General features: G+C 45.1%; 1 protein-coding gene across 1 annotated transcript; it reads right to left on the bottom strand.

The window, feature by feature from the left end:
* Positions 1 to 727: 727 nt before the first annotated feature.
* On the bottom strand, positions 728 to 66697 carry LOC115476027 (Schwann cell myelin protein-like). The gene is made up of 9 exons (XM_030212137.1): positions 66635 to 66697; positions 40948 to 41086; positions 38517 to 38888; positions 33444 to 33737; positions 24225 to 24491; positions 21304 to 21579; positions 11507 to 11609; positions 4206 to 4377; positions 728 to 873 (listed from the first exon to the last, which is right to left on the bottom strand). Exons 2-9 carry the CDS (start codon positions 41033 to 41035, stop codon positions 799 to 801), a joined length of 1647 nt encoding a protein of 548 aa, XP_030067997.1. The 5' UTR covers positions 41036 to 41086; positions 66635 to 66697; the 3' UTR covers positions 728 to 798.
* Positions 66698 to 121896: the final 55199 nt, after the last annotated feature.

Here is a 121896-nt window from a genome sequence, read left to right as displayed (position 1 = left end):
GTTTTTCACACTCGCCAAGGCTCCCTTTTACGACAGCGGGTAAAAGGGACGTCTCTTTTTCCTGCATGAAATGGCCATGTGGCAAGTAAAGCACTTGTCACATGGTCATTTTGGGGGAGCCCTTACCACCAGCCATTGAGGTGGTGGTAAGGGCTCCCGCGCTAACCTGGTGGTAACCAGGAAGTGCATGGCACTGCCTGACTACCGCCAGGTACAATCTGGTGCTACAAAAATAAATAAACAGGAAGTACCACCGGGCTACTGCAGCAGCCCAGTGGTACTTCCCATCCTAGCGTGCCGTCATATCTGGCACTACAAAAATAATTGTAGCGCCAGATATGACAGCGCGCTAGGGGTGGGAAGTACCACAGGGTTTCTGCAGTAGCCCGGCGGTACTTCCTGTTTAGTGAGTGGTAAGCCCACATTGGGCTTACTGCCGCTTAGTAAAAGGGGCCTTAAATGAGGAACTGGATGACCACAGATGTAATGGGCAAAAGGCAGGAATTGCTCTGCCTGCTCTAGTTGACAGACTATCATCAAATATTTTCTATATCAACCTCCCTCCTTTACCCTGTGCGCCAGGTCTTGCCCCATCAGATGCTCAAAAACAGGCCTGAATGAACAGCACCACGTGTGGTGAACTGTAGACATAGCACCCAGACTCCAACCAGCCAAGAACTGCATAGTAGTTTTTCTAGGGTTTTGTCTTCATAATATTCTTCATCAGTGTTGTGATGGTACCAGATGGCTACCAAACCTTATTTATTTTTCAGTCAGTTGTGTTGCATTCTTGGTGTGTTATACATTGCTGTAAATCTGTTCAGATACAATTTGCAGCACCTCAATATTCTCATAATCCTCATCGGTGATGCTCTGAAAGGAGAAAAAGACAGGGCAGCAGTCTTATCACTATGGAACAATGAGGTTATTAACTGGTACCAATGTTTTCATGTACCTGTTTTCCACCTATTTTATAATGTCAAGTATGCACCTCCTTGAATTTACAAATACCACATGTGTATGTAGTTGCTGGTGTAAACATGAGCAAGTATATATCACATCTGTATGCATAAATTAAGGAATTTTATAATCTATGCACATAAGTGTTGACTCCACCTACATTCTGTCCAAACTTTGCACCTGTGCATGCCCACAGTGAAAATATACATCATAGTTTCACTCTAGTCAGTATTTTAAAAGAAGCCACGTAGGCACATAAATGACTACAATACCGGCACTGAAACTAGGTCGTTTCTTATAAAATTATCCCCTATTGGAGCAATTCTTTAAAGAAGGCGCAAACATTTAGACCAAAAAGATACATGGTCCCATAGAACAAAACCCAGAAGAATAATAACTGTTTCCAAATCACTTTTTTAAGGACTTTAATATAATAAAGGTGATGTGCCTACATTTAGATGTACTTATATACCAGCATATCTGTGCAAATGCCCGTTCTGCAAATATGCACATATCTTACATAGCATGTATTTGACAGGTGGGTACACTGAAGAGTGGATTCTGGGCAGGACTTACACCTACACATGCAACTTATAGAATGCTTTAAATCATGCGCTGATCTCCGGCATTTAAGCTGCTGACATTTGTTTTTAAAATTTTACCTAATGTTGGACTGACTTATTTGCAAACAAGTGTTGTTCATTACGCGCTATGATGAATACTTCATTCGCAAATGGAGATGTGGCCAACTATTCCATCACAGAATGACATTGGACTGATTTCTGCTTTGAACCATTTGTGAAAATTTTGGAATAAACTGCCTCATGGGATTAAGGGAAAGGGGATGAAACTTGATATACTGCCTTTCTGTGGTTATAATCAAAATGGTTTACATATTATATACAGGTACTTACTTTGTACCTGGGGCAATGGAGGGTTAAGTGATGTATTTAGAGTCACAAAGGCGCTGCAGTGGGAATTGAACCTGGTTCCCCAAATTCTGAGGCTACTCCTCCACTCTAACTAAGAACTGTTCAGCCTATCTGGGCTTTAGAAAAGTGCTCAAAACTGGCTTTTTATTTTTAATTTATGGAGTTGTTACAGAACTGGTTTTACTTTGTATTTATTGTTTGGTGTATTAGGTGATATTGAATTGATATTCATTTAATAATAGTTATGTTTTTATTGATTAACTGTTGTACATTGCTTTGATCTCTTTGTTGGGTATATCATGGTATATAAGAATTGGTATTAAATTAAATTCATTATTCCTAGGCCTGGCTTCTCATATGGAGGTCTACTGGGACCAGGGCTGGGGTTGCTGCAGAGGCCGAATGTACAGCTCCTACGACAAGGGCATCTCAGTCTTTGCTCCTATTTGGTAGCACCTACTGGCCAGATACAGTGTGTACAAGCATATTCAAGTTCTGGTCTGTGGCTCCCAGTCAATGACTATGAGAGCAATGGGTGGGCTATGTGGGGTTTGGGGGGAGGACCCCAGGTAGATACAATTGAGGCCCATAACACTGTAGCCCAACAGAGGTTGGTTCTAGATGAGGTAGAAGCCCAAAGGAGCAGAGGAACTGTCAGGTTCCAAAAAGCCTAAATGAAGAGGTTGGAAAATTAAGTCAAAGGTTGGGAGACTATAGAGCAGTGTGAAAGGCAAGAGGCCCCCTCCCCCCTCCAACCTCACTGAGACCTGCCAGTCTGATACCTCATGACACTAATCTTACTCTAGGGACACAGGATGAGGAATAAGAAAGGGGCTTCCAGGATCATTACACCCACATTTCTTTAAGTTTTGGCAAAGGAACTTTGCAAAAACATACTCCTTGGGATTGTTAATCGCTACAGGAGGGCAGTAAGCCTCCTCTGTCTGTAGAATCTCCCTGAGAACTGTAAAAGGTCATAGAAATGGCCTTACGTACATCTAACAAAGAACACAATCTTTCATAGGTTGCTCTTTTAACATGCCTTACTATTGAAACAACTGCTTGTTGGACAGCATCTCTACTAGTTTTGCTGTGTGCTACTTCCTATTTACATGATGATGGCCCCACATGAACTGATGAGATCTGGTTCCTTCCTCTTTAGCAAGAGCTGTTTTTGATACAAAGATTAGTTCTCTTTGTGCTCAGCTTTCCTCATTGTTTTGCCCATTTTTCATTGTCACTGCTCCAAAGTAATCTCTGCTTTCCCCTCTCTCATTTGCCCTTTATCATTCCTTCGTAAGAACGTAAGTGTTGCCATACTGGGACAGACCAAAGGTCCATCAAGCCCAGTATCCTGTTTCCAACAGTGGTCACTCCAGGTCACAAGTACCTGGCAAGATCCCTGAGCAGTAAAACAGACTTTATGCTGCTTATCCCAGAAAAAAACAGTGGATTCCCAAGTCCATCTTAATAATGGCTTATGGACTTTTCTTTTAGGAAATTATCCAAACCTTTTTAAATCCCTGCTAAGCTAATTGTTTTTACCACATTCTCTAGCAATGAATTCCAGAGTTTAACTACACGTTGAGTGAAGATATATTTTCTCCAGTTTCTTCTAAATTTACTACTTAGTAGCTTCATTTGATTCCACCTAGTCCTAGTATTTTCGGAAAGAATAAACAAGCAATTCCTATCTACCCATTCCACACCACTCATTATTTTATAGACCTCTGTCATATCTCCCCTCTTTCGTCTTTTCTCCAAGCTGAACAGCCCTAGCCGCTTTAGCCTTTTCCTCATGGGGAAGTCATCCCATCCCCTTTATCATTTTTGTCACCCTTCTCTGTACCTTTTCTAATTCCATATATCTTTTTTGAGATGCAGTGACCAGAATTGTACACAGTATTCGATGTGCAGTCACACATGGAGCACTAGCGTTCAATTCCAACTGCAGCTCCTTGTGACCTTGGGGAAGTCACTTAACCCTCCATTGTCCCAGGTACAACCCTCTAAGGACAGAGAAAGTACCTGCATGTAATGTGTACAGCACTATGAATGTCTAGTAGTGCTAAAGAAATGATTATTAGTGGTAATTATAATATTGTAATTTTTGCTTTCCATGCCTTTCTTAATAATTCCGAACATTCTATATGCTTTCTTAGACGCCGCTGCACACTGAGCAGATGGTTTCAGTGTATCATCCATAATGACACCTAGATCCTTTTCCTGGGCATAGTTCCTTCCATTTTAATATAATTTATGTTCTATAACATGCAATTCTCACACAGAGTAAACCTCAGCTCCTTCACCCACCTCTATCTGCTTATTCCTGTAGGTGTTGTAGGTGTTGACCTGCTTCTTCTTCTCGGGTTTGCAATAATTGACATGTTGTAAATTCATGTGTTCAGCCTTTGTTGTCCTCTGTTTCTCTCTTGCTGGGTTCTCTTGCTCAGAATTGTTATAAATCTGAAGCTCTGGCCTCTTCCTGCAGAAATATTGATTTTCCAAAATTCATTAAGCTTTGAAATGCCACTCTGCCATGGTAGGCTTCTGTCTTGTGTATGTACACTGTGCATCATTTCCTCTGTATATCTTATGCCTATGTGCACAAGCTCCATTCTAGGACAAGATCAGTCTCTTCAGACCTACCTTGGTGAAATGGTAACTGTAAAGCTGTGTTTAAATTGGACAATGTATACATAAGAAGAGAAGCAGAAAAAACCAAGCTTAGGGGTATATAGCAGGTGAAGTATTAAAAGCAAGTAGAAATCTAGTTGGTATTTGGCTTAATATTCAGCTGCTGAGTTGATTGGTTTCTTTTGAATGCCAAGCTGTGGTGGTCAAAACACATTCAGATATTCAAAGCAACAGATGGCAGATAAAGCCTAACATGGTCCATCTAGTCCGTCCAGCAAGGTGACAAAAGTCATGTTCAGAACCAATATCCAAATAATGAATGGTCCTGAATATGTGGCGAGTGCCAAAATTTATCCAGATAGTGGCAATATTATATGGATAACTTTGGATAGCCTTGATATAAGACTGAATAATGCCACTATCTGGATAAATTCCAATACTGCCCTGGCTACAACAATGCTCTGTCTCAACATTACCTACAGAGTGCTAAAGCGGTGTGTAAGCATACTCAATGGTACTATTTGCACAGTGCTGAAGTGGTGTTTAAGCCTAGTCAGTGGCACTTTGGACTGTTAGTATACTCAGTAGCACTAAAATGATTTATTGGGATTTATTAACTGCCTTAATGAAGAGATTCACCCAAGCATGCATAGTACTGAAGGGGTCTATAAGCATACTCAGTGGAACTATCTGCTTAGTACTGGCCTGTTAGTATACTCAGTAGCACTACATGCATAGTACTGAAGTGGTCTGTTAGTATACTCAATGGCGCTATCTGCATAGTACTGAAATGGTCTGTTAGTAAACTCAGTGGCACTATCTGCATAGTACTGAATAGGTCTGTTAGTATACTCAGAGGCATATTTTCAAAGCACTTAGCCTTCCAAAGTTCCATAGAAACCTATGGAACTTTGGAAGGCTAAGTGCTTTGAAAATATGCCTCTCAGTCACGCTACCTACATAGTACTGAAGTGGTCGGTTAGTATACTCAGTGGTGCTATCTGCATAGTACTGAAATGGTCTGTTAGTATACTCAGTGGCACTATCTGCATAGTACTGAATAGGTCTGTTAGTATACTCAGTAACACTACCTACATAGTACTGAAGTGGTCTGTTAGTATACTCAGTGGTGCTATCTGCATAGTACTGAAATGGTCTGTTAGTATACTCAGTGGCACTATCTGCATAGTACTGAATAGGTCTGTTAGTATACTCAGTCGCGCTACCTACATAGTACTGAAGTGGTCTGTTAGTATACTCAGTGGTGCTATCTGCTTAGTACTGAATTGGTGTGTTAGTATACTCAGTGGGGCTACCTACATAGTACTGAAATGGTCTGTTAGTATACTCAGTGGCACTATCTGCATAGTACTGAATTGGTCTGTTAGTATACTCAGTTGTGGTACCTACATAGTACTGAAGTGGTCTGTAAGTATACTCAGTGCCGCTATCTAAATAGTGTTGAAGTGCTCAGTATACTCAGTGGCACTATTTGCATAGTACTAAAGTGGTCTGTTAATATACTCAGTGACACTACCTACATAGTACTGAAGTGATCTGTAAGTATCCTCAGTAGTACTATCTGCATATTGCTGAAGTGGTCTGTTAGTATAGTCAGTGGCACTACCTATATGGTACTGAAGTGGTCTGTAAGTATGTAGGAGCAAAGCAAGCACTATGAAGCACTATATGTGTTCCTATATAAGAAATATATATGGGATTATAATATATGGCATTATCCAGCATTAAAATCCTGACTTCAAAAATTCAGACTTAAGCTTATTCCATCATTCAGTGCAAAGGCTATTATTTGTTGAGTCTGTGACCTTGCATATAGACCAAGACTGCTGACAAGGGTCCTGATATACTAGAATAACAAGGTTGTTATCAGTTTCAATGACTCTTGGAATTACCCTTGCAGCTGGAGAGACACTGTGTCTGGCAAATTGAACCTTGTTTATGAAACCCCAGCTTCTTGTCAAGGTGTCTCCTTGAATGTGGTGCCAATGAGACAATACGTTGTCTGTTGAAGCCACAATATTTGGGGTAAACAAAGTTATGTCTGTGTCACCCTAAAGCCAGAATGTACATCATCAGCACAGCTGCAGCCTAAGATTTCTGGATAAAAAAGCGACTTTTGTCTGAGGTATAGGGCTGCTGTGTTGACATCCCATCCAAGGGGCAGACCTGTGTTGGACCTGACTGACCATCTGAGGAACACACTGCCATCTAGAGGTCTGCATCAGGTTGTATGTTTGTCATGCACCTTTGTATACATGCTGTGGGTTCAGAGTGACTCTTTTACTTAGGAGTCTAGTTAGGGATTTATGTGTGTTTACTCTAAGCTGTTTCTATATTAAGACTTCATGTGCCTTTATCCTTGCCTTCCTTGCACATTATCTTTGCTGCTCTTGTAAATACATACTTTATTTTTACAATACTTTGGATTTGAGAGAGATGGGGAAAAGAGGTTGGACAGCCTGCAGATTGGAGCGGAGTGGAAAGAAAAATGTTGAGCATGGATTGCTTGCAGGGAGAGGAAAGTTACTAGACCATAGGGGGAAGGGAAGAAAGGTACTGGACCGGGGGAGGGGAGGGAAGGAAAGTGAAATGAAAGATGCTGGATCTCAGCTGCGGGGGGGGGGGGGGGGGGGGGGGGGGGGAGGGTGAAGAATGGAAGGTGAGAAATTGGAATGGGGTAAGAGAGAGAGAGAGAGAGAGAGACTTGTTGGCCTCGGGGGCAGAGAAGACGGAGGGAGAGATGATGGACAGTAGGATATAGGAATGGAGAGAGGAGTTACAAATAGGGGTTGGAGGAGAAAGAGAGAAATGCTGGGGAGCAGGAGGCTGGAATGGAAGCCAGTGGGAGAGATGTTTGGAGGGGAGGAATGGGGTGATGAGGGACAACAGTCTGTAAGTGAAGCAAGAGGGAGAGATGTTTGAATCAGGGAGGAGGGGAAGGGAAGGTGAGAAAAATGTTGAACTTGGTACAGAGAGATGCTGGACAACAGGAGGCAGAAAGGGAAGAGAAAGAGACATCTTGGAATTGGGAGGTGGAGGGGAGGAAATGACAGATGCTGGACAATGGGAGGAAGAAAGAAAGAGGGTGATATATTGGACTAAAGGGAGGAAAGAGAGAAGGAGAGATGCTGGATTATAGGGGAGGATGATAGGGAAGAAAAAAAAGAGATGCTGAACCATGGGGGGGGGGGGGGCAGGAAAGATGGGACAGGGAGATGCCAGGTTTCAAGGTTTTTAGGGGGGGAGGAGAGAGAGGGAGGAGATGCTAGGCTACTACAAGGGTAGAGCAAGGGATAGGATTGGAAGATACCAGGAATGGTGAAAACCATGTGGAAAAGATCATGGGATTTGTCAAGAAATGTGGTAATGGGGAATAGATGAAAGATAAATGGGGATAGGAGGCTGGGGAAGGGGTGAAACAGGAAAATGGAGAACTAGGGGGTGAGAGAAAGAGACAAAAAGTTGATAGGTGAAAAGTAGAAACAAGAATAGGGTAAAATTTGAGTGGTCAGAGGCAGAACAAAAAAAAAAAAAAAGAAAGGAACGAGCTAAAAAGGAAAGAGTGATTTGTCAGAGACAGATGTATTGAGGGAACAAGACAGGAGGAGAGAGGAGAAATGAAAAATGGATAGCAACCACTAGAAACACAATTAGCAGACGACAGACAGGAGACCAGACAAGAGAAACTGGGACCAATGTAATGGAAAAAGAAACTGTCTGGAAAACAAAGGTAGAAAAAAGTGTTTTATTTTGAATTTATTAACTGAAATATATAGGCTTTGGGAAATGTGCATCACCGATGTCTTTGTATTGTGTTCAGTACAAAAAATAATGGTTTTATGTTTTTATTTCTTCAGTGTTGCAATAGATTGACAACGCCTCCAACTGCTACAGAATGAGGTTATTCAGCTCCTTACCGGTGCCAAATGCTTCGACCACACAACACATTTGCTGCCTGTCCCATTTAAGATTTCATACAAGCTATTCCTTTTAGTCTATAGGATTCTCCAGTCAGGTCAACCTCCTTAACTTGCACATTGTTTGACCGCCTATTGCGCAACAATGGCGCTTTGTTTCTTGCAAGCTCATCTATTACAAATTCCTTCCCTGTGTTTTGCTTGTCTTTCCACTATTTGCTCCCGGATACTTACCCCACTGTCTACTAAGCCATGCTAGCGGCTGCTGGTGCGCTAATGCAGACACAGCCCATTCACTCGGCATTGCTGTGCGGTAGCCACTAGCACAGCTTAGTAAAGAGGGGGAGTTAGTGAGATGTACCCTACCCTTTGGAACTCACCTTCTTTAGCTCTACGGCTAGAAACGTCCCTGCCCATTTTCAAATCGCAGCTTAAAGCTCATCTGTTCACACTTGCTTTTGATTGTAGCTAGCCTTCGTTGACTGTGGGTGCAACTTGGACTACATGATGGTGTCCTCCTCCGTGTCTCTTGTCTTCTCTCTGTACCTATCTTCCTGGTCCCATACCCCCTAATTCTCTTTAGCTTTCTTATCTCTGCTTTTCTGTCTTTATCTTAGTCCTATTCAATTTCTGCTATGGTTTTTTGACATTGTAAACCACTTTGATGAATATCCCCTAGGTGATATATCATGTATTAATACATTTGCAAACTTGGACATGTTGAGTTTGACTTCTTAGGGTTCCCAGTTTAATTTTTGTCTTGATATTTCCATTTATAATTGGTGATCCCTTGTTCTGTATTTGGTGAGAGTCTGTCTGTGTTTTGCATGTGACTGATGTGTGTTATTCTGTTTGTATATAGTTTCTGTATTGAGATTTGTAGCATTCCCATTTGTTCTCTGTGGTAGGTGTATTGGTATTTTAGGGCCTACAGTAATTTATTTTTTTTATTTTTATTTTTTGTTACATTTGTACCCCGCGCTTTCCCACTCATGGCAGGGTCAATGCGGCTTACATATTATATACAAGTACTTATTTGTACCTGGGGCAATGGAGGGTTAAGTGACTGCTTCCTGTTTATAGTAGGGTTCTAGCTCTTTGAATCAAAGGATTAGTGCTAGTGTTGAATGACATGTTTGCTTCTTGTATGTTAAGTCAGGATTTATTTTTAGGTTTTCTTTTCACAAGATGCTTGGTAGTGAAGAGATTTGTATTGCTACTGCTCAGATAGCATGAAACTCTGGATTTAATTTTGGCATGGTGACATCCATGGAGAAATGTTCTAGTTCTGATCTGCAGAGCATGTTTACATTTAACTCATAAGGACTGCTATACTGTATCTGACCAAAGGTATGAAGGTCATCTATGCAATGTGTCTCACATGCAAACATTATCCATTAGGAGTGTCCCGACTGAAAAAGAATCAATAGGCATTGCCCTCAGCAGCATTTAGAAAACAAAACATGCAGATCTTTCCAAATTTATATCCCAGATGCACCACTAGAAAACCTCACTCATTAGCCTTCAATCGTTAACCGGTTATTTTCAGTGGTGTTAACTGGTTAAATACCACTGAAAATGACTGGATAGCCCTGACCAAGCATTTTAACCAGTCAATGGCCATTTCTGTCCGGTTAAATCTTTTTGAATATTGGTCAGATGGTTCTTTGACTTTGCCTGACAGTTTGGATCTATTGTTTTTGCTTTGACTGCCGCTGCTACCCTCTAAGAAGCTGCTGCCCTAAGTAGCTGGCCAGATTTAGCTAATAGTTGGGGTGAACCTGGCCCCACCCCCATTTTAGATGCCAGGGAAGGTGTGTGTGTGTGTGTGTGTGTGGGGGGGGGGGGGGGGGAATCCCTTGCCTCAGGCAGCAGATTGCCTTCAGCCACCCTGCCTAAACTTAAAGATCTGTCTACGCCTTCCTTAACTGGTGTGAAGTGGGACTGGAACCTGGGTATTCTAATAAATAACGACTGATTAGATTATGGAATATTCTACCTTGTGAGGTTTTGTGCACAGCACAGTGGGACATTTCTAAGAGAAAACTGGATAGGTTTTAGGAGTCAAGGAGTTATTATAGGATATATGGAACTATTTACAGAGCTGCACTAAGGGGTTTGCATCTATCTCCCGCATGGTAAAATATGATAATGTATCTAAACAAGAAATAATGATCTATTTGTTATTTCTGGGTTTGGCAACCTGGTGAAATACTAATGAGCTGCTCTACATACAAATACATGTAAATCAGCTCACTACTATGTGAAAGCAACCGTGAAGCTTGCACAAAAGTTTGCAAATTGCATTATTTCAAGAAAGCTAACTACACCATAAGAGGTGCAGTAAACTTTTCCTAGTAGCAATGGCATGCTCACATGCTATCCATACTCTTGGGTGCCATTTAAAGAGCTGTAAGATAAAAATAAAACAGTGCCCCACCCTCCATGTGCTAAAATTCCTGGTGGTATGGGGCAAGATGCAATATATGGTCAGCCAGCACTATTTTGGAAAATGCTTAAAGCAGAGCAGGAGAAACTAGATGGGATCGCTACTGCACTGACTAGAACTAATAAATTTTAAGGTGCAGCTTAAACCAGTGGTACAAGTTCATTTTTTTTTTAACCAGAGGGAAGGTGCAGATAAAGGATCGCCCCTGGTTCCACTAGGACTACCAGGAACTTTAACGTATGGGGGCACTTTTTTAAAACTTGTTTCCTCTTTAAAACATGATGACCCCAGGAGGGAAGGCTGCTGCGTTACCTTGCCATGTCTGGAAACACAAAGGTGCAAGCCACAGTAATGCTAGGAAAATTACTGTGGAATTCACCAAACTGTGGTATTTGGGTACAGTTAACTCTGTGGTACTTTTATCATAGAAGCACAGTAATGCATTTCAGGTGTAGAGATGATGAAAACAGAAGAAAATGAGATGATTTTATATCAAATTTCAGATAAAATATAAGGAGAAAGTCACTGGGAAAGAGAAGAAAGCTAAGGAGAGTGGGTTTATTTCTGAAGCAATGAGGAAGGACACTCACGTTTTCCTGTGCATCCTGTAGAAGACACATCCAAGTATGAGGAGGATCAGAAAGGCACCACCCAGAGCCCCAGAGATAATCCACATCTGGTTCCTGGTGTCTCCTGTAAGAGAAATACTTGCTTTATGGGAAAGCATTTTGCATCCTTTCCACAAAAGAAGGACAACATAAGAACATAAGAATATCCATACTTGGTCAGACCAATGGTTCATCTAGCCCAGTATCCTGCTTCCAACAGTGGCCAATCCAGGTCACGAGTACCTGGTAGAAATCCAAGTAGTAGCAGCATTCCATGCTACCAATTTCAGACCCAGGTCAATCCTAATAGTGAAATCCACTTCTGGTTTTGTTCCATTGTGTCTATGAACATATAGCTTTCTATAGAAGGTGGGAGCTGGCAATTTACAGACGGAATAGGACAAGATTAACATTCGATCCACCCATTAGGATTGATCTAAGTCAAAAGGAGCCCTCACCAAGGGAAGAAGCACATTAAAGGCTTGTATCATTTTTAAGGATGCTTAAATGTTTGATTTCTATAATAGCAGTGCCAGCTTCATTTGCTGGATCTTTGTCATTAAAATTTTCATCATTTAAGGGAATACTCTTTAAGCAAATGTTAGATGGCTCCCTTATCAAGTGGAGAGCATCTGGAACATTATGCCATTGAATATGAAATGGTAATCATAAGAACATAAGAGCAGCTATATGGGGTCAGACCAATGGTCCATCCAACCCAGTATTCTGCTTCCAACAGTTGCCAGAAAAAACATGTCTCATCCTGTCCTCACAATACAATATAAACAAACCCAATACCATAAACACCCCGGATTACACCCTCCCGGTTTCAGACAGCTTGAAAATTTTGGGAGTCACAATTGACCGTAATCTCACACTTGAAGATCATGTGAAAAAAATGTTCTACTCAATGTGGAAACTTAAAAGGATCAAACGTTTCTTCCCAAGGGAAGTATTCCGCAGTCTAGTACAATCAATGGTGCTAAGCCATCTAGACTACTGCAATGCCATCTATGCAAGATGTAAAGAACAAATCATTAAGAAGCTTCAGACCGCTCAAAATACAGCAGCCAGACTCATATTTGGGAAAGCGAAATACGAAAGCGCCAAACCCCTAAGAAAGAAACTACACTGGCTCCCACTAAAAGAATGATTTGCGTTCAAGGTTTGCACCCTGGTCCACAAAATCATTCACGGGGAAGCCCCGACCTATATGTCAGACCTTATAGACTTGCCTACCAGGAACGCAAAAAGATCAGCACGCACATTCCTCAATCTCCATTACCCTAACTGCAAAGGGCTAAAATATAAATCCACATATGTGACCAGTTTCTCATACATCTGCACGCAGCTATGGAACGCACTACCGAAGGCCATAAAAATAACGCAAGACATAACTATCTTCCGAAGGCTACTGAAAACAGATCTGTTCAAGAAGACATACCACAAACATCCATCTTAAATACCAAATAATAAGACTTTACACGACCTAGACATAACTGAAATCTTACCACTTGACTGATTAACCTCTTTGCCATTAATGAACAAGCACTACCACTTCAATCTTTATGTCGAATATGGTCTCTCCATAGTCAATGACCTAAAGTATGCTACAACCCAATTCATTACTCAGGAACCTTCATGAATTACCATAATGTATTCTTCCTTACCATGTATATGCACACGAAATATATCTATACCATGATCTGTTCCACGTATGTTATGTTCCATGTATGTTACCATGTATGTATGCAACTTAACGCATTACCATTTGTAATTTTACCCGGAAATGGCAACCGCCATTACGACAAATGTAAGCCACACTGAGCCTGCAAATTGGTGGGAAAATGTGGGATACAAATGCTACAAATAAATAAATAAAATAAATTGTTTTTTTTTTCTTTGTTGTACTTCACCTGTGATTTACTGGTCTCTTTCTGCAACCCACCTTGGACCTTGTTTGGGAGAAGGCAGGCAAGGAATGTTAATATTAGATTAAAAAGAGAAAGGGGATGGGATTTAATGTACTGTCTTTCTATGTTACAAAGCAGTTTACATATTATATACAGGTACTTTTTCTGTCCCCAGTAGGTTCACAATTTAGTCCTCCACATGCATGCCGGCCAGTAGGGGCAGTGCCTGAAAATTGTGATGTTAATCACAAGGGACAGGCTGTTTCTGTAGGACTCCCAGTCTTGCCTGTCCCTCATGATTGAAATTGCAATTTTCAGGCACTGCCCCTTCTGGCGGGAATGCGTGTGGAGAATACCTGTGCTGCTTAGTAGGAATGTTGCAGACAATCCCAAACTTGAACGGCCCTCGGTGTTTCTTTGTCTTTCTGTTACTGTATGTGCTTTGACCTTCTCTTCCACTGCAGACAGGCACAGCAACATTGGCCATGTTCAGAGGTTGTGGGCGAAGGCTCCCAGCACTAAAACTTCTAATAGTGAGTTTAGCCAAGGCCCGAGCAAGGATATTAGACATCCTAGGGAAACTTTCTGCCTTGCTCCCCTCTCACTCTCAAATTCTCTTTCATGCCCCTAGCCCCCTCCCCTGAGATTTTCATAATTAAGCTCAACAATATATTGTATTCTCTCTAATAATTGCCCAGGTAATTGTTTCCTGAAGTCTAGGGAGGCATCATTTTTCTCCTCTAGCCCTTCTTCCCATGATGACCATTTCTCTTTTCAACCCTACCACCCACGATAACCAACATTTCTGCCCTCCATCCTGTCTCCTCCAGTAACTGGCATTGCTCTCCTCCCCCTCCTCCCTCCCTCCTATGAAAACCATTTCTCTCTTCAACCCTGCCACCCGTGATAACCACTATTTGTGCCCTCCATCTTGCATCCTGTAGTAAGTGCCATTGCTCTCCTCCACTCTCCACCCACCCCCACCCCGCGACAATCATATCTCTCTTCTTACTTCATCTAGAGGTTATGGTGTTGGGCTACTGAGGGACCTTGAGCATCTGTGCATGTTCAAAGTTCTTGAGCACATGCAGATCCTCAAGGCTCTGCACCAGCCCAGCACCATAACCTTGAGATGAGGTAAGAAGAGAGATCCAGTTGTCTTGGTGGTGTGGGGGGGGGGGGGGGGGGGGAGGATGGAGGGTGGAGGAAGGCAAAGCCAAAGGAAGTGGGTGGGCAATTATTGGGGGAATCATGAATTTAGAACCTAATTTTCTGGGGGGTTTGTGTCCTGAAGCAGGGGGATGGGGCGATTTATTGGAGATGGGCGATTATTAGAGAGAATATGGTATTCAACTTTTATTGTATAATCTTAGATGGAGAGCCCAGTAGGGCCAGAGAAAGTACCTGCATATAATGTATATGTAAGCTGCTTTGGTTGTACCACAGAAAGGCAGTATATCACGCAGTAACACAGTAAATGACGGCAAATAAAGACCTGCACAGTCCATTTAGTCTGCCCAAGAAGTCAGCCAGAGCCTCACCCACCACCATGTGCAGGTTATAGTCATTCATGCTTAAACACTGGCTGGCAATTTGCCAACATGCCAATCACATATAGGCATTTAAATATGATGCAGTCTTGAGATGATATATGTTATAAATACTTCTCTTGATATTCAAAGCTATTTAACCAGCCACTGACCAGTTAAATAGCACATAGGTGCCTGACCACTAATATTCAGTGAGAAATAACCAGTTAGCACCTAGCGCATAATCAACTATATCACGCAACTTATCTGGTTAGGTGCTGATATTCTGCGCCTAACTGGATAAGTTTAGCAGCCAAATAGGAGCACATAAATAGCTGTCCTATCTTTAACTGCTGAAAAGTTAACTGGTTAGCGCTGAATATCAGAATAACCGGTTAACATTTTAGCATTTAAAAAACACCGGATTTTCAATACCGGTCGCCAGAAACAGCCCGGCACTGAATATCCAGGTTTAACACTGGCAGTGGACAGCAAAAGTGCTGCCCGCCACCAGCTGAATATCGAGCCCACTGTTAGCAATACTTTTGGTTAACTTGCTAATTTCAATATTAAAATGTCTTCGCCTCCTCCAAAAACTAGGATCTTACTGCACCTGAAACACCAACCAATTCCAATTTATATATTAATGAGTCGTGATCTACCAGGTTGAAAGGTACAGACATATCTAATTACATTAACACAGCTGGAACACTTTGATCCTGCAATAGTCTTAATTCAGTCAGTAAAGTTAATATGCATTTCCATACTGTAGAATTTGTGAAACCCTTTGCCAGAAATTGGATACTAGCTACGCCTGATAGAAAATAAATCAGGTTTTAAATTATCTTTTATAATAGGTGATAGAATTATTGAACCTATTTCCTTGGGGAAGCAACCAACTGAAAACATCAGGTTAACGAAAACTAATAGCCAATGTACTACACCCTCTAATTGAAGAAGCTTAAGCATATTTGTCAGACAAGGGTCAAGGAATGAATTGAATTCAAGATATGCACAACCGTGCACAAAATCATCCACGCAGATGCCCCACTCTATATGCTAAACCTAGTAGACCTGCCGCCCAGAAACGCCAAAAGATCGGCCCGCAAATTCTTAAACCTGAACCTTCCCAGCTGCAAAGGAGTGAAGTACAAACAAGCATATGCCACGACCTTTGCATACAAAAGTACACAGTGCTGGAATGCACTACCCAAAACCCTGAAAACCACGAACAATCTAACCAGCTTCCGCAAAGCTTTGAAAACGCATCTCTTTAACAAAGCTTACAAAAGTCTCCATCAATGATACAACTCTTCCCCCAATTCACCCAAACACACCTAAACACCTCTCATATAATCTACCCAAGCTTCCGCCCAACTACCACCTCTCTTACCTCTGCTTTTGATCAATTGTATTTAAATTAGGCACTGTCTTTATCATAACCTACTCTGTAAGCCACATTGAGCCTGCAAAAAGGTGGGATAATGTGGGGTACAAATGCAATAAATAAATAAACTAAGACAAATGTATGCCAATAACAATCGGTCAAAATCTGTCTCTATGGCCATATCTTCTACATACGGTTCCCAAGAAAGTAGTTTCAATTTTAATGAATAATTTCCAGTTTAAAGAAGTCTGCTAGTTGACATGCAGAAGGATCAATTGATATGTCACATGATGCTGTAGAAAATAAAGATTTTGTTATTGCAAACAGCTCATGTGTCTTGTTACCACCTTATCTGATTTTCTTAGAGTAATAGAGTTTCTTAGCTGAAATGATGTTATTTTTATAAGTTTAATAGAAGATCTCTAGTTTGATTTATCAGTCTCTAGGATGGAACACACCAAGAATGAAAGGACAGGAAAAACAACAACAACAACAACAACAACAACAACACTGTGTCCCACAACTGGAAAAAGACTGAAAGAAGATTCGGTGACTCCAGCTGGAGGAACCAAGGCCGATGCCGGACAGACTTCTATGGTCTGTGTCCTGCATATGGCAAAATACAGTTGAAGCTTCGGCAACTCCAGTGTTGTAGATCACTTTATTGACATGTGCTGTGAGTGAAGGTGCTGTGCAGCTCAGAGGGGAGGGAAGACATCTTAACTGACAAATTGAATACTGTTAGCAATACTTGGGGATGATATGTGATTATCACCAAGACTCCATCATGCTTGGCTGCCTATATGGTTAGCATGGTGGAGACCTAACAACCAGCGTTTAAGCATGGGTGACTTGGGCCTGCACAAAGTGGTGGGCACAACTCTGGCTACATTGCTGGGCAGACTGGATGGACCATGCGGATCTTTATCTGCCATCATTTACTGTGCTACTGTGTCCGCACAAGGAGTTGGCCATGAACAATTAGATGAACCACAAGACACACATCAAAGAATCAAAAACTGTATATTGACCAACACAGACCATGTCTCGGCCTCTGCCTGCACCCAGGAGTCAGATACAGTCATCTCAATCGTAGCATAATGAGCTATACCTATAAATTAGACTGCACAACAAAATGGTGTAGGGTTTCTTCATAAGGAATGACGTGAATCTTTTTGAAGGAGCGACTTTGAGTAGTTGTGGATTTAACAAGCTGAATACAGCCTTCAGATAAGTGTTTTGGAGCAAAGAGTTTTTCAAGTGCCAACTTATATGCTATTAATGTGGAAACTGAAGTCTACTGCTGTACTCATAATATAAGATATTGAATAGGATGGGGACCTTGTTATAGGGATACGTTTTTGCTGATGTTTCAGTTTGATGCACTGAATAAACTGTATAAGCACGCCGGATATTATTTTGAAGGTACATGGACATTTGTTTTTGGATCCTGTGACCGAAAATGGTGAAGCAATAATATTAGATGATTGATGTATCTTTTAATGCTCCATGCCTGAGGATTCCTATCACTTATTATTTATTGTGAGAGAAGTGTTAGGCAAAAAAAATATAAAAAGCAAATTTTAACAACTAATCTCCGTAGTCTTTTCCACTTAGTTTTAAAAGCTTTGTACCACAGCATTAACAGAATCTAACAGGCACTGCAGGATCTAGTTTAGTCTTCCTGCCCACCCCAGGACAACTCTTCATTTACAGCAGTTATTGTAATTAGGGTAGCAAGCAAGAAGTGCTCTTACAGAGTTTTAAATACATTTCATTACCATCTAAGAAGGAAACACTAAATAAATCATACAATATCCCAAACGAACCTTTTCCGGAGATGGGAAGGTGGTAGAACGAGAGGGCATGAAATGAGATTGAAGGGGGCAGACTCAAGAAAAATGTCAGGAAGTATTTTTTCACGGAGAGGGTGGTGGATGCTTGGAATGCCCTCCCGCGGGAGGTGGTGGAGATGAAAATGGTAACGGAATTCAAACATGAGTAGGATAAACATAAAGGAATCTTGTTCAGAAGGAAGGGATCCTCAGGAGCTTAGCCTAGAATGGGTGGCAGAGCCGGTGGTTGGGAGGCGGGGCTAGTGCTGGGCAGACTTATACGGTCTGTGCCCTGAAAAAATAGGTACAAATCAAGGTAAGGTATACACAAAAACTAGCATATATGAGTTTATCTTGTTGGGCAGACTGGATGGACCGTGCAGGTCTTTTTCTGTCGTCATCTACTATGTTACTATGTAAGTAGTTATACACAGTATTTAAAGTTAAGACCTAGTAGTAGTAGACCTACTATTGATCCTGAAAACAGTGTTTTCAGTAGGGCAATAGGGCAGGCAACTGTCTTCAGCTGCAGCTTTCCCTCTCACCACTAGATGGGAGTGTTTCCTAAGCTCTGTTACCCAACCAAAAATAACTCAACAAATTAATTGGCAGCCCAGTATTCAAAGGGACTCATTGGTATGGCAGCCACTGCTATACAGATAACTTCATTACGTGTGCATTTTTCATCAGTACTATTTATTTTAATTATTTAAAATATTTATTAACCGCTTTATCTACGGTTCTAGGTGGTGTATACAGCAGCATAGAAAATAATCTATCATGAAAACAAACCATCCTAACAAACATAAAATACACAAAATGCTGACACGTAGAACACAAAACCGGCCATTTGCGCAGAAATGAAAAACAAACCAAAGGCCATAATATGCCTAATTGCAATAAGCCAGATGGCATGGTATGGCATTTGCGTTCCAAGACGTATGAAGAGAGACTTGCTGACCTGAACATGTATACCCTGGAGGAAAGGAGGAACAGAGGTGATATGATACAGATGTTCAAATATTTGAAAGGTATTAATCCGCAGACAAATCTTTTCCGGAGATGGGTAGGCGGTAGAACGAGAGGACATGAAATGAGATTGAAGGGGGGGCAGACTCAGGAAAGATGTCAGGAAGTATTTTTTCAACGAGAGGGTGGTGGATGCTTGGAATGCCCTTCCGCTGGAGATGGTGGAGATGAAAACAGTAACGGAATTCAAACATGCATTGTATATACATAAAGGAATCCTGTGCAGAAGGAATGGATCCTCAGAAGCTTAGCCGAAAGTGGGTGCCGGAGCAGGTGGGGGGAAGAGGGGTTGGTGGTTGGGAGGCGAGGATAGTGGAGGGCAGACTTATACGGTCTGTGCCAGAGTCGGTGACGGGAGGCGGGACTGGTGGTTGGGAGGCGGGGAATCCTGCTGGGCAGACTTATACGGTCTGTGCCCTGAAAAAGACAGGTACAAATCAAGGTAAGGTATACACATATGAATTTATCTTGTTGGGCAGACTGGAGGAACTGCTGTCATCTATGTATATATGTATATATGCAAATGAATATGCTAATATGCTCCGCCCCATCCTTTGCCCCCCCCCCCCCAAATGAAACAGTCAAACTACACCTATGTTTTGAAGGGACATTTGTTGGTGAAGGGACTGTGGTAACTTGTTCCAGTGTTCATGACCCTGAACTGAAAAGATAGCCTTCCTGTTGTGCTGATGAATTATTTCTCGAAAAGATGGGATTACCAACAAATTTCGAAAGGATGAGCACAATGTTCTCGTGTTTGCATATGGGATTAACATAAGGGAAAGATAAGGTGGTTCACGAGAGTAATGGATTTTGAAGACCAAGAATAAGATTTTATAAATGAAATGGTGGGGAAGAGAGAGCCAGTGGGTTGCTTTCAATAGTGAGCTGACCTGGTCAAATTTCTTTTTACCATTGATAAGTTTAATGTCAGTGTTCTGAACTACTTGTAGATGCTAATGTCAGATGTTCTAAGGCCTATATAAAGTGAATTACAATAACCTACTTTAAACATGGCTGGGGCCTGTGAGGAAAAACCTCCAGCATTCTGCAGCATAGTGGTGGTAAATCTCCAGCTTTGGGATGGGCCAACCTTGGCATCTCTGGGCACGAGTTTTCATTAACCAGAGTCCATTTAGTCAGAGGCATTATCATCTCTTTTCTTTTACTGCTGGCCTCTCCCTATACATTCTAAAATTTCTCTGTAATGTAAAGTTTGTGAAATAATCATTGAACATATGTACATGTGATAGTTTTTTCTTACGAGATGTATTCCTAGTGCAGATAGTTAGTTGTAGAGGGGCAGGGTGCAATAATAGTTGTGGCAAGGGACTTGGGGCAGGGCATGGGGACGGGACAAGGGAGGAGCACGTAGCTGGGCAGGTATCAGATTTTTCTCCATCAAAATGTTGACAACCCTTGGTCTCTTTTGATTTCTTACAGTACAAAGAAGCATATATAGGCTTAGAAATATTGTCTTTATGGGAGATAGAATATACATTTTTCCAGATCTCTCTCTAGTTCATGTAAATATTTTGTTTCCTATCAAGGTAATAGATATATTTTCTACGAACCTTCACAATTAGTTTTTTCATGAGGGTAAAAGTATCTCTAGGCCATCCCTTATTACTTTGTTTCATTGTATTATTCCATCCTCCTATGGCTTTTCCTCCTTGGTTCTCTCCTTAAATGTTAACTACACTATGGGCTTCTTTTATAAAGCTCGCTAGTGATTCTCCCATGACAAATGAGAGGAAGCCCATAGGAATTGAATGGGCTTCCTCTCATTTGCTGTGCAGGAATTGCTAGTGCGACTTTGTAAAAGAAGCCCTATGCTATTTGTTTCTTCAACGATTGTGCCAGGTAAAATATTTTTTCTTACGTGTATTTCTGAATTTCTATTCAAAGTTCATTCTTGGATTGTATAACTATAATTGTAAATTAAAATAAAAAAGTGGGCAACCTACAGATACCATACATCTGTGTTGTTACTTGTACTACATGTGCAAGCTTTTGGGTGAAGGAGAGACACACTAGACAACATTGCATTGTCAGTATATCAGGAGTTAATTTGTGCTTCCAGTACCTTTGGTAACATTGGTTACATATTGCATGGTGATGCCTTGGCTGTTGGATGCAGAGCAAGAGATATTGAAAAGCTGCTCAGTTCTCCCAGTGAGAACACTTGTGATCATATTCCCATTGGCAGATGATGAAGCCTGGAGCCCTTCATTTCTGCCGACATTCAAGTTGGGAAAATGCCACTCAACCACTGGAGGTGGGTATCCATCAGCAGTGCAGTTGCACATCACAGCTCCTCCCCAGAAGTGGCACCTCGGTCCTGGCATGATGACAGGTTTATCTGAGGAACAATAATCACAGCACTATATTCCAATGTTGCGATGGGAGTAAAACAAAGACTGTCAAGATAATACAGAGTTAACTCTAGAGAAGGATGACATCTTTGACCAAGCATTCAACCATGAATAGGATTATATTTCTTCACTAAGAAACTTCTACTCAAGAGAAGATGCATAACCCCTTTTCAAATTAAATGAGAACCAAATATATCACAAAAAACAAATCTCAGTCCACTCAGACAAGTCAGTATGTAATATGATAATAATTTAACCCAGTTGACCTAGAGACAGCCATTTTGAAATCCTAAAGGTTTGTTCAGCCACAAGAAGGACTAAATTTCAACTTTATTTGGGTGAGTGAAGCCTGATTGGTGGTTGAAAGAAAGTATGTGTCCTTAGGGCCCTGGAGGGAAAGAATGCTTCCCCATTCCATCTCATGTAAGAAGAAAGTTTTCCACTTCACTTAAACATCCTCTGCAAACAAAGGTTGCAAAAGATATCAAAAAGGCCCTCCATATAAATGTCTAAGAAAACTACAGGATTAAGTACAGAAAGTAAAATAGTGCTGAATGGAGTTCTGATTTTGTGAGTGAACATCAGAGGACCGAAGAGGAAAGAGAATGAAACTGACTTGGTAGAAAGTCAGGCACAGAATCATGACTTATATTTTATAAAACATGCGTGTGTGTGCGTGTGCACTTTATGTGTAGCATTTACAACTGCTCTCCAACAGGCATACAGGTCTGCAGCTTCAATAGATGTGATTTGTGCAAGATTTGTGCTGTTGCTTTATAAAATAGACAACTTCTTCGTCTCCAAACCTAGGCAACCTATTATAAATTACCCTTCACCTCTGTCAGCTACTATCTATCTATCTATCTATCTATCTATCTATCTATCTATCTATCTATCTATCTATCTATCTATCTATCTATCTATCTATCTATCTATCTATCTATCTATCTATCTATCTATATAAAGCACAGCCTTGTGTTTGTCTGTGTCTGAACTCCTCCGGTCCCCGAAGAGCTATGGTCATCACACCCAGAATGCAGACTCTACCCGCCTTTGCCGAGGTTATTGTGTAGTTTGAAGTAATTTGTTTCACAGGGGCACTCGGGAGGGGGAGCAATACCTCCATCCATTAAATGAATAGGCTGCAGGCATAGGAGGCAACTTTTCAAAATGATTGGGGGTACTGAAATTTTTTTTTTACGGGTGGTGCATTCCCCCCTCCCCCTCATCCCTCTCCCCTCCCTCCCCGTGTCGGTAGCATAGCGAAGGCGGGACATGGGCAGGCATGGGCGTGGCTACCAGATGGCCGGCTTTTGTGGATAATGGAAAAAAAAAGCGGCTTAATCAGTATTTCGCCGGGTTTACTTGGTCCTTTTATTTTCACGACCAAGCTTCAAAAAGGTGCCCCAACTCACTAGATGACCACCGGAGGGAATGGGGGATGACCTCCCTGTACTCCCCAGGTGGTCACCAACCCCCTCCCACACTAAAAAAATAAAAATAAAAACCTTTTTTGCCAGCCTGTATGCTAGCCTCAAATGTCATACCCAGCTCCCTGACAGCAGTATGCAAGTCCCTGGAGCAGTTTTTAATGGGTGCAGTGCACTTCAGGCAGGCAGACCCAGGTCCATCCCCCCCCCCCCCACCTGTTATACTTGTGGTACTAAGTGTTGAGCCCTCCAAACACCCCCAAAACCCACTGTACCCACATGTAGGTGCCCCCCTTCACTCATAAGGGCTATGGTAATGGTGTAGAGTTGTGGGGAGTGGGTTTGGGGGGATTTGGGGGCTCAGCACCCAAGGTAAGGGAACTATGCACCTGGGAGCTATTTGTGTATTTTAAAAATTTTTTTAGAAGTGCTCCCTAGGGTGCCCGGTTGGTGTCCTGGCATGTCAGGGGGACCAGTGCACTACAAATGCTGGCTCCTCCCATGACCAAATGCCTTGAATTTCACCGGGTTTGAGATTGCCGGCATTTTTTTCCATTATCGCTGAAAAACAAAACCGGTGATCTCAAACCTGGCGAACTCTGGCATTTCGCCGGGCCAAACCGTATTATTGAAAGAAAAGATGGCTGGCCATCTTTTTCGATAATACGGTTCCGGCCAGCTATTGCGTCGCTGCCAAAATAGATCGCTGGCGAGGTTCGATTATGCCCCTCCATGTCACCCTTTTTCACACACCCCTCAGCAAAACATCCTAGTCACACTCAGCTATTCTCACACACACCCACTCACACTCGCCCATTCTCACACACCTCTCAGCAAAACAACCCCAATCACACACCCTAGAATAACACATCCCCACTCACACTCACCCCTCAGTACCACAGCCCCTGACACTCACCCGTTTTCACACACCCCAGAGTAGCACACCTCCACGCACACTCACCCCTCAGCATACTTATACATGTTATCACACACAAATAAACCTTGCTTTTCTCAATTACAAAGTACTAATCTATCACTAAGCAATGCCTGCAGGGACAGCTAATGTTACTATATTCTGTTATTCTGCCACCCATAGCCACACCTTGAAATGTCTCTCAGACTATCTTTTGAAGGTTGTCTGTCTCACTTGCCAAGCTGCATCATTCATTTATACCGAGTAGTCACACAGTGCTGCTACTCACACTGCACACGCACTACCAGAGGGGGAGAGTCTCTTGTTCCCAGATAATTTTGTGCACTGCAGTAATAAGGACTATTGTCCCTCCTCAGGTTCCTTATTGTTATATTTTTCTGTGTTTCACCAGTTATCAAAACCTTTTCTAGACCCTGGTACCAGCTGTAGGTTGTCACTTCAGGGTTAGCATGGGTAGAACATGTCATATTGATGGAGTCTCCTTCTCCAGGCTCTCCACTCCCCACAATAGAGATGATCGTGTCCTTTGGAGGATCTGTGAAAACAAATGTCAAGAAAAAGACAAAGTGTGATTAGCAAGGAAAGGTCATCCATAGTCTGCTGCTGTTAGGTTAACTGAAGATGTCACAGGGATGGAGCAAGGCCTCCTCAATCTTTAGAATGTTGTTTTCAGAGCCCATTCCTAGTCTGTATGTTGTGAAGTTATGTGATATGATGAAGGCTGGGCAGACATAGAAGGGGAGAGGGCAGACAACAGAGGAAAGAAGAGGCAGGGAGAGATGGAAGACAATGGATGGAAGGGAGAGAGGGGGCAGACAGTGGATAGAAGAAGGGGTAGAGAGAAAGAAAGGGCAGACAATGAATGGAAGGGAGAGGGCAGACAGTGGGTGGAAGGAGGAGAGGGCAGACACTTGATGGAAAGGACAGAGAGAGAGAGAGAGAGAGAGAGAGAGAGAGAGAGGCAGATGCAGGATGGAAGGGGCAGAGAGAGAGAGAGAGAGAGAGGGCAGACACTGGATGGAAGGGGCAACACTGGATGGAAGGGGCAGAGAGAGAAAGAAAGAAAGAAAGAAAGAAAGAAAGAAAGAAAGAAAGAAAGAAAGAAAGAAAGAAAGAAAGAAAGAAAGAAAGAAGGCAGACGCTGGATAGAAGGGAAAGTAAGGGTAAACAGTGGGTGGAAGGGGCAGAGAGAGAGAGAGAGAGGGCAGACACTGGATGGCAGAGAGGGCAGACACTGGATTGCAGGGAGAGGGCAGAGAGTGGATGGAAGGGGGGAGAGAGAGAGAGAGAGAGAGAGAGAGAGAGAGGATAGACGCTGGATGGAAGGGGCAGAGAGAGAGAGAGAGAGAGAGGGCAGACACTGGATGGAAGGGGCAACACTGGATGGAAGGGGCAGAGAAAGAAAGAAAGAAAGAAAGAAAGAAAGAAAGAAAGAAAGAAAGAAAGAAAGAAGGCAGACGCTGGATAGAAGGGAAAGTAAGGGTAAACAGTGGGTGGAAGGGGCAGAGAGAGAGAGAGAGAGGGCAGACACTGGATGGCAGAGAGGGCAGACACTGGATTGCAGGGAGAGGGCAGAGAGTGGATGGAAGGGGGGAGAGAGAGAGAGAGAGAGAGAGAGAGAGAGAGAGAGAGAGAGAGAGAGAGAGAGAACAGACGGATGAAAGGAAAGAGAGAGGGCAGATGCTGGATCGAAGGAAAGAGGGAGGGCAGACACTGGATAAAAGGGAGAGCATGAAGAGAAGATGAGGAAGGCAGAAACCAGAGACTACAAAGGTTGATAAAAGAATGTTTTTTGGGGTTTTTTTTGTTGTTTTGTTTTTTAAGGATAAAGTAGTATTGTAGCTGTGTTAATAAATGTTTATAAACAGAAAATGGAAATAAGGTAGTCTTTTTATTGGACTAATTTTAATACATTTTGACTAACATTCGGAGACCAAAACCCCCTTCCTCAGGTCAGGACAGGATACCGTAACAGCAGTATACTGTACTGACCTGAAGAAAAAGGTTTTGAACTCTGAAAGTTAAATGTATTAGTCCAATGAAATGGTTTTATCTTATTTTTTAAATTTGTTTTATTTCTATTTGTTAATTTGTAAAGTGATAACTGGTATTTGTTAGTGTTTTCAAATTTACATCTTCTATCTTTATATTTTACACAGTACTAGAGGAAATACATCATTAACACTGTTTCTGTTTTCGTGGTGTTGCATTGTATGCAGAGTCTGGCTTCTTGGGGGTTCAGTTTAATTTTTGTCTACATATTTCTCTGTTTACTAATTCTATACTGGATTAGGGTGTATCTGTGAAAAAGACAGGGTTTTCTGTTAGCATTGACTGTGCAGGATTGACAATCTGTACTATTCTGGCTGGTTTAGTTTTACAATAGGTGTATTTATGTTCTAGTGCTCACTGCAGTGTTTAAGATGTTGCCTTTTCCTAGGTACACCCTTGTTGTGTGATTCCTAGAAGCTACTGCTTATGGTACGGTAAAATTGCTCTGTAGGTTCTAAGAGGCAGATGCACTAAAGCTTAATGAGCCTTTAATGACCCTCCAACGAGGAAAATTTGATCCGTTGCAGCTAACGAAAACGGAATGGAGATGAGCAATTAGTGTGAAAACCCCATTGAAACGAGATGCACCAACCTTTTCCGATTGCCTGTACGCAGGAAAAAGGCAGGAAATGTAACGAGAGGACCGGACCTCTCGTTAGGACCGCTCTGCGCCAGGAAAAATCGTAGAGTGAATAAGCAAACAAACTGTGAGCCAATCCCAGCGCATTAGCACAGCTAAAAGCGCTGTGATTGGTCGAAAGCCCTTTGCATAACATATGTACCAAAAGTATGGGAGCAATTTTTTTTAAAAATAAAGCTTTATGAAAACGTGTAATAACCACGTCAATATAGTGCGTGCGTATTGCCGTGCTATATAGGTGTCATTATGGCTGCAAGAGGGAGAAAACCTAATTTCTCGGACCTCGATGTCCTGTGGCTAGCACAACTGTTTACAGTCAATGAAAAACGCCTTTTCCCTCGTGCAGGCAAAAGGAGGGACATCATGAGGATGGACCAGGGCTGGAGGACACTGCAGCGCTTATTTAATAAGCGCAGTTCGTTCCCAAGATCTGTAAGTGGGGTACAAATGCATAAAATAAATAATAAATAATAATAATAAATAATAATTGACTACACATGTATGTGAAACGTGCATCATTGCTTTTCCATTGTGTTTGTCTACATCTGACAGGTGGAGGAACTTAAAAAACGGGCGAGGGCACTACGGAAGGACCACCCAGGATGGCTCCGTGAGGTCAGGGCCAACCTCGATAACAGCCCAGGTATTTTAACGTTTCACGTGAGTCTGCTCCATGACATTTGATGATTCGGGGTGTTATCACAAAACTTTTATCATCCATATTTGTCTCTACAGAAGTGTCAGAGAAAGAGGAGGAGGAGGAGGAGGAGGAGGGTGACGATGACGATCATGATGTCGAGAAATCGTGTCATGACGACGACGATGATGATGATGGTGCTGGCGAGGGGTCCCTGGCTGGTGTTGTACCTCCCCGCCCTTCTGCTCCTACCCCTGGTCCCCACCTCTTACCTTATGCCCTTGTCCGTCCCGGCCCCTCCTCTCGTCTCCCCCCCCCCCAAGAGATCACGGAAGACCATACTGCGTCTCCCTGCTCCAACATATGGCCCTTCGCACCGTTCCTCTTCTCCACCCCCAGCACACTTTAGCCCTCCTGCCTCACCCTCCCAGCCACACAGTCTCACCACTCCTCCTGGTTCCCCTTCCTCCCTCCCCCCCCTGCAAATTCCAATCTTCCCTCCCGCTACCCCCTCCTTCGCTCTCCCTCAGACTTCCCTCGCCATTTCCCAACACCATGCTGCTGCCTCCACCTCGCCTGGGCAAGTCACCCCCGTACTGGAGAGGTTCCAGGTGGAGCAAATACCTGTGTATGGTGAGTTTTACAATTCTACTCCTTGCCCCAAGTGCCATCCCCTTGTCCCCCTTGTCCCTTCCTCCATTGTCACCCATTACTCCCCTCACTGTGTGTACAAGGGCTATCTGTTTGTATGTGGTGTTCCACGCTGTGTGCGTCTGGTGTTGTAATACAATCGGTACTAATAATTCATGTTATTGTTATTGCGTATCACGGTGTGTGTGCATTTAGAAGCTGTTCGTGGTGAACCGTTCTGACAGTCGTTCTTTTGTCTTTTCTGACAGGTGGCACAGTGGACCTCACTGGAGAAGAAGAAGACAGTGAAGATTCGCCATCTCTCCCCCCCCCTGCACCCGTAACTGTCCACCGCAGTGTCTCGCCCATGTCCCCTGCTCCCACCCTCTGCTGCTCCACCTCCCCTATCCCCCCCAACCCAACTGTTGACCGTGGTACCTGTACCATACCTCCAGCTCCTACCCGTGACCGATCCACCTCCACCATCCACTAAGTGACATTTGTTGTGTTTTTATATTAATTCTCTGTATGCCTAGTACTGGATTGTGGAGGAGGATGTTAAAAAATGATCAGCCTTGGGTGTCAAATACCCTAGGTACCCCACTGGGGAAAAGTACACACTGGATGACTCTTTGAGTTTGTGTGGCTGTCAGGATCTGTTGTTTTGCTTTTACTGTAGCTGCTCTTTGCTACTCCCTCCCTCTAGAAGCTGCTGCCCTAGGCGACAGCCTAGTCTTGCCTAATGGTTGAACTGGCCTTGCCCTGGGGATTTATTCTTGTAGTGTATTACAGAGCTAATTTAAAGGTGTTTCCACTTGCTTCTCTCTTGTGTTGAAACTGTGTTTCCACTTGCTTCTCTCTTGTGTTGAACTTTTGTGGAAATTTTTGGACCTTTTATTTCTACTGTGATATGGTAGTACATGGTGGTGGGCACCCCAAAATGTTTTCTCTAGAAATGCCAGTGATCTGTTGAGGAGTCCAGGAAATGGGACCTGCCTGGTGCTGTGACAGTAAGGAGGAAAGATATGAGAGGCTCAGCAGGAAGGGCTGTTATTTCTTAACCTAAAGTATCTTGCTGCTTTTTCCTTCTTTGTCTTTGGGAGTTGGATTATTTACATTTATTATTAATGTTCATATTACTCTGATTTCACCGTCACAAGCTTATTTTCTCTTCCCTCATGAAGGAAGCTATGAAATATGAGGGTTGTTTTTTTTTTTAACGTTGACTTAATTATTTGATATATGGTTTCTCGCATTTGCTTTATGTATAGAATTTTAAAAAATTAATTAAAAAAAGCATGGGGCTGATATTCAGAGTGATTTAATCAGGTAGGAGAGACTCTACCCAGATAAAGTGCTCTGTCTGGACTGGGAGTAGATATTTAGCGGCACTGTCCAGTTAAGGCCAGGGTGGTCCTGAGGGTGGAGTCGGATCTAACCCAAAAATTAACCCAGTCTTATCTTGCTTGGATAACACAAATAGCAGTCCTAACTTACCTGGATAATGATCCAGAAGCCAGCACTGAATTTCAGGCATCTGGATAACTTCCAGTGGCATCAAAAGTCCTGCATATTCACTGCCAGTACCTGGATTAGACCTGATAGTGAAAATCATGATCTGATTAAATGTATGGTGGTCAGCACTTTTAAAAACACCGAGCACTGTGCCAGTATCTTTCCTGCTTTATTTAGCATCTTTTTTTAAAACTTGAATCTTACAGGTATTTTAAATGTTAGTATTTGTTTTGCTACTGCTATGCAAATACTTTTTTACTCTCTCTGTCTCTCTGGGTGGGGTGAAGGTTTATCCCAGAGGGTAAACAAAAAGAGGGGAAAAAACTCAAAATAAAAGGTCTGTGGAGAACAGGGGGAGACAGGTGCCCCAAGGTCCTCACTGGCTGACTCTCAACACAGTTCACTCCACGCACTCTGGGGAAAAAGTTCTAAGTGCAATCCAGGGGGATCTTTTTAAATTATAAAAACACCAGTCTTCTGATCTTTCTATGTATATCCATCTGTTTAGCATAATTTTATAGTTGGGTGTGCTTACCTTTTTGGTAGGGGTTCTGGTTATATGCAGAAATGGGGGGGGGAGGGGCTGGGGGGATGGTGTAACTTTCCATTTAATCCTGTAAGTGGTGTGTTTGTTTTTTGATTACATTAACAGTTTAAACCTAGTATTGCTGCAACTCGGGTGTGTGGGATCTGCTTCGATTGTGTTTGTCCACATGCTATATGCAGTTATTGCCTCTAATCCTTGCATCTTGACGAGTTGTACTATGTTATATATTTTTTAAGTTTTCATCTTTTGAAGTTTATTCTGTTTAAAATAATTAAAAATGATTTGAATATAAATTATAAAAACACTTTTATTAGGAGAATCCCCCCAAGACAAGTTTCAAAAGCAAAGGAATCAATAGCAGAAGAGATAAGGCAGAGTACAGTTCTTTGTTTTCTCTGTGTAATGGGTCCCTGAATCCCCCCCCTCCCTTCCCCACTGCCCTTTGCAGGTCTCAGACTGGGTTCTCCAGCCTCCCCTATCTCTCAACTGCCACACTCTAAGCCACACTTCCCAAAACTCATATCACCTCCCTCAGCACTTCAGGTGCAAAACTTCCTGTGTTAAGAGTAGGGTTACCATATTTGCCCTAAGAAAAAAGAGGACACATGCCCCGCCCCCTGGCATACCTCTTCCCCGCCCCTGTCCCGCCCATGCCCCACCCCTTGCCCCGCCCCCTATGCAAGACTTCAATGGAAGTCTCGCGAAGCTGCCGCTTGAACTGCCAGCTCCGGCAGGCAATGAATTTAAACATATGTAGGAAAGAACTTGGATTAGCCTGTCTTGAAGACAGTGGCATAATTTCCCAGATCACCCTGGAACCTTTTTTAAAAATCAGCATATGCAATACAAAAATCACTGATAGAGACAACCAAAATTTGGTTTCAGGTTCAGGTTTGGCACTGAAAGTGGCCCAAATTCAGTTTTGGAGTGGTTTTCATTTTGGTTTAGCATATTTTTAAAGTGTTAGCTGGTTTTTGGTTTTGCAGAAATTCACCATGTGTTTTCAGTTCCTCCCCTCCCCCTCCCCGTTCTGTTGATGCAGGCTGCAGCAGCAGCACCCTCCACTTTTTTTTTTTTTTTTTGCAAACTCCTTAATGCGGGGGCCGGGGGGTGTAATCTTTAAACCACCTAGTATTGCTTAAAGAATTCTTAAATTACCTTAAACTTGTGGAGGTGTTAATTTCCCAAATGACCTACTACATTATCACTCAGCCAGCCTTTATCTTAAACAAAGCAAAGGTCGGTTGTTTACTTCAAATTGGGTGAATAATCTCTTCATTAAGGCATTAATAAATCCTCCCAGTAAATAAATCTTTCTGTTCCACTCACAACTCGCACATGGTTTTTGATTGAAAAGGAATTTTGCACACGCACACCTCCTGACCCTGTCCCTGTGCCTGAGTGCCTCTATATTATCAAATAGTACCCTCCCTTCGACCCTTCCTTCCCCTGCTTCAAAGTTCAAACAGAAGAACAGAACAGAAGTAGCCTTTTAATCTTAGGCTCCCCCCAGTCCCCGGACGCACACATAAATTATTTTAATCATCTTCCCTGTGACTCGATCTTATTCTTAATCTTCTTCTTACCTTGTCCTCCGGACCTCACTACTTCGGTTATGGCGCCGGCTAAGCAGGCCAGCAAGGGCACAAACAGACAGACCACTGTCCACTCCAGACGCTGCACGCTGCAGCTGAGCCTCGTCAACTCGTTTTATAGGTGGCGAAAAAGGCGGAAGGTGGCAGCAGAGCAGGATCGACATCACAAATCAGCTGATGCAGGCAGGCGCTGGCTGGCACGCACACGCACATACGCTGCCTGCGTCATGCATCAGAGGAGTCAGGACTTCAGGTGATAGGTCAGACGTCGGACTCAGAGCGGTCATGTGATGTTGACCCGAGAAACCCGGACAAATCAACGAAAAGCTGAAATCCGCCCGGACTCCCCACGGCGCCCTCAAAAAGAGGACATGTCCGGGGAAATCCGGACGAATGGTAACCCTAGTTAAGAGTACCTGGACCTTCATTCCCAAAATGCTCCTCAAAATCTCTCCTTTGTGAGACACACAGTAAGGAAAATTACTCTTCTCTCTAAATACAAAACTACCAAAAAAATCTCCTGAAACACTTCTCAAACAGTCCTCACTGGGTGTTAAGGAGGAACCAGGGTTTGAGTGGACCTCCCAGAGGGATGCACTATGTTGGTCCCACTCATTCCCTGAGATACCTTTACCAGATACCTGAAGTACTGGTGTGTGCAAGCATTAACTTCCCTTATGAGGGCAGGCTAAACAGGTTAGGACTTTTCAGTATGAAAAAAAAGATGACATGAAACTAATGACCAACAGATTAAAAACAAATCATAGAAAGTTTTTCATGCAGCGCATAATTAAAGCTGTGGAATCTGGGGGAAGTGGTCTAATGAGGACTGAAGGAAAAGAAGAGCCATCACTCATCCCTGGAAATGATATATGTGAAACAGATCTATTTTTTGGCATCTACCCGATATTTGTGAATCAGGTTGGCCACCGTCAGAGAGGGGATGCTAGACTTGATGAGGCTTGTTCATGGTTTTTCTTATGTTCATTCAGTCACTGATCTGTAAATCTCTCCTTCCCTTCCTTCCTTTGCTGAGACCTTGCTGGACTAGGGGGAATTGTCCTTTCCTCACAGACCCAACTGGCCAGCAAAGAAGCAGCTCCTCTTGCTGAGCACCCTCCTTAATAGTTCTCTACAAAATTCAGCCAGGGAACATTCCCCAGATTTTAATAAGCCTAAGAACACAATTCACATCACATCTCATCTTTTCTCAGCACAGACAGGAGCAGGGACTCCAAATTTTTCCTCATTTTGTAACTGATTTGTAAACCACTTTGCTGTTCTGCACAAAGGGCATTATATTAAGATTAATAAAGCATAAATCTTAAACTATTGTGAACTCAGAGGTCCATTCCTACAGTTCTGCTACATTTTATGTTAGGGATTTTACCTGCACAAGAATATAAGTTGTCTTACTGGGTCAAACCAAGGGTCCATCTAGCCAAGTATCCTGTTTCTAACAGTGGCCAATCCAGATCACAAGTAGCTAGTAAAATCCTAAAAAGTAGCAAGATTCTATGCTACTTAATCCCAGGGATAAACTGTGGCTCTGCTAAGGTCTCCTGTAATCATTTTTTAAGAACTTTTCCTCCAGGAATTTGTCCAAACCTTAATGTGCTTGTATAAACTATCCCTAGGAGTAGCCTGGCATTTTATTGCATACATAACACATTTTGGGATTTGTCCTATGAAGCAGCCAGAAAGTTCTTGAGGCATCTTCTTCACCCCTGTCTTCCAGAGTTTCTTTATTTTTAATGCTCTGACCCTGCTGTAAGGAGAGGACTACAGAGATAATAGAGAACATGGAGAACATTTGGAAAATGATGTGGAATTAGGCTGAGAGCGGTGAAGCTTTCAGACACATTACTCACAGTTTATGTGGAGAGTGATATGTCCTTGTGATCTTTGCCCATTTGGGTAGGTGGCTGAGCACTGGAGATGCTTCCCATGATCCTCTGAAGAAGGGAAATAGGTGAACGAGATCACTGTTCTCCAGCTGTCACCTGAGAACTCTTCCTCATAGACTCTGGCCTTGATACCAGGCCAGTCCAAGGTCAGAGAGGGAGGGTTAGGGGGACAGGTGTGCTCAGCAAAACAGTTGATGGTGACAGATTCTCCTTCAGACATAACTGCAGAGAAATTCAATGATGGCTTCTTTGGAGCGTCTGCAGAGTAAGAGGATCCGACAGTGTGACAGATCACTGGGCAGGGTATACTGTTACAAGTCATTTTATATTCAACATGGTCAAATTTCACTGACTGGTAGGGTTGGAGAGGAATAAAGGTGTGGTAGACTCATAGGTATTCAATGAGGTAGTTTCTAAATTCAAAATAATTTGTCACTAATGACATGTTTACCAGCCTTCAAATGAATGGCTCTAACCACACAGAACAAACGGTTCCATGTGATTAAGAACAGGGTGCACCTGTCCTACTTCATATAGGAAATTGTTAATTTGCATACTTGACCATAATAATCTGAAATCAGACAGTTATTCAACATACATATAGGGAGATGCAATTCTATATACCATTACCCTCTAACCAGTGACCAAAGCTGAAACTAATGCCTTTGCTATAAACATCTCTTCTATAATCGTCATCAATCCTGAGGTAAGAATACTTTTTTTTTTTTAAAGTACAGTAAAGTGCATCAGGTGAGACAACAGTATTCAAATTGAGACATCTTGATTTAGGAGTTTTCCAGTGGCATTCTTTCCTCATGCTCACATCAGAAATAATCAATTGTCATGAGCATTAACAGAGGGCAAGATTAGCCCAGTAAGTCATCTCTTAAGTGGAGGTTGTGGGCTGGGATCATAATTAGGGTGATTAAGTATGGCACTGGGCCCTGTGGCTGGAAAACCCCTGGCCCTGAGGTTCTCAACCCAGTCCTCAGGACATACCAAGCCAATCTGGTTTTCAAGATATCCACCATGAATCTACATGCAATAGATTTGCAAAATATGAAGGTAGGGCGTGCAAATTTATCTTGGGCATATTTGTTGTGAATATCCTGACTGGGGGTGTCTCGAGATCGGGTTGAGAACCACTGCCCTAGCCATAGGCGTAGTTTGACTGTTTCATTTGGGGGGGCAAAGAATGGGCGGAGCATATTAGCATATCATTTGCATATATAAATATGCAAATGAATATGCTAATATGGAGGAAGGAAATGAAATTTACAGGCAAAATATCACAGATGCACATTTCAAAAAGCTGACACATTTCAATTAATAAATTATGAATAAAATACTTTTATTTACCTTTGTTGTCTGATCATTTAGTTTTTCTATTCGCTTTGATCCCAGTGTCTTCTGTTTTATGCAGTGTCTTCTTTCCAGTAGGCTTCCCTCTGCTCCCCACCCTCCCAGTCCCATCCATCTCTTACTCCTTCCCTCTGCTCCCCAACCCTCCCAGTTCCATCCATCTTCTGTTCCTTCCCTCTGCTCACCATCCCTCCGTCCCATCCATCTTCTGCTCCTTCCCTCTGCTGTGCCTGACCTCTCCCAATCCCATCCATCTCCTGGTCCATCCCTCTGCTCACCACCCCTCGCAGTCCCATCCATCTCTTGCTCCTTCCCTCTGCTTCCCACCCCTCCCAGTCCCATTCATCTCCCACCCCTCCCAGTCATCTCCTGCTCCTTTCCTCTGCTTCCCACCCCTCCCAGTCCCATTCATTTCCTGCTCCTTCCCTCTGCTTCCCACCCCTCCCAGTCCCATTCATCTCCTGCTCCTTTCCTCTGCTTCCCACCCCTCCCAGTCCCATTCATTTCCTGCTCCTTCCCTCTGCTTCCCACCCCTCCCAGTCCCATCCATCTCCTGCTCCTTCCCTCTGCTTCCCACCCCTCCGTCCCATTCATCTCCTGCTCCTTCCCTCTGCTTCCCACCCCTCCCAGTCCCATCCATCTCTTGCTCCTTCCCTCTGCTTCCCACCCCTCCCAGTCCCATTCATCTCCTGCTCCTTCCCACCCCTCCCAGTCCCATCCATCTCCTGCTCCTTCCCTCTGCTTCCCACCCCTCCCAGTCCCATTCATTTCTTGCTCCTTCCCTCTGCTTCCCACCCCTCCCAGTCCCATCCATCTCTTGCTCCTTCCCTCTGCTTCCCACCCCTCCCAGTCCCATTCATTTCCTGCTCCTTCCCTCTGCTTCCCACCCCTCCCAGTCCCATACATCTCCTGCTCCTTCCCACCCCTCCAGTCCCATCCATCTCCTGCTCCTTCCCTCTGCTTCCCACCCTCCCAGTCCCATTCATTTCTTGCTCCTTCCCTCTGCTTCCCACCCCTCCCAGTCCCATCCATCTTCCCTCTGCTCCCCCCCCCCCGAGGTCCAAGATGGTGACTCCGTTTACCCCCTCTCTTCCTCCCTCCCTCCGGTGCAGGCAACAGTCTTCAGCTTTTTCAGCGTTCCTGGCAGCGGTAGCGTTGTACACGCTGCCTTCGGTCTGCCCCGGAAGCCTTCTCTTCAAGTTCCTGTTCCCACCTATGCGGGAACAGGAACTTGAAGAGAAGGCTTCGGGGCAGAGCCAAAGGCAGCGTGTACAACGCTACCGCTGCCAGGAACGCTGGAAGACTGCTGCCTGCGCCGGAGGGAGGGAGGAAGAGAGAGAGGTAGACGGACACGCTCCTCTCGGTCCGCTTGGCTTCCCTGCCCTCTCTGTCTGCGTCCCGCCCGAAAGGAAATGACGTCAGAGGAAGGCGGGAGCAGACAGAGAGGGCAGGGAAGCCAAGCGGACCGAGAGGAGCGCGTGCCTGCATGTGTTTTTTTTTTTTTTTTTTAAACTAATGGCGCGGCGGCGCCTCGCGTCGTTTGGGGGGGCATTGCCCCCCCTCGCCCCCCCCAGTCTACGCCTATGGCCCTAGCCTCATGGTAGCTGTACCCAACTTCACAGGCCTAAAGTCAAGATGCCCTTTCTGTTCAGAGAGAATACTTCAATATCATCACCAAAACTCTCTGGTAGAATTCAAAGATCATAACAGTACCCTCAGGGGATGGGCACCAATCTGCAATATAAAGAGATAAATTAATTTTTTGGTGTATATATAGGATCACTCAGTGTGGCACTATATATACACACTCATTGGTGCATCTCAAAAACAAATATGGAGCTCAAGAGCTACTATTACTTCAGTTAGTAACCATATTCATACATCCCTGTGATCCTATGTGTAAACTAAATAACTCAATCATACCAAGCTGCAGGAAAAAGGGCTGTTTTTCCCATGCACCAGTACTCTTTTTACCACAGCAGGTAAAAAGCCCCCAGCACACATGGCCATGTGGTATGAGAACTCTTACCACATGGCTATGCGACAGGGAGCCCTTACTGCCACCCACTGAGGTGGCTATAAGGGCTCCCGTGCTAACCCGACGGTAACTGGGTAGTGCGCGGCGATGCCCAATTACCGCTGTGCAAGCCATTTCCGGGGGTTTTCTTTTTCCCCCTGGAAATGGCACGTGCTCAGGGAGGGACTATCGCCAGTGGCCGCATTGGGCCGGCGGTAGTCCCGAAAGCCCGAGCGGTATTTAGTTCACACATAGGATCACAGGGATGTGTGAAAATGGTCACTATTTGAAGCAATATACTTGAGCTCCATACTTGTGTTTGAGACGCACTAGTGAGTGTGCATTTATAGTGACACACTGAGTGATCCTATATACACACAAAAAAGTCATTTACCTCCTTATATTGGAGTTTGACGCTCATCCCCTGAGGGCACTATTATGATCTTTGAATTCTACCAGAGAGTTTTGGCGATGCTATCATATGAGACCGGCGTTTCTGTCCCACTGGTCTCTCTCCTCCTTGTACTCCAAGTGGTCCTTCTTCCTCTACCCACAACCTATTTGCCTTTGGCTGTTACCTCTCTCCAGCTAGCTGGACAGTGGTAATTCATATTCACATGGTACAAACCACAGACCTGAAGCCTGTGGTGCTTTGAACAGATTTGGAGCAGTGAGCCATAAAGGCAGCTGAAGAGAGATATGAAGTACTACTCTACTGCTAGCTGGAGAGGAGATCGAGAGGACCAGGGTTAGGGGTAGGAGGAGAAGGGGAACAGGAATGGGAAGGTCTCTTAGAATTAGGAGGAGAGAGAAAGAACCCAGGATTAGGACAGGGAGAGAAAAAAAGACTGTTAAGGAATAAGCTGATGTACAGGGCCAGCTTAGGGCATAAAGCAGGTGAGGCACTGACTCAGGGCTCCAAAACTCAAAGGAGCTAAAAGCCTGCCTCACCGAAGAGTGTGCTGTTTGCTCTAGCCGCTGAGCTCTCCTCCTTTTGCTGCTGCCGACATAATTACAGGTTTAAATGTGAGAACTGGTAATGCTCAGGAAATCTCCCTCGGGGAGACCAAAAATCTCTGGTGGACTAGTGGGCCAGATGTGACCCCCACAAAGACCATCCTTTTTCCAAACCCCATATTTCTCCCAGAGGTGTAGTTGGGGGGGGGGGGGCGCAAGGGGAGCAACTGCTTCCCCAAAAGACTTCTGACAACAACAGTGCCTAACTTGCGCTGGCGTCTATTTTTCACGCATCACAACCTAGCTACGCTTCTGCTTTCTCCTTCCCCTCCTCCCGTATCACCTCACCATCTCCCCAAGAACTTCAACTCACTCCAAGGATTGCTGGAGTGATGGGTGCAGGAATGATCCCCACTGGCTCCTGTCCTAGCGGCTTCCTTCTTCAAAATGGCATTGCTGACCCCTAGAGGTCATGTCATGGTACTGCTATAGGGTGTTCAAGCTGCCAAGGCTCTGATAACTCTAGAATCGTTGCAGGGGGCACAAGCAGGATTCTAACACAACTTCATTTTTATTTTTATTTTTTTGAGGGGGGAGAGTTATAATACAAAGGAGGTTCACACTATACCCAATGACATCCAGATTGTTGGTTACCTTAGAGCAGACAAGAACTTGGTTTAACATTTCAAGCTTAATTTTACCTGTCACCGTGACACGAGTTGTGGTATCATAAAATCTGAAACCATTGGAGTCTGGGTCTATCCAGGTGTAATAGGTGTCACCATCACTGTGTCTAACATTGTCAATCTTTAAGGAGCATATGCTGTTGCCTAGATCTCCACTTAATGACGTTCGACCTTTGAATACTCCTTGCACAGGATTCTTGCTGTTGTACACCTCGGGGTAGCCTCTGCCTCTATACAGGTACCAGGCGGCACTGAACTCTTTGGAAGTCCTTCGATGCCCAGGGTAGGTGAAATGACAGGGGATCACTACACATGAGCCATTCAGTGCCTGGATGGATGCTGGTTGCCAAGAAGACCATGTTTGAGTGAATGAGGCTTGGAAGGAAGCTGTGGGGGAAGCATGGTTCCAAAAAAAGAAGAGCATGAGAATTACATCACAGTCTGAGTCATTTATGACATTATAGCCAATACAGACCAATCGAGTCTAGAAAATGTAAAACATGTTGCTCATGTGTCACAAGAGCATCATGAGATCTATTACATTGGGTGAGACGAGAAGTCTATTGAGCCCATCAACTTGGCAAAAAGTAAGACTTAAAGGTAGCATATAAGATGTCCCATGTGCAATGTGTTCCTTGTGCTTGTAGGAGCCTGCCAACATTCCTTTACAGAATATTAGTGTATCCTGGTATCGGGAGTCTAAAATTAGCATTCCAGAGGGCGTCTATCCCAGGTCTAGGAGATAAGATGTCTTTATTTATTTATATGACCTTTATATGATCTGGATATAATACCCAATTGCAATATTGTGGGGAAATTCTATAAATGGCGCTCAAAAATGGTAGCTGGAAAAGATTGTTGCTGAGCGCTCTTCTATAAGGGGTGAGTGCCCTTTATAGAATAGCACTTAGTAATGATTTCTGCGGCCAACTCTGGGTGCTAGCCTTATGCCTGCTGAAACCTGGTGTAGATCCCGGCATTCAAGCTGGGTGTGGAGATCCATTATTCTATAACACTATGTGCAACTATTTGGAATACCCACCCCTGACCTGCCCATGCTCCTCCCATGAACATGCCCCATTTTGGGTTGCATACTACGGGATTTGGGGACTCAGCAATATAGAATAGCACACAGTCAGATGTGTGCGCAAATCCTAATTAGTACCAATTAACTTCAATAACTGGTTGGTAGCAACCAATTATGGGGCCCTTTTACAAAGCGGTGGTAAGCCCTACGCAGGCTTATCACTCACTCTTCCAGGACTACTGCTGGCACAACGTGGGTGCCGGCGGTATTAAGAGTCGAGCACATTCCATTTCCGGGGGGGGGGGGGGGGGGAACCCCAGGAAATGGTTAGCATGGCAGTAACTTGATGGTAATTGGGCATCACCAGGTTACTGTAAAAGCTTAGTAAAAGGACCCCTGTGTGATGGTTTACAGCTCATTAGCCAATTGTTGCTTGTGCATCTTGGAAGTGCACTCAAACTTGAGCATCATATATAGAATTTGGGACATTACGACAAGGTGGTTTAAAGTCAAATAAAATTAGAGGAGGGAAGAAAATGGTTAGAGGGCAAGGGGAGTCAATGGATAGCTGTAGATAATTGCAATTGTGGGACAGGGATGAGGAAAGATTAAAAAAAGAAAAAGAGGGGTGGAATTACAGAGGGTTCTGGAAGGCCAACTGGAAGTAGTAAAAGAGAAAAGATCTAGCTGAAGGCAGCTGAAAGAGTCATTTTTTTGTACTTCTGATAGGAGGATGAGGTGAAGGTCCTGGGGTAGGGAGTTTAATAAGTATGGACCAAGGTAACCGAAGGCAGAATGTCTAGATTCAGATGTAGGACAGAGGGTGGAAGGGTGAAGAAGAACCAACTGGGATGAACAAAGGGGTTGATTTAGAAGGTGATCAGCAAGGTAGGAGTGCGATTGAATAGACAAAGTCTTATCTACTAAAGCAAGAATTTTGAACTTGATATGGGCAGAGAGCTCAGTGAAGAGGTTATTTCAACAAGCAGGTACAGTGATAAACTCAGAGAGGCAGAAGACTTTTAGACCTTTAAGACCCAGTGGAGGTCCCAGATCCCTATTGCTTTATTCCAGCGTCCTAAAGAGATATTTTAATCTGTCTTTTGCCTACTAAATTTTGGAGAATTGTTTTTTTTTCTGTATGTTATATCTTCTATTGTTTCTTCATTTGATCTTTGGTCTTCAGTAAAGGCTATTTTTGTTTTGGAACAGAAATCCATTGTGTGACTCTGCTTTATCCCCTTGGATCTAGGAGCGTTTGCTCACCAACAAGTGGAGAATCTTGTCTCAGAGCTACAGTGAGTGTGTCAGGACTCTGCAACTTCTGAAGGAAGCTGTTTGCTTACCGCTCCAGGGAGTGTCCTTTGGAAGATGAGAGTTAGATACACTAAAAAAGAGCTCATCAGAGACGAAAGTTACCTTGAAGGATCATAAGAATGAATACACAGCTCAAGAAATCCATGGTGCCTTCTGGGACCAGCTCTTTAATGAAGGAGATTAATTTCATACAGAGTTGCAGAACCAGGTGAAAGAAGCTCTTGTGGAATCACAGGCAAAGCTACATAAAAAAGCAAATAGTCACAATGCTGCTCAATGTCCTTACCCACTTATCAACATTCCCAGAAAATCTCACTTTCCTACTACAGTTTTATAAAATGATGAACGTGGATGAAAGTCCCTTCAATAGCAACAGCCGCCTCTCTCACACACCAGCTTCAAACAGTTTTGCAAATACAGCTGCTGAAGTTTCTGGGGCTTTCCTGTAGCTGGGGTCCTGTCCTTTAGTTCTCACTGTATCATTTGTTTTTACACTTTATAAATAGCTCCTTTTGGTTCTGCTACTTTATTGTCAGCATTTTCTCATTAAATGGGAAGTAAATGAAAGATATTCGGAGTGTTCTAAAATTGTCAAAACCACATAAAAATTGTGCAAAAAATTCACACTATAAAATGTTTTATGTATTTATAACAACTTGCAAAATGGATTAAAGACCATCCTAAGTGGCAAACAATGTGCATCCATAAAAACTGGCATACAGACAAACAATAATCAAACATATAAATGGCAAGTGACCAACTCACCTGCAAATGCGCAGTAGAGACTTCCCTCTCTTTCCCGCCTTTGCATCAAGACGTGATGATGTCAGAGGGCGGAACAGAGAGGGAAACAGAGTCGGACTGTCGGACGCTGCCGCTGCCACTGGAGCCTGAAAACGAATATCGCGTGCACCAACCTCCACCCTCCCCCCAACCCCGCCGCCGCTCCCACCCCCCTCCGTATCGGGCCCCCTGCACTGACCTGACAGCGCCTCTCACCTCCGTGTGGAAGCGCTGCAGGCAGCAGCAGAGCGATCTGCTGCTGCCTGCAGCGCTTTCACACGGAGGTGAGAGGCGCTGTCAGGTCAGTGCAGGGGGCCCGGCATGGAGGGGGGAGGGCGCGGACAGCGAGGAGGGTATCTGGAAATCGTCCATTTTAACGGGCTTAACGGCTAGAGAAAACATAAAAAGTGCAGCACCAACAGCTACACTTTTATTATCCAGACTCAGACCTTAAAAGTTATTTCAAACTACTTCAACACCTTTCTGAATTATGATATATTGTGCTCTGACTTCAGATGCTCAGGTAGCAACTTCAAAGGCAGAGATCCAGCTACTGAGAACAACATGGCACGTTGTCACCAACATCTTTGCGTGTCTCAGTGAAGAAACTGCAAGTAACATAGAGGGGCATAATTGAACGGCGCCGGCCATCTATATGGCCGGCACCGCAAAAGGCGGTCCCGAACTATATTATCGAAAAAGATGACCGGCCATCTTTCATTTCCATAATACAGTTGGGGCTGGCCAAAAGTAAGAAATGGCCGGGTTTGAGATGGCCGGCATCGGTTTTCACTGATAATGGAAACCGAGGCCAGCCATCTCAAACCAGGCAAAATCCAAGGCATTTGGTCATGGGAGGAGCTAGCATTTGTAGTGCACTGGTCCCCCTGACATGCCAGGACACCAACCGGGCATCCTAGGGGGCACTTCTAAAAATAAAAAAAAAAATAGCTCCCAGGTGCATAGCTCCCTTACCTTGGGTGCTGAGCCCCCCAAATCCCACTCCCCACATCTCTATACCATTACCACAGCCCTTATGGGTGAAGGGGGGCATCTACATGTGGGAACAGTGGGTTTTTTTGGGGGGGGGGTTGGAGGGTTCCCATTTACCACCACAAGTGTAGCAGTTAGGGGGGGATGGGCCTGGGTCCACCTGTCTGAAGTGCACTGCACCCACTAAAAACTGCTGCAGGGACCTGCATACTGCTGTCAGGGAGCTGGGTATGACATTTCAGGCTGTCATAGAGGCTGGCAAAAAAGTTTTTTTTTGGGTGGGAGGGGGTTGGTGACCACTGGGGGAGTAAGGGGAGGTGATCCCCGATTCCCTCTGGTGGTCATCTGATCAATTGGGACACCTAAAAAAAATGGACCAAGTGAAGCCGGCGAAATGCTCCTCAGAGCCGGCCTTCTTTTTTCATTATCAGCTGAAGCTGGCCATGTCTTAACAACGACCCCATCCCGCCTCTGTCCCGCCTCCCATACCCTTCCGAAACGCCCCCTTTAACTTTGGCCAGCTCTGTGATGGAAAGCAGTTGGAGCTGGGCAAAATCGGCTTTCCATTATACCGATTTCGCCGGTTTCAGGAGATGGCCGGCCATCTCCTGATTTGTGTCAGAAGATGGTCGGCGATCTCCTTCGAAAATAAGCTGGATAGTAACATAGTAAGTGATGGCAGATAAAGACCTGAATGGTCCATCCAGTCTGCCCAACAGTCACACTCATCATCAATTCATGATTAAATCAACAATGAATGTGATATTATACACTTTATCATGTCTTTCTTTGGTGTTTCTGAGACATAGTCAATAGAAGTCTGCCAGACTGTCCTTATGTTCCACCTACTGGAGTTGCCATCAAAGCCTATTCTAGGCTATCCGAATAAGTATTGTCATTTGCAGGACCCAGACTGTAAAGCACTGTCCTCGGTTCCAGCTACTGAAGTAGGCATTGAAGCCCTTTCCAGCCTATCCTAAACTTTTAAATATTTTTTATACCAACTATTTTCTAGATAGAGTTCCTCTGTGTTCATCCCATGCCTGTTTTTGTCTCTACCACCTCCCTCGGGAAGGCATTCCAGGCATCGACCTCCCTCTCCGTGAAAAAGAATTTCCTGACATTACTCCTAAGTCTACCACCCCACAACCTCAGTTCACGTCCTGTAGTTTTATCATTCCCCCTTCTCTGGAATAAAATTGAATTCATAGAATACAAAAATGGCCTAGGTGATACTATATCAACAACTGTGGAAGACAACCTAAAGAATGAGTGGAATCTCTATAGGCTTTAAAAATGAACAAAAGGATTTTAAAATTTAACCTTTTGTACAGTGGGTAACCAGTGCAAAGAACAAAGGACCGGAAAGATGTGCTATGAATTGTCTAACCAGATACCAATCTGGCTGCAGCATTCTCTGCTATTTAGGCCTGTAGCCGGCAAACTGGAAAGCCTGAGTAAATAACATTGTATTAATCCAGCCCCCCCCCCCCCCCAAACAAGAGCATATGTTCTGAAAACCAACTTTTGAGGTTGTAACAAAACAGCTAAATAGTATTGATCCCTGAGTGATCCCATAGTGGAGGAGTGGCCTACTGGTTAGGGTGGTGGACTTTGGTCCTGAGGAACTGAGTTTGATTCCCACTTCAGGCACAGGCAGCTCCTTGTGACTCTGGGCAAGTTGCTTAACCCTCCATTGCCCCATGTAAGCTGCATTGAGCCTGCCATGAGTGGGAAAGCGCAGGGTACAAATGTAATAAAAATAAATAATGGCTTTCACATGATTCAGAGCCATTTTACATCACCTTATAACAGCAGTTGGCAAGGAAAGACTTAAACCACTTTAAAACCTGTGCTCTCAAGCCTAATAAACACAATTTGGCCAGTAAATTATAGTGATCAACTATGTCAAATGCTGCTGGAATGTCAAGCATAACCAGCAGGGATCGACCACCAAGGTTGAGAAACTGGATCCGCTATGAAAGGAGCACTGCGACAAGAGGGGAATAGCATGATCAATAAGCCTCTTCCAAAAAGACAAGGAGACAGGGTGAAGAGATATACTCTTTATTGTGTAATAAAGATGGATTTGACACGGCACCATAGGCACCCGGTATAAGAGGCTTGGGGAGGTTTCTCCCGGGAGTCCCGCTGCTCTGGGGGGTTAAATTGTTGATTTACCTCCATCATCGCAGCAGCAGCTGCAGTGAAAGCCCATCTCTATCTTGTGTAACCAGTTGTAGAAATTGGTTTAATTTGTTTACCTTCCTGCTGGGAGAGCAGGGGATTGGCTGGAGGTGTCCTGGGTTGCCAGGGAGATATTTAACGAGGATGACTTCCTGCACATGAGTAGTTCATACCAAAGAGACTTGCACTGACCCCTGAAATTTTAAAAGTGCTAAAAATAAGTTTTAAAAGTATTTGTATTAAATCTAATTGCAGAATTTAGGTGCTAGGAAGTGGGATTGGTATGCTATGTACTCAAATTTGCTCAAGCCATATGCAAATTAGTCCATTTTGGGGAGGTTCTCATTTGCATATTTATGGGTAAAAATTGTTGGAAATGTTTACAGCCTTAATGTTAAGGCATGGCTCTGATAAAAAATGTGAAGTTTGATCCAAAAACGAAGGGTTTATCTAGAGTTTTTGACTAAAAATTCCCATTAGAGTGTCTGTATGTTAATCTGCATTCAAATAGAGCTCTCTGATTGGATGATCAGCTCCTGTTAGAATTCTGCCCTGGAACACAGAGAAGAGAGCAACTGACGATTTGGCCAAGACAGACATGCAGCTTTGAGCTCCGTGTGTAAAAATTGAAAGAGAGAATTGTTGTTTGATCTAAGTTGACTGAAATTATAAAAGAGTGCCTGATTATATGGTAAATGAGAAAATATGAGTGAAAAGAGATTGATGGAAATTTACAAGTTTGAGGTTTCTCTATTGAGAAAAGGATCTGAATATTTCACTTGTAAGCCTTCCCTTCATTCCCGTCAGTGTCCCCCCTTCTTCTGACATCATTTCCTCTTTCCACGAGGGCAGGACACTGATGGAAATGAAGGGAAGGCTTACGAGGCTAAAGACGGGCTTTCACTGCGTCTGCTGCGACGGAGGCAGGGGAGCGAGGAGAATTGTTGAGGGTGGGTATGGATGGCTGGAGGGGAGCAGGGGAGTGAAGAGAATTGCTGGGTGGGTGTGGATGGCTAGAGGGGGGAGGGGAGAGGAGAGAATCGCTGGGTAGGTGTGGATGGCTGGAGGGGGGCAGGGCAGAGGAGAGAATCGCTGGGTGGGTGTGGATGGCTGGAGGGGGGCAAGGGAGAGGAGAGTTGCTGGATATGGATGGAGGAGAGGGAAGGGAGAGAGAAGAAATGCTGGACATGGATGGAGGGAAGGGAAGAGTGAGGAAGGAGATGAGGTGAGGGAAAAGGAAGAGAGAAAAACTGCACATGGATGAAGAAAATAGGCAGAAGCTGGATCCACTGGACAGTCAAGTCTGCGGAGGACCCAGCTTTTACTTACGGATGTAGGACAAGAAATGAAGAAGAAAGGCAGAAAGTAAAGAAATAAATGGAAAGGAAGCCCTGGAAACGGAGTTAAGAGGACAGTTAGCAGCAGAATCGGATACTGGGCCAGCATGATCAGAAAAACAAAGTCACCAGACAACAAAGGTAGAAAAGATCATTTTATTTTCATTATAGTGTTTGGAATATGTCCACTTGAGAATCAGGTGCTCAACATTAAAAGTTTATATTTATTTACTTATTTATGGCATTTTATCCCACATTAAACATGAATTAGGGTGTTTTGTGGCTCTACATGGTTATCAATAGAAATCAAACAAAATAAAACATGGAAAAGAAAATAAGATGATACCTTGGCTCTACATGAGAATTGTGATGATATGATCCCTTGTTTCATATTGTTGACGGTCTGCATTTTCCATATGGGTGGTATATTGGTGTATTAGGTTCTGCCCAGTGTAATATTTATGGTACAGTAAGGTTCTGAGTGTGTTTTTGCACAAAGTTGTGCATAGTGTTTTGCAGTTGAGCAATTGTGGTTAGTATATGCTTTGAGCAACCACTTTATTCTTTGACATATGATACATATCTAATATCTAAATATAATAAAAGGTATTAATTGTGACTTTTATTTTTATTTATTTATTTTTTCTGTGTGTTATCAGACAATTATGGATTTAAGCTCCACCCCTAGCCCCACCCCTAACCCCGCCCCCTTTAGCCTCCCCAAACAGTTGGGCCACCGACCGCCTATGCACGGCACCGTGTTTCTGCAACAGTGCCTGCCTCAGGAGTCTAAAAATCACAATAAAAACTATATGACTGTATTTATGAGCTTTTATTGTGTTAGACTGCTGAGGCAGGCCCTGTTGCTGAAACGTGGTGCTGTGTCGAGTCCAACTTTATTGCAGAATAAAGAGTATATCTCTTCATCCCGTCTCCTTGGCTTTTTTGAAGAGTCTTGTTGATCATGCTACTCCACTGTTGTTGTAAGCATAACCAGCAGCCGTATGACCTCCACCATCAAAATGGCCACACAGAGTATCTAACATAGAAGTAAGAGTCTCAGTACATTTTTGAAAGGCATATTTCCACTTGTCGAAAAATGAACGGTCTATAAATATTCCTCCAATTGCCACAGTACACACTTCTCCGAGGTTTTAGAAAGAGCAGATGCATTTCACACAGGGTGATAAGTAGAAGGTTCTCCGGGATTAATAGTGCATTTCTTCAATATCAGTCATACCAGTGACCAACCAGGAATCCTACCAGACTACAATGAATGATTAATAAAGAAAATTTCTCACTGCACTCTAAAGATAGAATCTAAACTACAACCCCGGCGGTTCTGAATTCACCTCATCTACAGAAACCCTACAAAACATCCCAGTGTGAGCAATCATTCTGATATCCACTAACTTCAAGGACACAAGGGATGTGCATTCATTTGAAATGACATGGGCAATGTCAATTATATTTACCATGTCCTTTTTAACCCAAAACAGGAAAAAAATCAAAAAGTGGGGTTTTCCTCGTCATCAATATGATTGAGGTCTATAAGTTCCTGAGGGTGTAGAACAGGTAAAAGGGAATTGATTTTTCACTCTTTAAAAGTTCAAAAACCAGGGGCTACTCAATGAAATTACATGGAAATACTTTTAAAACAAATAGGAGGAAATATTTTTTTCACTCAAAGAATAGTTAAGCGCTGGAATTTGCTGCTGAAGAAAGTGGTAACAGCAGTTACTGTATCTAGGTTTAAAAAAGGTTTGGACAAGTTCCTGGAGGAAAAGTCCATAGTCTGTTTTTGAGATGAACATGGGGGAAACCACTGCTTCCCCTGGGACTGGTAGCATGGAATGTTGCTACTAATTGTGTTTCTGCCAGGTACTTGTGACCTGGATTGGCCACTGTTGGAAGCAGGATACTGGGCTAGTTGGATCCAGAATGGCATGTTCTTATGTAAATCCAATAGCTCAAACATTTATGAAAAGGTCTGAGTTATTAATAATCTTATTTACTTATTCAAATTGAAACCTTCTAACTTATTACTGCCCAGCTCCCCCAGCATACTCACCGGGCTTGCCACAGTATCTGGCCAAGATTTCCATCTAATAGGGCAGAAATTCAAAACTAAAAAGTAAATGATTGAGTAAAAAAAGAAAACCCACAAAAAAGCCACCTCCAGCAACAACAAAAAACCTTTATCACAAATTGCTTCAACTTCATAATCCATAGTTAACCTCTTAAAATGCTCTTTAGAAAAACCGTTTATACATCCTCAGAAACTATTTTAAAATGCTTAAAGTGTACACACAATTTATTTAAACATTGTAAACCCAAAATTCTTCATGAAAAATATATTCTTGAAAGAAACCCTTACTAGACTGGGACCTCTTATAGTTGCTATATTCTGCTCTATGGCAGACCAGGGGTACATCACTATGATACCCTAGTAGCGCTTTAGAAATGTCAAGTAGTAGTAGTAATAGTAGTAGATATTCAAGTCTACCTCTCTTGGATTTTATGGGGACAGGTTGGGACCAGTATAACTGGGAGGCCATTAGCATCCAAATCCACTCACTCCATCCCTTCACTTTCAATAATTCAGTGCAGCCCAGGGTTTGTTCTGAACCAAGAAGTTTTACTGAAAGTCTCTAAAGCTCAAGTAAATGGCAGAATAAATGGCAGCATACAAAATTTTAGAATAAGGCTAACATCCTCCTTCTACAGCTAGGACCTCTGTGATTCAGAGAACCCTTCCCACTCCCCCACAAGCACTTTCTGGAACAGGACTCTGATGTGATCACAAGTGCTTCACCCTTGTGGAACATGGCCCTTCTTGGCTCAGATCCCAGGGATGTCCATTGATTTCTCTTCTGCTCTCTTTTAGGATCAGAGCTCCCCTCCTTTTCATTACTACAAGACTTCTTCCTTTCACTGCTTCTTCTGAATGCAGGGCTTTGCTAATGTTGTTAACCAGAGCACATGTTCAAGGAAATGTAGGCCTCTGCTTCTTTTGGTGTAATGGCTTAGTCAGCATAAGACCTATAACCATCAGGTCCGGTGTTTTATACCAGTCAATTTCTTTCCAAGAGAGGTCTCTTCCCACCATTACCTCATGGGTGTAGAGCAGCCTCCCCTCTTCTGGAAAATGTAAGGGGCACAAAAAGGTCATAATACAATACTTTAGTAGAGCCACTAGAGATCTCTGCTATCTAGGCAAGGCAAAACCTTAAGGGTCTTTACACACAGAACCATCCAGCAAGGGTTTTCCTCTGCTGGAGCTGATGGAGAGAAACCTTGTTCATTGATAACATTGCTAACTCCACAATGAGACCCTTTTAAATCTGAGAGCCCAATGGTTACCTTTATGCTTGCAGTATAAATGCACACTGAGTCTCTGTGTTATAAGAATACTAGTAAAAAAGGCCCGTTTCTGACACAAATGAAACGGGCGCTAGCAAGGGTTTCCTCGGTGTGTGTATGTTTGAGAGAGTGTGTTTGAGAGTGATTGTGTGTGAATGAGAGTGTGTATGTGTGTGTGTGAGAGAGAGAGAGTGCAGTGCGAGCGTGTCTGTGAGAGAGTGTGTGTGTGAGAATGAGAGTGTATGCAAGTGTGTGATTGTGACACAGTGTGAGACATAGAGTGTGTGGTGGTCAGTGTATGAGAGTGAGAGACACACTGTGTGTGTGGCAGAGATACCTCCCCCTCCCTCTGTGTGGTCGCAGGACCCCTCCCCCCTTCTGGTTCCACTCTCCCCCTCCTCTCATGTCTCTGGACACCCCCTTTCCCCCTCTGGTCTCGGTATCCCTCCCCCCTCCTCCTCCTCCCTCTTCTTTCTCTCACACAGTCATGTTCGTGCTTGTGTCTGGCACTCTCTGGGACCTTGAGCTGGTCTTGGATGTATTTTGGAGACAGTGTCATTATTTTTGCAGGCTTGGGAGAGCTGTTTCTCTTTTGCTGCTTCTAGAGATACCTCCCCCCCTCTCTGTGGTCTCAGTACCCCTCCCCCTCCTCCTCCCTCTTCTTTCTGTCACGCAGTCATGTTGGTGCTGCTTGTTTGTGTCTGGCACTGTCTGGGACCTTGAGGTGGTCTTGGATGTATTTTGGAGACAGTATCGTTATTTTTGTCAGGCTTGGGAGAGCTGTTTCTCTTTTGTTGCTTCTGTACTGAATTCTTTGATTCGCCCGGCAGATGGGCGTGCTCCGTTGCTGTACACCGGGTCTGGTTCGGTTGCTATAGTGCTGGGGCCATTGAAACTTCCTCCATCTCTGGACAGCGAATTTTGAATCAGATGTGGGCGTGGAGCCGTGCATTCCCCTGTTTGAAGGGGCGGGACTTGTGTGTTTTTTTTTTTTATCCAAACGCTGCTGCTGCTTTTTCTTCCTGTTCTCCTCCTGCTTCTCTGCGGTGCCGATTAAAGCAAGGTGGTTTAGAAGTCCATGTGAGTGTTTGGGAGGGGGAGCTGACACTGGGTGTGGATGCTGTGGCTCGAGCTGGTAGTGCAGGCGTGTGCAGGAATCTCTGTCAGCTGATTCCCTTCCTGGGTCGCGTGAACACTGGCTTGGAGAATCACCGCATCAAGACAGAGCTTGCAGAGTAAGGGCGGCGATGTAGAGGTGTGTTACTGGCGGTCTTTGCCTGCGCTTTCTTTGCAGTTGGTCCCCGTGCTGGTACACTGTGGAGGAGTGTGATAGACTTTTTCTGGCCGGCCTGGAGCGACTCAGTGACTGCTTTTTTTTTTCCGGTTTGTCGCCAAGGGGGGGAGGCACTGACAGCTGATTACTAGGCAGGGGGAGTGTTTCCCTACTCCTCCCCCTGCCTGGGAGGTTTTCTGTTTTGTGTCCGTGCTTGCGACGTCATCCGAGGCTTCACCCGAGGCACAGCCAATCAGCAGTGCGACACGGTCGGCGAGTGTCATAGCTCCGCCCTCGACGTCATCATGTTTGATGCGTGGGCGGGGCAGACACTCCTGGACTAAAATCGGTCTCTGCCGCCTCACTTTTTAGAACGTTGGGAAAGTGAGGCTTCATTAGAACGTTGGAGGTGCATTTTATAGAGAGAGATTTTGTGAAAGTAAAATTCCCTCTCATTCTATAACTTGGCATCTAAATTTAAGCGCTATTTTTGTGCTTATATAATAGAATACTAGCATTTACACGAGCATGCATAAGTACTTGATGTGTGCTCAGCACTACGTGTATGTGCATCTGGTTTAGCATGTAAATGCAAGGTGGCATTCACAGGGGAGGTGCATGGGTGTGACCATCATTTATACATTCAATTACAGAATGCTGTAAGTTTTATGCTGAAGTGCCACATTTACACCTGCTACTGACATGGAGTAAGTGGACTGTCATGACCCTGCATCGTATCCTGCCCTGTGATCCACCTGCAAGCCTTGTAGAGGCGAATAGATCAGCTCCATGGTCTTCCGACAGCTGGGCTTCGGGTTGGGTTGGCGATTCACTACCTGCAGCTCCAGAGGCACGCTTGCTTCCAACCTCTATACCAGTGGTTGCCAGATACCTAGGGGCGTTGGAACTATACTTGTGGCCCTGCTGCTGGGAGGGTGATGGGACACCCTCCGATGACATCAGGCTCCCCAGACATTTTAGGCAACCCAGCTCCTTCTCTCATCGCCTTCGCCTCCTCAGCATTGGATCCAGTCCACTTTGCTCTGCCTGACCCTAGCCTACCTAGTTCCTGGTCCAAGTCTTGCCTGGTCTCCCATGCTGATTAAGCATGGGATTTTGTTTGTTCATTTACCCAGAACAGGAAAACAAACGGTATTGGTGTCCTGGATATGGACTGATATCCAAAGCATGAAGAAGGAACACTACTAATGGACCAGAAGGAAATGTAACCCTCCATTGTCCCAGGTACAAAAATAGTACCTGTATATAATATGTAAACCACTTTGATTAAAACCACAGAAAGGTGGTATATCAAATCACATCCCCTTTCCTCTACTTTAACAAAAGTCAATAAAATTATTAAAAACCACACAATAAAACCCAGCATGGCCATGTTTCACGCATAGGCTGCATCATGGGGTACAAGAAAGATGAATAAAACAAAACAGAAAAAGAATAAAAATCAATTTCAATCATAATTATGAATAACTGAATTACATGAGAAATGTAAGCATAACACCAAAATTAAATGGAAGTAAAACATGAAACTGAAGATGTAAATAAACTAATGATGCAATTGGAGAACAGCATTATGACAGCTTTGATAAGTGGATTGGTAGCATCAGTTGACTTATAGTACACATGATTATATATGTGCTGTGTGTGTCTGGCAACCATATCCAAGCCAAGAGAAAGATAATAAATAAACCAATCTCAACGACTTCTATCAACCAGAAACTGCATCAACAGAGTCTAACACCAGATTTTGTTTGGAGTGACAATACTAGTACTCTAAAACTGTAGAGACAGTGCTGCATATGTTAATTAGTTTAACAATTATGTGGAAAATGAAGTGGGGTCACCTATAAATTATAATATCAATTACATCATTAACAAATATAATTAACATTTAACATTTAAAAAATAAGAATGTAATTGTCAAGGTTTTCATGGTGACTGTGAGTAAACCCTAAAGGTGATTATAAAAGTGGCTTACAAGGCCTCCCCCCACGATCAGAACCTTCCCCGTGAACAGACATTCCCCCCCCCCCCCCCCCCCCCCCCCCCCATAAAGCCTACCTTTCATCCCTGATAGTCCAGTCGGGTATCTGGGGCAGGAGCTAAAATGGCTGCCAAAAGGTTTAGCTGTAGTTTCATAGTACTACCACTAGAGGTCGGTCTTCCATATATGGACTCAGTCCAGCTATTATTTATTTTTTATATAATTTGTGTATGTGATTGTGAATACTTCTATAGAGTCTGGAGTTTTTCTTCAACTGCTGAAAAAGGTTATGTTTCATCTGTTATTTAAGAAACAAGAGTTTAGTATGACAAACTGTGCTAGTTATCAGCTGGTAGTGAACTTCTTTGAGCAACCTCATTGAAAAATGTGTTTTGAAATCAGATATTGGACTTCTTGGATGAGGACCTCATCCGATGATTTTCAATGCTGGTTTAATCGTAAGCATGGTACGGAAGCTCTTAGTTTCTATGGTTGATTCGTTAAGACTAGGTTAGATAGACATGAATCTAAATTTTTTTTTTTTGCTCTTATTGCATCAGTTTTTGATGCAGTGAATCATGATGTTTTAATTGCTAAGATGATGATTTTGTGATTTAAAGGTTAGGTCATGGACAGATCTAAATGTTTTTTTTGGAGGGGTTGCAACAAAGGTAAATGAAAAATTCTCAGACTGACAACCAGTAGGCATGTCTATGGTTGAGGTTCCCTCCTGTTTGCTTGTGAATTATGGTTTTGCTCTGACTGCTCTTTCATTAAATATTTTTATGGTTTCTTTGGCTCCTTTGCTGTGGTTGTATTGATACTCAGGTAGTGGTTTCTGTGAATGAGTTAGTAGTTTGTAAGGGCATAAAGGAGTGTTGCTTGTTGAATAAGGCCTGGTTGGTATACAATTTGTTAATACTAAATGATCAGAAAACAGTAATTTTATGGATTAGTCATTCTATTTATTTATTTGTTGCATTTGTATCCCACAATTTCCCACCTCTTTGCAGGCTCAATGTGGCTTACAATACATCATGGATAGTGGAAATGAGAAGAGAATGAACAATTGGTATTACAGAAGGATTTTGGGTTACATGATAATGATAAAGCATAGTAGTGAAATAGCAAGAAAGCATTATAAGACAGTTCTGGATACATGTGGGGTTTCGAATGTTTTGTTCTTTGTGATATGTCTTGTCGAAAAGATAGGTCTTCAGTAGTTTGCGGAAGCTGGCTAGTTCAGTAATCCTTTTTAGGTTGTGCGGTAACGAGTTCCAGAATTGTGTGCTCATATAGGAAAAGGTTGATGCGTGCAATAGTTTATATTTTAGACCTTTGCAATTAGGGAAGTGAAGATTAAGGAATGTGCAGGATTATTTTTTGGCATTCCTGGGTGGTAGGTCTATCAGGTCTGACATGTAGGCTGGGGCATCACCATGGATGATTTTGTGAACTAGGGTGCACACTTTGAACGCGATATGTTCTTTGAGTGGTAGCCAGTGTAGCTTCTCTTGTAGGGGTTTAGCTCTTTCATATTTTGATTTTCCGAATATGAGTCTGGCTGCAGTGTTCTGGGCTGTCTGGAGTTTTTTGAGTATTTGCTCTTTGCAGCCAGCGTAAAGTGCATTACAATAGTCTAGATGACTGAGTACCAATGATTGAACCAAGTTACGGAAGATGGTCCTTGGGAAGAATGGTCTTACTCTTTTTAATTTCCACATTGAGTGGAACATCTTTTTGTTATGTTTTTTGCGTGACTTTCTAAAGTTAGGTGTCGATCAATGGTAACTCCAAGAATTTTTAGGGTGTCCGAAATTGGTAGGTTCAGCTTTGGTGTTTTGATGGTGGTAAATTTGTCCGTGTTGTGTTGAGAGGTGAGTATTAGGCATTGGGTTTTTTCTGCATTTAGTTTCAGCTGGAATGCATCCTGCCCATGAATGCATGATATGGAGACTTTGGTTGATGTCATTTGAAATTTCCTTTAAGTTTTGTTGAAATGGGATGTAGATCGTTACGTCATCAGCGTATATGTATGGGTTGAGGTTTTTGTTTGATAGTAGTTTGGCCAAGGGTATCATCATTAGGTTGAATAAGGTCGGTGAAAGGGGGGATCCCTGTGGGACTTTGCATTCCGGTGTCCATGTTGCTGATGAAGTTGAATTTGATGTCACTTGATATGAGCATGTGGTTAGGAATCCCTTGAACCAATTGAGAACATTGCCTCCGATACCGAAGTATTCGAGGGTGTGTAGTAGAATTCCATGATCGACCATGTCAAAGGCGCTAGACATGTCGAATTGTAAAAGTAGTATGTTCTTGCCGGTTGCAATCATTTGTTTGAATTTTGTCATGAGCATAACTAGTACTGTTTCTGTACTGTGGTTAGAACGAAATCCTGACTGGGAGTCTTGTAATATTGAGAACTTGTTTAGATAGTTTGTGAGTTGTTTGGTCACCATTCCTTCTGTATTTTGGTTATTAAGGGAATGGATCTAGACAATCTAGTAGTACATCGTATTCGATGGGGCTGACAGGTATTTTAAGTCGTAGTTGTACGATTTTCTCCTTGAAGTACTTCGCGAGGTTGGCAGCTCCTGGTGTGTCTTTACTGTTATTTGTGACTGGTGTGGTGTCTAGTAGTTTATTCACGAGTTGGAAAAGCTTATGTGTGTCCTTGTAGTTTGATCCAATTTCAGTTTTGTAATAGAGTCTTTTGGTTTGTCTTATTGTATATTTATATTTTCTTCGAAGTTGTTTCCAAGCGTTGAGTGTGGTTTCATCTTTCTTTTTATTCCACGCGCGTTCTAATCTTCTAACTTGTGTTTTGAGTTTTTTCAGTTCTTCGTTGAACCATGGTATTGAGTTCTTTCTGTGTGAGGTTCTGGTTTGAATTGGGGCAATATTGTCTAATATTGATTTGCATCTGTTGTCCCATTCTAATAGGAATTGGATTGTATCTGCTTTTATTGTCCATCCGTTGTGGTAGATCTGTTGCCAGAATATAAATGGGTCTATTTTTCCTCTCGTGGTGTATGTTTTCCGTGTTTGTTTGTTAAGTGATTCTTTCGTTCTCCATTGGAGGTAGATGTTTGCTTTGTAGTGGTCTGACCAAGGTGTGGGTGTCCATTTTGTATATGTTAATATAAGGTTTGAGTCGTGGTCGAATTTGTGGCGCGTTATGTTATCCCAAGATTTTACTAATAATGTTATTGAAAATGTTTTGGTTCTATTGTATTGGTAGAGGGGTCCATTTACTAAGGTGCGCTGAAAAATGGCTTGCAGTAGTGTAGGTGTGGGTTTTGGGCAAATGCCAATCCATTTTTTAGCGCACCTGTAAAAAAACCCTTTTTAAATTTTTGCCAAAAATGGACGTGCGGCAAAATGAAAATTGCCACATGTCCATTTTGGGTCTGACACCTTACCGCCAGCCATTGACCTAGCAGTAAAGTCTCACGCGGTAACCGGGTGGTAATGACCTACGCTCGTCAAGTGGCATTTAGCGCACGTAGCTGACGTGCACCAGAAAATAAAAAATATTTTTCAGATGCACGTATTAGATGTGTGCCAAAAATGAAATTACTGCAAGAGCCACGCGGTAGCTGTGCGGTAACTCCATTTTGGCGCATGTTGGGCACGAGTAGATGCTTATGCGGCTTAGTAAAAGGGCCCCTAAGAGACTTGAGGTTCCAATTGATTTCCAATTGCAGTTTAAACCACATGTTAAAGAACTGGTAAAGGGGTGCTTTTTCAAACTTCATTTAATTCAAAGGTTGTATCATTTTATTTCTGCATCTAATCTTCATTTAGTTATGCAGGCTTTGATTTTGTATAAGTTAAACTATTGTAATGCTCTATTAATGCTTCTTCTTCTATTAGAGCATTCCAATTAGTTCTAAACTTTGCAACTAGTAATGTAATGTTGGTCTCCAGCACCTGGGTCCAAAGTTGCACGACCCCATCTCTTCTGGCCCGCTGCCCCCTTCTCTCATGATCCAATCTCAGTACACAGAAAGCGGGCACATCTGGCATTGCAGAAGCTCCAGTACTTCTCTAATTTGTTCTTCCTGCCACTGGTGCCTCTTTTGCCCATGCAGTTCACTGCTCAGATCAGCTGTTTGATTTGCCTGGTGATCTGCAGATTTCTACTGCACACTGGGAGAGATGCCAGTACAGGTAGAAGGGGTTAAAGGAATGGCTGGTCTGCCATGCTATTCACTCCTCTCCTCTCCTGCTGTCTTCTGAGATCTGGCAATAGAGTGTGAGGAGCAATTAGAGAGGTCCGCAAGACAAAAGGTGATGGACTGCATTTAAGAGCACTGGGCAGAGGCATTACTGGGCAATTAAAAGATTCAGAGCTCAGGGGCTTAGAGCCCCACCTAAGATTTTGATTATGAAAGCAATAATCATGATCCCTCACCCCAACCCTTACCAAGAATGATCCTGTTAGAACACATAATTGGACATCATATTGTTCAATATTAAACTTTACATGAATATTTTTAATGTTGGCATCTCAGTAACAGCAACAGAACTTCCTTCAAGTGTTAACTGCTAGGTGTATTATGAAGCAATACAAAACCTGCAAAAAGACCACATAGAGTCTATAGCAAACCAGCTGTACCACAAAAGCATCAACCTACCTATGAAAAGATAGCGCTACAAGTATTACACCAGGCCCTAGCATAGGGGGTCTTAACCTTTTTTGGTTCTCGCACCTCTTTCTAAACATTGTGAGTATTTACAGCTACATATGTCACTGTTAGCCACTAACAATGCTAACTGCTAATGTCACCGAAATTACAGTAAAATATTTATACTACCAATAACTGTCCTAATATCTGCCTTCACTCTGTCTTTACATTTAAATAAATTGCCTCAGATTTCGACCCTTCTCCACACCCCATTTGTCCTCTTCTCAGTGCCAGTAGTTAAGATGCCCTGCTCTAGCATATCAGTACATTTCTTACTGGGAAAGCAGAATAAGCAGACTGCTATAGATCTCTACAAAGAAACTACAAGTTATTAAATCCCTCACCTTGGTGACATACACAAAACATAGGCAGACCCTCAACAAATTCAGACCAAGGAGCCACAAATAGTGGAGGAGTGGCCTAGTGGTTAGGGTGGTGGAGTTTGGTCCTGAGGAACTGAGTTCAATTCCCACTTCAGGCACAGGCAGCTCCTTGTGACTCTGGGCAAGTCACATAATCCTCAATTGTCCCATGTAAGCCACATTGAGCCTGCCATGAGTGGGAAAGTGTGGGGTAAAAATGTAACCAAAAAAAGTAGGCATACAAAAATTCAACTGGAAACCCAAAAAGTCAGACTGTATGCAGTACAATACTACAATAGGCGGTATAGACACAGAAATGCATTTCTTCCTGTACTGAGCAAAATTCATAAATTTTTTCACACAAAATGCCAAACTGCAATGCTTATATAATTTCTCAATATACTGTAAATTTTAAAATAAATTCTTCAGGCTGTCTGATTGTGAGCTTCACAGCCTTTTCTTTTAGCTGGATAGATTAACCAAAACACAACTACATCAGAAATACACATTTTCCAAAGCTGACATATTCCTTTTTAATTAAATTAAAAATAAAATCAAATTTTCTACTTTTATCTGGACATTTGATTGTTCCCAATCATGTTAGTCCTAGTGTCTGTTTGCTTACCTCTGTTTTCCTTTTCTTATTTCTTTCCAGGATTCTTTGTACAATTTATGTCTTTCTCTCTTCTTTCATGCCCTCCCCCCTTACATCTATCTCTGACAAATCTTTGTGTTCAGCTCTTTCCTTTATAACTTTCTTTTCTGCTTCTCTATAAATTCAAATTTTCACCTCTCCCTCTCACCCAACAGTCCTAAATCTCTCTCTCTACCTTTCATCCACTTATCAGCTTCTTAGTTGATGTCGCTATCCTTTTCTTAGCCCCCTTCTCCCATTCCAAGCCTATGTGTGAGTCCCCATACCCCATTTCCTAGTCCCAGTATTAGACCCTTCTTCCAACATAATCCTCCTTCTCCCATCCCCACTTCATCTCCACCCTCTGTCCCTTCTTTCTCTCTCTCTCTCCCCTATGTCCAGCATCTGTCCTCTCTCTCCATGTTTCCTACTCTCCCAAGTCAATCATCTCCCCTTCAACTCCCTAATCTCCACTCCCCCCTCTCCCTGTTGTCAAGAATCTCCCCATTCCCTTCCCTCTTCCCTCACCCCTACCCCACTCCATTCCATGGTCCTGCATCTTTTTTCTTCTTTCTTATACCTTCCCATGGTCCAGCATCTCCCTATTCTTTTCACTCTCTTTCCACCATATCCTCACCACACTCCACTCCATGGACCAGCATCTTCCCTTTCTCTTTCTTCTTCCCCCCCCTCCATGGTCCACTATTCTCGTTACCTCTTCCCCCCCCCCCCCCACACACACATGACAGACCAGCATTTCCCTGTTCTCTTCCCTCTCTCTTCCACCCCTTGGTTTAGCATCTCCCCTGTTTTCCTTAGTTCTGGTGCTCCTAAAAGCCTAGCCAGGTCCTGCCCTCTCTGAAGCACACTTTCTCTTGCGGGCAGGTTCCAGCTATGCCTTTGAGAACACTAAAATGTGAAGGCTCCATGGCACTGATTTCTTTCCTAGAATTGCTGCCCCTACTGCTTTAACTGCCATTGGCCTAGCCTGCAAACCTCACACAATGAAGAAACAAAGAAATTAAACAGCATTGTCAAAAGCACAGAACCTTTTAGGACACTGCAAGGCATCACCAAAGCAGTGGAGTTATGACATTCTACAATTGTTCACTGCATGTTATTAGTTAAGAGCAGAATTTTAGAAAGAACATCCAACTGAGAATATGGACATCTAAGTCTGTATGTCGGATATGGACATCCATTTCTCATGTATTTTAAACAGGATCTGCTGACATACAACCTGTTCTAAAATACAAGAAAAATGGATGTCCATTTGCTGGTGACATCCAGTCTGAACATCCATTTTACAAACTGAAATGTCCATATTTTGAATGGGGTAAAATAAAGGCTACAGACTGCTTTGTGGCAGCAGGGGAACATTCATACAGCTGTAAGCATGGAGGAGTAGCCTAGTAGTTAGAACAGTTAGTTAACCACCAAATTTACCAGCAGAGGCTGGTTCAAATCCCACTGTAGCGCTTTGTGACTCTTTTTTTCTTTTTCTTTCTTTTAATTGTGAGTTCTCCAGGGACAGAAAAATACCTATTTTTACTCCATCTAGTGGAGAACTACTCAGTCAGAGCACTTTTCTGTAACCTGGATGTGACAAGTCAAGTAACAGGTCTAAATACGGACATCCATCTTTTTGGACATGGATGTCCCTTCCTCTTCTGAAATAGGAGTTGGAGGTCTATATTTTGGCCCCTCCCTGGTTCCATCCAATGCATGCCCAGACCACATACCCTTGTCACATAGATGTACTGCAGCTTTAGATGTCGATATCCTGGCTTTATAAAATCAGGATTTGGACATCTATGCAATATGGATGTCTAAATGCTCGATTTCAGACATCCAAAAACACAAATAGAGCGTCTAAAAAATGAACCAGAACCATTACGTCGAACACAGTAGTGATATCCAAGAACGCAACTACTAGAAAACTTTGTGCCTGTAATTGACAGAACCATGTATCTGTAATAGATACTAACAGTGACTCAGTACTATATCTGGAATAGAATCCAAACTGGTAATGCAAAAAATATTGTCATTTACTAAATCCTGCAACTGGGTTAAACCTAACTTTGAAACAAATGGAAGGCTCGAAATAGACCAATAACTCTTGGGATCAGTTGCATCCACACATAAGAAGCCCAATATTCAAAAGGGTTTTAAGGCTAAGCAGGCAGGAAAGGCTCCTGCCCAGTTAAATCACACTGAGCGGGCAGGGAGGGGATATTCAGCAGCATTTAACCAGGCAGAGCCACTGAATATTTGTTCAGATTGCCAAGACACTGTCTGGTTAGTTTTAGGTTGGTCTAAGAGCGGAGTCAGGGCACAGCTGGGATTTACCCAGTTACTGGTGATATTCAATCTGCTCACTGGGTAAGTGGATAAAGTTAAGACAGCAAAAAGACTGTCCCAACATTATCCACTGAGCTACCCGGGCACTAATCTGAATATCAGCGTCTGCCTGGGTATCTCCTTGGTGTCCACGTTGTCCTGGATATTCAGTGCCAGTGCCAGACATAGCCATAGGCATCACGACGGGGTACAAGGGGGTGCAAATAAACCCACAAAATCTTCACTGCACCCCCAGTGAAAGCTGCACGTGAAAGCCCCAAGTTCCCAGACCTACCCACGGTTCTATCTGGGTACTTGGGGCTTTCCCCAATTCGTGAGGAGGGGGTTTTGGTGTGTGTGTTGTGAGAAAGGGGGTGGCAACCCGGAGGGGTTGGGGAGGAAAGGGCTACCTGTGCCTGCCAGGGATCAAAAGAAGAAAGAGTGGGGCTATAAGAACTACAAGTCCCAGAAGCCCGAGCTGAGCAGGAAGCAGGAGTGGGAGGAGAAGTCCTCTCAGAGGGGAAAGGGGGAGGAGGTTGATTGGGAGATGAAGTCGGAGGAAGGGGATGAGGCACACCTGTGGGAGAAGGGAGTGGTGGAACAGATGGATTGGCAAGGGGGGGGAGGGGGAGAGGAATCAGAGGAAATGGATATCTCAGCCTTTGCTCAGGGCCACGAGGAGAGGAGAAAGAGTGCTGTGTCTACTGGAAGAAAAGGTATGAATTCCTTAACCCAGTGGGTGGTTGTCAGGAGTTAGTGCTGACAAATGAGGGAGGTGGGTCTCTAGGTGTAGCCAGTAGGAAGTGCTAAACCTAGAGGAATTCATACCATAGGGGACACTTGGGAACGTTATAGTGTTGCTTGAGAAAAGCTGAACTGTGTGATAAGCATTTGATTCTGAATAGAGGCTCTAAAGAAAGGGGCCTGTGCCAGGAACAGGTCCCGGTCCCGAGGCCTGGTTGGGGACTTAATAGCCGGACTGGAAAGAATCTAGGCGGCTAGGCTACAAGGAGGGGGACTCCACCCGGAGACGTATACTTGCCAGTAGCCAGTAGGGGTTGAACAAGGGGGTGGGCTACTGGCTGGAGAGAACGCAACTGAGTAAACCTGAGGAAGGTTTGCATAACGTACAAGGATTGCAGACCGCACGGAGAGGTGCAACTAGCGCGCAGACAGCTCGGAGAGGAGCGGAAGTCTGACATTGGTGCGGCTGGGTTGCAGACAGCACGGAGAGGTGCGGCTGGATTGCAGACAGCACGGAGAGGTGCAACTAGAGCGCAGACAGCCCGGAGAGGAGCAGAGGTCTGACAGTGTGTGCATGTGTGATTAGGCAGCAGTGATCCCCCAATTGCTGCATCCCGTACCGGCTCTGTGGTTCTAAATAGCGGCCGTGAACTCTCACAAGACTACTGCGAGAGGTCGCAGCCACCATTTTCATTTTCGGAGCCGGCATGGGCAGCAGCAACTGAGGATCGCTGCTGCCCGAGGGAGAGAGGTGATGTGATTGGGTGCTGACCATGACTAGGTGAGTGTTTGGGAGACTTGTGGTTTTATCTTAGTAAGAAGAAATCTGGGTACCGGATGTTGCTGTGGGAGGAAACCATACCCGGGCTGGCACTGACAGAAAGTTCTGTTTATTTTGCTTTTACTTCTCATTATTTCCCAGTGTCTGTGAATAGAAGAAACAGGCACAGGTGCTTAGCGAGACTCTGCCCCAGAAAGCTTATAATGTATGTGAAGACCATAACAGGGCAGAAGACGGAGTGGATGTGGCAGGAGAGTGGGGGTGGGGTGAGAGTCCCTTCAATCAGTCTTTCCTATTAACCTCCCTCCCCCCCATGAAATGCTGGCAGTCTGCATTGAACATCATAGGCTGTGCAGGGTTAAGCAGTGCTGTGCCCCCCTCCGCCCCCTTCACTGAGTGCTGGATACTCTCTTGCAGTGAGGGAAACCACAAGTGTCAGCTCTGCTGGTTCTTGTTTCCAGGGAACAAACTATCCAGTCTGGCTCTCATTCATCCCAGTGATCGAGTGAAAGACCACTTTGCTTTTCCAGAACTAATAACTAATAGATCAGATAACTTTATTGCCACAACAGTGCAAAGTAATACATTTACTGGTATATAAAAGAAAAAAAAGGACAGAAAAAGGTAATTTAAAAAGTAATAGCTACAACAGTAAAGTTGTTCTTATAAACATCTCTGTATATAATCCCCAGGTTCAGGTCTGCATTGTCCCTATTCAGATCACATTTCTTGCCACCAACTATGGCAGTAACTTGCTCACAAGGGACTTGAACCTAGGCCTGCTGGATCCAGCCTACGTCTCTAACAATTAAGCTGTTCCTCTGTCCCTGGTGGTAGGATAGAACATATTTTGCTGCTATAATAACTGCTGTTTCTTCACTTTATTCCAGGATTATACAGTTTTTTCTGCTTATTCTTTTGTGGAAGTCTAATTTTTCTCTGTAATTCTGGTGCTGCATGATGGGAAGGGAGAGGGGGATAGGCTGCACTTGGATAGGAGGGTAGGGAAGGGAGAAAAGGAAAGACTGCACTTGGGTAGGAGGGTAGGGAGAGGAGAAAATGCACATGAATGGAAGGGAGAAGGAGAAAGGCTGCACATAAATGAATGGAAAGGAAGATGGGGAAATGCTGTTCTTGGTTAGGAGGGCAGGGAATGGAGGGGGGGGGGGGAAAGGCTGCATATGAATGGAATGGAAAGGAGGGAAATGCACATGGACGGGATGGAAGTGAAGAGAAGGAAGGAAGGAAGGGGGAAAGGTTGCACATGAATGGAATGAAAGGGAGAGGGAAATGGAAGGGAAAGGAGAGCAAAAAATGCTGTACTTGGATAGGAGGGCAGGGAAGGGGAGAGGGGGAAATGCTGCTTGGATAGGAGGGCAGGAAGAGAGGGAAATTCACATGGATGGAATGGAAGGGAAGGGAGAGGTTGAAAGGCTGCATATGAAGAGACGAGGGGAGACATGCTACACATATAGGGAAAGGAAGAGGGGAGATGTGCTGCATATGAAGGGAAGAGGAGAGAGGCTGCACATGAAGTGGGAAAGCTAGATAGATTTGAGAAGGGAGGTAGAAAAATTGAATGTGAAAGATCAGTGCCAAATAGACATACGGCAGGAAGTGAAGAAGAAAGGAGATGAGAAAAGAAATAATAAATGACATGGAAAAGATGCCCTGAAAACAGAGTTAAGAGCATAGACAGAGAAAAGCAGAACCAGGGATTGGGAACAAGATAATTAGAATAATAAAATCACCAGACAACAAAGGTAGGAAAAATGATTTTATTTTCAGTTTAGTGATTGAATTATGTTGGTGTTGAGTTTACATCTGTTTACTTTATTTTGCACTGTATGGGAGGACATACATTTCTTTCTATTTCTATGGTGTTGCACAACGTGCAGAGTCTGGTATCTCTGTTTTCAGTTTTTGTCTCCATTTCATGTTTTGTCTGTATGCTTTTCTGGTTCCCTATTTTGTATCAGGTAACAGTCATGTTCTGGATCTGTAGTTGAGGTGAAGGATTCTGCTACCATGTAGTGTCTGTGTAGGATTAAGTAACAGTTCATCTTGTTCCAGTTTTCCAGTAGCAGGTTATTTTGGTGCTCTAGGGCCTGTCTTCATAGATGGGTGTTAGGGCTATTATGGTTTCCTATATAGGTTTTGAATGCCTTTTTGTGGAGTTTTGTGTTATTTTTCAAAGTGTCTTAGCTGTTTGAAAAATAAAAATGGTCAGGACTAGTGGGGTTTCCACTACTGGTAGAGCAGTGCTGGGCACACCCAGCCAGTTGGGTTTTCAGGATATCCACAATGCAGATGCATGACAGAGATTTTCATACAATACCTCCTTGGTATACAGACCTATCTCACACATCTTCATAGTGGTGTCCTGAAAATCTGAGTGGCTTGTAGTGTCCCAAGGGCTTGGTTAGAAGCACCGCGGCAGTCACCATACAAACAAAACCCCATGTATTTTAAATAAAGCATTTGGCAGTGGAAGGAGTGTGTGCTGTTCCTGAGTTGATTGTCATAATTTGAATATTTTTTGTGTGACCAGTTGTAAAGGGGTAGCTTCATTGTTGGGGAATATGTGATACAGAACTGGAGCTTCAAGGTTTATATTTGAGATTCTGACCAATCCTGTAGAGAATCCAAACTTCATGCCCACATAGAAGAATTTGATGACTGATGCTATCTATAATGATGGTTTTACCCAGGTAGTTTAAACAGGCTGGAGAGTTTCTTTTATGTATAGAAGGTTGCTAATTTAAAAGTGGAGGGCGGAAGGGGGAAATGTATGGAAATGTCGCTTTGACTTGCCTCACCACCCATACCTAGCTTGCCCCCCTGTTGCCTCCCCAAATATTTATGTCTAGAGATGCCACTGGACATAGCCCAGCAGTGAATATCTGGGCTTAATTCAGCCATGGCTGTTGCTGCTTAAAAAATTGCTAATCTCTAGCTGAACATTGGCTGAAATATGTCTAAGGATAGGACACACAATTGCCTGTTTAAGTGAAAATAGAAAAACATTTTCAGTAAAGGATGTGTTCATAATTCTTATTTTTAAAAAAAGTCACCTGTGCGGCACTTTGACAATTTTACAATCCAGGTGGTGCGAGGAGCAAACATATATATGCCATTATAAATTATAGACAAAATGTCACATTTGATTAGCTGTGACTAATGGAAAATCTTTCCATTGTATCTCAGCATCCAGCACAATAGCAGAACCTTTAGCAGTAGAACTTAACTGGCAATGCATCTAACATAGTAATATAATAACAGTCAATGATGGCAGAAAAAGACCAGCATGGCCCACCAAGTCTGTCCAGAAAGGTTGTAGCTGTACCTGCCACTCAGGTTAAACCCTTATTGTGCCTTTTTTGTAAAAGTCTTTAAAGTTTTGCTTCGATTCCATCCTCTTGCTATATAGCGATCCTATATCCCATGCCTTTTGGAATTCTGTCACCATTTTTATCCCCAGTAGAAGTCACTCTGAGATCCCATGGAATGTGGTAACAGCAGAAAACAAATGGGAAATCGACCATGGACTCCATAAATGAGAGGGACAACCTTGATACTTTAATGAAAATGTATTGATAAAAGACTCGACACGGCACCATGTTTCAGCCTGTGACCTGCCTCAGGAGTCTGTGGATGACAAATATATGACAAAATCTCCAATGTAGTATCTTTTTTCAATACAAAAAACTTTTAAGAAAGGTCTTAAAAAAGACCATTGAAAAGCAAATCAGTACTTTATATAATTGCATATCAATAAATCAAGTTGTCTCTCTCATTTCTGGAGTCCACGGTTGATTTCCCACTTATATTCTAGCATTTTTATCTCCACCATGTTCTCTGGGAAAAACTATTTCCTGATGCTGCTTTTACATTTTTCCCCTTTCAGCTTCTTCACAGTTAAGACATCATGATAGCCATAGTTACTTCCAACCGGTCTGAAGATGACAGTTTCTTTACCAAAGCAAACAGCTCTCCAGAATGGTTCACAGCTCTGAACAGTTGTTTTGATTTCTGAACGCACAACCTATATTCCACTATAAGAGTCAGATATCTCACCTTTCACATAGGGGTGTTTTTTTTTTTCTTTTGTGGATTTTAAAGTTGAAATAAATGAATTGTATTTTTCAATAAGGACTTCTGTAGTATTTCTGAACTGCTTGATTTTATTGTTTGCAATTTTTGACCACATCAGTTTTAGTGGATTTTTAAAGCATTTTTAAATTTGTAAACGATTTTTGCAGTTTGGAGAGAAGAAAGATACTGAGGAAGACTTACCGATTATGACATTCAGAGTCTCTTGTGCTCTGTGTTGCATCTGCCTGGTCTTGCTAAAAGTAAAAAAAACTCACCAGAGGATAGAGAAACTGAAGCATCAGAGGCAGTTACTGAAATGAAACTGAGCAGTTCCTGCCTGGCTTTGAGTAATGATATTTGTGGCTATAATTAAATGTGCCCTAAAGGACAAAACAAACTTCTGCCATTACCCAACACACACACACACACACTCATCTCCCCCACCTTTCTTTTGTGGGAAGTCTTTTTTTTTGTTGTCAGTTTTGGTAAATATGCATTTCTGATATCTTTCTCTGCAGCCTTTCTGAAGAACTTGCCTAGTCTGGGTGACTCCAATTTTTTCTATCTGCCATCTGCCGCCTCTGTGCTGGCCACACATGCAGGGAGAGGGCTGTGAGGTTAGGAGTCAGAGATCTCACAGAGTGAGATCTCTGGAGGGGCATCCACAGCACAAGGGATCTCTTACAACCAGTTAGAGAACAAGGTCTGGTATGAAGATACTGGTGTACCAGTTAAATAAAAATAACAATACATGTATTTAGCTGCATGCCCTTTCCTACCAGGAGTTCAATATATGGTACAACAATAATTGTGATACATAGAGGGGCATAATCGAACGGGGCGCCCAAGTTTTCCCGAGGGCGTCCTCGCAGGACGTCCCCGTGAAGGGGCGGGGAAACCTGTATTATTGAAACAAGATGGGCGTCCATCTTTCGTTTCGATAATACGATCGGGGATGCCCAAATCTCAACATTTGGGTCAACCTTAGAGATGGTCGTCCCCAGTTTTCGGCGATAATGGAAACCGAGGACACCCATCTCAAAAACGACCAAATTCAAGTAATTTGGTCATGGGAGGAGCCAGCATTCGTAGTGAACTGGTCCCCCTGACATGCCAGGACACCAACCGGGCACCCTAGGGGGCACTGCAGTGGACTAACTGATGCACTAACTGAATGGAAAAAGGCATGCAGTGGTCATTAACCACCTCCCACCCTGAAAAAAACAACTTTATAAACTTTTGTCTTTATTTTTTAGAGTATGGGTGAAGGACTCTTTTGCTATGCCTCGTCCCTGCGATGGCAGTTGAAGATGTCCAAAATGTGGATGTTTGTGAGAAGGATGTCCATGCTTGGATGTTTCTGTGAGAAGGATGTCTATGCCTGCTATGCCTGACACCCCTTTTATTTATTTGGATTTTGGATCACAAGTAGCAATGGTGGGATTTGAACCATCCACCTCTGGATTACAAAACCAGTGCTCTAACCACTAGGCCACTCCACTCCCTTGAAATTTGGCCATCCCTGTGTGTGTGTTGGGGGAGGGGGGGCAGTTGAGGACGTCCAAAATGTTTGAAAGAAGGACGTCCATGCCTTCGTTATGCCTCCGCTGACACACACATACCCCCCCAGGGACCTGCATACTGCCCCCCCCACAGGGATGGCCAAATTTCAAGGGAGTGGAGTAGCATGGAGGAGTGGCCTGGTGGTTAGATCACAATCCAGAGATGGCCAGTTTAAATCCCACTGCTGCTACTTGTGATCCAAAATCCAAATAAATAAAGGGGATGTCAGAGGCATAGTAGACATGGTTGTCCTTCTCACACACATCCACATTTTGGATGTCTTCAACTGCCCATATCGAAATATCCAGTGTACCTGAATGTAACTCATCTTGAGCTACTACTGAAAAAGGTGTGAGCAAAATCTAAATAAATAAATAAATAAATAAATAGCGAAGGATGTCTGACTGCCAGAGGCATAGCAAAGGAGGCCCTTCACCCATACTCTAAAAAAAAAAAAGACAAAAGTTTTTAAAGTTGTTGTTTTCGTGGTGGGAGGTGGTTAGTGACCACTGGGAGAGTCAGGGGAGGTCATCTCCGATTCCCTCCAGTGGTCATCTGGTCATTTAGGGCACATTTTTGTGGCTTGGTCGTAAAAAAAAAAAAGGACCAAGTAAAGTCGGCCAAATGTTCATCAGGGACTCCCTTCTTTTTTCCATTATCACTTGAGGATGCCCATCTGTTAGGCACGCCCCAGTCCCGCCCTCACTACACCTCCGACATGCCCCCGGGAACTTTGGTCAACCTCGCGACGGGAAGCAGTTGGGGACGTCCAAAATCGACTTTCGTTTATGCCGATTTGGGCGACCCTGAGAGAAGGACACCCATCTCCCGATTTGTGTCGAAAGATGGTCGCCCTTCTCTTTGGAAAATAAGCCTGATAACATCAAATACACAATGAATTTCAAAAATAAGGTAAAACAAGTACAAATAGTCAATACAATCAGAACATCTTAAACAGAATCAGACTTCCAAAGACTGTCCGTGGAGCATGTGCTGTATACATTTGCATGTGCTGCAAAGAGGTGGGGTAAGGTGGGATACAAATGCAACAAATAATAATTTGTGTTATATTGCCAACCCTATGGTGTGTGATTAGTTGACCCAGATAGCTTGGACATCTGTACCTTTTAATCTTATAGTGTATAAAACCACCTTTTTAGGGTTAATTATTTCTCTTCCTATTGGTGTTACCCCACTGTATGTCGCTGTGCATTTAATCCCAGTGGGGGAAAGAGGGATTTTTAAACTTTGTACAATGATTTATCTGATTTTGTATGAAAATTTGCCTGAATATTTAAATCATTGGATATTACCTAAAATTAGGAATAGGAGACAAGCTGGCAATTTCTTGGATCTGTCATTCCCTTCCCCCCAAAATATGAGATTCAGATCATTACATACATTATTATGTATTTATTAGGATTTATTTACCGCCTTTTTAAAAGTATTCACTCAAGGCGGTGTACAGTAAGAATAAATCAAACATAAGCAATAGACAATAGACAATTACAGTAGTACAAATAACAATACAAAGTATGGCATAGTATGCTACTTACAATGCCAACACAATATGTAATAGAGCATTTTAATTGATAGCACAGGGTATAAACAAAGATGGAACATGTGGAGGGGCATAATCAAACGGGGTGCCCAAGTTTTCCTGAGGGCGTCCTCTCAGGACGTCCTCGTGAAGGGGTGGGGAAACCCGTATTATCAAATCAAGATGGGCGTCCATCTTTCATTTCGATAATACGGTCGGGGACGCCCAAATCTCCACATTTAGGTTGACCTTAGAGATGGTCGTCCTTAGAGATGGTCGGCCCCGGTTTTCAGCGATAATGGAAACCGAGGACGCTGTTCTGTCCTCCAACAGCCTCGCACTAGTTTATAATGTGATCCTAAAATGTACATAAGTACATAAGTAATGCCATACTGGGAAAAGACCAAGGGTCCATCGAGCCCAGCATCTTGTCCACGACAGCGGCCAATCCAGGCCAAGGGCACCCGGCAAGCTTCCCAAACGTACAATGCGTGTAATGCTTTTACTGTTTTTCTCAGTTCTAAGGACTATCATTGCTGCACTTTCTCACTGCAAAGATACATGAGAAATGCACTGTGGGTAATGTAGTTCACAGGCAGTGCAACCACTCTTGCTTGGCTGTGTAAGAACTGTTACCACTGGTTGTGAGGCTGCCCAGACCTCCTCCCTCTCTCTGCCAAGCTTGGCTCTTTTGTCTTCCTGCTATCATTTCCTGGTCATTCTCACTATCTCTGTCCTGGGAGGTCAGCTAGGTACGACCTTTTCCCCCAATTGAGAGCTGTCCTCTAGGGCCACCCCTTGCTACCTGATGGCAGGCTCTGTCCCCATTGGTCTCTATCTGCTCCTCCCTGAGCCTGTGTGAAGCCTCAACACCTCTTTGTCCTTTCAGCCATGAGGCATTCCAACACCATCTAGCCAGAAACATGGAGCACGGATCATCTCATTCCAGACAGCTCTGTCCTGCTGAAACTCCCTGTAACAAACCTGGTTTTTTACCTTGAAGATATCTCCTCCCTAATGAGATATCGCACATTCCAGTCACCCAGCTTTGAACCATTTCTACCTGTTCAATTATCCTTCCCTCTCTGCAATATATCTACCTCTCTTCATATCTTCACCCCCAACAGCTCTCAGATTAAGGAGTCTCTGTGTCCCGGAGCAGCACCTCAGAACATCTATCTGTGAGTAAATTATCTGTGATTTATTCAATAAAAGAGACTTCATAAAAATAATAGAGACTTCGGGTGATTGGTGTGCCAAGGTTATACTCCAAGTATTGGGGCCTTAAGTCATCAAGCCTGAAAAGTCTTGATAGTAAAAAACCAGAAAGCAAAGTAAATAGCTATTGAAGAAAGCTTCAGCAGGATGTGCCTTTGGAACAGCCATCTGCACTGTGTTTAAAGAAAAAGGGTTAAATGTGTGAGCCAATCAGACCAGAAAAGGAAATCAGTAACTCTACTTGGATTATGCTGGGTGTGAACTGAAATGCATTTAAGTGAACTTGTAGCTAAAGAAAGCAATGTTGGACTGTTTAAAGTAAAAGGTATTTATCAGAAGGTCTAAGTTGTGGAAAGAAACAGAAGATTTATAGAAGTTAAACCTAGTGTTTGCATGCTGGCCACATTCCTAAGAGTGATTAAGTTTAAAGTATCCTTCCCTGCTCAAGGGCAATCTGTCCCATCTGGGTCTCCATAATAAAACCAACCTTCCTATTGTTTTGCTAAGCACCTTCCCCTGCACAGAAGCAAAGGCATCTAAAGAGTCAGAAAAAGGAAAAAGACAGTTTGGATTTTGGCAAATCTGTGAAGATTTTAACCTCCTAAGCAAGCATGATAAAGGTAGTTCAAGAGTAGCCATCACAGAATTGATCAGGAACTTTGAAACAGGACACCATTGAGACAGAGAGTTTTCCAGCTTGGGTTTCACACCCCTATACTGATGAAGCAATCAGTTGCTAGGGCACTGATTGGGGTAGGACCCTGACTCAGAGCTTCTCTCCCCATCCCATCTCCTCTGCTCATTAACGTAGCACTGAAACCTGATCCAGTTGATTCCAGCACCATTGAAAGGCAGAAGTAACCCAGAGCAGAGAGAAGCCACTGAAACAGTTTCAGCACAGCTTCATACTGAGCAATCTCTACATCCCCCTGCACACAAGAGCTGACCTCTTATTTAATAAAGACAGATAAGCAAACCAGTACAGGGTGGCAGAATTTAATGCCTCACAGACAGCACCAGAGGAAGTGTCCCCCACACCAGACACACAAGAGCAGCCAGAGGCCATGGATCAGAAGCGTAGAGCAGAAGTAGTCAAGGCTGAAGAGACAACAGCAAACGCAACTATAGATCCACAAGACAGTATCTTCACGCGCATTCACTCTTCTGAGCATTTACCCAAAATCCCAAGATCCTCCAAGTCACGTACAACAAACCGCTCCAGCCACTCGAAAGCTAGAGAGGCGGCCCTCGAGGCGAGGGCCCTGGCAGAGATGGCCAAAGCTCGCCACCGCATCAGTGATCACCGCATCGCCACCGCCACTGGCTTCAGAGGAGCCCAAGCCAGCTGACCAGCAGTGACGTCAGCTGCCCAACTTGAAGCCACAGCAAGAAATGAGCCAGCAGAGTATCTGGCCAGCAAGGATCTGGGGAGCGCAGAGCTTACACAGTCCAATGAACGCCCCGAGCGATACAGGACGGGGAAATCCAATTCCAAGGATGCCGTAGCGAGTATGAAGCTTACTCCTAAGCAAGAGATGTACATGATGCCACGCAAGCTGGAAAAGGAAACAGCCGCACATGTAGAAGAATTGAATTTAGATTATCCTGCCAAAGTTGGCAAAGTACCTATCAAGTGTATAGCACATGGCAATGACCAGAGAATCTATGCCATGCACCCAGATGGTGCCAGACCGAACTATAACCCCGAGTCGAATCATGGCAGGGAGACGGAGGAAAAGAAGCCACCGACATTCCAAGTCACTCCGAGATGCACGAAGGTGTGTGAAAGAAACCGCAAAGGGAAGTGCCACACCAAGACATGCTTGACCGAAGTGCACCTTGAAGGATGGCGTGACAGAGCAGCCAAAACATACGTCGTCATAGATGAGCAGAGCAACAGGTCCCTCACAAGATCAGAGTGCCATGAGTGGCCTAGTGATTAGGGTGGTGGACTTTGGTCCTGAGGAACTGAGTTTGATTCCCACTTCAGGCACAGGCAGCTCCTTGTGACTCTGGGCAAGTCACTTAACCCTCCATTGCCCCATGTAAGCCGCAATGAGCCTGCCATGAGTGGGAAAGCGCGGGGTACAAATGTAACAAAATAAATGACCTGTTCGACATCCATCAAAACTACTCCCCAGACAGCATCAAAACTTGTGCAGGGGCCGTACAGATGGCAGGGTAAGCAGCAAGCGGTTACGCGATAGAGGCTATGAATGGCGACACCATGCCGCGGTCACCCATGCAGGGTAAATGTGACCAAATACCAGATGACAAAGGTGAAATTCCCACGCTACGGGCTGCTTGGAATCACCCTTACCTGAGGCCCACAACCGACCAGTTTGCACACTTGAATCCAGATGCTGAGATCTCGCTCTTGCTGGACAGAGATGCACCAGAACCCCTGGACTCCATGAATCATGCAAGAGCCCACGCAGTGCTCCCTATGCACACCCACTCAACCTGGGTTGGACAACGGTAGGCGATGCCTGCCTCAAGCGAACAAGAAAGTCAAATGTCAAGGTATTTTACACCAATGTCCTAGACAGCGGAAGCTCTTCCTTGTTCGAGCCATGTATCAACCACTTAACCACCAAAGAAGCTCCCACCCAGAAGGAACAGAGCATTGTCCCAACACTTTACCAAACAGTCTCTCCAGCAGACTTAGGAGAACACCCGGGAAGCTCAGTGTTCTAGACCACCGAAGATGGAGACGAACCTGCCTTCTCCATAAAAGATAAAGTGTTCCTGAACATAATAAGTACAGAGTTCAGTACAGATGAGTCATCTCCTTCAGTAGACCATACTAGAGTCCTGAAGGGCCCAGACTTAGAACACCTGGGAAGCTCAGTACTCCAGACCACCGAAGATGGAGATAAAGAGTTCCTGAGCATGATGAACAAAGAGTTCAGTAAAGATGAGTCATTCCCTTCAGTAGACCATGCCAGACCTGAAAGACCTAGACTTGGGTGTGGACACCCCCTCATTTCAACGCCGCCTTGGCCTAAGCTGGGAAATTCACCTTTTGGGTCTCCACCCAGCTGCAACAGTGCACCCAACGAAGCATCCTGTGTACAGTGAATGGCCCGTATGATCCACCACCAAGATTTTGCTTCCTGGATCACCCGAAGAAGCACAAGCACAGAGTTGCCATCCTCCCATGAAAACCAAAGACTCAAAGACTCTCTCTTTTTTGTGTTGTCTAGTGTTGTTGTTGTCTGTCTCTCGTTTCAGCTCCTGTGTGATGGAGAAGATGACCCTATAGCCAGCGTCACGACTGTGGTAGTGACCCCTCTCTGACTCACCCTTTGTCCCAAGGGTCAGCTGTTGTGTTGGCTACTGTCTGCGTTGTTTCTTTCCTGTGTGTTTCAAGCCTCACTTTGGGTTCTGTGTATTTCCTGCCTCTGTCTTGTTTATAAGGAAGTGTAGCACTTCTACCTTGTTCATAGTCTGTGTGCCTGTGGGTACTTCTGCTTCTGTTCTCCTCGGTTTGTTTGTGTGCTAGGTTCAGCCTTCAGCCGTAGTTCTGTTGTTGGTCTGTGTGGGTCAGCTTTGTGTCCTACCTAGTCTGCCTGCTTGTTCTAGTCCCCTCTATCTTAGCTTCAGCGTTAGTTCTGCTGTTTGTCTGTGTGGGTCAGCTTTCTGTCTTGGCTAGTCTGCCTTGCTTGTTCTAGTCCCTTCTATCTTAGCTTCAACCTTAGTCCTGTTGTTTGTCTGTGAGGGCCAGCTTTGTATCCTGCTTGTGTCTGTCCTGGTTGTCTTCAGTTCTAGTCCCCTGCCTGCTCGTCTCTGCTCTGTTTGCTTTCAGCTCCTGTTCCTGCCAAGTTGTTTGAAGATCCCGAATCCTGTTCGAGTATCCTGAACCCTGTTCCAGCATCACAGGATCCTGAATCCTGTTCCTGCTAAGCCAAATCTGTCCCAGCACCTGGTTCCAACCAAGCCAAGCTTCTTAGTCCAGTCCTGCTTGGGAGGTTTTGCCTCCTGCTGCCGTTCGACGACAATAGGCCGAGGATTCACATTGTTCCAGAGTTTGTGACTGTTTGTTTGAAGCCTGGGATCGTGACAGCCGGTGGACAGCCTGAATGTTAAAAATGGACTTTGCATGCAATTAATTTGATAAATTGTGATAATAAGGATAGTGGTATCTACCGATGCCAGGCGGGAAGTGTTCTGTCCTCCGACAGCCTCGCACTAGTTTATAACGTGATCCTAAAATGTGTGTAATGCTTTTACTGTTTTTCTCAGTTCTAAGGACTATCATTGCTGCACTTTCTCACTGCAAAGATACATGAGCAATACACTGTGGGTAATGTAGTTCACAGGCAGTGCAACCACACTTGCTTGGCTGTGTAAGAACTGTTACCACTGGTTGTGAGGCTGCCCAGACCTCCTCCCTCTCTCTACCAAGCTTGGCTCTTTTGTCTTCCTGCTATCATTTCCTGGTCATTCTCACTATCTCTATCCTGGGAGGTCAGCTAGGTATGACCTTTTCCCCCAATCGAGAGCTGTCCTCTGGGGCCACCCCTTGCTACCTGATGGCAGGCTCTGTCCCCATTGGTCTCTATCTGCTCCTCCCTGAGCCTGTGTGAAGCCTCAACACCTCTTTGTCCTTTCAGCCATGAGGCATTCCAACACCATCTAGCCAGAAACATGGAGCACGGATCATCTCATTCCAGACAGCTCTGTCCTGCTGAAACTCCCTGTAACAAACCTGGTTTTTTACCTTGAAGATATCTCCTCCCTAATGAGATATCGCACATTCCAGTCACCCAGCTTTGAACCATTTCTACCTGTTCAATTATCCTTCCCTCCCTGCAATATATATCTACCTCTCTTCAGATCTTCACCCCCAACAGCTCTCAGATTAAGGATTCTTTGAGGCTTATTTTCAAAGCACTTAGCCTCCCAAAGTTCCATAGAAACCTATGGAACTTAGCCTCCCAAAGTGCTTTGAAAATATGCCTCTTTGTGTCCTGCAGCAGCACCTCAGAACATCTATCTGTGAGTAAATTATCTGTGATTTATTCAATAAAAGAGACTTCATAAAAATAATAGAGACTTCGGGTGATTGGTATGCCAAGGTTATACTCCAAGATATTGGGGCCTTAAGTAATCAAGTCTCAAAAGTCTTGATAGACGCCCATCTCAGAAACGACCAATCCAAGCCATTTGGTCATGGGAGAAGCCAGCATTCGTAGTGCACTGGGCCCCCTCACATGCCAGGACACCAACTGGGCACCCCCGGGGGCACTGCAGTGGACTTTATAAATTGCTCCCAGGTGTATAGCTCCCTTACCTGGGGTACTGAGCCCCCAAACCCCCCCACCCCACTCCCTACAACTGTACACCACTACCATAGCCCTAAGGGGTGAAGGGGGGACCTACATGTGGGTACAGTGGATTTCTGGTGGGTTTTGAAGGACTCACATTTACCACCACAAGTGTAACAGGTAGGGGGGGATGGGCCTGGGTCTGCCTACCTGAAGTGCACTGCACCCACTAAAACTGCTCCAGGGACCTGCATACTGCTGTGACTGACCTGAGTATGACATTTGAGGCTGGCATAGAGGCTGGCACAAAGGATTTTTATAGATGTTTTCTTGAGGGTGGGAGGGGGTTAGTGACCACTGGGGGAGTAAGGGGAGGTGATCCCTGATTCTCTCCGGTGGTCATCTGGTCAGCTTGGGCACCTTTTTGTGGCTTGGTAGTAAGAAAAACAGGACCAGGTAAAGTCGTCCAAGTGCTCGTCAGGGACGCCCTTTTTTTCCATTATGGGTTGAGGACACCCATGTGTTAAGCACGCCCAAGTCCTGCCTTCGCTACACCTCTGACACGCCCCCATGAACTTTGGTCATCCCCCCGACGGAAAGCAGTTGGGGACGCCCCAAATCGGCTTTTGATTATGCTGATTTGGGCGACCCTGGGAGAAGGATGCCCATGTTCCAATTTGTGTCGAAAGATGGGCGTCCTTCTCTTTCAAAAATAAGCCTGCTAGTGAACTTGAATGTAATTCACATCAAACTACCAAACTAAATGTAATTGTTCATAAATCAGTCAGAGAGGATTTTGAAAAGCTCGTTCAGTATATTATTGTAAAGGGCATGTACCCTCTGCTGGCTGATACTACACAGCAAAGACCTTTAGTGATTCTACCAGGATAATGCTGCGCCTTGTGATCTTGGGCAAGTCACTTAACCCTCATTTGCCTCAGAATATGAGTCCTCCAGGGACAGAGAAATACCCAGTGTACCTGAATTTAACTCACCTTGAGCTACTACTGAAAAGGTATGAGCAAAATCCAAATAAATACATAAATAAAAGAATGTGACCTTTTGACTTAGAATATTCTCATAGCTTCCTGAGTAGAGAGATGTGAAGCCGTATTAGTCCACTTCCAAAAGTAATCAATAGAAATAGAATAAAATAAAACATAGAAAATAAAATAAAATGATACCTTTTTTATTGGACTAAATACATTTTTTGATTAGCTTTCGAAGGTAATCCCTTCTTCGCCAGATCAGAAATAAGCAAATGTTGATAGATGACAGTATATATACACATGAAACATCAAAACATTTCAGTGACAGTTTAACAGGGTGAGGGTGGGATGAGTTAGGTGATAGACAGGGAGGGCCTGGATTTTCTAGCCTATAAACCATAGAAATTCTACTGCCTTGTCACCCTCTTATCACCATGCATATCTCCCTGTCCCTCATCCACTGGGCCTTCCCTGTCTTTCAACCAGTGCTTTTTTTGTAGAAAAAAAAGGTGCCGGTAATCATTGTGGGTCGGAGTCACCACATATGACTCCACCCCTATTATAGCCACACCCACATTGACCACACCCCTTATAGCAGCCATAGCGCATATAAGCAGACATCATTGAAAATATTATACTAGTATAGGAGAAAAAAATAAAGTGATTTTTTTTTATTATAAATAATTTCTGTAAGCTGTTACAGTTCCAGTATACCCAGTGCAAAATAAGACAGCAGATGTAAATTCTCAAATTGGACATATTCCAGACCCTAAAATGAAAATAAAATGATTTTTTCTACCTTTGTTGTCTGGTGACTTTGTTTTTCTGATCATGCTGGCTCAGTATCTAATTCTGCTGCTATCTATCCTCTTAACTCCGTTTCCAGGGCTTCCTTTCCATTTATTTCTTTTCTTTCCTCCTTTCATCTTCATTTCTTGCCCTACATCTGTAAGTAAAAGCTGGGTCCTCCGCAGACTTGACTGTCCAGTGGATCCAGCTTCTGCCTATTTTCTACATCCATGTGCAGTTTTTCTCCTCTCTTCCTTTTCCCTCATCTCATCTCCTTCCTCACTCTTCCCTCACCTCCATCCATGTCCAGTATTTCTTCTCTCTCCCTTCCCTCTCCTCCATCCACCCATGTCTAGCAGCCCTCCTCTCCCCTGCCCTCCATCCACCCATGTCCAGCGACCCCCCCGTCCCCCTGCCATCCACCCATGTCTAGCAATTCTCTCTTCCCCTGCCATCCACCCATGTCCAGCAACCCCCCCTGTTCCCCCTGCCATCCACCCATGTCCAGCGACCCTCCTGTCCCCCCTGCCTTCCCCTGCCATCCACCCATGTCCAGCGACCCCCGTCCCCCCTGCCATCCACCCATGTCCAGTGATTCTCTCTTCCCCCTGCCATCCACCCATGTCCAGCAACCCCCCCTGTTCCCCCTGCCATCCACCCATGTCCAGCGACCCTCCTGTCCCCTGCCATCCACCTATGTCCAGCAACCCCCCTGCCATCCACCCATGTCCAACGCCCCCCGTCCCCCTGCCATCCACCCATGTACAGCGATTCTCTCTTCCCCCTGACACCCACCCATGCCCAGCGACCCTCCTGTCCCCCTGCCCTCCCCTGCCATCCACCCATGTCCAGCAACCCCCCCTCTCCCCCCTGCCATCCACCCATGCCCAGCGACCCCCCATCCCCCCTGCCATCCACCCATGTCCAGCAACTCTCCTCATTTCCCTGCTCCCCCTCCCTCCAGCCACCCATACCCATCTGAGCCCCCCTCCCCGACCCAGTCGCCACCTTCCTACCAGCTCCGTGCCAACATCCCTCTTCTCCTGCCACCCGGCACCGTGATCCAGCCTTTAAAAAAATCTATGAAGCGGCGCCTCGCATCTGCCTGTAAAAGAAGAAAAATCGCCTCGTCAGCTGGCCTTCCCTCTCTGTGTTCCACCCTTGCAGAAATAGGAAGTTACGTCAGAGGACTGGACACAGTGAGGGAAGGCCGGCCGACGAGGCAATTTTTCTTCTTTTACAGGCAGACGCAAGGCACCGCTCCGCTGCTTCGTAGATTTTTTTAAAGGGTGGGTCACGGTGCCAGGTGGCAGGAGAAGAGGGTCGTCAGCACAGAGCTGGTAGGCAGGTGGCGACTGGGTCGGGGAGGGGACCTACAAAAAAAGGTGCCGGTACTGCTTTCAACTAACCCACCCCACCCTCACCCTTTTAGACTGTCACTGAAATGCTTTGATGTTTCACTTATATATACTGTCATCTATCAACATTTGCTTATTTCTGATCTGACGAAGAAGGGCTACCTTCGAAAGCTAATCAAAAAATGTATTAAGTCAGTCCATCTTATTTTCTTTTCTATGTTTTATTTTATTCTATTTTTATTGATTACTCATAGCTTCTGGAAGAGAAGGCTCTTTCACCTATCAGAGATTGACAGTGGTAGGGAAGGAAACTGTGTTAGTATAAAGCCCAGGGGGAGGTTTCTTGATTTTGACACTTTGCTCCCCTGGCCAATGCACCATAAAGTAAAGGGAATATTGTGACAGGCTAACCCAGACAGTGCACATGGGAAGAGAAAGAGTGAGGAAAAAGCGACAGAGTTATTTAGGGTTGTTGCATTCATTCTAGGTGGTCCTGAAGTAGGGACCATCCACCACCACTACCTTCACAGGAGAAGAAGAGAAGCAGTTAAAATATCCAGTCTGAAGGGTCAAGAGGGACCAAAGGAGAGTCCCAGATACCTTTAAGGATAACAGAAATCTGGCACCAGACATTCCATCTGGAGAAGTACTTCTCAGATAAGGACAGTGTGCCAAAGATTCAGGGAGCCCAATTATCTAACTAAAGGAGATATACAGAATAGCACTCCTCTGGAGGAGGGGTCCAGAAAGAGAACTGCCAGTTCAGGATTATCATCAGGAACCTTCTGCAGCCCAGCTAGTTCCTAAAGAAGCTGTGTTATATAACACAGAATATTGTTTTGAGTCTGCCTATAAATAGTTGCTATTGAGCTCTTGTCCCAGTTTCCTGCATCTTCCATCCTAGTTTAAGTGTGGAAGAATAGCCTAGTGGTTAATGTAATTGCCTAAGAACCAGAAGAACTGGCTTCAGTTCCCACTGCAGCTTTGTGACTCTGAGCATCTAATTAATCCAGGAGATGCTGGTGTAGTGTGCCATATTTTCCATATCAAGGAAACAATAAGTTTTGAAAAGTCAACATGAACACTCATTCAAATACACATGAAAAATAAATGGAAAAAGAAGTGACCTTACCTACAAAAGGGAAAGGGAAATGGGACTTGATATACCACCTTTCTGTGGGGTTTTTTGCAACTACATTCAAAGCGGTTTACATAGTACGTATATTCAGGTACCTATTTGCACCAGGGGCAATGGAGGGTTAAGTGACTTGCCCAGAGTCACAAGGAGCTGCAGTGGGAATCGAACTCAGTTCCCCAGGATCAAAGTCTACTTCACTAACCACTAGGCTACTCAAAAGCAAGGTCTGAGTCCAAGAAAACCATCATCCTTCCACCAAGTTTTTAAAGCACCAGTGGAGACTTACTTCTGATGATAATCAACTTCCCCAACACACTGGGGCCCTTTTACTAAGCAGTGTAGGCGCCTATGCATGCCCAGCACGCGCCAAATTGGAGTTACCACCCGGTTACCGCATGGTCCTTGTGGTAATTTCAGTTTTGATGCATGTCCACTACACGTATCCGAAAGATATTTTTTACTTTCTGACGCATGGCAGATACGTGCGTCAAGTGTCATTTGATGCGCATAGACCATTACTGCCCGGTTAACATGTGAGACCTTACTGCTCGGTCAATGGCTTGCAGTAAGGTCTCAGACCCAAAATGGACGCGTGGCAATTTTCATTTTGCCACACGTCCATTTTTGGCAAAAATTTAAAAAGGCATTTTTTGTAGGTGCACTGAAAAATAATTCTGCGCGTAGCTAAAACATGCGTTTACACTACCGCAGGCCATTTTTCAGTGCACCTTAGTAAAAGGACCCCACTGTTCCTAGGGATGACCAATTGGGAAAAAGATTATGTTCTGAGCCTGGAAATAAATACTTTACTTTATTTCTTATTAGTTGCCAATATTCCCATAAAGAGTTCAATGGGACCTACAACAATAAGCAAAGTAATTACATCAGAAATACATAGTAAACTGAGACAAAAAGAAGAGAAATTAAATATTACCTAATAAATAAAGTGTCAAAACTCATTGATTGTTATACATTCCCTAAAACATATCTTTTAAATAAACAAGCTTTTTAAAGTTTGCGGAGTGCACCATAATGAGTAGTAGTCCTTATCTGAATCGATACATCATTACAACATTTTGCAGATAAATATGTAAAGTCTTACCTGTCTATCAGGCTTATTTTCGAAAGAGAAGGGCGCCCATCTTTCGACACCAATCGGGAGATGGGCGTCCTTCTCCCAGGGTCGCATAAATCGGCATAATCGAAAGCCGATTTGGGGCGTCCTCAACTGCTTTCCATCGTGGGGACGATCAAAGTTCCCGGGGGTGTGTTGGAAGCGTAGTGAAGGCGGGACTGGGGCGTGCTTAACACATGGGCGTCCTCGGCCGATAATGGAAAAAAGAAGGGCGTCCCTGACGAGCACTTGGCTGACTTTACTTGGCCCATTTTTTCTTGTGACCAAGCCTCAAAATGTTGCCCAAACTGACTAGTGGGTGCAGTGCACTTCAGGCAGGCGGACCCAGGCCCATCCCCCCTACCTGTTACACTTGTGGTGGTAAATGTGAGCCCTCCAAAACCCACCAGAAATCCACTGTACCCACATCTAGGTGCCCCCTTCACCCGTAAAGGCTATGGTAGTGGTGTACAGTGGTGGGTAGTGGGTTTGGGAGGTGGGGGTTTGGGGGCTCAGCACAAAAGGTAAGGGAGCTATGTTCCTGGGAGCAATTTCTGAAGTCCACTGCATTGCCTCCTAGGGTGCCCGGTTGGTGTCCTGGCATGTCAGGGGGACCAGTGCACTACGAATGCTGGCTCCTCCCACGACCAAAGGGCTTACATTTGGTCGTTTCTGAGATGGGCGTCCCTAGTTTCCATTATCGCTGAAAATCAGAAACGACCAAGTCTAGGGACGACCATCTCTATGGACGACCTAAATTTCAAGATTTGGGCGTCCTTGACCGTATTATCGAAACGAAAGATGGACGTCCATCTTGTTTTGATAATACGGGTTTCCCCGCCCCTCCACCAGGACGTTTTGCGAGGACGTCCTCAGCAAAACTTGGGTGTCCCTTTTGATTATGCCCCTCCACGTATTTCCCTGTCCCTTCAGAGTTTACAATCTAAGTTTGTACCTGAGCCAATGGAGGGTTAAGTAACTTGCCCAAGATCATAAGGAGTCACAGTGGGTTTTGAACTGGGTCTTTCTGATTGTCAGCCTGGTGCTCTAACCACTAGAATATCCCTCCACTCACATTCTCAATATTGGTCCAAAAGATAAGAAGATGAAGAAATCTTTACCACAACATGCAAAACATCCTGAAAGCTGTCAAACCTAAAGGGCCATAAAGACGCCTCACTCTTTCCCACATCCTGTTTAGACCAAGCTTGATATGTACCCAAATATCACTAACTTTCTATTCAAAGAACACAGCAGACCGCTTCACATTCCTCTCTTGTAAGCAGGAAGCAGTTGGACAGCATTGATGCACTAAAGTGCTCATTTTCAAGTTTTCAAAGCAGATGGATGCCTCAAAATGCCAAAAAAAGGTTCACTGCTAAAAACGTCCAAATCCCAATTTTGTTATGTCAGAATTTGGATGTTTCACACTGCAGTTCATCCAAATAGAAAGGAGGTGTGTTGTGGGCATGCTTTGGATGGGAAGTGATAATGGAAGGGGAAGAAATGTCCATCTCTAAAAAAAAAAGGACATTTTTATCTAGACTTCTTTCAGTGACCACCAAGTTACAAAAAGGTGCTCTGACTGAGCAGCTGACCACTGAAGGGATTAAAGCATGACCTCTCCTAATGCCCCAGTGCAGCTTTTCCCAAACTGTGTGCCACAGCACCCCAGTGCCCAGCGGCAAACTCACAGGGGTGCCGCAGCGGACAGTTGCGTACCAAGGGAGGGATGGACAGGGCCGGCGGTGGGGCAGTGTAGTGGTCGCTGCGGGGGCAGGAAAGAATCCTACTCTGATTCTTTTCTGCCCTCTGCGGCTTCTCTGTCTCCCTTTTCTCTTCTGTGCTGTACTGCTGCTGCCAGGTTTTCAAACTGACTGCCGAGACTTCGGCGGCACGAGACTGCAGCTGGAAGCCTCAACAGCCATTTTGAAAACCCGGCCGGCAGCGAGCAGTGCAGCACAGAAGAGGAAAGGGAGACAGAGGAGTGGCAGAGGGCAGGAAAGAGTAGGATTCTTTCCTGCCCCTGCAGCGGCCACTAAGAATTGAGGTAGGTCTTCTTGGGGGGAGGGGGTGGCATTACTGTGGCAGCAGCAGCAGCATCGGCATCCACGTTGTCATTCTTTATTGTTGGTAGCATTTTGTATTTAATCTCACATATTTTCAAACATCCTGGCTTATGCAGCATACGGATGTACACAGAGGAAGTATAATGGAATAACTTTTCATAGGTAGAGTAGTAATTTGTTATAAATTGTAATAACTGTGTCATTTGGAGAGGCTGGTTATAGGGATACCCTAGCGCTGTTATATTTGTGCAGAGAAAAAGAGTCCTATGTGACTGGGGGGGGGGGGGGGGGATGGAGATCTCTGCGGCCGGGGGGGGGGGGGGTGCTGCGAAAAATTGCTTGCACATGAAGGGTGCTGTGAACTGAAAAAGTTTGGGAACCACTGCCCCAATGGTTGCTGTCCCCTTCCCTCTCCCATTGTTGCAGGAATTGAGATAGGAATTTGTGATACTTCAGGAGTCAGACAGCACACACCAGAATGAGAAAGTAATCTTCTTTATTTGCCAGCAAACAAAGCAGGACATCAGCATTAAGTCTCTTCTTCTCTTTCTCTCAGCTCTCTGGATGTTATGGCTTTTGTCTGTCCTCTTCAGCTCTCTTCTCTTCTGTCTGTTCCTTCTGCTCTCTTTCTCTCCTGTTGTCTTCCAGCTTTCTTTCAGCTCTCCTTCCTTTCTTCTGACGTAAACTGCTTCTGCTCCTACTTAAATACTGTTCTATCCCCCTCCTAGCCTTGCCCCCCCCTTACTCTCCAATTGGTTAAGGAATAGATTGGTCACTTTGCCTCAACCAATCATTACTTTTGAAATATCAGTTACATAGGTTTGGTATTCCTCAAACTGACCTCTAACCTGGGGCCCCTTAAGCCAGACATTTGGTCTCCAGAACTCTTATATTTTCCTTATGATTAATGTCTCATCTATAGCTTAAACTGGGTTCCCTTAGAGACCAAGAGGCCCTAGTGAGATTTGTTATTCTCGTATTCCTAGTCTGGTTCATACTAACTAAACTCTGGCATTCATTAAAGAGGTCAAAAGTCAGTCTTACTTAATAGCATACAGATATACTTTCAAGACTATTCCTACAGTTACCTATAATTAATCAAGACTTTTCCTGACCTTTTTCACCTATCAGCTTATACATTGAACCAGCCAGAACTGCAGATAAGTCAAAACACATGTTTGACCTCTTCACTGCAGTCTTTGCTTAGAAACATCAGACAAAGAATTGATACAGAATTTAAAAAGGTTTTCTACCTATTAACTACACAGAATACACAGAATCAGTATTTCTTATAAGACATATTCTAAATATCAGGAATATCTACATATTAAGCACTTCTAAATAGTATTTCAGCCTATTCTTAAACTACAATATGTCATATGTCTGGCTCATAATAGAATACATATGTGTTTGCCTAGCAATCCATCAATCACAAGGGTGAAAGAAATTCCTGTCTCTGACCTTTCTAACCCAGCCCGGCAAACGTAAATAACCTAAACCAGATGACATTCCTTCACTTTAGTTGCCAGGTAAAAAGCTAGAATTCAAACTTCAAGCTTTTAATATCATTTCTTATATATCAGAGTTAACACTTTCTTTGCCCACTGCCTCATTCCCCCCTTTGAGACTAAAATCAGCTTATGCAGAGATAAGTCTCACATCTCAAACTCTGGAGATTATAGTGATCCTAACTGGGAATAGACTTGTGAATCACCATTACCCTACTTGTTAAGGTTCGACGGCATACTGCCGAAGCACATGAGGCCAGGAAACAAAACAACAACCCTGCTAAAACTAAGACTATTAGGGAAATGAACAAGGGGCGTATCCAGGAGGTCAATGACCACCACCAGGAGGTAAGGTCTAATCCTCCTCGGTAATCCTCCACATTAAGGCTGGCCAACTGTAGGACTTTATCCATGGCATGCCTAACTACATGCGTCCTATTTATGACAATAGTACAGCACTCTGAAGAATTTAACACTGTGCAGAGGCCACCCTGAGCTGCAAAGAGATAATCAAGACCCATACGATTATACCGAGAAACTATACTTAATTCATTAATTTGATCCTGCAATGCATTGACTACCACGTTCAGCTCATGAACTAAAACATGGAGTAGGGATTGAAGTCTCCGAGTAGCCATACCTAGTTCAGTAATACCCGCTACCGGGCCTCCAATTGGAATCCAGGCTGTGGCAGAAAGGGCTACAAGTCTCTTTTTAGTCAGAGGATAAGTAGAATTAATACACTGGAGGGCTAATTCAATCGCCTCATCCTCTGTGGCAACGGAGGAAGGTAAGGACAAAGCCTCTCGCTTAGAGCGGTGCGGGGATAGTGGCTTAAGAGGAATAACTTTAGGAAAATAATTCAAGGTTACCAATACACAAAAATCATATGTAGGGGGAAGAATCATGTGGAGGACATTATCACAGAGCCAGTAATGACCAAGGAGAGGGTGAGGAAAGTTCCCAATAAATGTTGGCTCAGGCTGGACAGGGTACTTAGGGTGCCCATAATGCGAGCCCCTATCCCAGGGGGAACGAAGACGAAATGGAGACTTTGCACACCATAGGCGCCAATCCCCAATTGTGACAGGCTGCTCATTTGTTAGTAACTCTTCATACCCCGGGGACTTATGAAAGTAGAAAATAGGATGGGACACTATAGTCTTCTCAGTGGTACGCTTAGGAGCCAGATAATCACCTGGGTCATAATCTACAGGTATGGTAGCAGGGCACATAGGAGTACCTGGAGAAACTACCCACACAGATTCTCCTTTTTCTGGGAGAACATTAGTATAGTTACAGGGAATGGGAAGAACAGTTGAGATGCTTCTTGTTAAACAAAACACTCCAGAGGCTGGATAGGGAGACGTAAAAACTGGCCTTAGAGAAGAGTCAGAGGGGGAAGTAGCATTATAAAAGGACCACCAAGTATAATCCTGGCTCCAAGGACCTGAACTCGAAAAGTAGGGAGGTATAAGAGCTGGGAGTTGCACAGGAACAGCTGGGACATCTGTAGTATAAGGAGAAAATCGGGAACACACAATACAAGGGGAAGTAATCTTTGCCTGGCTAATTAGTTCCTGGACAGAGTGTAACCAAAGGTTGGAGCGAGTTGGGGTATTAGGAACAAGGAGGCAAGGAGTAGAAAACAACAAAAGCATCCAAACTACTAACATTTTCTTTCTTCCTAATCTAAAACAAATACAGCAAACTAATTAAGCAATAATATTTCAACAGTCTGTGCTAATCACAGATTACTCTCATATAGTGTTCTCAGTCTTTGAGTTCTTATACCAGTTGGGATAGACCCTCAACTGATAAGGATCAAGCTTTCAAATTCCAAGAAAGCCAGAATCTGGGCAAGAAAGAGTCTCAGTATGAAGCCGAAGTTCAGCCGCTCCTGCAGTATACAGTTGACCCTTTTTTTCAGCTAGTAGATTCTTTGGTTCGGGTCAAGCGCAACTTCAATGGCTCCGCTGGATCACTTTCTGCTCTCCACTGTCTAGGCTCCGTCTGATCCGTGCTGGGCTCAGTCTGGTCAGCAGACTTAATTCGAGACCAATGGACCCATGGAGTAATCCCTGCGACCTTCACAGCTGCAGGGGTAGAAAGCAAAACAGTAAAAGGTCCTTTCCACCGGGGCCCCAAAGGCTGGAGCCTCCAGTCTTTCACCCAAACTCTATCCCCTGGCAGGAAGGAATGTACCTGAGCCTGGAAGGGGACAGGGTTTATTTCTCTCACATAAGACTGAAGCTCAGAAATTATCTTTCCCAAGAGGGCTACCTGCTCCTGCACCTGGGCAGACCCTAAAATCCCTATGTCTCCCTTAATTCCCTGTAAAATGGCTGGGGGCTTCCCATACACAATTTCAAAGGGAGAGAGGGCTGTTCCTTTAGTTGGGGTGCATCGGAGGCGGAAGAGGGCTAGTGGCAATGCCTGTGGCCATTTCAATTGGGTTTCCTGACAAATCTTTGCTAGGCTATTTTTCAAGGTTCTGTTTGCTCGCTCAACCTGCCCTGAACTCTGGGGACGGTAGGCACAATGCAATTTCCAGGTAATGCGTAATGCGCGGGACAGGGCCTGAAGTGTAGCTTCAACAAAGGCGGGACCATTATCTGAACCTATGGCAAGGGGCAGTCCATACCTGGGGATGACATCCCTAAGGAGAGCTCGAGCTACTTCTGTGGCTTTCTCAGTAACTGTAGGATATGCTTCCACCCACCCAGAAAAGGTACAAACCATAACTAAGAGGTATCGGAGCCTACCGCTCCTAGGCATTTCTGTGAAGTCTATAACTAGGGACTCAAAGGGTGTTAGTCCTCTAGACTGAACTCCTGGTGGAATACGGGGTCCCTGACGGGCATTATTCTGGGCACAGAGAGTACATCGGGCAGAGGCAGTGGCAACCAGACTATCCAATCCTTCCAGCACCACTACTCGATTGAGTAGGCGGGCTAGTGCTGTTTTCCCTAAGTGTGATAGGTCATGAGCTTGAGACACTACAGGCCAAGCTAGGTGGCGTGGCACCAGAACTCTAGTATCAGGGAGATGTAACCAGCCATCAGGTCTCCTTACTGCACCTTCTTCTTGAGCCCATTTCTCTTCCATTTGGGTATACATAGGTGTCCATTCTTGCAATCGGATTTGGAACAGGGGAGTCACAGTACTTGCTGGGGGTCCTCGAGCAGCTTCCTTGGCCACCCGATCAGCATGGCGATTCCCTCGGGCCACTGGAGTATCTATTCTTTGGTGTCCCCTACAGTGAATAACAGCTACCTTCTTAGGGGCCCACACAGCCTCTAGCAGCTGAAGTATTTCGGGTCCATACTTAACAGGTTGGCCTGCAGCATTTATGAGTCCCTTTTCCTTATACAAAGCTCCATGAGCATGTAGGGTTGTAAAAGCATACTTAGAATCAGTATAAATGTTGGTTACCAGTCCTGCTGCTAGCTCCAGGGCTCGTATGAGGGCCACAAGTTCTGCTTTCTGGGCTGAAGTTCCTTGGGGCAGGGCTCTTGCTTCTATCACCTTGTCCTCTGTCACCACAGCATAGCCTGCCAGTCGCTTGGAGTTCTCCACATAACTGCTTCCATCTGTAAAATAAATTACATCTGGGTCCCTCCACGGCACATCTTTAAGATCTGGTCGACTGGAGTACACTTCATCCATGGTTTGGATACAGTCATGATCCGGTGGTCCCTCAGATGCTGGCAAAAGAGTAGCAGGATTAAATGTAGCCACTGTTTCCAGGTGTATCCGTGGATTCTCACACAAGCTAGCTTGGTACTTAACCATACGGTTATTTGTAAACCAGTGGTTGCCCTTATACTCCATGAGGGTGAGAACTGCATGGGGGACTTTAACAACCAGTTCTTGCCCCAAGGTCAACTTATCAGCTTCCTGGACCAGTAAGGCTGTTGCTGCAATGGCCCTCATGCAGGCTGGCCATCCTTTAGCCACTCCATCCAGCTGTTTAGACAGGTATGCAACAGGCCTCTGCCAGGATCCCATCATCTGGGTCAGCACACCCAGAGCAACCCCCTGTCGCTCATGGACATACAATGAGAAAGGTTTCTCCACATCAGGAAGGCCTAACGCAGGGGCTTGGAGTAGGGCTTTCTTTATGGCAATGAAGGATTGTTGAGCAGTAGGTCCCCATTCAAATGGTTCCTTTTCACCCCCCTTTGTGGCTTGGTAAAGGGGTTTCGCCATCAATGCAAAATTTGGAATCCAAATTCTGCAGAATCCGGCTGCTCCCAGAAATTCCCTAACTTCTCTTCTGGACTTGGGTTGGGGAATTGCAGCAACTGCTTGCTTCCTACTAGCATCCAGTCTCCGACTTCCCTGGGAAATGCAAAAGCCCAGATACTTCACTTCTGACTGACAAAGTTGGGCCTTTGAGCGTGAGACCTTATAGCCTGCATCCAAGAGTAGCTCCAGCAATTCTCTAGTAGCCTCAAAACACTCTTCCTGGGTCACTGCTGCAATCAGGAGGTCATCTACATACTGGAGTAAAACTCGCCTGGAAGGCTCAGATTTAAAAGTCTTAAGGTCTTGTCCTAGGGCTGTCCCAAAAATAGTGGGGGAATTCTTGAACCCCTGTGGCAGGCGGGTCCATGTGTACTGAAGCTTCCTTCCTGTTACTGGGTTTTCCCATTGAAAGGCAAAAAGCAATTGACTGGCGGGGGCCACCCGAATACAAAAGAAGGCATCTTTTAAGTCTAGTGTCGTGAAATGGGTAGCTCCAGAAGGTATCAATCCTAGCAGGACATATGGATTAGGCACTACAGGGTGTAATGAGATAGTAGATTTGTTAACCACTCGTAAGTCTTGGACTGGCCGGTAGTCCTCAGTCCCTGGCTTCTGAACTGGCAATAGTGGCGTATTCCATGGAGACTGGCAAGGACGAATAATTCCATGGGATAACAAACGATTCAAATGTGCTTGAATCCCTTCCAGAGCCTTTCGGGGAATTGGGTATTGGCGAAGATGGATTGGCCGGGCATTTGGAAGTAAATCTACATGAACAGGAGGAATATTTCGGGCCAACCCTGGGGGATTATCTTCTGCCCATACCCCACTGACCTGAAAGCTGTCTGCCAGGGGTAGGTCAACTTGGCTATGTGACTGATGCAGCCGCCATTCTTCTTCAAGAGGGCAGCAGAAACTCAATATACCCTTAGGGCTGGATATCGGGGGCCGAAAGGAGACTGAAGTCTGGCCATCAGAGTCAAAGGAAATTTGGGCCCTAAGCTTGGACAGCAGGTCTCGGCCTAACAAAGGGATTGGACAGTCTGGCATATACAGGAATTCATGAGTGACTGTGTGTGAGCCTAATTGGCATCTACGGGTTGTCAGGAAAGGCCTCCGGTTCTGCACCCCCGTGGCACCCACCACTCGGACAGTTTTTCCAGACACAGGCGCTAATCGCTCCGTCACAACAGAATGTTCAGCTCCTGTATCAATCATGAATGGAATTGAGCGGCTCCCTATAGTTAGCTTGACCATAGGTTCCTGGGAGCCCAGTTTGTAGGAACCCGGTCTGTCCTATTCGTCCCATTCTGCCATCTCGGCTATCCCGATGATGTCAGATTCAGGAGGCTCATATCTTCCCTCTCGAACTCGGCCTCGGCTTCCTCGATCTCCTGGTCCCCTTCTCAGTCCCTGGCGCCTCTGGGGGCATTCATCTTTCCAGTGCCCTCTTTCCTTACAATAGGCACACTGATCCCTCTCCAATCTTGGTCTGGGATTCTCCCCCCTTGGCCGGGATTGATTGAAGGAATCTCGGGGCCTGGCTGGTGGTCCGGGGTCCCACTTTGGCTTCCCATTAGCTAGAGGTCGACCTCGGTTAAGGGTGGAATTAGTAATGGCTGCCGCTAAAAGGTCGGCCTTCTTCTGCATCTTCCGGTCAGCCTCTCGGCGCACCTCCTGATCTCTATTAATGAAAACCTTGGTTGCGATCTCAATTAGCTGGGTGGTATTCATCCCTGCAAATCCCTCCTGACGCTGCAACTTCTTCCGGATATCTGGCATACTCTGGGCCACCAATGCGCTATTCACCATTCTCTGGTTTTCTTGGGCTTCAGGATCAAATGGAGTGTATGTTCTGTAGGCTTCAATTAGTCGCTCTAGAAAGGCCCCAGGGGATTCAGTTGCCCCTTGGAGAATTTCAGAGACCTTTGCCAGATTAATGGGCCTCTTTATGCCTTTCCTCATACCTTCCAGTAAGTCCCGGCAATAGCCAGACAACAGTTCATAGTGCTGCCCATCATTTGGATCCCAATCTGGAGCTGCGCGAGGAAACCGAGCTCTAACCCATCCCTCTGGGTCCTGTGTCCCCCCGGGGACACGCTCTCGCGTGATGGCCTCAGCATTTTGCAAAATCTTCCGCCTCTCCTCAGTTGTGAAGAGGGTCAGGAGAAGTTGTTGACAATCAGTCCAGGTTGGGTTATGGGTGGCCATAATGCTAGTCACTAGGTCCACCACTGCCTGAGGCTTTTCAGTATAAGAGGGGTAATGCGTCTTCCAATTCAGGAGATCGGTGGTTGTGAAGGGTACATACTGATAGGCCTGTGCCTGTATAACCTGACCCTGATTATTAGGATCCGGTCGAGTGGTAGTTACCTGTCGGAGTGGCAGAACTCTCGAGGAGGTGGGAATGGAACCTGAGGTAGAGCTAGGAGCTACCCTCCTATCATGCTCAAAAGTAATTGCAGCGGGTCTAACCCATTCAGGGGAGGTATGTTGAACCCCTGAGGGATGGGGAGGGGTACTCATAGACTGAGAGGTGGTCACAGGTGATTCAGTCCATTGAAAGGGATGCCGGGCCCCTGATGAGTGGGTAGGGGTATTAGAAGGAGAGGCTGGGCTGTCGGGAGTTGAGGAGTCAGGGAGTGGAACCCAAAACGGGTCTTCAGAAGTTAACAGGAGAGGATGTGGCACAGAAGGGTAGAGACTGGGTGAAAAGTCCAACCTAGGGTGTGGCAGGTTTGGCACAGGAGGGGAAGAACTATCCGGAGAAGCCTGTGCTGGAGAGGCTTGGGCTGGGCGGCGTGGATCTCTGGGGGTGGCACGGAACCCCAACAATGGGCCATAAGGTGGTGGCTCAAGGTCTGAGGGGTCATCAGAGAGTATGGGTTTCTCGGACAGGGTAGGGGCGGAAGCCACCGATTGGGTGGTAGGCTTCCTGGGGCTCTTTCCCTCTTCTAGTTTAGATTTTCTAATCTTTCTTTGAACACGGCCTAACATGAATTTTACTGGGGATCCCATATAAGTTTTCAACCACGAGGGAGGGTCAGTCACAAGGCTGTCCCAGGAATCTATATAAGGGAGTTGTTCAGAATATTCTGGTTCTCCTACAACTATGCTGTAGACCTTCCGGATTACTTCAATATCTAAGCTGCCACTAGGGGGCCACCCCACTCCCATAGATGGCCACTCAACTTCACACAAGGTTCTTAGAGTACTTGAGCTTAAAGTCTGTCCATAGTCATTAATTAAAAAGCCTTTTTTGAAGTTCTTAAGCATACAATCTAGGGGGGTATCAATTTGTCTAGACGATTTCCCACCCATAATGCTTACAGTTACAACACACAAAAGGGAGGGAGTTTTTGGATTTTTTTTTTTTGAGAGTGCAGTAAGGGGTCCCCACTCTTTTAACATTCAAGCATCACACATTCCATACAGAAAATCCCACCCAACAATTTCAGATTTCTCAGATACAGATAAGCTCAAGCGTTTTCGCTTCTAGTCCCCGCGACTAGAAGGTACTAGGGCCTTCGCTGAGAGTTGATCAGGCTCTCCTTCCTCAATTTGTTTGAGGGGCTGATTTACAATTTTCTAGCTAGAATTACAATACAAAATACAAAATACATACCCGGCGAATGTTCTCCAGTCAGTTGGGTGCTGGGATTAATGCAGGATTGATCCCACCGCTGCCACCAAGAATTGTTGCAGGAATTGAGATAGGAATTTGTGATACTTCAGGAGTCAGACAGCACACACCAGAATGAGAAAGTAATCTTCTTTATTTGCCAGCAAACAAAGCAGGACATCAGCATTAAGTCTCTTCTTCTCTTTCTCTCAGCTCTCTGGATGTTATGGCTTTTGTCTGTCCTCTTCAGCTCTCTTCTCTTCTGTCTGTTCCTTCTGCTCTCTTTCTCTCCTGTTGTCTTCCAGCTTTCTTTCAGCTCTCCTTCCTTTCTTCTGATGTAAACTGCTTCTGCTCCTACTTAAATACTGTTCTATCCCCCTCCTAGCCTTGCCCCCCCCTTACTCTCCAATTGGTTAAGGAATAGATTGGTCACTTTGCCTCAACCAATCATTACTTTTGAAATATCAGTTACATAGGTTTGGTATTCCTCAAACTGACCTCTAACCTGGGGCCCCTTAAGCCAGACATTTGGTCTCCAGAACTCTTATATTTTCCTTATGATTAATGTCTCATCTATAGCTTAAACTGGGTTCCCTTAGAGACCAAGAGGCCCTAGTGAGATTGGTTATTCTCGTATTCCTAGTCTGGTTCATACTAACTGCTAACTAAACTCTGGCATTCATTAAAGAGGTCAAAAGTCAGTCTTACTTAATAGCATACAGATATACTTTCAAGACTATTCCTACAGTTACCTATAATTAATCAAGACTTTTCCTGACCTTTTTCACCTATCAGCTTATACATTGAACCAGCCAGAACTGCAGATAAGTCAAAACACATGTTTGACCTCTTCACTGCAGTCTTTGCTTAGAAACATCAGACAAAGAATTGATACAGAATTTAAAAAGGTTTTCTACCTATTAACTACACAGAATACACAGAATCAGTATTTCTTATAAGACATATTCTAAATATCAGGAATATCTACATATTAAGCACTTCTAAATAGTATTTCAGCCTATTCTTAAACTACAATATGTCATATGTCTGGCTCATAATAGAATACATATGTGTTTGCCTAGCAATCCATCAATCACAAGGGTGAAAGAAATTCCTGTCTCTGACCTTTCTAACCCAGCCCGGCAAACGTAAATAACCTAAACCAGATGACATTCCTTCACTTTAGTTGCCAGGTAAAAAGCTAGAATTCAAACTTCAAGCTTTTAATATCATTTCTTATATATCAGAGTTAACACTTTCTTTGCCCACTGCCTCACCATGAAAGTGAAGCTGGAAAGGAAAACCAGACTCAATGTTAGCTGCAGGTATTATGGCTATTCTGAAGAAAGCAGCAAGCAGATGAGAGGAGTAACAAGTATTAAGTGCAGAGGACTGTAAACCAAGGGACACGGGTTCAAATCTCACAGTAATTCTATTAATTTCTTGTTCTGGGGCTCCCTCCAAGAACAGAAAAATACTTACTGTATCTAGAGGTATAAGATCTGCAAGCCTGAAGGTACAGTAGGTATTTTTCTGTTCCTGGAAGGATCACATTAAAAAAAAAAAAAAGCAAGAGCTACCGTAGGACTTGAATCTACATACCTTGGTTTACAGTCCACTGCACTAACCAGTAAGTTACTTTTCTGTTCTGCAAGGATGTCTCTGTGGCCATTTTCATAAGAATGCTGCAAGACCGATTGTCTTATACCTTGTTTTTTCCCCTCCCCCATTTATAATTTAAATGTTTCATTTTATAAAATGGCTGTTCTGGATGGTCATCTCCAGTGTAAGGATGTCTTCCTCGTGTATTTCAGGAAACCTCAATGTTTTTCCTGTTCGAAAATGGCTGTGAGATGGATGATGGATGTTTTTTTATGGACTTTTTTTTTGATGTTTTGTGCTGGCATTTTTTGGCAGTTAGATGTCCTTTTGAAAAAGCCCCTCCACACTAAACAATCCCCTGGAAGAGTTCACTTAGGATTGCCAGCTATCTGCATTTATTCAGGATTCTACAAATTTGTAAATGAACTACTTCAGAGCCAGAATGATGCTAAAGTGTCTGGATATGTTTCAGAGTTTAGCCCTCTCTACAGCTCTTTAATCCCCCCCCCCCTGTTCCAGTGCAGAGAATGTGGTAGGATCCAACTAATGGGAGTCTGCTCTAGTCACAGGGAGGAGGGGCTGAACTGAGCTCTGCACATGGCTTTGAAGAGAGCTAGTAGAACAAGGTGACTGCATTTTTTTTTTGGGAGGAGGAGGGAGAGGACATGAGTGGGGTTGTTGAGAAGGGGTGGAAATGTAAAAGGAATGAGGTGAACTGTGATGGGGCTGACACAGGCAGAGAAAAAGAACTGGTAGCAAATGCAAAAACTGTAGATGATTGTGGTGGTGGTGGGTTATCAATGAATGAGCACATGAATAGCAGAAGCAGACACAGCAGCAGTAGAGTGCAGTCCTGCCAAGTCTCCTGCTTTCCGGGGGGGGGGGGGGGGGTGTAGGGAGGGGGGCAACTGCTGTTGCATTATATTTGCACTATTTGCTCTGGAAGGACTTTTATATCTGGACTTTGTGTGGACCTTGCATATACTTTTGTGTTTTAACCAAAGTTGTGTTCTAACCAAAGAATCAGAGTTTCTCTAATGAAATGAGCCTAAACTAAACCTTTACAGCTTCAGTTTAACCAGCTTAACCAGCAGCTGGATAACAATTTGTAGTAGTCAGCAGTTAAGGTCTGTAAGCTACCTCTGTCAGCGCAATCAGTACACAGAGGCTGTATTGTGTGGATGTGCTGAAACAATGCAATAAGTTACATTTTCTTGCAAAGTAACATTTTCTATGAAACTGACGTATGATGTACTCTTTCTCTGTGAGAACTACAGAACTACTAACTGTATTGCGCATGTGCTTGTACTGTGCATGTCCTTGTGTGACGTATGGCATGTGTTATGCGCATGATCACTAATGATGTATAAGAACGGGTGTCAGATGACGCTCGGCGCGCAGTATCCTGAGTCTGAACTTAGTACTGTGTCAGCTAGCTAATAAAAGTTGCCTTGCTTTGGAAGTCAGTGTCTCGGCCTCCTAATTTACTTGCTGAACAGTCCAGTTACATTGGCGAGCCAGCCAGGAGGGCGGGGCTGAGGATGAGGATATTTCCTCCCCTCCCTGATAGTGGCACGGCTGGGCCGAGACTGACGGTTCTCTCCAGCTAACTGGAGAGTGCGCACCGCTGAGTTCAGTGTCCAGCTGCTGTGAGAGAACAGTGCAGGGCTGGGTAGCCTGCACAAGGGGTGTGTGCTCCTAGCAAGACAACTTTTCTGGGTCTCCAGAGACTTTTGAATCCTGCAGCGGAATCAGGCGAGTATACTCGGGGTATCAGCTGACTGACCCGGTAAAGGGTCAAAGAGGGGCATGATCACCCCCTTTGCCAGTGCCAAGTAGGGACTAGGTCCCGAAACCCACTAGGCTCCGGGTGGAGACGGGAGGACGGGCTTCCTGTAAGTGTGAAAGCAGAGTGATTGGCCCTGCGGTTTCAAGCCGGGCGACCGCATCTTGGCCAGGGCGCGTGTTGAACCTTCTGTGTCTGGTGGAGCGGGACCCCTTACCCCTCTGCTATCCTTTACCCTCCTTCTGTCTGTCTACTATCCTTTGGCACCGTCGGATAGGATGGGCGGGGGCGGGTCTACACCTTTGGATTTAATGACCGAGCACTTTAGCGAAGTGTTCGACCAGGAACAATGCTCCAGGGCAGGGATGATACAGCGCTGTCAGTTTATGTGGCCTGGGCTAGGTCGGTCCATCGACTGGCCGCCAGAAGGCACCTTTGCCTATGAAAAAGTTGCTGCCGTTCAGAACATTGTTGTAGTTGACGGTAATCCCGGCTGTCCGGAGGATATCCTGTACGTAGAGGGGTGGGTGGATGTGGTCCGGAACCCGCCAGTATGGGCCCAAAGGAAGGTGGAGAAGGCAGCCCTAATGGTGGTGGCCCAGAGAAAAAGTCAGAGGCCCAAGGTGCGATCTAGATCCCAAGGGTCCCAGTCCCTATCACCAGCAGTAGGGGGAGGGGCTGATGGTCGCTGTGACATTAGGCCCACCAGTTCAAAGAAGGTAGTCCCTGTCCTGGAAAAACCGGAGGAGGAGGATCCAATGCCCAGTCCGGCGCCACCCCCTTATAGCCCGATCTATCCAGACCTTACCGAATTAAGAGGGGAAGGGGGGGACACTGGGCCTAAATCCCCGGAAGTGAGTTCAGACAGCCCACCGTCACCTGATCAGGCAGGGTGCTCAGTAGACCAAAAGCCCTTTAGGAAGAGCCAGAGGGTTCTTAAAGAGCCCACTCGCTACCCTGCCACGAGTCCAGTTATAGTTTCATTGGACCGCCGAACCGCGGCCGACTTGTATCCCATCAGAGAAGCCATGGTACAATTACCAAATCCTGAGAATCCGGACCATCCAATTGAGTCAGTTGTCTACAATCATGTTCCTTTCTTGAGTTCGGACCTCTTGAATTGGAAGAATCATGGGCCTACATATGAGCAGAAACCTGAGCAGCTTATCGAGTTAGTGGAGGGCATAATATTCAGTCACAACCCAACCTGGTCTGACTTAAGGCAACTGAGTTCCCATATATTAACTACTGAAGAACGCCGACAGTTGCAACAGAATATGGAGGAGGCTGTCCGGCAGGCACACCCGAATGAACCAGATCTGGCCAATCGTGTCGCTGCCCTGGTGCCCACTACCCAACCCGAATGGAATCACCAAACCCCAGCAGGTAGAGAGTCCTTACGCCAATATCAGCAGGCTTATATGGCGGCCTTAAGGAAGGGAAAGCGGAAAATCACCATCATGGGAAAGATTCGTGATATAATACAAAGGAAGCATGAAAGCCCAGGTGATTTTCTGGAGCGGCTTATGGACGCATATCGAAAATATAGCCCGATAGACCCTGAGGATCCAGCCAATGATAGTAATGAGTTTTGTTACTCAAGCAGCCCCAGACATCAGGAAAAAGCTGCAGAAGACCGAGAGGTTCAAGGGCATGAATATAAGTCAATTAAAGGTGATGGCTGATCGTGTTTTTGGATACTGAGACCAGGAAGAGAAAAGTGAGGCCCGAAGAGAAGCAAGCAGACAGATGCGGGAGAATGCTACTTTGTTAGCTGCCGCACTGGAAGAACATCGAGAACAAAGTAAACCGGAAGAAAGCAGGGGACAGTACAGGGGCAGGGGTCGGAAGTTTCCCCTAGGAAGGAATCAGTGCGCATACTGCAGGCAAGAAGGTCATTGGAAAGCCGAGTGTAGAGAATGAGGGCGTGGCCGGGGACGTTCGGAGCAGCAGGAGTGACAGATGGCAGTGGATGCTGTTCAGACGCATACAGCATGAAGACACCGGGAGGGGAGAGTCCCCACTGACCCTCTGGTGGAAATTCGGGTCGGGACGCAACAAATGAGAGCCCTATTAGATACAGGGGCCCAAAGATCTGTCATCACTACAGCAATAGCCCCCGAGACCAAGGAAACCATACCGATAGTGGGGGCTTCGGGGAAATCCCTCACCGCACCTCTGTTGAAGGAACGTCAAGTCGAGATTGGAGGGAAAACAGTCTCTCACCAGTTCATACATATCCCTGGGTGTCCAGTTCCCCTTATTGGACGGGACCTGTTATGTAAATTACAGGCTACTCTAAAATTTAAACCTACTGGAGAAGTTGAGGCTACTTTTGAAGAGCAGCCAGTATCCCTTATATGTCCCGTCCAGGAAGAGTGGCGGTTACATGCACCTCTGGTTGTTACTGCCGCTGCCAGTCGATATACAGAAGACACTGCATTTGCACAGCAGAGGAGGACTCTTATGGAGGAAGTGCCTGGGGTTTGGGCCGAACTGAACCCCGGAGGACTGGCTATAAGAGCTACCCCTATCTGGATCGAATTAAAACCCAATGCTCAAATTGTTAACCAGGGCCAATACAGTATACCGTATGCTGCTCGACATAGCATGCAATCGCACTTGCAGAAACTCCTCCAACAGGGAGTCCTGAAACCCACCAGATCAGCCTGGAATACCCCATTACTGCGAGTCAAGAAACCAGGGACTTCTGAGTACTGACCTGTTCAGGACCTGAGGAAAGTCAATAACCAAGTTGTGGATATAGTTGCTCTTGTACCTAACCCTTACTCCATTCTAGCCCAAGTGCCGGCCCAAACCAGGTGGTACAGTGTCATAGACTTGAAGGACGCCTTCTTCTCCATACCTCTTGCCGAGGAGAGCCAGCAGTTCTTCGCATTTACATGGGAGAACCTACAGACCGGAACTAAACAACAATTTACCTGGACCCGATTACCGCAAGGTTTTAAGAATTCGCCCACCCTGTTCGGGGAACAACTCGCCCAAGATTTGAAACTGTATCAGACTGAGTATGGGCCTGTTGTCCAATATGTGGACGATCTGTTGATAGTCAGAGAAACATACACTGATTGTGCAGTGGCAACCGTTAATCTTCTGAAAACTCTGGAAGTGCAGGGATACCGAGCTAGTGGGAGAAAGGCGCAACTGTGTGAGATCGAGGTTGAGTACTTGGGATTTCGCCTCAGGGAAGGTACCCGGAGGCTCGGTACACCCCGTACTCAAGCCATCTGTAACCAGCCCATACCCACAAATAAAAAGGAACTGCGGGCACTGTTGGGAGCAGCCGGTTACAGCCGGATATGGATCATCAATTTCGCTGTTTTGACCCAAGACCTGTATACCAAACTGAAAGGACCTGAACCCGAGGCCCAACCCTTCCAGTGGGAAAAACACGAATTGAAGGCCCTAGCAGAATTGAAGAAAGCCTTTGTGTCTCCCTCAGCACTCGGACTCCCAGACGTAACGAAGCCTTTCCACCTGTTTGTAGATGAGAAGAAGGGCCAGGCACTTGGAGTACTAACGCAAACAGTCGGTACTTGGCAACGACCAGTAGCATACCTGTCTAAAGGCATGGACAATGTAGCAAAAGGTTGGCCAGGATGTCTACGAAGCATAGCTGCTGCTTGTTTGCTGATCAGAGAAGCCCATAAGCTCACCTTTGGCCAGACGCTGTTCGTAACCGCCCCACACACCATCCAGGGCTTATTAGAAAGCCATGGACCCCGTTGGATGACTAACTCTCGGTTAGTCAAGTATCAGGCCCTATTGTGTGAAAATCCAGAGGTGCAGATTCAAGATACCACCAACTTAAATCCAGCTCCCGAGCCCAGGCTGCACGATTGCGAAGAAGTAATGGGTAGTCCACTCCGGCAGACCTGACCTTAAGGATCAGCTGTGGCAAGGGGGAGTTACACTATTTACAGACGGGAGTAGTCAGGTGGTAGCAGGGGTTTGTCGAGCAGGATATGCTGTTGTATCAGAAGACCACGTAATAGAGGCAATGGTCTTACCACCCGGAATCTCTGCTCAGAAGGCTGAACTGATTGCCCTCACCAGAGCTCTCCAGTCGGCAGAAGGAAAAGTGGTCAACATTTACACTGACTCCAAGTATGCTTTCTTGACCCTCCAGGTACACGGGGCATTGTATAAGGAACGGGGATTCCTAACTGCAGAAGGGAAGGGGCTTGCACACGCTACTGAAATCTGTCGGTTGCTGGAAGCGGTATGGAAGCCAAAGAAGGTGGCGGTGATGCATTGTAAAGCCCATACCAGTAGACTGGACCCTATTGCCAGGGGCAATCAAAGAGCAGATGATGCAGCAAAGGAGGCGAGCAAACTTCCCTATTCCTCTGATTCTAGAATGCTTCTCCTAATCCATTTACCATCTGAGACACCAACTTATGCTTCATCAGAGGAAGAATGGGTTCGACAGGAGGCAATGGAACTGCGTAAAGGGTGGTGGGTGCTGCCAGATGGTCGAATATGGATACCTGAGACATTGGCTTGGACTGTGGTCAAGGGAGCTCCTGACCAGACTCACTTCGGCCGAGACGCTCTGGGTCGGTTACTTGGAAAAATCTACTATATCAACAACCTGTTCCATTGGACCAAGAATGCTTCTCGTCAATGTACTCTTTGTGCCCGAAATAACCCACAGACGGGGCCAGGCCCAGTTCCTGGGAATATCTTACGGGGTACCAGTCCCTTCCAAGTCTGTCAAATTGATTTTACGCACATGCCCCCAGCTAAGGGATATAGAGCTATCCTTGTAGCAGTATGTACGTATACTGGATGGATTGAAGCATTACCTACACGGACCGAAATGGCTAAAGAGGTCACTTCTTTACTTCTCCATCATCTTCTTCCTAGGTATGGGCTCCCCAAGCAGATCAACTCCGATAATGGCCCTGCCTTTACCAGTGAAGTTACTCAACAGCTCAGCATGAGGTTAGGCCTCGAATGGAAATTACATTGTGCATGGAGACCGCAGAGCAGTGGGGCGGTAGAGAGGGCAAATAGATCCCTGAAGAATCAGTTAGCTAAGCTCTGTCAGGAGGCTAAAGCCAAGTGGCCTGATCTTTTGCCACTAGCCTTGCTACATCTCCGGTGTCTGCCCAGGACCACCGGTCTCACTCCATATGAAATGATGTATGCTAGACCCCCGCCCTTACCCTCATGTCCTACATCATTGCAGGTCCAGGGTGAGACTTATGCGGCAAATGAAAGGGTTACGGGAAGTAGTGCAGGAAATTCAGCAGTACACTGAGAGTGTAAGTCCACTTGTCCTGACTACCCCCGTACATCAGTTTCAGATAGGGGATGAAGTATGGGTAAAAGAATGGGATGATGCTAATTGTTTAAAACCGAAGTGGAGGGGGCCATCTGTCGTCATACTAACCATCCCCACTGCTGTTAAAATTGCAGGAACCCCTGTCTGGATACATTGGACCAGAGTGAAACCTGCTGCTGCCTCAACACCACACGGAAAGTGGAGTGCCCATTCGAACCCGAATCACTCTCTGCGGCTGACCCTAAAAAGGAGTCGATAAATTGTGCTCCCAGAATTACAGCAGCCAACGTATAGGGCTGATTTTGAAATAACTGTTTCATCCCTGCTATCAAATGACAGTCACCCGATACCTAATCTGGGGAGTTTTCCTCTATAGCTATCCCTGCCCATCAGCACTCCCCACTCAGACATGCCAGAGTTGTACATCCCCAGTTCGGAGTGGACCACATACAGGGGGTACTATGTTTGTTGCCCATACTTCCGTTCACAAAGACTGTTGGTTCGCTCCCCCTACCTCCTGTATAGAAGACAACAAGAAATATTGGATAGGTGACCTCAAGCCCCACGCATATCGATTTGGCTCAGTGTGTTCAGGAGCATGTCACACCTGTCCTAAAGGCAGAAGGAGGATTTGTGCCACTTATGCCAGACAGTGGGGCCTGTCTGACGGGGGGGGGGGGGGGGGGGGAAACAAGACATGGTACAAGAATTATTAGTGAAAAAGGCTATTGCGCGGGTTACCTGACCTGTTCAGCCCCTCGCTAAGGGGACTAACAGTAGTACCACTCTATATGAATCCGTCGTCCACCTTACCTCCGATTTTGATGACGTTTTTAAGCAAGGAAAAAATTTGTTTATTGATCTGACTTCCCGAATAGGTCAGGCACTTAATGTTACCAACTGTTGGATCTGTGGGGGAGCCCTGATGGGGGAATCCTGGCCCTGGCGAGGCTCCCCAATGACCTTGGAACAATTAGCGGCCTGGAATTGGACTAGACGCCCCTCATATACCCAGCGAACAGGGCAATGGACTCTTAGCTCCCTGGTGATAGGCCATGAATGTATTTCCCAATATCCTGATGGCAATTTCACTAGCCCAGTGGGAGACACTCCATGTATATCCATCCTTACTGTTAATGGCTCCCAGGTACAGTACTGGCCGGCGGCTGTCACGTGGTACCCCAGTTCGGTAGCCAACAAATCATGTTCACCTTACAAACTCACAGGTACTATACGACTCTTTAATTGTTCTGGACCTAATCCCTTTCAAGGAGTACCTCAGTTGAGAGCCCGCTGGAATAACCCAGGTCTCCGGGGTGCTCGACATTGGCAAGCACCCGATGGGTTATTCTGGATATGTGGGTACAATGCGTATGCCTGATTACCAGGTGCCTGGTCGGGCACTTGTACTATCAGGCTAATCTATCTGGGGTTCTTCTTATTGCCTCACTCTGCGGCTGCAGATTTAGGTACACCATTGTAAGATGACTTGACTCATCACTTCCGTAGGTCTTTTCCTATAGGAGGGGACCAGAAGTGGGGATCTGATGAGTGGCCTCCAGAACGTATCATAGAGACGTATGGACCCGCAACGTGGGCCCAGGACGGTTCCTGGGGGTATCGGACCCCTATCTATATGTTGAACCATATCATACGATTACAGGCAGTAGTAGAGGTCATTACCAATCATACAGCTGAAGCTCTTGAACTTATTGCTAAGCAACAGACCCAGATGCGTACGGCCATATATCAAAATCGTCTGGCATTAGATTACCTTCTTGCGGAAGGGGGGGGGGGTGTGGAAAATGGAATACGTCCAATTGTTGCTTGAAAATTGATGATACTGGAGCTGCAGTAATGAACATAGCTACTGATATTCGAAAGCTTGCACATGTCCCCGTCCAGCGATGGACATCTATGCTAGGTGATAGTTGGTGGGACTCCATTTTTGGGGGTACTTGGTGGAAGAAATTAATATTTTTTGGGGTATGTCTGTTTGGGGGACTTGTCTTTTTACCTTGTTTAATACCTTGCTTTTTGTCCTTTGTCCGCAGAGCAATGGAGCGTATCGCTGACCAACGGGCAGCACTACAGATTATGTCCTTGCAGATGTATTCTTCCTTACCTTCAGAAGATTTTGATTATGAGTCATATGTAGATGAACCATAGATTTAGTTTAATGTGCTAACCTCTCTGTCTCAATTACAGGTGCCTCACACTACCTTTTGTCCTGATTGCACACACGGGGCCAACCACACCTTTCCTGGCAAAGACTGGCTACAAAGGGGGGAGAGTCCAATAGGGGCCCTTTCGTCTCAACACCGGTGAAGAATTCAGTGGCCAAGGGAGGAGTTTAGGGCCATGAGTGCAGTCACCTTCACCCTCACTGTGACTCTTTGGAACATACTGGACTTTAATCCTTTACTATCCTCCACACTCACCCTCTTGGACTTGTTTGTGATACTTTTCACTTGGACAATTGATAAAGTATCAAAGGGGGGGGGGGGGGGGCAACTGCTGTTGCATTATATTTGCACTATTTGCTCTGGAAGGACTTTTATATCTGGACTTTATGTGGACCTTGCATATACTTTTGTGTTTTAACCAAAGTTGTGTTCTAACCAAAGAATCAGAGTTTCTCTAATGAAATGAACCTAAACTAAACCTTTACAGCTTCAGTTTAACCAGCTTAACCAGCAGCTGGATAACAATTTGTAGTAGTCAGCAGTTAAGGTCTGTAAGCTACCTCTGTCAGCGCAATCAGTACACAGAGGCTGTATTGTGTGGATGTGCTGAAACAATGCAATAAGTTACATTTTCTTGCAAAGTAACATTTTCTATGAAACTGACGTATGATGTACTCTTTCTCTGTGAGAACTACAGAACTACTAACTGTATTACGCATGTGCTTGTACTGTGCATGTCCTTGTGTGACGTATGGCATGTGTTATGCGCATGATCACTAATGATGTATAAGAACGGGTGTCAGATGACGCTCGGCACGCAGTATCCTGAGTCTGAACTTAGTACTGTGTCAGCTAGCTAATAAAAGTTGCCTTGCTTTGGAAGTCAGTGTCTCGGCCTCCTGATTTAGTTGCTGAACAGTCCGGTTACAGGGGGACTCCCAACTTGGCGGATCATCTCCTACACTCCCAGAAAGGCAGCAAATTCTCCTGCTGAGCCACTGGTACCACCACCCCATTGCCACTGCTGCTTCTCCCGATGAGCAGCGCATGGGCTTAGACTGGGGGGGGGGATGAGGGGAGGCATTGCCCCCCCAAACAATGATGACGATGACTTAGTCTTCTTACCTGCAGCGGCGAACTGGCGGGCAGGGCGCCACTCCAGTAGTAAAAGCAGCAACCAGCCATGCTCGACTCCTTCCTTTGCTTTCCTGCTCTCTTAGCGTCCCGCCCACCCAAAAGGAAATGACATCAGAGGAAGACGGGATGCAGAGAGGGCAGGGAAGCGAAGGAAGGAGTTGAGCCTGGCTGGTTGCTGCTTTTACTACCGCCGCCCGCCTGTTCGCCGCTGAAACTTTGGTACTAGAGTGGAGTGGAAGTGAGCCAGCCTATTTAGTCCACTGTCAGGAAGGAAGCCATTTGGTAAATCTCTGTTTCCACTCCCCCGCGCAGCCGTCGCTGTTCACTCAAAACACAGCAAGCAAACCTGTGAGATGCTGCATCCACGTTGTTGTTCTTTATTGAGAGAAAGAGATGGGAGATGCTGCGAAGGGGGAGAGGGGGGAGGAGACGCTGGATAGAATGGGGAAGGGGATGGATAGAAACAGGATGGGCAGGGGAGAGAGGAGAATTGCTGGACAACAGGGATTGATGGAGGGGACAGGGGAGAGAGGAAATTTGCTGGAGATGGATGGAGGAGAAGGCAGGGGAGAATGGAGAGTTCCTGGACATGGAGCGGAGAGCAGGGGAATGAGGAGAATTGCTGGACATGGATGGATGAAGGGGAAAGGGGAGAGAGGAAATTTGCTGGATATGGATGGATGGAGAAGAGGGCAGGGGAGAATGGAGAATTGCTGGAGATGGAGCGGAGAGCAGGGGAAGGAGGAGAATTGCTGGACATGGGTGGATGGAGGGGAAAGGGGAGAGAGGAAATTTACTGGATATGGATGGATGGATGGAGGAGAGGGCAGGGGAGAATGGAGAGTTGCTGGACAAGGATGGATGGAGGGGAGGGCAGGGGAGAGAGGCGAATTGCTGAACATGGATGGATTAATGGAGGGGGCAGGGGACAGAGGACATTTGCTGGATATGGGTGGATGGAGGAGAGGGCAGGGGAGAATGGAGAGTTGCTGGACGGATGGATGGAGGGAGGGAGGGGAGAGAAGTCAGGGAGGAGATGCACATGGATGGAGGGGAGGGAAGAGAGGAGAAATGCTGGACAAGGATGGAGGGAAGGAAAGACAAAGGAAGGAGAAGCACATGGATGGAGGGGAAGGGAGAGAGGCGAAATGCTGGACATGGATGGAGGGAAGGGAAGACACAGGAAGTAGATGCACAGGGGAGGGAAGAGAGGAGAAATGCTGGACATGGATTGAGTGGAGGGCAGGGAAGAAAGGAGAAATGTTGGACAAGGATGGAGGGAAGGAAAGACAAAGGAAGGAGAAGCACATGGATGGAGGGGAAGGGAGAGAGGCGAAATGCTGGACATGGATGGAGGGGAGGGAAGACAGAGGAAGTAGATGCACATGGATGAAGGGGAGGGAAGAGAGGAGAAATGCTGGACATGGATGGAGTGGAGGGCAGGGAAGAGAGGAGAAATGCTGGCAGGGCCGGTCTTAGCAAGTGCGGGGCCCTATGCAGACCAAGTTGGTGGGGCCCCATCCTAGTCCCACCCCATCCTAGCCCCGCCCCACCCTAGCTCCACCCCATTGATAAGATTATTCAGTTTTTAGAAGATGTTTATTTATGAAATTTCAAATAAACACAAATGAAGCTAAACTTGAACTGAATAATTTCTGTGGAGGGGGGGTTTCATGATAAGTCCACTACAATTAGTAGTTCCAATTCTCATAACAAAGGAGAATAAAGGAAAAATATTAGGAAAAGATTTAGTACTTTCAAATTCCCCTATTACTCTGTAACCCATCAAACCAGAGAGGTAACACAGAGATCCCCAACCCCAAGTAGCCAAAAAAGATTAAGTGCATAGGTTCCCATTAAAAAAAACAAAACCCACAACACATTTACAGTATCAAATGTTTCCATAAATCAGCTATATCAGAGATAGACTTTTAATTACATTTAGATATTAGATATGTATCATATGACAAAGAATAAAGTGGTTGCTCAAAGCATATACTAACCACAATCGCTCAACTGCAAAATACTATGCACAAATATGTGCAAAATCACACTCGTAACCTTACCAAACCATAACAGAACTAATTCCAAGGAAAGGACGAGCTACAACCTTATGCATGGAAAGGCAGCACTGTAATTACACCAGGCTCTAAAACACCAGTACACAACCTAGTGAAAAAAACCCAAAAAGGGCTGCAAATACTACACACTAGCAGAATACTGCACCTTGATCACACATGAAAAACACATCACAACAGACACGAAGGCAAAATACTGAACTGTGGAAAGTTACCTCAAGAAGTCAGACTCAGCAAGCAGCAATACTAGAAAAATTGAAACTTACATGCAAAATATCACAGATGCACATTTCCAAAAGCTGACATATTCCAATTAATAAATTCTGAATAAAATACTTTTTTCTACCTTTGTTGTCTGATCATTTAGTTTTTCTATTCGCTTTGGTCCCAGTGTCTTCTGTTTTATGCAGTGTCTTCTTTCCATTTGATATTTTTTCTCTCAACACGTCCCCATCCTCCTGTGTCCTTATGTGTCCTGTCTACCATCTGTAGTCATGTCCCTATCCTTTCTCCAGTTTCAGCATCTGCCTTCAAAGTGTTCCGATCCAGCCCTTAAATTCAGCAATTTTCCCTCCATCCATATCCAGCATTTCTCCTCATCCCCTCCATCCATGTGCATCTACTTTCCTCCCCTCCCCTACATCCATGTCCAGCATTTCTCCTCTCTCCCTTCCCCTCTATCCATGTGCATCTCCTTCGTCTTTCCTTCCCTCCATTCCTGCCCAACATTTCTCCTCTCTTCCCTGCCCTCCACTCCATCTATGTCCAGATTTCTCCTCTCTTCCCTCCCCTCCATCCATGTGCATCTCCTTCCAGTCTTCTCTCTCCTCCATCCGCCCATGTCCAGCAACCCTCCTCTCCCCCCTGCCCTCCCCTTCATCCACCCATGTCCAGCAACCCTCCTCTCCCCCTGCCCTCCCCTTCATCCAGCCATGATGTCCAGCAGCCCTCCCCTTCATCCATCCATGTCCAGCAACCCTCCTCTCCCCCTGCCCTCCCCTTCATCCACCCATGATGTCCAGCAGCCCTCCCCTTCATCCATCCATGTCCAGCAACCCTCCTCTCCCCCTGCCCTCCCCTTCATCCACCCATGATGTCCAGCAACCCTCTCCTCCCCTCATGTCCAGCAACCCTCCCCTCCCCCCTGCCCGCCCCACCATCCATCCATACCCAGCGACTCTCTTCTCCCCTGCCCCCCCCTCCTCCTCCAGCCATCCATACCCAGCTCTTGGGCAGCTTTCTCCCCCTCTGGGTCCTGTCTCTTCCACCCGCTCTCACCCATCCACATGGTCGCTCGTTTTTATGTTTAAATCTTTTTATTGACTAAAAGATCAAAATACACAAAACAGATAACTTCAACATGAACACTGTTCAAGTACAAGAAAACGTCCAGCATGCCCACCATCAACAATGGATTTTTTTTTACCCCCAACCACCCCAACCCCCAGCCCAATTCCCCCAGTTATGTTGCACTGCTTTGTATTGAAGAACAACAAACAAAACACCAAACTTCCCTCACCAGTAGATCATGCCTAATACATGTGATTACTGTCCTCGCCCCTTGCCTCCTCATCCCCCCTCCCCCATACCTCCCGCCCGCCTGCCCTCATTTCACCTTCCCCTTACCAGTCCCTATAGATTCACCAGTGGTGCCTCCCCATACCTACACAGATCCAACCCCTGCCCTCCTTTACATGTCCACTCTAGGAAATGATGCATTCAATTGGTACTTAATTATTTAGGATTCTCTTTCTTGCTGTGGGCTGTAACGTGCCCAAGAATCTCCCCCCAAGTCTGCCTCCAACGCCCTCCCCCCATGGAATTAAAGTATCTGAACTCACACCTCTCCAGGAGACTCCAGCTTCATCAACTCCATCATTTTCTCACTTACAGAAGGACCCCCTGTCCTGTCCCTCCGAGTCCGATACCGATTCACACAGCCTGCCTTCTGGCAGTGTCAGGGCGGGGCCTCTCCCTCAGATGCGTCCCGCCTCCTCTAATGCAATTTCCTGTCTTGCGCAGAGGTGGGACGCGTCTGAGGGAGAGGCCCCGCCCCGACGCTGCCAGAAGGCAGGCTGTGTGAATCGCCGGCGTGTCGGACTCGGAGGGAGAATGCCGCCTCTGGGCTTTAAAATCGAGCGATGCCGCTGTAGATGGGCGCGAGCGGGGGAAGGTACAAGACTCGGGTGGGAGGGGAGGAGGCAGAGAAAGGCAGAGGCAGACTTGAGGCGCGCTGCGTGGGGCCCCCTTAAGCGCGAGGCCATATGCGGCCGCCTCGGTCGCCTCTGCCTAAGACCGGCCCTGAATGCTGGACATGGATGGAGGGGAGGGAAGACAGAGGAAGTAGAAGCACATGGATGGAGGGAAGTGAGGAGAAATGCTGGATTGAGGCAGCATGGGCATAATTATATATATAAGAAATTATATTAATTGTTAATTCTGTGTAAAAATCTGGGGTTTAAAAGCTTGGTGTTTGAATTCAACTCTTCAGTCCTGCAAGTGATGAAGGAATGCCAGATGGTTCAGATTATTTAGAAAGTCTAGCTTTAGTTAAGCTAAAGGTTAAAAAGGTCAGAGACAGAAACTTTCTTTGACACCTTGTGAGTGATGGATTGCTAATGCTAGCACACACATCTGTATACCATTAAATCTTGAGGGGATACTATTATGAACAAGGCATGAGCCAGACATATTGTAGTTTTAAAAGGGATTAGTAAAATGCTTAGAAGGAGATAGCTTAGATATAGATATAGATATAGAGACCATTATAAGTATGTAGAATAGGTCTTATAAGGGATACTGATTCTGCTTATTTTAGAATATGTGTATTCTGTGTAGTTAATATGTAGAATGCCTTTTTAAATCTAATGTTTGTTCAAATCTTTGCCTTACGTTCTGAGTAGAGCTGCAGTGAAAAGGTCAGCATATGGTTTGAGTTTTCTGCAGTCCTGGCTGGTTTAATGTATGGAGCTGATAGGTGAAAAGGGTCAAGAAAAGTCTTGATTAATTATAGGTAAATGTAGGAATGGTCCTGAAAGTAATAACAAACTATAGCTGTATGCTATTAAGTAAGACTGGCCCTTGACCCCTTAATGAATGCCAGAGTCCAGTTAGCAGTTTGAGCTATGACTGGGATTATAGCAAAATGCAAGATTGGCCCCTTCGCCCCTCAATGAACCTAAGTTAATCATAATAAAATGCCAAGAGATGGGAGCCACAATGTCTAGTGTGAGAGGCCCCAGGTCATAGGTCAGTTTGAGAAATATCAAACCTATGTAACTGATATTTTTAAAGTAATGATTGGCTGAGGCAAGGTAACCAATCTATTCTTTACCATCTGGAAAGTAAGGGGGGCTAGAGAGGGGGATAGCACTGTATTTAAGAGGGAGCAGAAGCAGCTTACGTCAGAAGGAACAGACAGAAGAGGGAGAGACAGCAGGAGAGAAGCAGCTGAGACAGAAGCCATAACATCCAGAGAGCTGAGAAAGAGAAGAAGAGACTTAATGCTGATGTCCTACTTTGTTTGCTGGCAAATAAAGAAGATTTCTCCCTCATTCTGGTGTGTGCTGTTTGACTCCTGAAGTACCACAGATTCTGCTAACAATAGGGGTAATTCATGCATCAATTCCTGCAACAATTCTTGGTGTCAGAAGTGGGATCCTGAACCGGCACCCAACTGACTGAGGAACATTTGCCGGGTATGTATTCTGTATTCTGTATTGTAATCCTAGCTAGGAAACTGTAAACCAGCCCCTCATAAATTGAGGGAAGGGGAGTCTGATCAACTCTCAGCGAAGGCCTTAGTAGCTTTTAGTTTAGTGGAGATTAGAAGCGAAACCGCTTGAGCTTATCTGTATCTGAGAAATTTGAAATTGTTGGGTGGGATTTTCTGTATGGAATGTGTGATGCTTGAATGATTAAATGAGTGCGGACTTCTTATAGCTGCGTTTCCAATTAACGCGAGTTCAATTGGCCAGTGACAGAAGGAAGCGATTGTTGTCTGTCTACCTAGTGTCTCGAGAGTGTGGACCCCTTACTGCACTCTCAAAAACTCCCTCCCTTTTTGTGTGTTGTAACTGTAAGCATTATGGGAGGGAAATCGTCTAGACAAATTGATACTCCCCTAGATTGTATGCTTAAGAATTTCAAGAAAGGATTTTTAATTAATGATTATGGACAGACTTTAAGCTCAAGTACTTTAAGAACCTTGTGTGAAGTTGAGTGGCCATCTATGGGAGTGGGGTGGCCCCCTAGTGGCAGCTTAGATATTGAAGTAATCCGGAAGGTCTACAGCATAATTGTAGGAGAACCAGAATATTCTGAACAACTCCCCTATATAGATTCCTGGGACAGCCTTGTGACTGACCCTCCCTCTTGGTTGAAAACTTATATGGGATCCCCAGTAAAGTTCATGTTGGGCCGTGTTCAAAGAAAGATTAGAAAATCTAAACTGGAAGAGGGAAAGAGCCCCAGGAAGCCTACCACCCAATCGGTGGCTTCCGCCCCTACCCTGTCTGAGAAACCCATACTCTCTGATGACCCCTCAGATCTTGAGCCACCACCTTATGGCCCATTGTTGGGGTTCCGTGCTACCCCCAGAGATCCACGCCGCCCAGCCCAAGCCTCTCCAGCACAGGCTTCTCTGGATAGCTCCTCTTCTGTGCAAACCCCGTCACATCCTAGGGTGGACCTTTCAGCCAGCCTCTACCCTCCTGTGCCACATCCTTCCCTGTTAACCTCCCAAGACCCGCTTTGGGCTGCACCCCCTGACTCCTCAACTCCCGACAGCCCAGCCTTTCCCTCTAGTACCCCTCCCCACTCATCAGGGGCCCGGCATCCCTTTCAATGGACTGAATCACCTGTGACCACCTCTCAGTCTACGAGTACCCCTCCCCATCCCTCAGGGGTTCAACACGCCTCCACTGAATGGGTTAGACCTGCTGCAATCACCTTTGAGCATGATAGGAGGGTAGCTCCTAGCTCTGCCTCAGGTTCCATTCCCACCTCCTCGAGAGTTCTGCCCCTGCGCCAGGTAACCACCACTCGACCGGATCCTAATAATGAGGGTCAGGTTATACAGGCACAGGCCTACCAGTATGTACCCTTCACAACCACCGATCTCCTGAATTGGAAGACGCATTACCCCTCTTATACTGAAAAGCCTCAGGCAGTGGTGGACCTAGTGGCTAGCATTGTGGCCACCCATAACCCAACCTGGACTGATTGTCAACAACTTCTCCTGACCCTCTTCACAACTGAGGAGAGGCGGAAGATTTTACAAAATGCTGAGGCCATCACGCGAGCGCGTGCTCCCGAGGGGACACAGAACCTAGAGGAATGGGTTAGAGCTCGGTTCCCTCGTGCAGCTCCAGCTTGGGATCCAAATAATGAGCAGCACTATGAACTGTTGTCTGGCTATTGCCGGGACTTGCTGGAAGGTATGAGGAAAGGCATAAAGAGGCCCATTAATCTGGCAAAGGTCTCTGAAATTCTCCAAGGGGCAACTGAATCCCCTGGGGCCTTTTTAGAGCGACTAATTGAAGCCTACAGAACATACACCCCATTTGACCCTGAGGCACTAGAAAACCAGAGAATGGTGAATAGTGCATTGGTGGCCCAGAGTATGCCAGATATCCGGAAGAAGTTGCAGCGTCAGGAGGGATTCGCAGGGATGAATACCACCCAGCTAATTGAGATCGCAACCAAGGTTTTCATTAATAGGGATCAGGAGGTGCGCCGAGAGGCGACCGGAAGATGCAGAAGAAGGCCGACCTTTTAGCGGCAGCCATTACTAACTCCACCCTTAACCGAGGTCGACCTCTAGCTAATGGGAAGCCAAAGTGGGACCCCGGACCACCAGCCAGGCCCCAAGATTCCTTCAATCAATCCCGGCCAAGGGGGGAGAATCCCAGACCAAGATTGGAGAGGGACCAGTGTGCCTATTGCAAGGAAAGAGGGCACTGGAAAGATGAATGCCCCCAGAGGCGCCAGGGACTGAGAAGGGGACCAGGAGATCGAGGAAGCCGAGGCCGAGTTCGAGAGGGAAGGTACTGTATGAGCCTCCTGAATCTGACATCATTGGGATAGCCGAGATGGCAGAATAGGACGAATAGGACAGACCGGGTTCCTACAAACTGGGCTCCCAGGAACCTATGGTCAAGTTAACTATAGGGAGCCGCTCAATTCCATTTATGATTGATACAGGAGCTGAACATTCTGTTGTGACGGAGCGATTAGCGCCTGTGTCTGGAAAAACTGTCCGAGTGGTGGGAGCCACGGGGGTGCAGAACCGGAGGCCCTTTCTGACGACCCGTAGATGCCAATTAGGCTCACACACAGTCACTCATGAATTCCTGTATATGCCAGACTGTCCAATCCCTTTGTTAGGCCGAGACCTGCTGTCCAAGCTTAGGGCCCAAATTTCCTTTGACTCTGATGGCCAGACTTCAGTCTCCTTTCGGCCCCCGATATCCAGCCCTAAGGGTATATTGAGTTTCTGCTGCCCTCTTGAAGAAGAATGGCGGCTGCATCAGTCGCATGGCCAAGTTGACCTACCCCTGGCAGACAGCTTTCAGGTCAGTGGGGTATGGGCAGAAGATAATCCCCCAGGGTTGGCCCGAAATATTCCTCCTGTCCATGTAGATTTACTTCCAAGTGCCCAGCCAATCCATCTTCGCCAATACCCAATTCCCCGAAAGGCTCTGGAAGGGATCCAAGCACACCTGAATCGTTTGTTATCCCATGGGATTATTCGTCCTTGCCAGTCTCCATGGAATACGCCACTGTTGCCAGTCCAGAAGCCAGGGACTGAGGACTACCGGCCAGTTCAAGACTTACGAGTGGTCAACAAATCCACTATCTCATTACACCCTGTAGTGCCTAATCCATATGTCCTGCTAGGATTGATACCTTCTGGAGCTACCCATTTCACGACACTAGATCTAAAAGATGCCTTCTTTTGTATTCGGGTGGCCCCCGCCAGTCAACTGCTTTTCGCCTTTCAATGGGAAAACCCAGTAACAGGAAGGAAGCTTCAGTATACATGGACCCGCCTGCCACAGGGGTTCAAGAACTCCCCCACCATTTTTGGGACGGCCCTAGGGCAAGACCTTAAGACTTTTAAATCTGAGCCTTCCAGGCGAGTTTTACTCCAGTATGTAGATGACCTCCTGATTGCAGCAGTGACTCAGGAAGAGTGTTTTGAGGCTACCAGAGAATTGCTGGAGCTACTCTTGGATGCAGGCTATAAGGTCTCACGTTCAAAGGCCCAACTCTGTCAGTCAGAAGTGAAGTATCTGGGCTTTTGCATTTCCCAGGGAAGTCGGAGACTGGATGTCAGTAGGAAGCAAGCAGTTGCTGCAATTCCCCAACCCAAGTCCAGAAGGGAAGTTAGGGAATTTCTGGGAGCAGCCGGATTCTGCAGAATTTGGATTCCAAATTTTGCACTGATGGCGAAACCCCTTTACCAGGCCACAAAGGGGGGTGAAAAGGAACCATTTGAATGGGGACCTACTGCTCAACAATCCTTCATTGCCATAAAGAAAGCCCTAATCCAAGCCCCTGCGTTAGGCCTTCCTGATGTGGAGAAACCTTTCTCATTGTATGTCCATGAGCGACAGGGGGTTGCTCTGGGTGTGCTGACTCAGATGATGGGATCCTGGCAGAGGCCTGTTGCATACCTGTCTAAACAGCTGGATGGAGTGGCTAAAGGATGGCCAGCCTGCATGAGGGCCATTGCAGCAACAGCCTTACTGGTCCAGGAAGCTGATAAGTTGACCTTGGGGCAAGAACTGGTTGTTAAAGTCCCCCACGCAGTTCTCACCCTTATGGAGTATAAGGGCAACCACTGGTTTACAAATAACCGCATGGTTAAGTACCAAGCTAGCTTGTGTGAGAATCCACGGATACACCTGGAAACAGTGGCTACATTCAATCCTGCCACTCTTTTGCCAGCATCTGAGGGACCACCGGATCATGACTGTATCCAAACTATGGATAAGTACATAAGTACATAAGTACATAAGTAGTGCCATACTGGGAAAGACCAAAGGTCCATCTAGCCCAGCATCCTGTCACCGACAGTGGCCAATCCAGGTCAAGGGCACCTGGCACGCTCCCCAAACGTAAAAACATTCCAGACAAGTTATACCTAAAAATGCGGAATTTTTCCAAGTCCATTTAATAGCGGTCTATGGACTTGTCCTTTAGGAATCTATCTAACCCCTTTTTAAACTCCGTCAAGCTAACCGCCCGTACCACGTTCTCCTGGAAACGAATTCCAGAGTCTAATTACACGTTGGGTGAAGAAAAATTTTCTCCGATTCGTTTTAAATTTACCACACTGTAGCTTCAACTCATGCCCTCTAGTCCTAGTATTTTTGGATAGCGTGAACAGTCGCTTCACATCCACCCGATCCATTCCACTCATTATTTTATACACTTCTATCATATCTCCCCTCAGCCGTCTCTTCTCCAAGCTGAAAAGCCCTAGCCTTCTCAGCCTCTCTTCATAGGAAAGTCGTCCCATCCCCACTATCATTTTCGTCGCCCTTCGCTGTACCTTTTCCAATTCTACTATATCTTTTTTGAGATACGGAGACCAGTACTGGACACAATACTCCAGGTGCGGTCGCACCATGGAGCGATACAACGGCATTATAACATCCGCACACCTGGACTCCATACCCTTCCTAATAACACCCAACATTCTATTCGCTTTCCTAGCCGCAGCAGCACACTGAGCAGAAGGTTTCAGCGTATCATCGACGACGACACCCAGATCCCTTTCTTGATCCGTAACTCCTAACGCGGAACCTTGCAAGACGTAGCTATAATTCGGGTTCCTCTTACCCACATGCATCACTTTGCACTTGTCAACATTGAACTTCATCTGCCACTTGCACGCCCATTCTCCCAGTCTCGCAAGGTCCTCCTGTAATCGTTCACATTCCTCCTGCGACTTGACGACCCTGAATAATTTTGTGTCATCGGCGAATTTAATTACCTCACTAGTTATTCCCATCTCTAGGTCATTTATAAATACATTAAAAAGCAACGGACCCAGCACAGACCCCTGCGGGACCCCACTAACTACCCTCCTCCACTGAGAATACTGGCCAGATCTTAAAGATGTTCCTTGGAGGGACCCAGATGTAATTTATTTCACAGATGGAAGCAGTTACGTGGAGAACTCCAAGCGATTGGCAGGCTATGCTGTGGTGACAGAGGACAAGGTGATAGAAGCAAGGGCCCTGCCCCAAGGAACTTCAGCCCAGAAAGCAGAACTTGTGGCCCTCATACGAGCTTTGGAGCTAGCAGCAGGACTGGTGACCAATATTTATACTGATTCCAAGTATGCCTTCACAACTCTACATGCTCATGGAGCTTTGTATAAGGAAAAGGGACTCATAAATGCCGCAGGCCAACCTGTTAAGTATGGACCCGAAATACTTCAGCTGCTAGAGGCTGTTTGGGCCCCTAAGAAGGTAGCTGTCATTCACTGCAGGGGACATCAAAGGATAGATACTCCAGTGGCCCGAGGGAATCGCCATGCTGATCGGGTGGCCAAGGAAGCTGCTCGAGGACCCTCAGCAAGTACTGTGACCCCCCTGTTCCAAATCCGATTGCAAGAATGGACGCCTATGTACACCCAAATGGAAGAGAATTGGGCTCAAGAGGAAGGTGCAGTAAGGAGACCTGATGGCTGGTTACATCTCCCTGATACCAGAGTTCTGGTGCCACGCCACCTAGCTTGGCCTGTAGTGTCTCAAGCTCATGATCTGTCACACTTAGGGAAAACAGCACTAGCCCGCCTACTCAGTCGAGTAGTGGTGCTGGAAGGATTGGATAGTCTGGTTGCCACTGCCTCTGCCCGATGTACTCTCTGTGCCCAGAATAATGCTCGTCAGGGACCCCGTATTCCACCAGGAGTTCAGTCCAGAGGACTAACACCCTTTGAGTCCCTAGTCATAGACTTCACAGAAATGCCCAGGAGCGGTAGGCTCCGATACCTCTTGGTCATGGTTTGTACTTTCTCTGGGTGGGTGGAAGCATATCCTACAGTCACTGAGAAAGCCACAGAAGTAGTTCGAGCCCTCCTTAGGGATGTCATCCCCAGGTATGGACTGCCCCTTGCTATAGGTTCAGATAATGGTCCCGCCTTTGTTGAAGCTACACTTCAGGCCCTGTCCCGCGCATTGCACATTACCTGGAAATTGCATTGTGCCTATCGTCCCCAGAGTTCAGGGCAGGTTGAGCGGGCAAACAGAACCTTGAAAAATAGCCTAGCAAAGATTTGTCAGGAAACCCAACTGAAATGGCCACAGGCACTGCCATTAGCCCTCTTCCGCCTCCGATGCACCCCAACTAAAGGAACAGCCCTCTCTCCCTTTGAAATTGTGTATGGGAAGCCCCCAGCCATTTTGCAGGGAATTAAGGGAGACATAGGGATTTTAGGGTCTGCCCAGGTACAGGAGCAGGTAGCCCTCTTGGGCAGGATAATTTCTGAGCTTCAGTCTTATGTGAGAGAAATAAACCCTGTCCCCTTCCAGGCTCAGGTACATTCCTTCCTGCCAGGGGATAGAGTTTGGGTGAAAGACTGGAGGCTCCAGCCTTTGGGGCCCCGATGGAAAGGACCTTTTACTGTTTTGCTTTCTACCCCTACAGCTGTGAAGGTCGCAGGGATAACTCCATGGGTCCATTGGTCTCGAATTAAGTCTGCTGACCAGACTGAGCCCAGCACGGATCAGACGGAGCCTAAACAGTGGAGAGCAGAAAGTGATCCAGCGGAGCCATTGAAGTTGCGCTTGACCCGAACCAAAGAATCTACTAGCTGAAAAGAAGGGTCAACTGCATACTGCAGGAGCTGCTGAACTTCGGCTTCACACTGAGACTCTTTCTGTCCAGATTCTGGCTTTCTTGGAATTTGAGAGCTTGATCCTTGTCAGTTGAGGGTCTATCCCAACTGGTATAAGAACTCAAAGACTGAGAACATTATATTAGAGTAATCTGTGATTAGCACAGACTGTTGAAATATTATTGCTTAATTAGTTTGCTGTATTTGTTTTAGATCAGGAAGAAAGAAAATGTTAGTAGTTTGGATGCTTTTGTTGTTCTCTACTCCTTGCCTCCTTGTTCCTAGTACCCCAACTCGCTCCAACCTTTGGTTACATTCTGTCCAGGAACTAATTAGCCAGGCAAAGATTACTTCCCCTTGTATTGTGTGTTCCCAATTTTCTCCTTATACTACAGATGTCCCAGCTGTACCTGTCCCTGTGCAGCTCCCAGCTCTTATACCTCCCTACTTTTCGAGTTCAGGCCCTTGGAGCCAGGATTATACTTGGTGGTCCTTTTATAATGCTACTTCCCCCTCTGAATCTTCTCTAAGGCCAGTCTTTACATCTCCCTATCCAGCTTCTGGAGTGTTTTGTTTAACAAGAAACATCTCAACTGTTCTTCCCATTCCCTGTAACTATACTAATGTTCTCCCAGAAAAAGGGGAATCTGTGTGGGTAGTTTCTCCAGGTACTCCTATGTGCCCTACTACCATACCTGCAGATTATGACCAAGGTGATTATCTGGCTCCTAACCTTACTACTGAGAAGACTATAGTGTCCCGGCCTATTTTCTACTTTCATAAGTCCCCGGGGTATGAAAGGGTTGCAACATATGAGCAGTCTGTCACAATTGGGGATTGGCACCTATGGTGTACAAAGTCTCCATTTCTTCTTAGTTCCCCCTGGGATAGGGGCTCGCATTATGGGCATCCTAATGTCCATCCTGTGCCAACATTTATTGGGAACTTTCCTCGCCCTCTCCTTGGTCATTACTGGCTCTGTGATAATGTCCTCCACATGATTCTTCCCCCCACATATGATTTTTGTGTATTGGTAACCTTGAATTATTTTCCTAAAGTTATTCCTCTCCTCAGGCCACCATCCCCGCACCGCTCTAAGCGAGAGGCCTTGTCCTTACCTTCCTCCGTTGCCACAGAGGATGAGGCGATTGAATTAGCCCTCCAGTATATTAACTCTACTTATCCTCTGACTAAAAAGAGACTTGTAGCCCTTTCTGCCACGGCCTGGATTCCAATTGGGGGCCCGGTAGCGGGTATTACTGAACTAGGCATGGCTACCCGGAGACTTCAGTCTCTACTCCATGTTTTAGTTCATGAGCTGAACGTGGTAGTCAATGCATTGCAGGATCAAATTAATGAATTAAGTATAGTTTCTCGGTATAACCGTATGGGTCTTGACTATCTCTTTGCAGCCCAGGGTGGCCTCTGCACAGTGCTAAATTCTTCAGAGTGCTGTACTATTGTCATAAATAGGACGCATGTAGTTAGGCATGCTATGGATAAAGTCCTACAGTTGGCCAGTCTTAATGTGGAGGATTACCGAGGAGGATTAGACCTTACCTCCTGGTGGTGGTCATTGACCTCATGGGTACGTCCCTTGTTCATTTCCCTAATAGTCTTAGTTTTAGCAGGGTTGTTGTTTTGTTTCCTGGCCTCATGTGCTTCGGCAGTATGCCGTCGGACCTTAACAAGTAGGGTAATGGTGATTCACAAGCCTATTCCTAGTTAGGATCACTATAATCTCCAGAGTTTGAGTTGTGAGACTTATCTCTGCATAAGCTGATTTTAGTCTCAAAGGGGGGAATGAGGCAGCATGGGCATAATTATATATATAAGAAATCATATTAATTGTTAATTCTGTGTAAAAATCTGGGGTTTAAAAGCTTGGTGTTTGAATTCAACTCTTCAGTCCTGCAAGTGATGAAGGAATGCCAGATGGTTCAGATTATTTAGAAAGTCTAGCTTTAGTTAAGCTAAAGGTTAAAAAGGTCAGAGACAGAAACTTTCTTTGACACCTTGTGAGTGATGGATTGCTAATGCTAGCACACACATCTGTATACCATTAAATCTTGAGGGGATACTATTATGAACAAGGCATGAGCCAGACATATTGTAGTTTTAAAAGGGATTAGTAAAATGCTTAGAAGGAGATAGCTTAGATATAGATATAGATATAGAGACCATTATAAGTATGTAGAATAGGTCTTATAAGGGATACTGATTCTGCTTATTTTAGAATATGTGTATTCTGTGTAGTTAATATGTAGAATGCCTTTTTAAATCTAATGTTTGTTCAAATCTTTGCCTTACGTTCTGAGTAGAGCTGCAGTGAAAAGGTCAGCATATGGTTTGAGTTTTCTGCAGTCCTGGCTGGTTTAATGTATGGAGCTGATAGGTGAAAAGGGTCAAGAAAAGTCTTGATTAATTATAGGTAAATGTAGGAATGGTCCTGAAAGTAATAACAAACTATAGCTGTATGCTATTAAGTAAGACTGGCCCTTGACCCCTTAATGAATGCCAGAGTCCAGTTAGCAGTTTGAGCTATGACTGGGATTATAGCAAAATGCAAGATTGGCCCCTTCGCCCCTCAATGAACCTAAGTTAATCATAATAAAATGCCAAGAGATGGGAGCCACAATGTCTAGTGTGAGAGGCCCCAGGTCATAGGTCAGTTTGAGAAATATCAAACCTATGTAACTGATATTTTTAAAGTAATGATTGGCTGAGGCAAGGTAACCAATCTATTCTTTACCATCTGGAAAGTAAGGGGGGCTAGAGAGGGGGATAGCACTGTATTTAAGAGGGAGCAGAAGCAGCTTACGTCAGAAGGAACAGACAGAAGAGGGAGAGACAGCAGGAGAGAAGCAGCTGAGACAGAAGCCATAACATCCAGAGAGCTGAGAAAGAGAAGAAGAGACTTAATGCTGATGTCCTACTTTGTTTGCTGGCAAATAAAGAAGATTTCTCCCTCATTCTGGTGTGTGCTGTTTGACTCCTGAAGTACCACAGATTCTGCTAACAATAGGGGTAATTCATGCATCAATTCCTGCAACAGGATATGGATGGAGGGGAAACTGCTGAATTTAAGGGCTGGTTTGGAACACGTTGAGGGCAGATACTGAAACTCGAGGAAGGATAGGGACAGGGCTACAGATGGTAGACAGGACGCATAAGGACACAGGAGGATGGTGGACATGGTGAGAGAAAAAATATCAAATGGAAAGAAGACACTGCATAAAACAGAAGACACTGGGACCAAAGCGAATAGAAAAACTAAATGATCAGACAGCAAAGGTAAAAAAAAGTATTTTATTCAGAATTTATTAATTGGAATATGTCAGCTTTTTGAAATGTGCATCTGTGATATTTTGCATGTAAGTTTCAATTTTTCTGGTATTGCTGCATGCTGAGTCTGATTTCTTGAGTTAACATTCCAGTTCAGTATTTTGCCTTCATATTTTTTGATTTCTAGTTCCTTGTGTCATGTCTGTTGTGTCATGTGTTTTTCATGTGTGATCAAGGTGCAGCATTCTGCTAGTGTGCAGTATTTGCAGCCCTTTTTGTTTTGCTTATTTTTCACGAGGTAGTGTATTGGTGTTTTAGAGCCTGGTGTAATTACAGTTCTGCCTTTTCAAGCATAAGGTTGTAGCTCGTCCTGTCCTTGGAATTAGTTCTGTTATGGTTTAGTAAGGATATGAGTGTGTTTTTGCACAAGTTTGTGTATAGCGTTTTGAAGTGGAGAGATTGTGTGTTGGCCTTACTGAGGTGGCACCAAAACATCAGAAAGGGTGTAGAGCCTAAATCATGACACACTACCTCTAGAAGGATCTACATATAGAGCCTATGCATTTCTAAGGTCAACACTGGCATGGTATGGGAGGGGGGGGTGTGGAAATACTACTGGAGAGGAAGAGGGAGTGCTGGGTAAGGAGGAAGGAAGGAAGGAAGGAAGGAAGGAAGGAAGGGAGAAAGAGCTGGCTTGATATCTCATACATATTCATTATGGTTATTCCCAAAAAAAGCCAGCTCTTTTTCCCTTCCTTCCTCCATATTAGCATATTCATTTGAATATATATATA

This window comes from Microcaecilia unicolor, chromosome 8, assembly GCF_901765095.1.
Source record: "Microcaecilia unicolor chromosome 8, aMicUni1.1, whole genome shotgun sequence".
Classification (NCBI taxonomy): Eukaryota; Metazoa; Chordata; class Amphibia; order Gymnophiona; family Siphonopidae; genus Microcaecilia; species Microcaecilia unicolor.
Note: the sequence above shows the minus strand (reverse complement) of the source record. Positions and strands in the feature narration are given on the sequence as shown.

What these genes read in the sequence shown, in the direction of transcription:
- LOC115476027 (XM_030212137.1), bottom strand. Translation starts at nt 41,035, where the DNA reads ATGAAATTAATCTCCTTCATTAAAGAGCTGGTCCCAGAAGGCACCATG. An exon ending in TGTAACCAATGTTACCAAAG is followed by an intron (nt 11,610 to 21,303) that starts GTACTGGAAGCA and finishes TTTCTCTTACAG; the next exon opens with GAGACACCAGGAACCAGATG. An exon ending in TACAGGATGCACAGGAAAAC is followed by an intron (nt 4,378 to 11,506) that starts GTGAGTGTCCTT and finishes ATATTTCTGCAG; the next exon opens with GAAGAGGCCAGAGCTTCAGA.